The 139933-nt window shown below is 43.2% G+C and overlaps 2 protein-coding genes and 1 long non-coding RNA gene across 7 annotated transcripts; 1 reads left to right on the plus strand and 2 right to left on the minus strand.

Annotated features, from left to right (window-relative positions):
- Positions 1 to 10673: 10673 nt before the first annotated feature.
- On the minus strand, positions 10674 to 18137 carry MSTN (myostatin). Its single transcript, XM_066635528.1, has 3 exons — positions 17668 to 18137; positions 12712 to 13085; positions 10674 to 11054 (listed from the first exon to the last, which is right to left on the minus strand). Exons 1-3 carry the CDS (start codon positions 18038 to 18040, stop codon positions 10674 to 10676), a joined length of 1128 nt encoding a protein of 375 aa, XP_066491625.1. The 5' UTR covers positions 18041 to 18137.
- An 18263-nt stretch (positions 18138 to 36400) lies between these two features.
- On the plus strand, positions 36401 to 51111 carry LOC136639073 (uncharacterized). 3 transcript variants are annotated; one of them, XR_010793651.1, is made up of 5 exons: positions 36401 to 36751; positions 37827 to 37894; positions 39073 to 39173; positions 44821 to 44895; positions 50989 to 51111. It is a non-coding gene; the product is annotated as an uncharacterized lncRNA (long non-coding RNA). The 3 variants fall into 3 exon arrangements; XR_010793648.1 differs by lacking the exon at positions 39073 to 39173; XR_010793652.1 differs by lacking the exons at positions 36401 to 36751; positions 39073 to 39173 and adding an exon at positions 36758 to 37062.
- On the minus strand, positions 50437 to 115770 carry HIBCH (3-hydroxyisobutyryl-CoA hydrolase). 3 transcript variants are annotated; one of them, XM_066612900.1, is made up of 14 exons: positions 115687 to 115770; positions 113248 to 113290; positions 112852 to 112992; positions 107155 to 107239; positions 106527 to 106607; positions 105186 to 105238; positions 81109 to 81187; positions 80087 to 80232; positions 79714 to 79800; positions 75751 to 75809; positions 75234 to 75315; positions 66222 to 66341; positions 63141 to 63174; positions 50437 to 58611 (listed from the first exon to the last, which is right to left on the minus strand). In XM_066612900.1, the coding sequence occupies exons 1-14, from the start codon at positions 115728 to 115730 to the stop codon at positions 58496 to 58498; spliced, it is 1170 nt and encodes a 389-aa protein (XP_066468997.1). In that variant the 5' UTR covers positions 115731 to 115770; the 3' UTR covers positions 50437 to 58495. The 3 variants fall into 3 exon arrangements, with proteins under 3 accessions (XP_066468997.1, XP_066469059.1, XP_066469125.1); XM_066612962.1 differs by lacking the exon at positions 115687 to 115770 and adding an exon at positions 114952 to 115100; XM_066613028.1 differs by lacking the exons at positions 50437 to 58611; positions 63141 to 63174; positions 66222 to 66341 and adding an exon at positions 69467 to 69676.
- Between the last annotated feature and the right edge of the window lie 24163 nt (positions 115771 to 139933).

Below are 139933 nucleotides of genomic sequence, written 5' to 3' on the forward strand. Positions count from 1 at the left end.
TGGATCAGGATTGGGAACTTGAGTCAGTGACTCGAACTTGAGTCATGAAAATGCATGATTTTGGGTGACTCGGCGACTCGTGAGTCGCACACATGGAAGGCACTGATAAAGACATGAGTCAGGCCCCCTGACTCTGCACTCATCTCCACACATGCTGACACAAGTCTGCCTGTGTCTGGGGGTGCCTGCTTACTGTTTTCACCATGTGGAAAACTTTGTGGGGCAAGCATTCTGACGGCGAGCCGCAGGAAATTTCAGCTGGGAGGCAGGAAAGGGTTCATGTGAGTAGGGGTGGGGAGGTGGGACTGGGCTCTCTTTTCCTGTCTCTGATACAAAGGAAGGAACGGATGATCATTGGACAAAGGGCGGGCATTCTCATATTTCCACTGGCTGAGGGAGGGCAGGAGGAGGAAAAACTCTCATTGAATGAATGGTTGCAGTGGGACTACTTGTGAGAAGGGCTACCAAGGATCAGGTCATCCGGGTAAGCCTCCCAGCTGCTGCCTTTGATCCTCCTCCCTCTTACCACTTCTGTCCCAGCTCTTACTCAGTCCCTCCCACCCTGTTACAGATGGAAGGGGGCAGCAGGGGAGTGAGTAAAGAGAACTCCAAGACAGAAAGACACCACACACACGCACCAGCAACAGCCCTGTGTTTTCCACATCTGGGTTTTTAAAGAGGGCGACTCAGCCCAGGGAGAGGGAGGAGGCAGGGAAGCAATCACACTTTACAGACATGGCTCTGTTATTACTGGGGGGAGGGAAGCCCCACTGAATGACCGGCTGCAGTGGGACTACTTCTGAGTAGAGCTGAAAGGATCAGGTCATCCTGGTAAGCCTCATAGCTGCTCTTGTGACCCTCCTCCCTCTCGTGGCTTCTGTCCCTGCTCTCTCACTCCCTCCCTTCCCTCCAGCCCTCTTTACAGATGAGTGGAGATAGCAGGGGAATGTTCAAAGAGAGCTCTGGCACACGCACTCACTCCCCGGCAGCAGCTCTGTTTTTCTCACTTTTAAAAGGGTGGGTGGGTGACTCCACTAGAGTCACTAAAGGGTGACTTGGAGACTTGGAAAGTGCCCCCATTATGATTCTTTTTTGTGTCAAGTCGTGGGGGGTGGTAACTCGGTGACTCAACTGGAGTGAAGTCACACTGCGTTTTCCTAGCATTGTCTTGGATGTCCTTAAGATGCTCCATTTCTGTCTGGCCTGAATAGCAACACTGGATAGGGCAAACCCTTCTGGTTTCCTTCCATGATAACCACTTAGGAACAAAAATGTCTACTGCCCTGCTAGCTAGATTGCTCAGGGAGTATATAGGGTCAACCTACAAGTTACTAGGGAAATTCCTAACCAAGGGTATTACCATGTACTGCATCAGAGGGGTGGCTACTTCAGCAGTGGTCTGGTAGTGGTGCTTCCATGGAGAAGATTTTGAAGAATGCCACCTGGGCATCTATCCACACTTTTGTTCATCCCTAGAAGGTGGTTGCTATCAGCCAATGACCATAAAGTGCTACAGAGGGTATCATGAGGGATTGTTGGTCTCTGGGAGATCCCACCCAGGGAATGCACTTCTCTGCTACATCCCAGGTTCTGGAGCAACCCAGAAGGTCGGCAACCCAGAAGTTCAGCGATGACAGGTTGTGACTGAGCAGCTGCCAAAGGGAATGCTGTTTTAGAGTTCCCTCTGGAAGGCACAGCAGAAAGGAAAATTTCTTCTTCTGAATTCCTGTTCTCTGGGCTTTCTGGTGGGCATGCTATCCCCCACTTGTCCAACAATCCACAGGCTTCTGCCTTCACTGTGCATGTGAGGAAGTAGGCAAGGAGTCCTGAGGCATTTTGTTCCATAAGGTTCTAGCATGAACACCATCCTGTGGTGTGTGTGACATTGTGATACAGTAGTAGAAGACAAGGCCAGGGTATAGAGGCATAACAGCTGCTCTTAAGGACAGTCTGGAGGGGAAGGCTGTCCCTTCCCCAGAAGTAAGTGAGATCCTTCTACTGCTACAGGGAGGAGATGCTTCCTGAAGGTTTTGTAGTGCCCTTTGGAAGGCACATAGAACTCATGAACAGGAATTCATAGTAAAAAATGTTCCCTTTCTCTTAATATTTGAACATTATAGTTTATCTTTTAATATTACATATTTCAGAGCAAAGTACAAAATGGAATTATTTGGGTCTAAGGGTCCCTGCACAAAGAACCCTGCAAAACAAGGCTTTCCTGTCTCCCTCTTTCAACCCTTGGCACTCCTTGATAGAATCCTTGATTTTTACATTTATGGCGGAAGCAAAGTATCTTGCATGTAGCTTGAAAATGTGGAATTCTCTGTTCTTTTCCTGGGCTTTCATTGCACAATGTGAGAATAATATTTGTTGTTGATATGGACTTTTTCCTATAAGAAAATGTTTTGGAGTTATTAAAATTCATATTCAAAGAAATAAAAGTACATACAGTGAATTAGCAAGCTATTTTTGCCATACTGCTTGTGAGTAGTTACAACTGAATGGAAATCCCTACCCAAAATATAAGATAAGGTTGCAGTATTTCATGGTATATGTGTCCGTGACAATGAAATGATTGGCATTTTGTCTATGGCCTAACAACCTAGACTATGCCATCATACCACATGGCAGTAGCATCAGGACATAGCAAGCATCTTCACTAAAAGCATCAAAGTGATACTTTTCCTTCACTGTCCTCTTAAATGTAACAAAGATCAAGCAATTTCATTTTTGTTGCTTTGGTCTATGGATTTTGTTGCTTTGGTCTATGGAGCACTGAATTTAATTGACATTGGGCACTTTGAAAAGCCTTAGCCTATTCATTTGGGTAAATCCCCCAGACGTCCTCTTTTTCTAGGACATGTTCTCTTTTTTTAGCCTTGTGTCCTGGAAAAGAACTTAAATGTCCTCCTTTCCCCTGTGAGCAGGCAGCGCATAACCTTCTTGTAATTAAATATATAATACTTTATATGTAATATAGTTTAAATTTAATAAGTAATGTAGTGTTTCAGTTAGTCATGTGAAAATAATATACAACTGCATTTAGCTTTCGTCGTGTCCTACATTTTTCTTGGATGTCCTACATTTTGGGGTACTTTGTCCTCTTATGCGGTTATTACATCTGGTCACCCTGCCCCACCCAAAATGGCTTCACACACAGGGTTATCGACATGGAAATGATAAAACGCTTACATAAATTAGATTATATTTAATATTGCATACTTTTTTGTGTTTATTTACTTAAAAGAGTTAGATGCCACCTTCCCACCTTTCTGGGATGTTCAAGGCAGCTTACGTAAGAAAAAAATTGATGACATTGAACAAACTGTGTTCAGGAAAATGGAGATGGGACACACTTTTAGGCTCACTGATTTTCATACTAATTGAACATGGGCTTAGAGTTCCTATAGATATAATGGGCTATCCTATCCTAACATGCACTGGCACAGCCAGGCTGCATGATCTGCACTTTATCCAGCACAGGTCAGGAGGCAGCTGGAGGTTTCCTCAGGGTAAGGAGTTATTTTCCCCCTTACCCTGAGTAACACCCCAGCCTGTCCTATGGGGCTACTCGGATCTCCACCAGCTATATAGCTGGCAGAAGTCCAAGCAACCCAGTGTAATGCCAGATGGCCCAAGAGGATATAGTGGAGGAGGTCTCTGCTGATCCCATCCCCTCCTAGGCCCTACCCCTCCCGCCCCCTCACAGACTTTCAACTTTAGGGATCCTGGACCTTTAACAATTGTATAGCAAAGGGAATTTCAGCAGGTGCAGCTTGTCATCTCAGAAGACAAGCTGCAACTGCTGAAATTCATTGTCCTACACAATTGTTAAAGGTCCAGAATCCCTTATTGAAAGTTTGCCTACCCCTCTACTACGTATATCATTGCAGCCTCTGTCTCATGGAGAGCCTCTGTCTTATCCGGATTTAATTTCAGCTTGTTAACCCCCATCCAGATCCTCACTGTTTCCAGACAGCGCTCCAGGCCCTCAACCGCCACCCTGGAGTCTGGAGGAAAGGAGATATAGAGCTGGGTGTCATCGGCATATTGATGGCACCCCACTCCAAACCCCCGGATGACCTCTCCCAGTGGTTTCATATAGATGTTAAATAGCATGGGGGACAGAATTGAACCCTGCGGCACCCCGCACCTCAGAGGCCAGGGTGTCAAGCAGGCATCCCCCAGCACCACCATCTGGGACCGACCCTCCAAGTAGGAGCGGAACCACCGCAAAACCTTACCTCCAACTCCCAACTCGACCAATCGGCCCAGAAGGATACCATGGTCGATGGTATCGAAAGCTGCTGAGAGGTCCAGCAGGACCAACAGTGACGCACTCCCCCTGTCCAGTCCCCGGCGTAGGTCATCCAGCAAGGCGACCAAGGCAGCTTCCGTCCCAAAGCCCGGCCTGAAACCAGATTGAAAAGGATCCAGATAATCCGCTTCATCCAAGACCCTCTGGAGTTGGGACGCCACCACCTGCTCAATTACCTTGCCCAGAAACGGGATGTTAGAGACTGGCCGGTAGTTGTTCAACACAGTGGAATCCAGGCAGGGCTTCTTCAGGAGGGGGCGAACCACCGCCCATTTCAAAGCGAGTGGCAACGTCCCCTCCATCAAGGAAGAGTTGACCACCCTCCCTGTCCACTCAGCCAGCCCACCCTGGGCAGCTCTTATCAGCCAAGCCGGGCAAGGGTCAAACAGGCAGGCAGATGGCCTCACACTCCAAAGGAGTCTGTCCACATCCTCAGGCTGTACAAGCTGAAAAGAATCCCACAACACTGGACAAGCAGTTGCCAAGGGGACATCGTCAGACATTGTCAATGTGGCATCCAAGTCGTGACGAATTCGATCGATTTTATCTGCAAAATGTTGCACAAACACGTCACAGCGGCTGACCGTGTATTCCTCCTGGTCTACTGGAGGGGCCTGATGAAGGAGGCCCCGTACCACACGGAACAGCTCTGCCGGATGGCTGTCAGCAGACGCAATGGAAGCAGAGAAGAACAATCTCTTCGCTGCTACCACCGCCACGGAGTAGGCTTTGTAATGAGCTCTACTCCGTGTCCGATCGGATTCATCCCGAGTTTTCTGCCACCGTTGCTCTAGACACCTGCCCTGTCGCTTCATCATTCGCAGCTCCTCAGTGAACCAAGGAGCCACTCCGAGTCTGCGACGAGGCAGAGGTTGCTCCGGAGCAATCTCATCCACTGCCCTGGTCATTTCCCCGTTCCAGAGGTCAACCAGGGCCTCAGATGAGATGCCAGTCTTGGCAGTGGGAAAATCACCCAGAGCCCTCAGGAAACCTTCAGGATCCATTAGCCTCCAGGGGGGGACCATCAAAAAAGGTTCCCCGCCTCTGTAGAGGTAGGAAGTTGCAACGAGCCTAAACCTTACCAGGAAGTGATCTGTCCATGACAACGGAGTGATCTTGATCTCCTCTACATCCATGCCCAGCTGTGAACACCAGGTCCAACACGTGTCCTGCAGTGTGTGTCGGGGCCAAGATCTTCTGGGACAGGCCCATGGTTGTTATGGCGGCCATGAAATCCTGAGCTGCACCTGCTGCAGGGGCCTTGGCATGAACATTGAAGTCCCCCAGCACTAACAGGCGGGGGGCCTCCAATGCCACCCCCGAGATCATCCTGGCCAGCTCAGTCAGGGAGACTGTTGGGCAGCAGGGCGGGCGGTACACCAACAGAATCCCAATCCTGTCCAGTCCTCGCAACACAACATGCAGGCACTCGAACCCAGCAAACTGCTGGACAGGGCACCTGGTAAGGGAGATGGACTCACGATAGACCATTGCAACTCCCCCTCCCCGTCCCTGCACTCTTGGCTGCTGCAACTCCTGAAAGCCTGGTAGACAAAGTTCGGAGAGATTAACGCCTCCCTCCATGTCCAACCAGGTCTCTGTGATGCATACCAGGTCGGCTTTCTCATCCAGGATTAAGTCCCGGATGATACAGGTCTTGTTATTCACCGACCTGACATTCAGAAGCAGCAGCTTCAGATCCAGGGACTCACCGCCAAGACCACTAGGCATCCGAGAATTGGGGGAAGGACCAGAAGGGGAGATGATCTGCCTATGATGAACTCTCCTTCTCCTGTAACGGCTGGTCCGACCCCCACCGCCATATCTCCCCTGGCCCGTCACTCTCTTGATAGTGGCACCCTTCCCTTCCCCTAAGGTCCCTCCTAAGGAAAGACACAAAGGCGAGGCCCACCTTCTGAGACTGGCCTGTACAAAGAGAGACACCCAGCAGGACTGCTTATGAAAAAGATAAAAAAACAGGGCAGGCCCAACACTGGGTGTCTCACAGGCGGATCCTCTGCTGCAAAAAGACTGCTGCTCTTCTTTCCCCTGCCTAAACAGAAGGGGAGGATATCCGACCGCTGTTTTACAGTTCGTTGACCAGGGAGGGCACCAGATCTTCTGGGCATGAGCCCCGGGCCAAGAGCCATGGGCCAAGAGCCCTTTGGCTCTTTCCCTTCGGCTCGCGCCAAAGGCTCGTGCCCCTGGCAAGCCCAGCAAAGATGTAGAACAGGGGTGTCCAAACTTTTTGGCAGGAGGGCCACATCATCTCTCTGACACTGTGTTGGGGGCTGGGGAAAAAAGAATTAATTTACATTTCAAATTTGAATAAATTTACATAAATTATAATATAATAGAGAAGGAAATTCTATGAATGAATGAAGGTCTTGCAATAGCTCAAGGCCTATAAAAGGCCTTGCACAAAGCAAGGCCGGTCTTTCCTTTGCTGCCACTGCTGCATCACAAATGTGAAACAGCAAGTAGTGGAGGGAGCCCTCATCCCACAGCTCATGTGAGAGGTTGAACAGTCACCCTCATGCTGTAAGCACTTGCGTTGGGCAAGCATGGGCTCCAGCAAGTCTCTAGAGGGCCAGAGTCTCATTGGAGACTGGGGGCTCCCCGCGGGCCGCATTGGGAGTCCCCGAGGGCCGCAAGTGGCCCCCGGGCCGGGGTTTGGGCACCCCTGATGTAGAATATACCTGGGGAAAGAAGAGGAGGAGAGCAATCAGGCAAGCAGGTCGACAGGCTTGCAGGCTCCACCCCCAGCCGGCCAGTCCTCCAGCTGAGCCTAATGGGCCTTTCCAGATATTACCTCTGAAGAGGCAGCCCCTGGCAAGCCCAGCAAAGATGTAGAATATCCTGTATACCCTACAGTTTACCACAAAATCAGCAACCATTGTATCCAGGAACCATATAATTCTGTGTCTCCATCTCTGTTAGAATGTTATGTTTTTTACAAACTTCATGCTTCTACCTTACATACTAATATATCAGATTTGCATTGTCTAGAAACCTGAAGATTTTAAAATAGCTCTCAAATATTCCTTCTTTGTTTAGTTTCAGGAAGCCAGGTTTACTACTGTTCAACCAATAATTTACACTGTGTCAAATCTGCTGTATGCAGGGATGTGCCAGAGCAGCACTCCTGAGTCAAGTCTCAAGTGTCCACCTGAGTGTCCACTCGAGTTGCAAATGAGTCATAATGGGTGACCTTTGCAACTTGTCCAGAGCCCTTTTTGGAGTCACTCTGACTCGAGTCTAAGTCTTTTCAAAAAGTGAGTCAAGCCACGAGACGGGTGTGGATCAGCAGAAAACACAGAGATCTGGTGAGAGGGGTGTGTGTGTGTGTGTGTGTGTGTGTGTGTGTGTGTGTGTGTCCTCATTTAACACTCGCTGGGTGTTCCCATCCCTTCTGCCACCCATTGTGAAATCCTTCACTTCAACCACTGCTTTCATTTCATTGCGCTGCTTTGAATGTGGCTTCTAGATCACCCTGAAGTCTAGCCTATGAGTTGCAAAAAGTGCATGCTTTCGTGACTTGAGTACAAGTCATCTGAGTTGCGGCCCATCCCTGGCTGTATGTTCTTCAGTACTACAAACACATACTGGCTGTAATACACTACCCAGTTAGACATATTAAGTCCCATTGATTTCTATGCTGGAATCCCAAGGGTGTTGCATGTACATTCTTTCATAGGGTTTTTCAGCAACCCCCTTCCTTCCTTAGCCTCCTATATCCCTGAAACTGTTCACAGATGACCTTCTAAAGCACTGTTCCATTAGGCATAAGGTGCTAACACCAGAAGAGAAAATCAGCAGTCTCACCATGTGCACCTGGGAAGCTTTGCAAACATCTATTAACCTCTTTGGCACCTGGACAATGTGGGTCTTAAATAATTCTAATTGCTCTGAATGCAATCTAGAAAAACAGATAAATTATTTTATCTATTTCCAAGTGTATAGGTTTAAATGGAAAGAGAAGAAAACAAAGAGGCTGATATTCTGCTGTAATTTCACGCAAACAAAATGATAAGTTGAAATCCAGATACAACGAATAGAGCTTTGATATTGTACAAAAATGAAAATATTTTAACAGAAATAATAGTGATTATTTAACAATAGCTGTATTTTCAATAATCTTTCACATTTGAAAATAATGTCCCATCATAGAAAATAGGTACATTTCTAAACTTTGTTTGATTAAAAATTACTGATTATGCTGAGCAAAATATACAGTAATATGTGAAAATCCAAGTTTATTACATACTTATAAAACAAAGGTAATAAAATATTTTGCAGTATCTTTGATCTTAAGAAAAATAATGAAAATATTAGGGTTTGTGCTGACAATATTGGTAAAAATATGGAAAATTACATTTTTAACTGTAACAACAGAGTATGAACAATTCATAGGGCTGGATCCAAAGAACTGTGAGCAAAGGAAAATTGTTGCTAGCTCTGTTCTATAAATGCTTGTGCAAGAGACTGTACAAGAGTTCATGCCCAGCTGTAATATATAGGTCTTGCAGCAGTTCTCATAGTTTCAGTTGTTGCAAGCCATCATGAAAGCAGAAGAAAATCTTTGGACATAGTTTCAGTTTTTTCTTGCAATGTTCTAGCTCAAAATATAAAATAGCCCTTCTGTGAACAAAAGATACATATGGAAGGGTACCTTTTAAAATAATCATGTCCCCCATTTAGCCAGTTGTGTATCTCATTAGCATATCCTAATCATATGAGTTGCATGGATGATCTGACAGTAACTATACCTTTGGTTGCTGGGATCTACTAATCAGTGTTCACATAGAATATTTCCATACAAGTTTTCTCATTAATTTTAAGTGCAGAGTAACATGTGAGCAACAAGTGTACCACTGGTAAGTAAAGCAACCTGTGTGTGTGTGGTGGGGGGGGGTTGGCTTCATGTGTACATCAGTGCTCTCAGGCACATGAGAATTTTCTGAGTTAAGAGTGTATTTGTTGAAAATAATTTACTTACATTGGCTTGATCAAAAGGTGTAATCGCATGAAGGAAAGGCACTTCTACCTGCAAAAGACGGGTTCCCTAATTTTCAATGAATCCCCTCTTCCAGCTGCAGCTCACCATGCCATGTGCCATGGCTTCAGGAGAGCCCCCAACCTTAACACTTATTTCTCAGGGGGTTACAGAATAAAGGGATAGACATGAAATTCCTACTTCATGAAAATTACTTAGGCTCCAAGTCATCATTGATAATGTATGAGTTTCTGCAGTAGAACAAGTTAACCTGAATTTGTTGTACCATATGTTTATAGTAAATAAAAAAAACATTTATTTACAACATAGTAGTGTGTATATCTTACACAAACTTAGTAATATATCAACATTTTATTTTTACAATGTCTGTACTTGTGAATTCTTTCCATTGGTTTCTGATAGTGCAGACTGTAATGTTGTGAATGTGGGCTATTTATAATTTCATCATAAAGAACCATTTGTTGCCTTTGCAAATACTGCAAACCTTTAAAAAATCATTAAAAATCCCCATTCCTTGTGAATGATTAATAAAATGTACTTGAGGAGAAGGGATTCATTGTTATGCTGCATACTTATATCTGTGTATTAATCACTAACACCCCAGTTCTGTTAATAAAGCACAATACCACATTTTTTGATACTGTGGAGACCTAGCTGTTGCTACATCCCATCGTAAACATATATGAGCTCATGCAGCAGATCTTGGGATTGGAGTGTCAGTCTACTATGATAGCACCATTGGCAAGAAGTAATGAACATACTAATTATAAAAGGAATGGCAATGCAATGTACCTACTCTAATTTGTTGATTTATCTGTTTTTGGAATTTCATCTTATCAGTTTTTTATATTCTAAAACTCAGTTCAAGTGTTTGAGGACAATGGAGTGGTTCTCTGATCACTCTATGTGTCACAAGTATATCCTCTAATATAAATACTACAGGTAAGTATAATTGTTTCAACTACATTTATAGCCCACTCCTTTTCATTCTCTGGAATACAAGGAGGTTGCTTTTATCTATTTCTATCTTCTGAAACCTGCATATGATTATGTTGTCTGCATAAATGAAAACAGATCCCTTTCCAGAATAAAACATCCATTGTGAAATCCTGTGAGTTTGATTGTAGCTTATCTTTTTCACTGGTTAAAAACCAGTCCTTGCATAAAAATGTCTTTCAGTTCACATACTGTAGCTTGTCTGGTAGGAAATCTTTACAATAGCGTATAGTATTGCCTATTAGAGGTAGGCCTATTGTACAAAAGTCACAGTTTAAAAAATTGCTCAAGGGAAAAATTTTGTAGATTCCATTTTATGAAGTAGCAAACTTAATGAAGAACTCATGAGCACCCACAACGATCTACAACCATGGCTGGTATTTTCCCATATATTATCTGTTCTTTTCCGTTGAAGTAAAGCATATTTATCGGGGACATCTTAGTAGGTGTGCAGCAAGGGCCTGCTGAACCTCTTGGGTTTGCTTGGTGTACAAGATGAGTGTGTGGGTATTTTTGCAAAAATACGAATTCACATTCTCCAGAGCAGTAGTTTGCTTTGTATCTTTTGGGTGCAATTATCCAGTCCCATCCAAATGCTTCAAAATCCACAGTCAGTGGGTAACGACAACATCGAGATTCTGTTGAGTGTTCATCACAGTCAAGACCAAAATCTCTACGTGATCTCTTCGGTGTATCTGTAATCCTGACCTCTAAAAATGGATTCTATGAATAAAGGAAAAGGAATGTTTGAAGAAAGATCCAGTGCATTGCTGTAAAATAAGTGACATCTAACACATCAAGACGTTTTTCCCGTAATTTTAATTAGTTTAGGAAAACTTTTAAAGTAAATATTTTCATAGGAAATTCTGGACTTTTTAACCACTGATATTAAATAATCTGTGGTTCTAAAAATATTTTCATTATGTTGGAGCCACAAAACTATGCAACTAAGGGCGCAATCCTAACCCCTTATGTCAGTGCTTTCCAGCACTGATATAAGGGCAATGCAGCTCTGAAGTAAGGGAACAAACATTCCCTTACTTTGAGGAGGCCTCCGTGAGTGACACCCAACTGCAGTATGCAGCACATGCCCCACTGGCACCGCTATGCCAGTGCTGGAAAGCACTAACATAAGGGGTTAGCATTGCACCCTAACTTAACATATTCAGGAGATTGCAACCAACTTTTGAAAGTGGGGGACATTTCACACACAATGTTGTGATATGGCATACTGTTCAAGGAACCAAATGCAAAAATTACACTAGGAATGCTCAAGACCTCCATTGCATTTTGAGGAATTTTTAACTAGTCTCTTTCAATCATAAGCCTTGTTGAAAATGTCAGCATTTTGCAAAAGGCTTAAAGCTTCTTCGTGTTCAAGGAACAAAATAAAAAATAGCAAAATAGCAAAAAATAAAAAATATATATGAAACATACTGAAAGGAAGACTTTGGATTTTATCCTTTCTGAATATGCAGAAACATTTCCACATAAATATTGTTTGGCTTTAATTCAGTAGACTTTTAAAAGGATCATATGGGACAAAACTGGAAAATGGGCTGTTTTTGTTGAACAGGCAGGTAAAGCACTAATTTTAATTATGGTTTTTTCTAGTAATCTGTATTACTATTTCATCCCTCAGTTTTCCTCAGAGCACTGAAACTAGGCTAAATAATAAAATAATATTAGGGTTCTTGCATGTGTCATACTGGAAGAAAGCAAGTTGGAGTGAATTTGAGTGCTAGAAGCTGGTAACTCAATTCTTTGCATATAATTGGCTCCAGCAAAGCCACATCCCTTTTCTTTAACATGCAGGCTAAACGTGCTTCCACACAAGATGCAGTATACAATTTTTTCTGACAGTGAAATAAGTTAGGGCGTGAATGTAAGCCCTGTGCCTTCAGTTTGCTCCACCATTGCATATTTATTATAATCCAAAGTATTGTATATGCTCATTGTAAGAAACAACTGCATTTTCTTACTTTAAATATTGAGACAGTGTTAGACTGATCAGTTTTTGAATAAACAGATCTAAAGCTATAAATTTTGTCTTCCATAAGTACCTGCCCTAGAGGCTTCGGCTTTAAAGAACTGTTAATAAATTGCATATCCTGGCAAGTTAGTGTTAACTCCATTTGATAAATAGGAAAACATAATGTTCAGGTGTATTTATTATTTAATTTGTTCAGAAATAATGTTTATCTCTGGATAATTTACCAGAGCTTTCACATTCCAGTCCTCCATACAATTATTTGGAAGTAAATTTCATAAAGTTTACTGCTAAGTCAATATGCTTATGATAATAGCCTTAGAAAAATTAGGAAGCTTCTTGTAACATCCTTTTCAAGAAAATTCCTGTAGATTTTTAAGTGGCACTTACCAAGCCATCTTCCCCTGGTCCTGGATAAGTTACTGCAAGATCTCTTCCCTTGTCATCCAAAGCTTTGATTTCAATGCCCAAGTTGGATTCAGGTTGTTTGAGCCAATTTTGCAATATGGACTTCACATCGATACTCTGCCAAATACCAGTGCCTGGGTTCATGTCAAGTTTCAAAGATCGAATTGCAGTAGAGGTTGTTCCATCTTTCATGGGTCTGATGAGTCTCAGGATTTGCACAAATACTGTTGTAGGCCTCTGGACTTGTCTTAAGTATATCCACAACTGGGCTTTCACTACTTTATTGTATTGTATTTTAGAGCTAAACTTAAAGAAGCAACATTTGGGTTTCCCTTCCATTGGCATAGGAAAGTCAGCTGTGAATGAATGGAAAGAAAACATTACTTGTTGACAAACATAAGAAACCCTTAAAAATAAAGTGTAAAAACACAGTAGTATTTTCATAAAATTGGACATCATATCAGTAACTTATGACTTGTAATGGAGGTACCTCTGAGACTATCCATTGAGTATGTCTCATCTTTAAAGGTCTTTTTCCCCCCTCACTATGTCACATTCTGTCCACCCCCCCCCCCAATTTTAACCAATATACAATTCCCACCATCACAACTGTTACACTTTGCCATCCTGATATGCAACATATCTTTATGGTCAATCTGAGCGAGTGCAATTTGTAATATTTGTCCACAGACAGATTGTTGTACCAGACATGCAGAAACCTCTGTGGGAGAAAAAAGGTCATAGCCAGTCATAATGAAGACATGCAGAAAGTAAATTTATCTCCATGCACCCAAACTTATGCACTAGTCTAGATGCTATTTGTTTATGGGTTTATGTTTATGTTTATACCATGTATGATGCCTGGAATTCCTGGCATGTTCTGAAACGGGGCCAGAAATGTTTAAAATTTATTGCAGTGTGTCAACAATGAATTTTGACCTTATCTCCTTATTTTTTGTTTTTACAATATTCATGAAGTACAACTATTTGATTAAAAACCTTTCAGTTTAAACACTGTAAACATAAAATAAATGGACCAATGAAAAATAAGGGGAGGGGAGGGGGAAAATGAGAACAGGCTGAAACACAGTATTTTTCAGTACTGAAAGATACTGAATGAGCTGTCTTGGGGCATTTTAGATTTCAAGTTTTTCCTGGGAACCTGTGGAAATTAGTGGGAATAAGAACATAAGAACATAAGAACAGCCCCACTGGATCAGGCCATAGGCCCATCTAGTCCAGCTTCCTGTATCTCACAGCGGCCCACCAAATGCCCCAGGGAGCACACCAGATAACAAGAGACCTCATCCTGGTGCTCTCCCCTACATCTGGCATTCTGACTTAACCCATTCCTAAAATCAGGAGGTTGCGCATACACATCATGGCTTGTACCCCATAATGGATTTTTCCTCCAGAAACTTGTCCAATCCCCTTTTAAAGGCGTCTAGGCTAGACGCCAGCACCACATCCTTTGGCAAGGAGTTCCACAGACCGACCACACGCTGAGTAAAGAAATATTTTCTTTTGTCTGTCCTAACCCGCCCAACACTAAATTTTAGTGGATGTCCCCTGGTTCTGGTATTATGTGAGAGTGTAAAGAGCATCTCCCTATCCACTCTGTCCATCCCCTGCATAATTTTGTATGTCTCAATCATGTCCCCCCTCAAGCGTCTCTTTTCTAGGCTGAAGAGGCCCAAACGCCGTAGCCTTTCCTCATAAGGAAGGTGCCCCAGCCCCGTAATCATCTTAGTCGCTCTCTTTTGCACCTTTTCCATTTCCACTATGTCTTTTTTGAGATGCGGCGACCAGAACTGGACACAATACTCCAGGTGTGGCCTTACCATCGATTTGTACAACGGCATTATAATACTAACCGTTTTGTTCTCAATACCCTTCCTAATGATCCCAAGCATAGAATTGGCCTTCTTCACTGCCACCGCACATTGGGTCGACATTGGCGGTGCATGGGAATGCTCAGGTAGTTTGAGGAGTGCAGGGAAAAAGGTTTTAATCCCTATTATTTTTCTGTATTTCCATGTTTTAGTTCAGTATATCCATGTTTGCAGTGTATGGTATTAAAGCTGCTATGTTATTTCTGCTGAAAAGTACAGATTGAAATTAAAAAAGTACAGATTGAAATTAAAAATTAATTATAGAAAACCTTGAGAGGAAAAGAAATTCTAAAGAATATACTCTGGGAGTCTCTGAGAGTCTGTGTAGTTAAACTAGCTGAGCAGCTGTACAGATCAGTCTCTTAAACAAAAACTCTTCCCCCAGGCAAAATCACCAGGGATACTAACACACTGTGCTCAGCTTAGAAATAACTGTGACATCTAACATTCTGCTAGCATTCAGCTTATAAAGTATGTTTATAAAAACACAAAGAATGAGAATTGTATATTTAAGTTCTGCTATTATTACTAATTTAATGAATAGTCCTGAATGTTATATCACATAAACAGTGAGAGCTATGGATAAACTATTACAGAAACAAAGTAGCTTTCCTTTCCTTCCTTAATATAAAACATCTTATTTGTGCTTTTATTTTAATTTCCTGATTTTTAAATGTGCAATGGCTGGCAGTCATGGGAAAGGAATAACAGTATTGTAGGAAAAATTATTTTTGTGCACACAATGAATTTATATAATTTGCTAGATACACTATTATCGCAGAGAGTAAAAATGTAAGTATCACCGTGTGTTGATGTATTGTAACATTGATGGCCCTGAGTTCAGAGCCTTGTCTATGTGTCCTCCACTGAGCACACACAGCTCTTATGTGATGAGTGACTTTATCCGGGGAGATTTGTAATTGCATCTGTTCATGTGCATAGACATATCCCCTTATTGAAGTAAAAAAGAAGACTGAAGCATGTATTGAAGATGTATACTACTATATGCATATCACATTCTGTACCTAGAAGACAGTACTGAAGTAGAATAGAAATCTTTTAAGTCAAGTACATATGCAATTACTTTCAAGTGTTTACTTAAAAAAAAATACTCGTGGTGAATTAAATTAAAAAAATCTTCTAGAATGTGTATTTTTTTCTTTAAGCCAGGAAAGATAAATTTAAGACATTTAGAGCACAATCCTAACCAGGTCTACTCAGAAGTAAGTTCTGTTTTGTTCAATGGGGCTTACTCTCAGAAAAGCGTGGTTAGGATTGCAGACTTAAATATGCAAGTCCTTCTAAAATAACTGTTTGAATATAGATTTTTCTTTTTAAAATCATTATAATTAAAATAAACATTTCATTTTATCTGAACATTTATAAGCCTTACATATATGAATGTATATGAATGTATATGAATATTATTATACTTTTAAATATACTTTTATATATACTTTTAAATATATTATACTATTTAATATATAGTTATATTAAATAACTGATATTCTTAGTGTTACGCTGAATTAAGTTGGAGTATTATATATCACTGCTGCTGGTAGCAAATCTAAGTCATGTGTGCCCAAGTTTTCCTTTTACGTTATTTCATCATTGCCTTAAGTGTTATTCTGAAAACAGCTGCCATAGCCAAATACTTTAGCTAATGAAGAACATAAGATACTATAATATAAGCTGTGCAAAAGATACTTGATAGGAGCCAGGGCAGATGCTTAGCGCTGAGAAGATAACTAGAATCTGCTCATTCAGTAAATTCCTTCATTCCTTCTTAATACAACTAGTTGAATTAGCGGAGTTATGCATGAAAATATTTACAATTAAAATATAGAATTTTCCACACTTAATGGGTGTTACAGTAATGAGTGCAGTAGTTTCTTAATATGCTTATTTAAAATACATAAATTGTGTCCATTAGTAACTGTAAAAGTGTATGAGATTAGGAAAAAGCATATATGTATCAGAGCTGAGCACATTTATGTAGGCTCTGAAAAATCAACCACCCAATTCAGAGATTTTGGAGGTCATTTGAAAGAGCATGGAATTGTTTATGGCAGAAGAGGGCATGTGGCCCTGTTTCATTAGAAACTAAACAAAGTTCCTGGTTTTGCTGCAGAAATGAAACCATCATAGTGCAGCACAACTAAACTTGAATGTTGTCCACCTGGCTTATATTACTTCCAGTGGGTCATCTACTTGAAAGCGCATTCCAAAGTGCATTTGGGTGCAACTAAAGCTGGTTTGGGGATTTGGGGTGAAAGCAATGCAGCTTTTTTTGCCCTTACTGACATCACCACCTAGCCAAACCTGGTTGGCTGTGTCATTCAGTGATGTCTTTATGTTTGTTGTATGGTCCCTGATTGGCTGAGATTGTACAGTGAGAAAGAAAGAAGCCTGTTAAGGTAAAAAAAAAATAGTGGCGTCAAAGCAGTAGCAAAACAAAAGAATAATGACTGTGAACAAACACATAAAAATGTAAAAACAGTAGAGGGTAGAGGTTTTGGAGTGCTTTTTGCACCCCTCAAAGGCCACTTTTCACTTTGACAATTTGCTCCAACTCTAATTTAATATATCCCTATATTAAAATATAATATAAGACGCCTATTGGGCTACATGATTATACATTGTCTGTTATTTGAGATTCCTCTTTCCAGTTTTCAGAAGACCGAACACTGGTATCTTCAGAGGGCTTGCTAATGTAAATTGACACATGTCTTTTCTATTTATTGTCCTGTACCCTTGAAGAACTTCTCGAAGATGTAATTGAAATACTGAGGTTGGTTAACTTAATATCTTATTTTCATGTGTACAGCACATGAAAAAGATAAATTGGTGGAAATACTTCTCATGTAATATTTTGTACATAAACCAAAAAAGAAATCAATGAAAAAAATTATACTGCATAATTATTCATATTTTTTTAATCATCTTTCTCTCTCTCCCCTCCCAAGTGTTTCAACGGGTAGCTGCTGTTTAGCACAAAAATAACTGTCAGTAGAATAGTATCTTATAAAGTAATAGAAATACTCACACTCTGTAGGCATAGTAATAATAGTTTCAGTTGTTGCATGATAATCATCATCTTCCAAAGACCCATCACTGCTGTCATCTCTCTGAACATCATACTGATCAATTAGTTCTTGCAGCGGAGGAGCTTTAGGTAGAAGTTGTCTTATAGCATCCCGGCTAATATTAGGTGCTTGTTCCAGGCGCAGTTTACTGAGGATCTGAATTTTTATAGCTTCTATTCTTGAAGATTTTGTACTTTGCCTCCATGTACATGCATTGCACAGTCCATCTTTGTCTATGTTTTCATTTGCCTGGTTGCTTTCATTAAGATCCACTGAATCAGGTATGATTAATATGAAAAGGTAAATATAAAAATACATTTTTAGTTTATGCATGGTTTCACATTCAGTGCAGTCCTTTTCTTCCCCTTCTCTTTCTGCTTTCTTTGGTTCTTTTATTTAAAAAAAAATCTTTCAGTACTCTGTGAATCTCTGAAGGCAAATGCAATCTGAGACAACTCACCACCCTGGTGAATCTTGTATATTCCAAGAGGGCTTTTTATATTCCAACCTTCATTAGACTTGTGTCGTCAAAACCAATGATTGGCTGTTAAACCAACAATGAATCTAGCTGTCAAATGCTGAAGCCATGTCTGTCATAAGTTGCTAGACTGCATTTTGTTGCTGCCAAGGGTGAGTTGATTTTCTGACTATTCCATAGAGGATATCCCCTCACATGCTGAAAGGATATTTCCAAGGAGTATGGCCAGCAGAATCAAAATATAGTATTACCATTCTTAAATGTGAATCAGCTGTTTCTTTTATTATGAATCAATCAGTGTATCACTCTGTCATTTAAAAAAAGGACAGACAGTATTTGGGGGGAAAAACACTGTTAAAAAAAACTGACTAGCACTGTCATAAATAAAATAAAATCGTCCTAAATGTCAAATTACAGTATTAATTGGAAAAAAAATTGAACCACTGGAAGGTACATTTTGATTAAGGCTGCAATCCTAACCACACTTTCCTGAGAGTAAACCCAATTGAACAAAATAGGACTTACTTCTGAGTAGACCTGGTTAGGATTGTGCCCTAAAGGGATTATAGTTAAGAATCTTACACTCAAATCTTAATCACCTTAGTAGGGGTTTGATCCATTCCATCATGTTTCAGATAAGAGCATAATTAATGAAGCAGACAGCATCACATAGGAAACAAAATTCCTGCACCCTAATCCTAAACACATAAATGGAATGTAAGGGCCACAACTCCTCAAGTGCAGCAGCACAGTGTTTCTCAAACTGTGGTTTGAGACCCACTAGGTGGGTCATGAGCCAGTTTCAGGTGTGTCCCCATTCATTTCAACGTGTATTTTATTTTTAATATATTGCAGTCCAGTCATGAGCTGCCCGTTGTGCCAGGACTGCTGCGGCATCAAAACGGCTGCCGCAACATCCTGTGCACAACAGGGCACCTGCTGGCAGGTCCTCAAGGGAAAGGGTCCCACAATGGGGCTGTTTGAATCTGCAGCAGCTCTTGGGCTGCCACAGAATCAAGAACCTCCATGTTGGGCCCGCAATCCAACACAGAGGCTCTGGATGCGACGGAGCTCTGCCAGTCCCACCTTCCTCCTGCCCCACTCCCTCCCCCTGCATGCCTCCTCTCCGCCCTCCTCTGGTTCCCTGCCCCAGAATGTCACTTCCCCCACCTATTTCTCCACCGCCCCACAATCCATGTGACTGCCCAGCAGCGGAGCACCAGTGATCCACTGGTGCTGAGCTACTTCCAGCGCTGGGCTGGTGCTGAGGGCCGTGAATGTGCTTTACAGCATGTTTGGGACGCTCACTGCTGGCAGAGCACCGGTGGCATGAACTCAGGATTGAACTCTTAGACTAGATGCTACCATGGTGTGACAGCAATTGGGGAAACGTTACATATCTATACTTTTAACAGCCTACTATGTATATGCTTTTAACAATGATAGTGGGGCTTACTCCCAGGTAAGTATGGATAACATTACAGCCTTTGGAATGTTTGGGGAATATTTTTTTAAACAGATCAGCAATTGCTTGGGAGAGTTAGGAAGTTTCTCCTTTATTTTAAACAAATTTTTGAGCATACTTATACTTTTAATTTACTTACTTAATTGATTTGATTTTGTTGTAAGGGGGCATAAAAATTTTTCCTGCTTCCAGCCATGACATAACTTTTGGTGGGTCCCAACAGATTGTCATTCTAAAAGGTTGGTCCTGGTGCTAAAAAGTTTGAGAACCACTGCAGTAGCAGACTTGACACATATGACTAAGACTGAAAGTCAGCTTGTGTGTACTCGCTGAACAGATGACTAGCATGGATTAATTATCTTCACCTCATGTAAATGGGCGATAAGTTCTGTTAAATATGACCATGCTAGGGGATAGATATTTTGATCTAACCCAGACACAGTTATCCCAAAATGGGAGGTTATTCTCTGCCTCCTATCAATTTCACGGCCCTGATTGTATCCAGAATGGAGCTCGTCACACACGGAATCCTGCTTCCACAATTAGGGCCCAATCCTATCCAACTTTCCAGCACTGGTGCAACCGCAATGCAGCCCTGAGGTAAGGGAACAAATGTTCCCATACCTTGAGGAGGATTCTGTGTCTGCCTCCCCACCACAGGATGCAGTGCACATTCCATTGGCACAGCTGCACTGACACGGGATAATTGGATAGGATTGGGTCCTTGGTCTTTGCTCCTGAGGGCAAAATGTTTAGGATCAGGATGCCTAACATTTTTACTTTAACTTTAACATTTTACTTTAGCCATCAGGATGGCTAACATTTTTACTTTAACTTCACTCATCTTCAGTACATGTTCAATGTATTTATTCTATATTGACAGCCCAATTTTATGTTGGACTTTCACTGCTGGAACTAGCATTCCAGCACTGTAAGGTCCTTTACGGCAACACTTTGTTTTGTGGAGCCAGGCCACCATTGCAAGCGGCTAGCAGCTTGCAGTGGCATGCCAGTGAATTCTCCACGTCCCCTGGCATGAAGGGAGAGCCAAGGAGAGGGCAGAACAGGGCAGGAAGGGGGAAAAACAGAGATTGGGTGGAACGGGGCAGATTGAGGCCAGGAAGGGAGTAGTATTGGCATCAGTGCCATCGCGGATATGCTATCCACCTTCTTGGGTCCGCTTAGACTTGCACCAACTAAATTGCAGGCACAGGTCCAAGTAGACTTGTTTGGGGACTGGAGGCTTAGCCGCCTAGGTAAGGGAACAAATGTGAGACCTCTGGAATGCCTCCCCAACAGGATATAGCACATGCTCCTGTGACATGGCTGCATTGGCAGAGAGGGGACTCAATAGGATTGGGATGACATTATACCTTTGCTAAGGAGAAAAAAATAGATACTTATAAAGCCCAATCCTGTTCTTCCCCCTCCCCCCCAAGCATGCAGCTGCACCAAAGCAGGCTATGCTGCATGCTATGGTGGGAGGTCTGATCAGGAGGTGTAGGAGGGGGAAGGGAAATTGTTTTTCTTTACCCCTCTGTCAGCCCTGCAACAACCAATGGGTCTCCTTGGATCTGCTCCAGCTCTTTTATTTTATTTTATTTTTTGGATTAAGACTTTGTGGCTTTCTATCAATTCAACTTTTTGGTTGCCATAAAAGCCAAACTAATATATTTTACAAAATTGCAAGTAATGTCAAGAAATATATATAATATTTAATAGTGCTTTTTGCATTGGCATAACAAATATAAGATTTCTATCTCTGCATTTAATTAAAATGATATAAGAAAACCTTTATATGCTCTGCTTGGACTACAGTTGCCCAGACCAATGATCTGACTCAGTATAAGCCCAGTTCTATAAGCAATAGGGGAGGGGGGAAGCAGTATGTTATGTTGTTTAACAAATATTTGAAGGAAGTGCAATAGAGCTGTAATTGTTCCAGGATCCCTGGTCAAACATGTTTTATGAGATACTTTTGTATTAAATGTTTTGTGCCTGAAGCGTTAAGATTTTAACAAGTCCCTCAGCAAAGTAAACACAGCAGTTATTGGCTAATAGGAAAGTTTACCTTCTGGATTGTGAACTGATTAAAAGACAGGAAAGGAGATATGAATGATCTGAGAACTTTCACAGTGGATAGAGGTAAGGCTTGCTCAGAAGTTTTAGACATGCACAAAAGGAGATGATCAGATGTACATGACAGTATTCAAGATTGTAAATCAATATGAATGAGATATTCTGAATTGACTCAGTATACTCAGGACCAAACTACATGTTACATTAAATACATAGCTGGTCTCTGGTATTCTCAGGGTTTTTGGAAATCACAGTGGCATGGGCCCCCAACCTAGACTGTGGAATGGGGACTCACATCTCAATCACCCTTCCGCCACCCATTCCCATCCACCGTGCTGCCTGGCATGAACTTATCCATACTGGCCAGTGTGGGGAGCAGAATTAGCACTGGCAGGTCTTTGTGCTGGCACTGCCAGCTTCCAGGTAAGCACAAACATGTAAGCCAAGGGGGCTGAGAACAGGTAGCCCTATCCTGAGCTGTCTGAAGCACGGGGCTGCAGCAGCACAGAAAATGACTGCTGCTGCATCCAGTGTGCCCAGGCAGCAGCCGCCACCTCCTCAGAAGAAGGGGACTTTTGTCTCCTTCCCTTGGGTAAAGCAAGTAGCCCCGCAATGGGGCTACTTGATTCTACAACATCACGAGGGATGGCATAGAATTCAGAGCCTCTGTGTCAGGCAGATGGCCCAACATGGAGACTCAGGATCTGATGGAGTAAAGCTCCACTGGTCCCGCTGCCCTCCTGCCCCGCTCTCTCCCCTCAGCATACCTCCTCCCTGTCTTCACTCACACTCCTCCACATCTCCACGGTCTGCGCGATTGCTGAGTGGCAGAGCTCCGGTGCTACACCAGCACTAGCCCAGCGCCAGCCAGCGCTGGGCTAGCACTGGTGCTCCACCAGTGCTAAGGTCCGCAAATGTGCCTAAAAGCACAGCTTGAGACCAGCGTATTTGAGAGACCGCCTCATATATTCTGGCCCATTCTCTTCGGTCATCAGAGGGGGCCCTGTTGGTTGTGCCATCATCAAGAGAAGTTAGGGGGATGGCGACCAGAAATAGGACCTTTGTGGTGGTGGTGCCTGTATTGTGGAATTCCCTCCCCTTAGAACTGCGAACAGCTCCTTCTTTATTAACCTTCCGGGGAGGCCTGAAGCCTTTTTTATTTCAGAAAGCCTTTGATGCCTGATGGAGGGCATGATGGCCGCTTTTATCAATTGTTTTTACTGCTGGTTTTATTACTGCTGATGGTTTTATTATCTATTTTATTGTTGCATTTTATGATTTTTAAATATTGTTATCCGCCTTGGGTGCCCTCCGGGAGAAAGGCAGATTACAAATCCAATAAATAAATAAATTTGCAACTGTGCCGCCAGCACGCATTCTTTAGGATTATGCCCTGAATCTCTACAGATATACATCACAAAAAGTGGTGGCATATGTCCAAGGAGACCCATAGGCAGCTCCAAGGCTTACCTGGAGGTAAGTACAGGTGGAGCCTCTTTATCCACAAGGGTTCCATTCTCGGACTGCACGCAGATACTGAAAACTGCAAAAAATGGAATCCGTGGTTTTCAGAGCCCATCTTTGCTATGAACATGACCAGAGCCATTCTCAGCCTCAAAGAGGCAGTGTGTGGCCACCCCAAGGCTCAGAATGCCACCCAGAATGGTTTTTTTACAACTTCCAATTTTCAGCGAAAACCAGAAATCATAAAAAGAAGTGTTCTAGGTGGTCATCGCACATGGCCTCTCTGAGGTTCTGAAAACCTCCAAGGTGTGACCTGAACAAGGTTCCAGTCACATCTGAGAGGTTTGCAGGGGGGCAATATTGGGGTTTGGCATCTGCAGTAAGGCAAATCCACAGATGCTACATTTGCAGATGAAGAGGCCCCACCTGTTTTATGTTTTATACTTACTTCCCAATTGCACTCAGGTTGCCCCCCCTCCCCCGGTGGATGCAGCACATACCTTTTCATGCAGTTACATTGACAAGGGGGAAAAGAGGATAGGATTGGGCCCCCAGGGAACTAAACAGATTACAGCATACAAACAATTGTTTCCTAGCCTCAGCATATTTGTCAATGAAATTATGTAAACAGTTGTTCTTTGCCTCTGAACTCTGCCTGCAGGTTCAGGGGAAGGGGAATCCTGCAAAAGCTCCTGGCCCCTCTCCCCTGCACCATGGATGCAGTGTTCACCAGTTTGGCATCACGGCGATGGTGGGGGGGGGAGCATAAGATTGGGCTGCTAGCCTGCTAACTTCTGGGGATGGAATTGGACAAATGATAAATGGCACTTCATCCAGCCCATATCATTTGAACTGCTTACCTGCTAGAAGAATGGAGAAGGAAGTGAGGCACAATCCATTCTTCCTACACTTGCTGGCCTGCTTGCCTTTTGGATGGGGGGAATTAGACAGGGAGAGAAACACACTCCATCTATCTCCTTTGCCCAAGTGATCTCACCAACTGGTGAGAATTTGTTCCAGTATTTCATCCAGGTTTCAGTTCAACTTTGCAAGATAGACAGGGATACATTGCAAACTAAAACTGCTGGCTGGATAAGGAGAAGAACAGAAAACAGCAAGAACTAAAGTGAAGGGAAGTGTCACACTTTCTGGTTTGACTTCAGAATGTGTGACGTCCTGATGTGTTCAGGAAAATGGAATTAGAGGAATTGGGAGGAAATATGGGTGTCATTTTAGGGTGTCACAGTGCACTTATGGGGGTACTGCAGGATGTTTCCAGTGGCCCTTCCAACCTGTTCTCCCAGACTTCACCATCTTGGATCTTGAAAAATTTCACAACATTTTGCAAGGTCCAAGATGGCAGCACCAGGAAGAAGGGGTTGCATGGTCATCATGACCCAGATAAATTTGAGAAACACAGTTGAAGGCTTGCACCTGCCCCTCTGTTCTTTGCTGTTAAAGCTCCTGGTAGCAAGAGGGCAATACAACATGCATAGCCTTCAATCCTGCTAGTCTGAAGGGAAGCAAGGCTTTGTCCCAATACTGTAATATTTTTCCTATTTCCCCACCACAACCCCATTTCAGGCTCCTAAGATACCTGCGTGCAGGTATGTACATTTACAAACAGAAAGGTGATAGGAGGAGAATAAGTTTTACCTATCAGGGGCTTAGGTAGTATGATACCCTAAAATACAGAAAGAATGCTGAACTAAAAAAATAATTTGTCTGACCTAACATAGCAGATATTATGTCATAATGTATCAAGTGACGTGTGTACAAAAGGCATTTCCATACAATCACATCAGCAGTATCACAAGGGCATTTCTGCATCTGTGCCATACTCTTGCAAATGCAATATCCCATTCATAACATTTTGTGCCTGTATTTCTTTATACAGGTCCAGATTCCCTAACCATGGATTTGGAACCCTCAATGGAAGCTGGACCTGAGCTCCTGGGCACCATCAGAGATGCTCCAGAGAGGTGGCATCCAGGAGGCTTTCTGAGGCCCAGAGATTGTGCTCTGCCTCTGTGGACATCAGAATGCTGCCTGGGGCAGTTTTAAGGGCACTTCTGGTTTTTGCTGAAAACCAGAAATACCCTTTAACTAGTCCAGGCGGCATTCTGAGGCCCATAGAGGTAGCACACAGCCTCTGTGGGCCTCAGAAAGGTTCCAGATGTGACTGGAATAAGGTTCCAGTCATGTTCAGAGTCCCTGTGGGTTGGAACCTACAAATTTCATTATCTACAGGTTTTGGTATCCGCGGGGGGTTTGGGAACAGATCCCCCGCTGATACTGAGACTCCACTTGTACATCCATTCATATCCAATTATCTGTAAGGCTTTTATGGTGTACTAAGAATAGTGTGCTTTTATGGTGTTCACCAAGACTACTGAAACTCTTTTCTCTTATATGAATATTGTGTAACCAACAATATGAGTGAAAATCTGAGTAATTTATAAAAAACAAGGTATACATAGGAATTCATGCCATATAAACTTCTGTGTACCAGATTTTAGGCTAGAGAAAGAGTTATGCAATATTAAAAAAACAAGAGTTATGCAATATTGAAAAAACAAGATTTACAATGGAAACGATAGTATAAATAATAAGCATGATTGCAATAAAATGTTGGAACAAATTGTGGATTATGCTACGGTTAGTGTCTGAAAGAATATGTTCTTTGTAAAAGATCTGTGTTCAGTCAACTTCCTGATGCTAGCTAAGCTTTCTGTGTGATTGAGATCATGAGTACACTATTACTTCATAATTTGTTGAGTTTGACAGTTATTTCCTGGTTCTAGAGATATATTCATTTATGTTAGCACAGTAGTGTCTTGAAACGGTCATACTAACAAGACAGTCAAACTATGTTGCACATTTTCCAACAATACCATTATAGCAAGTTAAGGCCATGTAGAATGTGTTTTTGCTTATGGTGATGTTGATGGATACATGACAGCTTGAAATGTCATTAGAACAATGCATCAATGAATTACAGGTGGTGCCTTGGTATCTGTGGGGGATCCGTTCCCAGACCCCTTGTGGATATGGAAATCCGTGGATAATCAAATCTGTGGATCTCCTCACTTGCTGTCCTCCAAATGCTACTGGAGCTGTGCTCTGGTAGTGTTTGAAGGCCCTTCTGAGGGCCAGGAGGCCAGGAAGGCCCTTCTTGAGGGCAGGGGAGGCCATGTATTGGGAGGGGAAATGGGCACTTTTGGTTTTGTGACAAAACAGGAAATTCCTTTTTTCTTTTCTTTTTTTCACAATTACAGAGGCTTGGGGAGCCCAGCAGATGGATCCCTGGATCCCCTCCATCTCCAGTCTGGCTGGAGGTTGATTAAAAAAAATTATCCCATTCCTAGCAGCAGCACGATCCTGGGGATTGCGTTGCTGCAATCCCCCCACCCCAGCAAATACTTAGGTACTTCCATTCTCCTGAAGAGAAGTTTGGGAACCACTACTGTGGGAGTTTCAGAGAAGGGTTGGAACAACACAGGCTACTTTTTTACAGGAATAGGGGTATCTCTAGCATCAGTAAAGACATTCTTCAACCCTGCCAAATCTCCCATCCTCCTTGCACTGCCAATACATGGACACTATTCATGTTCACTGTTTTATTTGGGTAACATACAATATCAGATTTCTAATGCTAAAATATGTGAGAATATATCAGATAAGAATAGATTGTGCCAGCTTCCATCCCAATGCTATCTGAATCTGCAGATGTTTCATAATCAGTTACTACAACATCCTGTGGAAGCAAGGGGATTCTATTGTCCAATAACCACTTCAAGCAAGGACAAAATCCCTTGACACAGCTCACAAAGTTGCACATGGTTGCACTGGGTCATTGGATGGATTACAATAAGCTGATGGTGGTTCAATCTTCCTTTAAGCCCCTCCCCATATCCCCAAGCTCCATTGCATGGTACTGTTTCACTGGAATAGCAGACCATTGGTTCCATGCAGTGCTGACTCCAGCTTCCTGGAGGTTTTGGGGCAAAGGTTTGCACTTGGCCCCCTATGGTGCTCTGTGGTCACCCTCTGATAGAACATTAAGAGCTAACACTACCACTATACCTGATGAATGTGAACTGGGCATGAGCTAGGCTATCCCTGATGCCATCCCTGGCTCCTAGTGCTAGTGTAAGGCAGAATGTTTAGGTTTTGAAACTCCTTCAGAATGATGCTTGGGAATTATGTCCAAAATGTCACTGGTGGATTAGTACCTAATTACATGATTCTTTGGATTTTAGATATTTATACCTTTCCATTTACTTATAGAACTACTTCATTGCCATGTGTCATATTTGTGCATAACCATGTAAAGTACTGTATTTTTTAGAATTTAACAAAAAAAAATAGTTTCCTATCATTGTAGGGCTGTCCATTTGCATTTTGTCTAATACTGAAGTTTTCTTTATAAAAGACATTAACAAAAAGAAATAATTGGTTTGTGTATGCAATGTGTGTATACTGACCTCTCCTGGAGTGTTTGGGACAAGAGGAATTTTTCCCCCCTGAATGATGACTTTAGATGCATTCATATTCTCAATCCACTTTAAATGACATGATTGGCCAAATCCTGTTCCAGGGCCATTTTTTAACTACACAGCACCTCCCTTATTAGTTTCCTGTTGCGACTCTCCCTTTCGGCAACATAGCCACTGTGTTGGCTACTGCTATTGTTATTTATTGTTTTAATGCCAATGAAGGTCTTTGTATGTATGTGACTACACAGCAGCATAAACTTTTGCAGTGCAGCTCAAACTAATTATACTGATATATAGCAGTGTTTAGCAAGAAGTTTTTGATTGTATGTTTCCAAGCAGTGGAAAGCTAAGTGGGGGCATGGGGGGAGGCAGGGAGGAGGCATTCCGGGGAGGGAGGAGGTGGGAAGAGGGAGGGGGAGGCATGCCAGGGGAGGAAGTCTCCAGAGCTTCCATGTTGGGCTTGCCACCCTACACGGAGGCTCTTCGTTCACCACTGACCTTTTGGTTGGCGGTGAATTGCATCTTTATCTGGGGGAAGGGGACAAAAGTCCCCTTTTCCCAAGGAGCTGCCGGCGGCTGCCCGAGGTGCTCAGGATGCAGCGGCAGCCATTTTTGGCGCTGCTGCAGACACACACCCCAGGCAGCTCAGGATTAGGCTGCCCATCAACTATCTTTTATCCAGAAACTGGATAAAAGGGGACCATTCTTTTTGCATCCAATGTGGTATGTAATCAGCTGTAGGTGGTCACATGCAAATGTACCCATAAGAAGGACTCATCCAGTAGAAGGAGGCCACTTCTATTTGGAGGTACAGGTATTGATGCTGTATTGTGTTTTGTCTGAGGGAATTGTTGTTCATGCAAGGTAATAAATCCCAGCTTCTGCTAGTCTTTCACTGGTTTGTTTTTTGTCTCCATATCTGAAAAGAACCTTTGCCCTTTTGGCAAAACACCATCCCTCTCTTGTACTGCAGTTCCTCTTTCAACAGTTGTACTAGGGTTATTTGAGAATTTTGTAGTTTTCCACTGCTGCCACCAAAACAGGGAAAGCCAGACAGAAAGAGGCTACCTTGGAAAGCCACTCTCCCTAACATAAAAAGGGGTTCCTTGATTCCACGGATTTTCCACTTGTGCAAAAGCCAAAACAAATGGAAAAGAGAACTGGGAAGTGTGGCAACCAAGTGTTTGAGGAACTGAGACCAAGCAAGCAATAAAGAACAATAAAAATGAGTTTATTAAAAGACTGACTACAAAAGGCAAAAAAATAGAAGGTGGTGGGGACACAGAGTAGTCAAAAAGCAAGACGCATATGCAAACTGAAAAATGAAAAGACCAAGGTGGGAGGTTGGCAAAAAGTGGGCACAAAGCTGGGCAGCCCAATCCTAACGAAAGTCCCATTCTGCAATACAGTGGGGCTGGTGCAGCCTCCACTGCATTCATGAGGGACTGGATGCTGCTGGAGGTCTTCTTGGGGTAAAGGGACATTTTGTGGGCCCCTATAAGGCTAGTCAGATCTGCACTAGCAGTACTACTGGTGCAAATTTGAGCTACCCCATGTAAGGGGGGAAAGGCCCCCCGGGCCCCCTCACCACCTTTTTTACATCCCATAAAGCTTCCCCTGCCAACAGGCAGTGACAGAGAGGTAAGTAAATATATGTTATACCTACCTACTTTGCTACTGCCTGATCCCCAATGGTCCTGCTCAGATCTGTGCCAGCTCTTTGCCTGGTATAAATCCAAGTGGGTCCAAGATGGCCCAGGGTCTGACCCCAGGCTGGGAGCATATGATATTGACACCACCATTGTCGGCAATATCTGCCCCCAATCCACCCTTGACATGCCTCTGGCTGGGCCCAATCCTCATACCAATCCTCCCCAGAAAGCCCCCTTCACCAACCTTCCTGCTCTAGTGGGGCTCAACACTTTGTTGGTGCACGCACTGGGCTACCAGGCATTTGTGCTGGCAGCCCCAGCCTGTGTGTTGTTGTAGTGGCTACCGCACTAGCAACCCAGACCTTGCACTGATGGAACGTGAGTTCCGACAGCACAGATAAGATTGGGCTGTTAGTTATTCACACTATTCAGGAGAAAGGGAAGGAGTCCCATTACTGTGCTCCTATGAGTACAGGTTGAGTTTCCCCTATCTGGATCACTTGAGACCTGAAGTATTCCAGATTTTGGAATTTTAAGGATTTTAGAATCCTTGCATGAACAAATATTCCAAAGCTGTTGGCACAGTGCAATGGAGCAGCAAGGCTGCATTCTGTAATAGAACCATGCCTGTGTGAGGCAGCAGCCTTAGAGATGCACATGCTGAGAGGGAGGGAGGAGTTAATGCCTGCCGCCTCCTGTTTTTGCTAACCTTGTCTGCTTCTGGGTCTCTTTCCCCACGCTATGGAAGGAGGGAGAGTTAGTCTGTGCTGCTATGGTGGTGATCACTTTAGTTGGAGAGATCAACCAGAGGAAGAGCAGTTTTAAAAAAAGGGGTCTGTGTACCAAAAAGTCTGGATATCAGCTGGATGCTGTCCCAGCAGGCATTGCACTATGCCACTGGCTCCCACCATGCGCAAACAGTAAAAAAAATGTCAGCACAAAAAATAGTTACGGAATACTTCAGTTTTCAGAATTCTAGATGAGGGGTTCCCAACCTGTAGTGGAGGAATGTTTCCATAATGCACAGTGATGCTGTGTATCACGAACAAACTAGGGACAAGAGTCCAGAGCATCCCTGCGCATGAACAAAAAACGTAGGGTTGCTGAAGTCATCCTGCTGGATACATTAGGGTCACTGGGGCATCCCACCCAACTCCTTTATCCAGGTAGGCTTGGTTGCCTAATCAGGGCCAAATCCTATCCAATTTTCCAGTGCTGGTGCAGCTGTGCTGTTGGGGCATGTACTGCATCCTGCAGTGGGGGCGCAGTCACAGAGGTCACCTTAAGGTATGGGAACATTTGTTCCCTTACCTTGGGGCTGCATTGAGGCTACACCGGTGCTAGAAAATTGGATAGGATTGGGCCCTCTGTGGGCACAGTGTTCCTCAGAAACTTGTTTGAGGAAACTTTAGTCATGAAGACAGCCAGTCCACATAATACTCATCTGGGGTATGACATAATGGCGCTGAATTCAAAAAGGATAAGAGCTGCTGCAGAAGGATGTCTCAGCAGCTTTTAAGATCACAAAATATAGGGGTAAATTGGTTATTTTTGCCAGGATATTCAGTCATTTGCTTGAGGGTTAATATTGCTCTTAATATTATCTCTCCAGCTCTAACTGTTTAGCCAGACATATAACCTTGTCCTAAAATGTCCTGAAGCTTGAAATTGTGTCACAATTGCTTTATGAACAATGCTTGCCTAGGAAACCTGTCCTGCCTAGCTAAGAGGTGGCAGTTGGTCAGTGGTGGCAAGAGGTATCAGAGGTTAGAACCAAATCACCAGCAACAAAACTACAGTAGAAAGAAGTTTTTAATCTCTCTTAAGGTACAGCTTAATATTTTCTTAGTAGCAGTCATAATATACCCAAATGACTTTTTAATATGCTTTGACTCATAAATTATTAGTTGTTGAAGAAAAATGTGAATAGAATCAGGAAGAAAATATGGTTCTAGTTCTGTAGTCTCCCTGTATCCAGGGAGAGCTTTTATATAGGTAGGAGCAGCAGCAAGTTGTACAGACTGTGGGCAGGCTATGGGTTTGGGCACTTGCATAAGGACTCTGCTATGATATTTCTCCCCCTCCCTCCATGTATTTTGTGCTCCACCTTCCTGCACCCATCACTATCTTATAGGGCTGGCTAGTGCTGGCTGGCTGCCAGATGGACAGGGATTTGCCCTGGGAACAACCCAGTTGGGTGTGGAGAGGAGGAAATACCCATCAGAGACCCACATGGATACTTTCTCCTCTCCCCCATCCCTCTTGGTCAATCAGATGTTTCCCCCAGGGACCCTCTGTACAGGAAGAATCCAACTGGACAGTGGGTGGGGGCAAGGCCTGGCTGGACATTCCTCCTCCTCCTGGCCCTTCAGGTTTGATCCCAGGAACCCTCTGCATGCAAGCTGGTTGGCTGCTGCACAAGCTGTGACAGCCATAGAAAATACAGAGTTGCCTGGTGACTCTACATTTTCTTAACTTTGCATGTGTGGCATTGTCCCTGTGTATAGGGATGTCATGAGGCTTCAGGTAGGGGCTACTGCAAAAGCAAATAACATGCATAAGCACTCACAAGCAAGATCAAGGGAAACACAGCCCTGAATGTGGTCTGCTGCAAGCAGGGCTCTGTTCACCCCAATCCTGTATCCCATGAGCTTCCTTCTTTGTCTCACAGAACTAGAAATGTGACTTAGGCTAAGGATATAGCAAAGATGTTGATGGTTTCTGCAGGTGCTCCAGGCCCTCAGCCAGAATGGCCTGTAGATATCATTTTCTCATCAGACATGCTGGGCATGCTTGTAGTCCCAATCCAGTCCCCATTGGGAAAAGATACTGTCAGAGTCTGGAGCACCTATATGCACCTGTGACATCACCTCTGCTTTCCCTCAGTGGGGGAAAAATGCTCCACCAGTTTCTAGAATAGCCACCACCTCTGCCTTCACTCTGCACCAAAGTCTCTAGGAACCCCTGAGACTAGGAAAAGGAAAGGCTGTGGCGGCATCTTCAAGTACTTGCAAGTGTTCATATCAGTCTCTTTCAAATGCTTCAAGGATTTACACATGCTCTGTTAGAATGTACACAGATCCTTTCACACTTTTCAGAATGACAAGTGGGATTCTTATGGTTCCCAACTTCTGAATTCTTGGGGACTATTCTGTTCTCCAGGCAATAGTTTGTAGCCTGGAAAAATAAAATCCCCTTCTGGACTATCAGTTCTATGAATGAAAGTTACATTACTTAGCATGGCTCTATAGATACTGAGCACACAAGCTGGGATGGTTCGAGATCTTTAGTTGTGGGAGTGGGGGAGTCAAGGAACAAGTGTGTTCCTGAAAGATCCCCACGACAGGCAGACTAGCTTTTTCGTAGTACTTTGCCTGCCCTGAATGTGCCTGAGGACACCATAGAATTTTTAAAATTTGGTAGGACACCAGTGGTAATAAATACTGCTTGTATTGATAAAATTGCTCTAAGACCTGCATCTGACACATGGCTGAATATCTTATCATTCCTGGTAGTACTGAACTTGTTTGGCGTGATGTCATGGCCAGTTAGACTGAGGGTACAATCCTAACCCACTTTCCAGCACTGACATGGCAATGCAGCTCTGAGGGAAGGGAACAAACATTCCCTTACCTTGAGAAGGCCTCCATGAGTGACACCCAACTGCAGGGTGCAGCACATGTCCCATTGGCACTGCTATGCCAGTGCTGGAAAGATGGTTAGGATTTGGGCCTGAGAGGGGGTGGGGATAAGAAAAAGAACACTTTCTTCATTTATCAGTCTCCAGAAATTATCCCTCCTGACTGTACAGCAAAAAAATGTTTGGGTTCAGGATTGGCAGCCAGCCCCAGATTGAACAGAAGGGGGGCAAATTCAGGAAGGGAGGAATTTTTTTTAAGTTATTTTTTTCCCTTTCCTATTGAAACTCCTCCTTACCCCAAGACCTTAAGCCCTAAACCAGAAGCACTCCTGTTAGGTACTGAGGATACACTGCATCATTTCACTGTGAAGCCCCAATTATAGATATCAATTTTGTGCCTGGTGAAGCACAAGCATTAATACAGCAGTCATGCACGTCAACTTATAAGTAAGCCCTGTTGAGTTCATGGGGCTTAATCCCAGGTAAATGTGTATAGCAGCAGTTTTCAAACGCTCTTGGAGAGTTTGAGCCACTCTAAGTTCTTGCGGGGGTTGGGGGAGGCAGTGGGGGCAAGGGGAAGGCAGCGGCATGATCCCTAGAATCGTGCCACTCAGGGGGGCTGCGGGGGCTTGGCTGCATGTACCTGAGCCTCCTGCAGCCTCCCAGGGGTGCGGGGAGCCCTGTGCAACCTTCTGCAGGGCTTCCCGCAGCTTCAGAAGTGAAAGTGGAGCAATTGTGCTCCACTTCTGCTTTAGCAGAGGCTAAAGCGCCCCCGGGAGGCTGCAGGAGGCTTGGGTATGTGCAACTTAGGTACGTGCAGCCAAACCCCTGTAGCCCCCTGAGCGGCGCGCTCCTGTTTCAGGTTCTCTAGAACACTTCTTCAGCTTGAATGTTAAGCAAAATAAAAAGAAAGAAGGGAGGTAACAAGAAGGGAGGTTACAAAAAGAAAGAAGGAATGTTACAAGTTTGAAGAGCTCCAAAATCTGCATAAAATTGAAAACGTAAACTGGTCAATATCTGATAATACACAAATTGATGACCAGAAACTAGCAGTTGTGGGACTTTCACAGCCAGCTAGCTGCCTTCCTTCCTGCCTTGCCAGTCCTGCAAGGCATTCTAATACAGACCTGCCTTTTCTTGCCATTATTCAATTCTTTTTCAAGTACTCCTAAAGGTACCTGCCTCCCTCTCTCCACCTGCCCGCCCCCAGGGCTGCCCACCACCTGCCCTCCCCTTGCCCAGGAACACCTCCCTCCTCCTGCCTCCTTCCCACCCACCCCAGAGGCTTGTGTTGGCCCAGCTGGGCTTCCTTGCCGAGGAAGCCAGCACGTTTGTGACCTTTCTGGGCTTGCGTGTGTCTGTGTCCCTGTGTAAGGGACTTGCCTCAGGATTGTGTCCTGTTATTACACAGCATCAATAAAATGTTAAAGTCAACAGTAAAAACATTTCAGAATTTCTAGCATCACATAATGAAGTTTAGTACCTTAAGCTTTAATTGCAAAGTATTAGCAACTCTCTTATGTTTCACCTGTTTTTGCACTTTTCCTATGACTTCTTTCATCTTTTTCTGTTCTTTAGGAGCATATCCACAGAAATTTGTAGAAACACAGCACAAATTGTGTGCATCAATTCATGTCATAGGGCAGTGCTTTTATATCTCAGGTGTTTTGACTCTTTTCACAACTACTTTTTATTGAGGAGAACTGATCAGAATGCATCAGCAAGAACTATTGTTCTCACTGATGTGCTCAGATCACGTCTCTGTTTCTCCCTCCTCCTAATTTGGACCCAAAGTTTGCCCCCCTCCCCCCCCAAAAAAATTAATGTGGCTCACATACTACTTGGCATACTTCACATACATTATCTCAGTAAACTTTCCAAAGATGTATGTTTGTAGTGTCATTTTTTTAAACTAAGATATTGAAGGCCCTTTGTTTAGAGGGATTTTCAAGAACAAGGGGTTAACCTTATGGTTTTTCAAACAGCACAAGCCTATTCAGCTATTTGGAAATAATTTTTATGGGAGTTACTCCTATGTACACTTCCCAGAGACTGACATCCCAATCCTGTCGTCCCTTGCTGCGACCCAGCAGGGCTGCTGCATCCAGTGTAGGATTAGAGGCTCCTGGAGGTCTCCTCAGTGAAGGGAACATTCGTCCCCTTATTCCAGATAAAGCCCCAGCAGCCTCTATAGGGCTACTCACGGGGCTCAGGGTCAAAAAGGGGGCCCAGGAGCCAAAGGAGGGGGCCCAGAAAGTTCCTGGGATCTTACGTTTTCCTATCTACTCTTGTGGATCTGCTTACCATGAAGGAGTGTATAGGAACTCAGGGACACAGCTGCAGGATAACAGCTGCTGCAGAAGCAAGTTTTGGTACACCCAGGACACTTGCCATTCTAGTGTGAGCCTAAATATGATGATGCTAATCTGCATGATTTTCTATATTTCAGAGATTTGGAAAAAAACTTAGGAGTGTGTTTGGTTTTCTGTATTACTGTTTCTGTCTGCCAATGTGGGTAGGTTAGACCTTGAGTCCAAAGACTTTTCCAGCAGTCTGCACCCTCCCCCTCCCATTTTGCCCCTTCCTGCCCCCATTCTGCTTGCCTGTCACCACCCTCCCCTGCTCTATTTCACCCCTCCCCCTTTGCAAAGGGGCCCAAAAGAAACTTCCTACCTCCTGATAAAATTCCTTTCAGAGGCCCTGGCTATTCAGATCTGTGCCAGTGATTCTATTGGCACAAATTTGGTAGCAGTAGCCAGAGCTGCTGTCCCCATGCCCTCTTCCTGCCCCAGCGGAAAGCCTACTTGCTCCTGCGGACGCAGGCCTCCAAGTGGTAGTGAAAGGCTAGTGCAGGTGTTGGAGGTCTTCCACGCTGCCTTAGGGCACTATTGCAACAGCATGGGTGCCCATTCCGCTGGCACTAGCCGGCATAGGATTGCGCCATAAACCTCACTGAATGTAATGAGATCTCTGAGCAATCATGCAGAGGGATGCGCTGTGAGATGATTAGTGCATTCATTTCTGCCTGAGAAATTTGAGCTCCCTTTGCCATCTTCCCTTCAGATAGAAACAGGCTTGATGCTGATAGCTGGACATTAACAAGTGGTCGTACATGCAAAAGCCAGTGAATGGAAACGTTATGATTTAACCAGTGTGTGATGCTCTGTGCAAGAAAGACCAGGCGTTGCGTTGTCTACTCCGCGTGCAGGCGGGAAGGTGTTTGCTTCCTTGCACAAAGGACTTGCAGTTCTGTGCTGCTCTCCCTCGCCGTCTCTTTGGTACCTGCCATTCCCCCTCCCCGTCTCCGGCTGTTTGGCCGGGCACCTCCTGCTTTCTCCTCCTGACCGCCAGCCGAGCCTGCTCTGCTCGAGCACCAGGCGTCGCTGCCGAGCTGCGCCTTTGGCGACGGGCTGGTGCGAGAAGGAGCCGCTGAATCGCACGGCGGTGGCGGCAGTCCGCTCAGTTGCCATGCCTGGCGAGTCCGCGGGGTGCAGGAAACTCTGGGGCGTTCCGGGAGCCCGAGCGTGAGCTCCGTACTCGGGGCCAAACATGCGGCCCCCCGTCTTCAGGGAAGCGCCAGCAGCAGGGGAAGAGCGAGCCGCCCTGGCAGAAGGACGCCCTGTCCTCCAAAGCCCTCTTCTCCGTAAGCCAGCCAGCACGGGAGGGGCATGCGAGTGATGGGCAGAGCGGAGTCGGAGGAGCGCCCTGCGGCCAGGCTCCGCAGCATGCATCTCCCGGGGAGGCAATCAATCGCTCCACCGAGCAACGTGAGTGTCTGCAGCGGGAGATGGGCGGGGAGGGCGCTGCCCCCAACCAGCCTGTAAGGCATTCCCGAGCCAGCAGGGGGTGAAGAGCGGGCTGTGGCTCTGGCTCGTGTTTGTTTTCCTGGGTGGCTGTTCCCCATCTTGATAAAAGTATGCGGAGAGCTGTTTGTGTGCACAACGTGGTCCCAGCCCCACCCAGAGCCGGGGCTTACTTTCTGTTCCAGCCCTCTCCCCCCCCCCCCCGTCAATTAGTTGGAAGGGAACAAACTGCTTACTTGCGTTAGTTCCGCTGAAGCGAACAAAACTAAGGCGGGGTAAGTGATTCTCATCAGAATTGTAACCATCAGTAGCATAAAGGTGGGCTTACGAGTGGCTAGCAGGGAGGAAGATACGGCTGGACGAGTTCTGCAGCCATCGTGTGTGAAGACCCCTCCTTCCATCTCTGCTAGATACAAAACACCACACGTCAAAGGGCTGGGATGTACATGACCTGTCTGTCCCTCAGGCTTAGATCTCTAGCGCCTAGGAGTGCAGTTCCCAGCCTGCTTCTCTAGTGCCTTGCTGTAAACCAGGCATCTGAGACTCGGTTGGCTGGCATCTGGGTTCAGGAAGAGTTATTTGGATCCAATTGATCCCCTGGGACTCTTCCCCCTTCTCTTGTCATTTGGCATACAGAATTGGTAAGGAAGAAAACTGTATAGGGGGGATAGGTGCCAATAAAGCTGACACTGGTTGAGCTTGGATGGGGAGTTGGGAAGGCCCTCATCTGTGCAAGAACTCCCATTTAATATATACTGATTTAAGAGTGCTTGTAGGCTGCTTTCTCTTGGAAATGACTTCCCAAGATGGAGCCTGGATTGTAAGGTAAACATTGCTAAATGCAGGCTTGCACTTGACTTTTGGCTGAGGGGCAGGAACACTTCCTTTTGGCCTGTGATTAGCAAATCTCACTTCTTAAGCTCCCTTGTGCCACCTAGGCCTAGGAGGAGGAGGCAGTGGCACAGCTGTGAGGCTAGCCAGGCTAGTAATTCCTGTATTTTTGTAGAAAACTGCCTTATTACTTCAAAAACTATTTCAGAATCCAGTGACATGGTTTGCTTCTACATGGGGGAAGAAGGCTGCACTCCTGCCAACGCTTATTTGAGAGTAAGTTGCCCTGAAATTTGTATGATATACTTCTCAGTAAATGTGTATAGATTGGCCCTTCAGGACCTTTGAGACTCCTGGCTCATACCTGTGCAACTAGGCAGACTAAACAGAAGGTTGTGAGTGTTGCACATTCAAGGGTAAGTAAGAACAAAGGTGAGGGAAAAGACTTTCCACTGCTTAACTGAAGTAATGAGATCTGTAGACATGAAATGCCTTACATGGTTGTGTTTGCAATCCTTGTCAGATGCATGTTAAGCCTCAGACTTTGGTTATTTATGAGGCTTCTTACACACATACAATTTTCACAACCCTTGGAAAGTGCCTCTGACAAACTACGAGATTAACATTTGTGTAGCTCTTAAATCATTTTCCTCTGATACACATGCAATACAGTTATATTTGTGGTACAGTTATTTGCGGACACATTTGGGACTGATACAGTTATTCGTGGACACATCTGGGACTCAGTCCTATCCAGCTTTTCGGCACTGATGCAGCAGTGCCAACCAGGGTGTGCGCTGCATCCTGTGCACCTTCTGTGGGCAGCCACAGAGGCCTCCTAAAGGAAAGGGAATGCTTTTTCCCTTACCTCAGGGCTGCACTGGTGCTGGAAGGTTGAATAGGATTGGGCCCTTGGTAGTTGAATACTGAACTGTGGTGGATCTTTAAAAGTGGGAGAGTGGCTATAAGTCAGTTATACCAAGGTGACAGCTTACCTTGGTTGCATTGTCAGATCTAAACCATGTTTCTTTTGTCATAGAACAGCTATTTAAACATCATAGCTTTTATTTTTAAATGGTACTGTAACTCTGTTCTAAAGGAAAGAAAATCATTTCTGGATAAGGAGAAGGTTGGAGAGGGCTTGCTTGTGTATTGATCATATTGCATGACAGCTGTATGCTAGCCACATGCTATTCACTGTTGTCTCAAAAATCAATGGATTGGAAGCTTGCTCTGTTTAGTCAGTTAATAGTAATCAGTATGCTAGAAATCTTATGTATGCTCTTCTAGCCCAGTAATAGTAGGTTATCAAACTCGAAGAGATGTTCTAGGGAAGCAGCAGCTTCTGCTAGAAATGCTTTTTTTTTTTAGCAATTTCTTGAAATTGCTATGCAGAACCAAGAGCATTAAAAAGTGAGCCAGAGGTTTCATCACAGGTATCATTGCCTTTGTAGGTAGATATTTCCTGAATCAACCCCCTGAGGCTGGATAAAGCAGAATCTTGCATTGAAATTGTCAGTTTCTTCACTTCGCAGGAGTATCTCAGATTCAAGATGTAAGTGTTGTATAACTGGTTGGGTGTAGTGACCATAGAGCAGTGAAATTAAACATACATTAGTAGAAGGTTGACAAGAAAGTCCAATACATGATTTTTTTCTTCAAGGAAATTACTAAAAAATGAGATGTATATCCTGCCTTTCTAACAAGAAACCAAGGCAGGTAACAACAATTTTTAAATCCTTGCATAAAATAAAAACAGTTTTTTTTAAAACAACAATGAATAAACAGCATGGAAAGGAGAAGTACAGTACAGTTTAAAATGCAGCTAACAGCACCAGGCCTGTCTAACCATTGCAGCAACAGCAATTGCCAACTCAAAAACTAACTGCAGTTTCTTAAAAAAATTAACACCGGCTGAAATCTCAATAATGTGAAAGATGTCCTAAGTGCATAACGGAGAGAATTCCAGGAAAGCAGTGCCATCACTGAAAATGCCCTGCCTTTGGCTGCAGTTCCCGACAACCCCTTCAGATGTGGCACCCAAAGCAGTGGATGATCTTAATTTGATGATGTGGAAAGAAACAGATTAGTTGAAAGAAAGCATCATGAAGGTAAATATCTCTCCAAGGTTATTTCAGAACTACAATAATAAATGCTTGTATGTTATTCAAAATCCCAATAATAGAAGTATAGTTAAAATATGTCACGTATTAGGAAAGTATCAACAGGTTTCAGAAGATGTTAGCATAGTTAACAGTTAGAACCCAGAAAGGTCAGCAGACTTCCTTTAAGTAGGCTTCCTGTTAATGTTCTGAGTCATCCATGTAGTGTGCAGGCTTCCTACCTGCTTGTCTGCTTATAAGCAGTCTGCTTATAATCTCCTGTACAAGCAAGATACTGATTGCTTCGCAATAGGGTCCCCCTCTTATCCAGTGTTTCTGGTATCCAGGAGTAGGACCACATCCCCCACAGATACTGGGGGTTGCCTTATTTCATTTTCCTGGAAACTCTTGCATATATGTTTCTGAAAATTTTCTATGGTCAGGTCTGCATTTCTGTAATTTTGGTGCAAATTGAGTACAAAACAATTGTCAAGTCAAACCTCTAATGCTGGTTTTTATGGATAATTTCGGAACCTTTGCATCTATCTTTTTGAAATTTAGCAGGGATCTCACCTATGGGCATCTATACATTGCTTGTGAGTGTCATGCTAATTGGCAACAAAAATGTGGTAGGACCAGCAAGAATATTTTACAATTGCCCTTGGAATGAAAATCCCAGCACCTATTTGGATGAACTTCAACTGGCCTGGTTCCCTTATAGAGGGTTTTCATCCCTGTAAATTTCATCCAGGTCTGAAAATAATAAAAAAAATTCAGTTACTGAGAATGCCTATTGGAATCAATGAAAAATGTTTAAACAAGAATAAAAATAGGAACATAGCAACCGTCTGAATGGGACATGAGACAAAGCATATTGTTAAAATGAGCCAAATTTTGTTTATTCATATATATGTCTAATCTATCAAAAATATGCCACTGAACCCTAAAACCAGCCTTTGTAACACCCATTTTTAAATGGGTGGGGTAGCATGTCTAGGAAATTTCAGACCAAAACTGGTTCAAGGTCTCTTTTGTATTATATTGGTAAAAAGTATTTTAAAGATAATTGTCTATATGTAGAAGGAAAATCTCATGAAGAAAAATTAGCATCACTTCTGCTAAACAAGTTCTACCTCATCAACCTTTGGAATTCTTTTGAAAGTATCCATAAGCTTTTAGATTGGGTGATCTTGTAGAATGTATATACTAGAACCCCAAAATGTTTTGGACAAATTTCCTCACCAAAGGCTCTTCTGAAAACTTAACCATTATGGAATAATAAGAGGATGGATTTGTAACTGGTTTAACAACAGGCAGCACTCACAGTAGAAGGAAACAAGAAGTGGGTTCCCCCAAAGATGTAATGAGACTTGTGTAGTTTAGAAATGAGCAGTGAAGAAGTGGCAAATGGAGCCAGATTATTCAAGATGGCAAAAACCCAAGTGTATGGTATAGGCTTCCTAAAGGATCTGTCCAAATTGGATGAATGGGCAACCAAATGGCAGTGGGTCTGGTTGTATTTACTATAGAACAGCTGTAATCCAAACTCGAAGTGGTATAGGCGTGCCCCCTTATCTACAGGGGTTCTGTTCTGGAACACCCTGTGGATACCTGAAACTGCAGATACAGGTGAATGCCCACCCCTGTAGTCCAGAGGCTGCCCCTCCCCAGAGGCAAGGGGAGCTCTGCTTGCCTTGCCTCCGGAGGGGAGTCTGAGCTCACCAGAGGCTGAGGATGTTCGTCCCCTGTATAGCTGAAAACACGTGACTTCTGGTTTCATGGAGAAACAAGAAGTAACTTTTTAATAACTGATAAGGCACTGGGAGGTCTGGGGAAGCCAGGGCCCCCCAGTGCCTTATAAGGTTGTATTTATCAAACTGTGGGTCCCACAGGGTGGGTCGCGAGCCAATTTCAGGTGGGTCTCCATTCATTTCAATATTTTATTTTTAATACATTAGACTTGATGCTACCATGGTATGTTATTAACATTTCCCCAAATAAACAGACCTGTACTTTTAATAAGCTATTATGTATATTCTTTTAACAATGATAGTAAATGGGACTTACTCCTGGGTAAGTGTGGGTAGGATTGCAGCCTAGGATTGTTAAAAATTTTCCTGCTTGATGATGTCACTTCCGGTCATGACATCACTTCTGGTGGGTCCTGAGAGATTCTAATTCTAAAAAGTGGGTCCTGGTGCTAAATGTGTGAGAACCACTGTTATAAGGCCTCTTCCTTATAAACACAACTTTCAGTTTCTCTGTGAAACTGGAAGTCATGTGTTTTGAGGCTCAGAGCTCAGTCTGAGCTCAGCAGAGGTTGGGGATGGAGTTCCCCTCTCCTCCGGAGGGGACGTGCTGGGGGCTCCGGACCCAATCCACGGATAAGTGAATCCGTGGATGCAGGATCCGTGGATGTGGCCTCCCTGTACACTGGTATTTTGTGTCTATTTTCATATGCAGTAGTCCAGATGTATTCTTCCTCTTTGATTTCTCTGCTCCCTGAAACACAGTCTTGGGAAAGGGACTGAAATCTGAAGAATACCAGTGTGCGCTGACAAAGGTTTTAAATCAACTCCCAGATCCCCCAGGATCAGTGTTTTTCCAGGGAAACACATCCCCCACCCCAAAAGAGACAGACTCTAATAGATAGTTGGAGAGTGTGCTTTTGGTGTTGGTATTGACCAGCTTGATACGATGCTGTGAATCAGCTATGTTCAACTCGTCTGCCAAGGCCCACTATCGTGCTGTAAATGGTCTTGCAGGTGTGCTGTGGTAGTTTGGGGTGTGTCATATATGGGGGGTCAGCAGTTTGACTCTGTCACGCCACTACTCCGGTGGCTGCACTGGCTGCCCATTTGTTTCCAGGCTGAATTCAAGGTGCTGGTTATGACCTTTAAAGCCCTAAACGGCTTGGGACCAGCATATTTGAGAGACCGGCTTCTTCCATATAATCCAGTCCGTTCTCTAAGGTCATCAGAAGGGGCCCTGCTGGTTGTGCCGTCACTGAAAGTGGTGAAGGGAATGGCGGCCAGTAACAGGGCCTTTTCGGTGGTGGCACCTGCACTATGGAATTCCCTCCCTTTTGAATTGAGAGCAGCTTCCTCATTACTAGCGTTCCGGTGGGGCCTGAAGACTTCTTTATTCAGGAAAGCCTTCGAGGCACCATAAGGGCTGTTTTTATAAATTTATAACTTATGCTGCTATGTAACTTAACTTGTTTTTAATTGTTTTTAAATGTTTTGTATTTTTAATGTGTATTTGTATTTTTTTAACCTAATTGTTAGCCGCCTTGGGTGCCCTACGGGGAGAAAGGCGGAATACAAATCCAGTAAATAAATATATTAGTAGGGCTGTTGGGGGATGTGAGCCCCTTGCCGGCAGTGTGGTGTGCCTTGTCAAAAAACCAGTGGTGTGCCTTCACAATTTTAGCACCTTTACAGTGTGCCATAAGATGAGAAAGGTTGAAAATCGCTGCTGTAATTACACAACCTATTGATTCAGTGCTGGAAGCAAAAAGAAATGAAATGCTAGCACGCTGAGAATTGAGCATTTCATATATTTACCATATAAATTCTGGGTCTGAAACATGTACAGTTCTGTACTAGAGAAGGGAATATGTATTTTTAATGAAAGTGGAAGTACAACACCACTCCATTATGTGGTGTAAATGTTGTAACAGAATTATAGGCTTTGTAGTTAATGTACTAATTTGCTCTAGTTTTTCTGCCTGAAAATTGATCCTTTGCATGTAACAGGTGGCTTGGTGTATTTGTACTACAGGTGGAGCCTATTTATCCGCGTTAGTTCTGGGCGCGATTAACTGGATTAGTTACTGGGGTTTCCTGTTTAGTACTTGGGGTCAGAATTGTTGTTTGTGATTTGCAGATGCCCTTTATGTCAGGAACTGTAAAGCAGCTAGTTATAACCATGTATTTTAAGATGTGGGTTTTATTGATTTTTTTGTATGTGTTTAGTTTGCTAGAAATATAGAATGTCAGTACTGAAAGCAAATAACGAAGCCAATTTTTTAAAAATGCCTTTTGGTCATTTTTGACTGTTACATGGAGCTATGAAACAATTATATTCTTCAGAAAGTTTTATAACATCCATAGATTTAATCGGTCTTTATGAAATTCTGTGTTCTTTACCATTATAGCAAAAGTTCAATGCTGGCCTGTAACACTATGCGTTGTATGGAAAATTGAATGCAATGGGATGGTTTTGCAGTATTTGAACATAACACAGGCCCATACACATTTTGCTTCCTTAAATGTTACACCAATTCCTGGGTATATTTGGGGTGCTGATTCCAAAAATGGCATCTGTTTTGCCCTATCACGTCTAGTTTTGGCATAGCCTCTTTAGTGAATGGTTCAAGCAGCTTCCTCATGAGGAAGCCTATACCATGGCTTCCTCACGAGGAAGCTGCTTGAACCATTCACCAATGAGGCTATACTAAATCTCCAAAACTAGACATGATAGAGCAAAACGGATGCCATTTTTTTCAGTTGGCACCCCAAATTCACAACAAACCACCATAAAGTTTGGGAAAAACTTTTCTGACTCTCAATTTTGTAGGCCTGTGTCATCAAAGGTCTGTTGGCCTGGAGTGCACAAATTTGCGAATGACCATTCAGCTGTATTCATGTAGCTCTAAAAGGACATCCAGAAACTGCAAAGATTCCTGTACTTTTAAGGGTTACATGTTTCATCAAACCAAGGCCCCCCTATCAAAATGCTGCAATGAGAAGAAAATCTATATCATTAAAGGTTCTCTTTTGTGAAAATTGCTTAAAATACAGGAGTTCTTTTGGGGTAAAGTTCTGACAATACTAATAGTGTAATTCTGTTAAAAAAAGCACAAAGAACTATACTATACTATGCTATTGTTAAAAAAAAAACAACCACAAAGAACAATCTCATATTCTGGCCCCTTTTCTACCCACCATTGTGTGAATACTTTTGTACTGAGAATTACTATGAAATAAGAAATGATTAATTCTAGGTTCAGAGGCCAGAAAAATACTGATAGGGCAGCTTTGATTATTTGAAGCTGCTGGACTTTAAGAACACATTTTCTATTACTTATATTTACAGGAACCTACAGTTGGAGCTGTGCCTCATGCTCTGTGGATCATTAGAGAAAAGAAACTCAAAACAGGATACTAATTGGTAAGTGGCCTCCAAGAACACCAAAGGAAAAGTTGCTGCCAGATTTCTGCTTTTCAAAGGAGGTATTTGGCATATCTGGCTGTTGCATTAGGAAAGAGTATTTTGGCAGAGACAAGGCCTTGCTTTGTAGTTGGAAATCTTAATGAGAGAAATGTTGCATGCCTAGCTGGTCAATTAGGCTTGAATGGGCTTAATTTAGTAAAGTGATTAAGCAGGAGCTAAAACTATATAACACAGAACACTCAAATTCTCAACTTCCATGGTTTTCAGGCATATGTAGAAATAACTTTGTAAATGTTACAGTTGTAACATTTCTAATGTTGCCTTTGTTGCTTAACTAGGGCACGATTCAACCATTTTAAGTCAAGTTGTGGAGAACTAGCTTATCTGCAGAATATCAATCAGAAGTTAATTTGTTATGCTTGGACTTCCTAGTTGCAGAATTTGGGAATTTTAATTCAAAATATTAGACCCTGATAAAAGTTGATTAGGGTTGCTGGAGTTGTTCCTGTTCTTTTACAGTAGAGATCCAGTTGAGTGGCTTTTTTTGTGTGTGTATTAGGATTCTCTGAGGTTTCCTATGTCAAGAAACTAAATAATGGAATTAAAAGAGACTGGTTTCAGCAGGAATAAGGAAAATATTTCATCATTTATGCATTCCAGATAGGATTACAATAAACATTTTTGGAGCATTAGCAACTGTAGACTGACTCTGACAGGCCAAAAATTTTATTTGACCTGTCTAGCGTTAGACATCAAACAGGTGTTTCTTGTGTGTCTAGTTTAATACCAATAAAATGAAGTATGTATTATTTTCCTAGTCCACATCTATCCTATTGGTAAAATCTTTGCTAAGGCAGACAACAAAAGCCAGCTCTGCAAATCATAAAAATGGCTCATGTTAATAGCTGCCTTGCAGATCCTAAAGTTGCTATAGATTGGTCTGTGAAAAGGATAGGATGCACTGACTCAGCTAGTCATAGAGTTTATCCAAATATGTCAGGAATTGCAAGCATGCCAGAAAATATTTCATGTCGGCTGACAAGATGATTGACAACTCTTGGTGCAGTTCTGCTATTTAGGGTTCCTTTGTTAATCTTTTTGAGGATCCTAGTAATGGGACTAGTTCAGATAGTAGGTTTCTTTCCTCCCTACCCATGTAAGCCTTTATGTGTGTTAAACTACCTGTGGGAGAGCTGGGTAAAGAATTCTTCAACATTACAGTCTTCATATTTGGAGTCAGCATGAATAAAGACTTTTTTCTGCAGCTGGCTCATGGAATGAGTTAAGTTTTGGTTTAGATATTACTATAATTCTGATCTGTAGCTGGCAGATCACAGATAAGTATACAACACCTGCAGCTTTCTTCCAGGAAAGCTCTTCAGAGCCTTGAATGAAAGACTTCTGAATTCAGAGTTTGTTATCAATTAACTAAAGTAGGTAAGGTGCTCATCCATTATTATTGGATCATCACCTTTCTTTCACCTCTACTCTGCAGCTCTCATTCTCGAGCTATCTGCTTATATCCAATTAAATGCAATATTCTCCTTGTGAGCTCTACTGGTTGGAGGACCATATGTTTAAAAGTTAGGGGTGTGTGTGTGTGTGTGTGTGTCAGACAATACAGCCAATCCTTAAAATTCATTTAGGGTTGCATTAGCAACACTTACATTCCTAGTAATTACATTGTGATCTGAGAGCAAATCTACATGTTATGCACACACACATATATAACAAAAGCCCTGCTAGGTAAATATATGAATATAGCTTGTACTGGGACTTAAGGTTCAGCTTTAGCTACTCTCAGTATGAAAAATTTTCCCTATAACATTTACCAGAATAATGTTTAGGAGTCTTTATTGAGAACCAGTCAGTGATTGACTAGCACTGTCAGATAGTTGCACTGCTTAGCAGTGTTGGGCACAGTCTGAGCCAAACTAAAAGTGCATGTAGTCATGCAATATCACCTGATTGTGTTTTTGGGGGGTGGGTAGAGTTTTTTGTTCTGTTTTTTACAAACAAGAAGGTGGGGGTTGCAAAAATATGGCAAAACTGCTGGAGATTAAGGAGGCTTTGGGACTTTGTCTCCACTGTGGTTTTGATCCTGCTTGTGACCTCCCTGTGTGTTATTTTTAGATGGGCTTCGATGGAAAGGTTTTTCCTCCCGATGGAAGATTCCCCCCCCCCCCGTTTAAAAATAGTGCCAAGGACAAGGCCCATAATCTGTATCAGAAATGCAGCAGGGCAAAGTACTAAAACCTCCCTATTCTGCCACCGTCAGAGTTTTTTCATGTTTTGCAATTCTTGTTTTTTGGTTTAAAAAAATAAAACCAAACAACCTACTGCCACCTGCATCAGGCCACATTGCATGGTTACATGTAACTCTAGCTTTGCCCTTTAGTTACTGAGATCCCTAAGTGAGTTCCCATTCATGTGCTTGATGATATGCGCAGTGCTAGTACTAACTCCAACTAGCATCTTCTCACTTGCTGCTCTAATTCTGAGGAGGGAATGATCAGGTAAGTTTTTCTCCACTACTGAAGGCTGAACTAAATGAAAAGGTTCCTTTTTGCTTTAGAAAGCTAAAAAGGTGCAGGACCCAGGGACCATGTACATACTCACAAAATCATATGCTCAACATTAAAGAGAGTGTCTGCAAGATTAACAGTTGAAATGTGTTGACAACATTGCTCAAAATGCTGGGTTCTTAGGGTCAAACTAGATAAGCATGCAAACTCATGTGTAACACATGTCTCAGACCAAAGTGCCTTTTTATTTACCAACAGCTGCTGCACAGGGTTTCCTTGCTGGGAACAAGTTACACAGGGAGGTTCACTCCTCTCCTGTGCACTGTTTTGAAGCTGAAAATCACTGCCCTAGAGTAGCAATTTGTTCCTGAACTGGCAGTTTAAGGAAATGGCTGCTTTGGGGCAAATTGCCTGTCAGGGGGACCCTTCTCAGCATGAGGAGAAGAGTGAACCTCCCTGCCCTTCGTGATTAGAGTTGCATTCCAACTACAGCTGTTTGTAATAAATAAGACACTTCTTGGTGGAAGCACACCTGTATGGTGATGTTTATGTGCATGTCTACTTTGACACTGTACATTCCATTGCATATCATCCTCTGAAAGTCTTTAAAGTGTTGAATGGAGTCTCCATTTTGGTTTCTGCTCTGATATTTAGCCTCCAACTACCCAGCTTGATTTTCCAAGCTTCTCATGAGCCAGATTGATGCTAACTGGCTCCGTTAAAGTCAGAATGCCTTTGTGGCCTTGAGTTGCAGTATAACTTGGCAAAATGTTATCTCTGGATATACTGTCAGTCTTCCAAGTTTATGGGGGAACTGCTAAATCAGGGCAGTCCAGCTTGGGGGGGGGTGCACATGACCCTTGTGTGACCCCTTGCTGAGCCAACCCAGCAGTAATTGGTGATGAGATGATGGTTAAACTGTCAATTACTTCTGCATTCTGAGCCTGCCAAACTCATTCGACAGGCTCAGGACGCAAGCATGAAAGTGGCAGTGGGTGCAGCGAGACCTGTGATACTGTTCGAGCTCCTTCAAAGGAAGAAGGGAGACCAAAACACCACCAGCATGCCCTGCTCAGCTCAAACAGAAGAGCACAAAGGTGCTCCACAACACCTTCATACTCATCAGCTGGAGTGGGGTGGGGCAGGGCAGGGCGCTGTAGGCCACCATGAGAGCTGCCAGAACAGGCCTTTTGGGTCATGTGTTGACCATGCTGTGCTAAATGAAAAAGCTCAGAGACACACAGCAAAACCTTGCATACATAGCCCTGCTTGCTTTGAACTGTCCCTTGCTTTCTGATTTTGGAATAGCAGCATGACCCTGCCATTTCAAGGGTCATCTTGAGGAGAGTCCCAGAAGCATGTTCCTCTACTTGCTGCTTTGAATAGCTGCATTTAGGACATGTTGTATTAGGTGTTCATAACACAGTCACTTTGTAAAGGGCTTCTCTGCAAATTCAACTTTTTCCTGCAAAATGATTTGATAGTCTCATATTGGGGGTGGTGATAATCTTTGACTATGACCTAGAGCAGTGGTTGCCAAACTCATGACCTCTGTGTAACGACAATGCAGTCCCCATTTGGACCACAGTTTACTGTTCTGCCTCCACATGGCCTGTCTTCTGAGTAGATCTGGGCACCTGGATGCTCTGGGCATTTGCGTCTATTCCTGGAGTCCCAGAATAGGGTGTCCAGGCAGACACGGCTGCCCAGATCTACTCAGAAGATGAGCTGCGTGGAAGTGAAACAGTAAGATCTGCTCATGGAGCTGAAGGCTTTCCCCAAACCCTAGATCTTGCCCCTGGATTGGAGGAGCCTGACCTAGAGATCACATGTCCTTTACAAAGTGAGTGCTGAGAATTACTGTTAAATGTTTCTGGCACTGACATTGACAGTTGGCTGGTTGTCCAGCACTATGTATTATTATTAATAATTGTTACATACCTTATTGTTTGTGTTGCACATTTTGAATGGATTGATGAAGACACAACTTGCTTGTGGCCTTGATCAAACCAGTCTGAAGAAAATTCTTCTACAAACCATGAAAACTTGGGACTGGAATGTACTTGGAGCACCTTAGATTACACACTTAAATGAGACTGCTGATGCCAGAGATCTGTATGTGTTCTGCTAACGGAACACTTTTTTATCCTTTGTAAAAGGCCAGAGGGAAGGGCAGTACTGACACCCTCTTCTCATTTATCCTGTCCTGTTTCCTCTGATTATTCCTTTTCTAACCTCTCATGGAGATGGTGGTCTTAAGTCCAAAATTCTTCCCCTCTAAATTCTTGAAATTAGTATGTTTTAATTAACTATAAGCCTTATGCAGTAGAGTATTGTGCCTTAATAAGCCTTTAACAAAGCTTTATTTGATCTGCTTGACACACTGTAATCCAGTGTGCTGTAGCCTTAGGTTGCTTGAGTGCAATTGTACAAGCAGAACTACCTTCCCCATACTTACCTCTTTGGGAATGGCTTGGGAAGGAGGGGAAAATTCTTGAAAACCATGTGGAATCCACTTCTTTCAGAGCCCCACTCATCAAAGTTGCCTCTGTGAGGTGGTGGTGGGACTTTCCCCTAATTCTGCAACTCTCCTCTTGCTATTTCCCATACTGCTCTGTTGGGTCTCTTGGCTCGCGGACTAGGGAAGCTGCCCTAAGGAAGAAGGGGAAGGGAAGGTATCTTGTACAAATACTACATAGGATACAACCAGAAACTGTTTCTAAAATGCTGCAAGAAGCTACTATTGCTCTGCCTATTCACTTATTGTATGAGCAGAAGTTTACTTTCTCTTCCTATCAGTGCTGCAATCCCCATTATTCTTTGCCAATCTCATGACCATTACCCCCTCCACTCTGAGAGGCTCCCATGGCCTATTTGGAAGGTTTGGTGACCAACAAGGCACTATTGCTGCAAAGAATGATTACAGTATGTTGTACAAATCTGAATCTTCTGTATATCTAAGGGCAGGTGTTACACAACCATCGAGTTTGGCTAAATGTTTCTGACATTAAAGTCAAAGCCAAAAACCTTTATTGGCATAAACAATAAAACCAGGTGTTAAACAGTAAGGTGTCCATGTTTCTGACATTACTATATCCACTAGGATTTGGTTTCAGAGGAATAGAGTAGGTAACTGGGGCCAGTACTGAATCACTTTTGTTATCCTATAGTAATGTGATACATTACAAACAGCTTCAAGATAGCTGAGGAGTTTACACATGGAGTTCAAATTTCAGTTCATCATAAATAGCCTAAAACTGTCACTTAGAGTAATTCTACTTTGGCAAGTACAGTTGTCACTTAGGTCTGTTGAACAACCATGCCAATTAAGTAGCACTTGTAAGCAACAACTACCTTTTTAACATAATTCTGTGTGTGACATTAATTATGAATTAACTGTTTCCTGTTTTATAAGACCTGTACAGAAGACACAAGATGCATTACTGAACTTGAACTAGCAAATTCATTGAAATTATACAACAGCTTTTGTACATGCAGAACAGTTTGCTGTTAAATTTTTAAGATAGGTAACTAAACCCTGCAATGCAAAATGTTCTTTTCACAGATATTGGGAGAGACAGCTACTCTCGCCTCTGCCTGCAAGAAAGTGGCATCACTCTATACCCTTCTAGAGGACTACTTCAAGGCTGAGGGTACAAGCTACATTGAACTCTCTTCCTGCAGTTGTACCATGGGATGTATTAAATCCAAAAACCCCTTCCCACATACCATTCTAGATGATGGAAGCAGGGAAGTTGATAGATATGGTAGTGGATGTAACATAGATAAGCCTGCACTTACTCAGGAAAAGTCTACTGTGTCAAGTACTGCGGTGCTGGACTTTGCTCACCGTCTCTCTCTAGAGATCCTGGATCAAGCTGTGAAGCAATGGGCAGTAGCTGAAAGTAAATACAGCGACATTCCCTTCATAGAAAGTGATGAGCCATGAATTACAAGGCTTGGCTCCTCTGTCAGACACCTCATGTTTTGGTGCTAGCATAAATAAAGTGAAGTTCATACAACAGCAGTTGTGGTTTTAAAGACACCAGTTGTACAGAAAACAGCTAGCCTTGACTGAGATATTGTTAACACTGTACCTTGCCCTTTCTATTAAATCTTTAATAGAACCACAGTAGCATCAAATGGTTCTAGGGCAAACATTTCATTCAGTGCGCTGATAAAGCCTGTTCAGTACCGATGGCGGCACAAGAACAAAGCATAGGCATTAATGTTCTTTCAAGGCCTGCTGCAGAAAAGATCAAGTTGAACAAACAAGATTTAAGAAATATGATTATGGCTATATTAGCTGTGGTGAGTAAATGTTCAGACTGCTTTCTGGGCATGAAAAGTAATAGGGGAAAGTGGCAAACTTAACACAGAGTGCAGTCTAGGCATGGTTAAGTACTTTCAACAAAGAAAATTAAGCCTGAGTTGAACTTTCCCAGTGAAATAATTGGACTTAAATCAGGCCTGGTTCATGCTCATATAACTACCAGAATGTCTTTGGACATATCTGATAATGCTGATGTACAATTATTTCCAACTTCATTCAGATGAGAAAATATTGACTTCAGATCAAAGGCACTCTGATGTAGCAAAGATGAAAGAACATTAGAAAAACCTTGAACGTCGGACAGTTCAAAAAACCAATTTAGCGAAACTGCTTAACTGATGTCTGCAAATTATTATGTGTTAATAAAAATCATTCCAGTTTGTTATCTTTGTTACTAACAAAGTAAACATGACATCATAATTGTTAACCATAACTTATATTTTTGCTCAAAAGTTTTTGTCTAGACCACAAACTGCAACAGACTGAAGTCAAGAATCAAGAGAAACTGTAAAGACAGATGGCAATAGCCATGTTTTAGAGCACTGTGTAAGAGAATAATGAGATAATAACAAAAAGGCAGTCGACAAGAATGCCAAGCTAAACCAGAATGCTGGCAGCCAGAACAATTGGTGAGAAGGAAATTAAAAATGGTCACTGATGGTTCCTACCTGTTTGCAGAACAACTGTACACTTCATATGCAATGCCACTTCTAAATACTGCAATGAGTTTTCAGTTCTGATGTGGAAAAACAAACAGAAAGGATTCTGTGGCAGGGCTGTCATTTTATTCTGGTGGATCACGTAGCAGAAGCACCAGCCAGCAAGGGAGGCCACCTCTCCCACTGTCCAATTTCAATTGGATTTGTGTATTCTATCAGAGGGTAGATCCAGCTAGGTTTGACAAGTGCAACCTGATCTTAAATACTACCAAACTGCCATGACCACCTAGAACAATCTCAAGACCACTGGAACATCACCAGAGAATAACACAGCAGCAGAACAACTTGAAATACCAAATGATTTTAGTATTTTTAAACACATGATTTATCTACCGTTTGTCACTGAATGCCTGTGGATTACATCTCTATCAGGCTCTTACCAAACTACAGCGTAATCAGTGTTAAACAAATGTACAGTTGGCCCACATCTTAGACAAGGGTTATGTTCTGAGGTCAGCACTTATAACCAAAATCATGTATAGTCAGAATTCCCTTAAAGCCAACAAATGTGTACTGTCTGTTTAAGAATTAAAAGCACAGTACAAGAGGCACGCAAGAACTAAGGGAAATGCATCTTCATTCTGTTTCAGGCTCGCTCTAGGGCATAAACAAAGTAAGTGGAAAGGCTGGTGGAATCATCTATACTATTTATACTGTTGCTTTTCTCTGTCTTGGCGGGGGACTAAGACCACAATCCTAACCAACTTTCTAGTGCTGGCATAGCTGTGCTAGTGGGGCATGTGCTACATCCTGCAGTTGGGGGGCAGCCCTGCTCAAGGTAAGGCAATGTTTGCATTACCCTTACCTTGGTGCTGGAAAATTGGTTAGGATTGTGCCCTAAGTGCTTATACTTGAGCAAGTCAGTTGTGCGTAAGATGCAGGCTGACTGTATTCCAAAAGCTCTAATGTTGGTTTGGTACTATGTGGTGCAGGGGTTAAGTGAGACTTGCAAGTTTTTGAACTCTGTTAGGAAAATTACAGTAAGTGAACATGGTAAGTGCCATGCTCTAAAGCACTCTTTGCAGCACAACTTCGATATTTTAGCAGGTAAAAATGCTGTGTCCTATAGTATATTACAGTATATTTTTAAAGTACCTGTGATGTTTTTTTTCTACCCAAATGAAAAGTTGTGATTAATCACTTGCAATTGTGTTTGAATAAAAAAATTTTATACTTGTGTATTATCTGGAAACCAAATATGCTTAAGAGCACTAAAGTTCTCAAAAAATGTACAAGAGCTTGACGTAGAATCAGACATAAGCGTTGACACATTTATGTGGAAATATGCAGGACAGTGTTACCTTGGTGTTTTTCCCCCCCAACTTAGATGTATTCAGTCTGAGATTTAATAAAAGACAGGGATCTCCAAACCTGGATAATAGCAATTATGTGACAATACCTTGCTTCCCATGTATTTAACAGTGCATCAGTGTTGTATAGTAAAGTGGTATTGAACGTGCTTAAGTGGACTTAAACAGTTGGTACGGGGGGGTAGAATAGTGGGTCTTAATAGGGGAAATTAGGTTCACACTTCCCCCCCCCCACACACACACCCCAGATCATAGGTGGCATAAAATAAAAAATATACCTTTCTCTTTTCCATGTTGGAAAATGGCTCAGAAGGGCAGCAAGACAGAGGGTTGTGCCACAGGAGAAAAGTGTCCTCCTTGTCTGCCTCTTTCACATAATGCAAAGGAGAAGACAGGTGTGTATGCTTATCAACCAAGGTTGTGTGCACACACTATACTGTAATAAGTCCAGGCAGACTTTGCAGGACTCATGAGCTGAATAGGGACTTGTGGGAGGGATTTTCCAGGCATGGTGTATCAAACCAGGCTGAGAAGTGATATGCTTTAAAATGACAGCTTACAGTGGCAAAAGAAATTGAGAAGCAATTGTAACATTTTGCACTTTAGAAAAACTAAACATCTCATTTTGAAATAAGTTATGGGAGAAACTTTCCAATCTTGCCAATAGAAAAGTACACAAGAGGTGCAGAATAAGGAGCACTTATATGTATTGTCACAACAAAGCAAAACAACTTCAGAATTTTAGAATCACTTCCTTGAGTCAGATTGCAGGTAGTTAATGTTGCCTTTTTGTATTTCTAGCCTGTTTCTCACCAATCATTACCAAACAATTGTTTCTGAAGGTATTTTTACTTTCAAATTTATTGATTCTTTAGAGAAGTCTAAATTCTGAAACTGACATCATTACATATTGCCATGGAAACGAGATGAGTGTGATCAGACCTGCCTAACTATAAAAAGCATATAGTGGCTGTTCAGTAGACAGAAGGGAGGGCCATGACCACTTGTGCCATGTACATTTTCATTAATCACTGCTGTAGCAAAAAATCAATGGAATCTGTTTGCAGGGCATTCTTGCATCTGTGAGAGTTTAAGAAACAGTACAGCAATATTTAAACATTTAGAAAATGTCATCACAATGGGGCTGGCTGTATGTAGTGGAAGGGGTCTGGGTCTTGTGTGTGCACCTACAACATTTATGACTGCATTGCACCTTGCCTAGCAGGGCCAGGACCCCTATTATCAGGGCTAGTGGAACAGTTTTTAAACTTCACCCTTAAACACAATCTTCTCCTTTCCCATGTGAGTGAAGAAATACACACGCTCAGAGTAGGAACTAAACTTGTCCACTGTTGATCCCAGAATGGGTGAGATCCTACATGGTACTGTTTTTACATGATTGTGAGGAGTGATTTAGGAGTGTTTTACATGAAGTGATTGTGAGGAGCTCCAGAAGGATCTCTCCAAACTGGCAGAATGGGCAGCAAAATGGCAGATGTGTTTCAATGTAAGGAAGTGTAAAGTCATGCACATTGGGGCAAAAAATCAAAACTTCACACATAGGTTAATAGGTTCTGAGCTGTCTGTGACAGATCAGGAGAGAGATCTTCGGGTGGTGGTGGACAGGTCGATGAATGTGTCGACCCAATGTGCGGTGGCAGTAAAGAAGGCCAATTCTATGCTTGAGATCATTAGAAAAGGTATTGAGAACAAAACAGCTAATAATATAATGCCATTGTACAAATCTATGGTAAGGCCACACCTGGAGTATTGTGTCCAGTTCTGGTCGCCACATCTCAAAAAGGATATAGTGGAAATGGAAAAGGTGCAAAAGAGGGCAACTAAGGTGATTGCTGGGCTGGGGCACCTTCCTTATGAGGTAAGGCTACAGCGTTGGGGCCTCTTCAGCCTAGAAAAGAGGCACCTGAGGGGGGACATGATTGAGAAATACAAAATTATGCACGGGAAGGATAAAGTGGATAGAGAGATGCTCTTTACACTCTCACATAACACCAGAACCAGTGGACATCCACTAAAATTGAGTGCTGGGAGAGTTAGGACAGACAAAAGAAAATATTTCTTTACTCAGCGTGTGGTTGGTCTGTGGAACTCCTTGCCACAGGATGTGGTGATGGCGTCTAGCCTAGACGCCTTTAAAAGGGGATTGGACAAGTTTCTGGAGGAAAAATCCATTATGGGGTACAAGCCATGATGTGTATGCGCAACCTCCTGATTTTAGAAATGGGTTAGGAATGCAAGGAAGGGCACCAGGATGAGGTCTCTTGTTATCAGGTGTGTTCCCTGGGGCATTTGGTGGGGCCACTGTGAGATACAGGAAGCTGGATTAGATGGGCCTATGGCCTGATCCAGTGGGGCTGTTCTTATTTCACAACTCGAGGGGAGCTGGTAAACTTACAGCAGCTGCTAGCTGCATTCTGGCTTCTATTTATTAGTATTTTTAGAATGTGTCAGAACCCAGAAACTAGATTAAATCTACAGCGACAAATTAGCCATAAAAGTGAGGGATGAGGTGGGGTGGCAGAATCTTCTGCTGTTAACTATTGCTCTACTGCTGTTTTCACATTTTTCCACCCTGTGACCCACCTTCAGCATGGTGCTTGGCAACCCAGAAGTGTTGCCTCTGGCAACAGGCTCATTAGAATATGATCCAGGGGTGGGCTTTTTGCATAAAAAAACTCAGAAGTTTAGCAACTCAGAAGAGTCGGTGGTTCCCGGCAGTGCTCCGGGCTTCAGGGTGCCGGGCTTCAGTGTTCTGCGACCAACTAAAAATCGGGTTGCGACCCCCTTGTGGGTCACAACCCACAGTTTGAGAAAAGCTGCTCATTGAAAAAAGCTGTTGACCTGGGTTGATGCACATTAACTATAACAGGGTCCCTCAGTGTTTGAACACTGCTTACCAGGTGACTTTAGGACACTAGCTCTAGACAGACTCTCTCCTATGGAGAAGGGATGCCTGATGTGCAATGCTAGCCCCATTCCAACTACATTCAGCACTATACGATTCCATTCATGGGGTGCCACTATCCCCATGTTTAGTATTTGCTTCTACAAATGCCACCATGGGGTAGGAAGACCACATATGCATCATTACTGACAGCACACATTCCCTTGCCTTAATAGGGCTACTGAGGTCCCCATTGATGTGCTTTATGGAATCATAATACTGAAACAGTTTAAAGCCATGCGATTAAATTATATTGCATATTTTACTTTCCTTCTGTTGAATCAAACACAATACAAACAGCAAAGTAAATGAGGCTTTGAAAAAGCTGATAATGAACTTAACTGCAGTCATAGAAACATGAATAAGGCATCAGGTTGAAGCAGCACTACTACAGCAACCAAAGAGAATGCACACATTTACAAGGGAGTTGCACGTGAGAGGGAAATTGATGCAGCCCTAACTGGATCTCAGCCTAAGAAGATCACCAAAACAAATTGTCATACATTTACAAAATACTTGTCCACAAGTTACCTGAATAATCAGGATGAAAAAGTCAAAGGCTTTCTAAAAAATCAGATATACCAGTCCCTTTTGGGTCACTACCCAATCCAGTTAACAGCCCAATCCTGCACTGGCCTCCACCGGTAAAAAAGCATGCATACTGTTGCAAACAAGCCGTTAAGTCATGTTGCACCAGACAGAGGTCTGTCCCACTGGCAGAATGGCGTGCACCAGCTTCCAGGTGCCAGTTGGAGGCCAGCGTTCACCAGAGCAGGTAGGCATGCCAGAGGGCAGTGGGAGGGCAGTATGGGGAAGGGGTGCAACAGAGTGGGGGAAGGGCAGGGAGGAAGGCAGATCAGGTCCCAGAGGGGATGGCAAAGGGGGCTTCCACCATATGCAATCCCCCTCCCCAGTGTGAAAGCCCAACATGGGTGACCTGGATTTCCACCAGCTTTAGAGATGGTGCACATCTGAGTAACCCCATTAGAGGCTGTTAGGGCCTTACCCTGGGTAAAGGTCCTCTTACCTCAAGGAGACCTCCAGCAGCCACAATGCCTGCTCTGGATGCGGTGGAGGCTGCACCAGACCCAGTGCACTGCAGCACAGGAATTTGGTTAGGACTGAATGGTAAGTCTTTTTACAGACAGCATTTACTTTAGCTGCTTCAAAACACCTAAAACTCATTTCATACCAAGGGCCAAATGACATTCATGATGTCGTCAGGCAGGAACCGATGTCATTAAACAACTCATAACAACTCATAACAAAAAAACAACACTTTTTCTCACTTAGGAATTCATTAACTACAAATGACAGAAGAGAAAACATGCAGATCTTTATCATATTTCAAGATATGGGAGAGCCCAATTTTTGTGGGGGCTGCCCTTTAAGCAGTAACACCTCAACATTGCTCAGCAGCTGAGAGCCTGAGGCCCGGATAAAAAACTTCCGCGGGCCACATCCGCCCCCCGGACCTTATGTTTGACACCCCTGACCTAGACCTTACATTAAAAAAATCCCTATTTTATATGAAGGAGTAAATAGCCAACTCCCAGTCTAGAGCCCCAACAATTCTCTATATAAGTCTGTACTTGTCTCCAAAAACGTAAATCCTTTTTATTGCATAATTGTGATAAGCATTTCATTCACTCAATGGAGGTTATTCTTTTGTATGCTGAATTCGTAAGTATTAATTTACTGAACTGGAATTAAGACAGAATTAGACTGTTATTAGCCTGGATTTATTATAACTTGAGATCCCTGCTTCCAAGAGACTTAAAGCACGAGTCCAAAAATTCATCTGTTACTTCTTCTAGAGTAGCTGGCTTCCACTTTGGGGACTGATCTTTATCAATAAGCACTGCCAGAGAAAACAAAAACAAAACAAGTTAATATTTTCAGTCTACAAACCTTGTCTAAAATTTGCATCAGGAGCAAGTGTCTACACCAGTAGTTTACACACAGTCTATGCATACTGTGAAAAAGACAAAGCAAATCATTGAACAGCTTCAACAGTCATTCTCACATTCTGAAATGGAATGACCGAAAATGCTGCATTCAAGTGGTTATCTGAAGAGCCTACACTACACATAATAGAAGTGTTCTTCCTAGTCTGCTGAACTTCTGCAATCCAGAGTGGCAGACCAGGTGAGTATTGTGGTCCCTTTTGGACTGCAACTTCCACAAATTCTTTGTGTTAAATAATTGCTTTTTTAAAACTGACTATGCTTTGTGGGCACTCATTTCCTTTAGTTCCATTCTATGAAATAGCCCATACCTGCTTCAAAGGTCGCATAATGCTTGCCGATTTATCTTACCAGGAGAAAGTCAAACAAGAGATGTTAAGTACTGCATTTGGCACAGCAGAAGTGGGGAGTGGCTTCCCATTAATTAATGTCTTAAGATTTCCTGAAGACTTCTAAGCATTATGCTATAAAAGGCAATAACTTTGACAAGGCAAGGGCATAAGAAACGGAATCTGCTATCTAACAGTGTTTGTCCTCTGCCATATCACTTCACATGATCCACCTATTCTAAGTACCACCAGAAGTAACCAATGATGACATCATTGCCAGTTACTTCTGGGTTGGGAGGTCAGATGCAATGCAACAAACACTAATAAGAGGCTCAGGGTGAGGGGGAGGACGTTTTGGAGTGCGGAAAAGCAAGCTTTGGAGCCTCCTATGCTGTTTGTTGTGTCGTGTTCCTGGTCTTGCTGCTGGACAGCAGGTGTCCAGAGGTTCCACAAGTACCACCAGGCACCAACTCAAATACCACTGGTGGTACCCATACCACTGGTTGACAAACGGACCTGATACAATGTAGACGTGCCAATCCTTTCATGTGGCCATTTATGGTCATTCTAGGGTGTTGGATTATTACAGTTATTGAGAAAATTGGGATGCAAGAGTTAGGGGCTCATTCCACACTTTCAGCCTTGTTCCAGTGCAAGAGCTATCTTGTCTCTCAGGTGATGTTACGAATACAGCAACTTAAGAGCTAATCAATGAGTGGCCCAATTATTAACATGCAGATGGCTTTACCCCCATGGTAAGAGGAAAAATAGAAAAAAAATATGGGAGAAGGACTACAGAGGAAAAGAAAGGAATTTAAAAGCCTTCAGGATGGGCAAAATCAGGGTAGAAGTTTTGTATTGTTCTGATGTTGACATGATCTCTGGATGTTTATTTTGCAGTCCACACTTCACAGGGGTATGTGAACCAGTATGATGAATAATCTGGTTCTGTCTGTCTTGACTCCTAGATGGTTAAATAACTTTGCACATTACCAGTGAGAACCACAGTTACAGATATTTCTTTCTGCTCTGAATAAGGAATTTCTTCCTTGCAGAATTCTTTCAACACCACTTGGCTGCTTATGTATGCATTTGTAGCATGTTTTCTGAATGGTAGCCTAGGAACCAGTCCCTTCCATTTGAGGTAACTCAATAAGTTACATATGGATAGCTTGAAAAGCATTACAGTTGTGTAAGAAACACATTGATTATTCATCCTTCAGTAACATAATCATGCTTGTAAAAACATTCCTAATTTCATTCAAGGTATTTAGCCAATTGAGAAAAGAGTTGGCCAATCTATGCGACGGAGAAAAAAATCTGGAATAAAACTCAATTGAGTCTCAATTTAGGGCATTTTCACATACACACACTACTCTTCTCCACTTCTGTTTGGCAATAACATCAGCACTGTATCATTCAGTGTGTGTTTGCATCTTTCCATCATCAATGTCTTCCCCAAAGCTAAAAGATCAGAATGTACAGGAAGCATCTGGCTGGTCACTGTGGGAAACATGACGTAGTCGAGTTGGAGTTCAGGCCTGACCCAGCAGAATTCTTATTTCACAGCCGCTATGACAGAGACCACACCTTTTATTTATTTAAAACTGACTGGGTAGAGTCAAAACAGACAAAAGAAAATATTTCTTTACCCAGCAGATAATCTTTGGAATCCCTTGCAGGATGTTGTGATGGCACCTGGCCTAGATGCTTTTAAAGATGAGACAGATTTATGGCGCAACGGTCCATCACATGTTACAAGTCAAGATAACTATGCAACATCTGGGTTTTAGAGGTAGCCTATCTCTGAATGCCTGATACAAGGGAGTGACAACAGCATACAGGTATCTTGTCCTGTGTGCTCTGTGAGGCACATGGTGGGCCACTGTGAGATACAGGAAGTTGGACTTGATGGGCCATTGGCCTGATCCAGCAAGTCTCTTCTTATGTTCTGTGTGTAATGTAGCAATGATGGCAGATGGTGGATAGATAATGCAGTTCACATACATGAAGAATGAATGAATGATTTCCAGGTTAACAAAATGGTCCATCAGTGGAGATGGAAACCCACAATCCAAGCTAGGCTCTTGACCGAGTCCAAAACAAGACCCAATCCACACATTCTGGAAAATGGTGGTACAGCTTTCCTAGGGCTTCAGCACTTCAGAATGCAGGTGAGAGAACTGCATGTTTCAATGCTCCTCTGTGTAAATAATAAAACAAAAACTTTTCCTGTCTGGAAATGTCAGAGAGAAAAGTGCAAGCTTGCTCTCGTCCAATGCTGCCAGGTTTCATGCAGTCCCCTACCTCCAATTTGAAATGGTGTAGCCCTGAGAGGAATGTACTAAATGATTTTTTTGAGGAAGCACATCAGTTCTTGGTTCCAGACATGTGATGCAGTACCGTATATCCAAGTCCGCTAATGCTGCAGAAGAGGATAAACGGCATTATGAATATCACATAATGCCATTTTTATGCCGAAGGGAAACACACATTCAATGCAAGTATACTGGAAAGCTCCTGTGAAAAGCTTTTTTTTCACCAAAGTGCCCTCTTGGAGGGCCCATGTACGAGATTTATTCCAGGAGAATAACCACTCTTCCCCTCAATTTCAGATGCATTTACAACATCAAGGAATCAGTTAAAAACAAGTGTAACTTCTTACACACCTGTGTAAGAAATTCTACCCAGATACTGTATATACCAACGGTTCTCAAACTGTGGGTCCAGAACCCACCTGTGGGTTGTGATCAAATTTTTGGTGGTTTGCAAAACTGACATGGCGGATTAGGCTATGTGCATCAAGGGTTAAACAAGTGGCTTCTTGGGGGGAGAGCACCGCTGTCTAATCACTGTTACAGCCACATCCCTTGGCATTGATAAGTCAGGCAGCAGCCTCCAGTGCCTCTAAAAAGTCTGGTAACCACTGCTGTATACATTTTATAACAGGTAGCCAGAGATCCAGCTCAGACATGTTGGAATGACCCAAGCGCTTACTCAACATGCCTGGGGACTTTCTGTTCCAGGTAAACAACAACAACAAGCCCCAATTAGGAATAACCCTCATGGTCTTGAAGAGCATGTGTTCACAGTTCAGTGAAATAGCTGCAACCTCATTTTGGAAATAGGGACCCAAAAGGAGCAGATGTTCAGAAACAGATTAAGCCAAGTTCATGGCAAGCATGGTATTAAATCCCAACACTCACTGACCACTACAGTGACACTACCTGCTTGCTTGCACTTCCCATTTTATTTACTTTTATTTATTTGAAACATTCTCATGAGCCTGGTATTTGCCAAGTGGTACCACAACAAGAGAATGTTATAGTGCCCATTTCTCTCATATGAAGAGAGATTCTGAATTACGGTTGTTAGATAACAAAACAAAAAATCCTTGTGCCATTGATCGAGCTGTTATCCCTGTTACAAGCTGAAGAAACACAAGAAATTCAAGCCGTGAGCAAAGATCTCACCCTACAGCCCTGTGGGACTTGCCCTCTGCTGGCATTACACCAAACTCTCAGCTTTGAGGTACATTTCCAGGAGTTCACAAATTCATGGAGCCAATAATGAGGGATAAGCCTCCGCTTGATCCCTCTCTGTAACTATGTCTTCAAGAGTGCAGCCTTATGCAGTGTTGTTTCTAGTTGACCTGGAATAGACCTGCATCCACCAGTGACATCAGATCACTATTCAAACTGATGGACTGGCACAAAAACATTTCCTGTGCTACAGTGGTAGCTAATAATGGATAGAAAACATGACACAAACCAGAGAATCAGAGCAGGATGGTTGCAGACCGTCTCAAAATACACAGACTGCAACAAGGCAAATGAACCACTGTATCACAAAGCAAGGCAACTAGTAGTTCCTGGCACTTGGGCTGGGGCAGAGGTCAGAAAGTAGGTTCCTCTTCCTAATGGCTCCTAAGTTTCACAAACATTTTTTGCACTCCTGCTGTAAAGGTTCATGGCACTGCAGACCAATGTACAATGGTCAGTTAAGGTTCTACTGATGACAATACAAAAAAGGTGTAACACTGACTAGCTCAAACCAAACAGTATCTGGAAATGGCTTATTGACCTAAACTTTACCTGCACGGACACCTTCATAGAAGTCGTGGCCTCTCTGGAAGATAAAAGACACAGAATCACTAGCATTCACTTACAGAGTCAACCATCTGTCCTCTCCCCTCTGTATTTTTTCCAAGGGGTATTTTTGCAACTCCAATTTAAATTAGGGTCGAACTCTATACATTACATTAACCATGAGTCTAAGGGCCCAATCCGATCCAATTTTTCAGCAAAGGTGCAGCCAAAAGGCAGCCCCAAGGTAAAGGAACAAAAGTTCCCATATCTTAAGGAGGCTTCTATGACTGCCTTCCCACCACAGGACGCAGTACATGCCCAATGTACAGTACAGTACATTGGAATGGTTGCACCGGCACTGGAAAACTGAGTAGGATTGAGCCCTAAATCAATTTTCACATAGTTTTATGTTCCTTTGCAATGTCAATTGCACGTAATAAGACATGTTGGATCTTCTACGTACTTGTCTCAGAAATCCAGCTCCAAGTTTCTATTATTCTGCCAGAACAGCTACCAGAACATCTGAGGGCAGTCTCTACAATCTATAGCTTCCAGCAAGGTGCGAAGACCCACCTATTTGGTCAGGCCTTTGGGGAGGGAGCCAGTCCTTAGGGACCCCTTGTACACTTTTATTCTGCTGATGTTTTAGGCTTTTATGCTGCTGATATTTTAATCCGCTCTTTTATTTGTGTCTTTTAAATTGTTTTAATGGTTTTTTATGGTTTCAACTACTGACTAACGTTTGATCTTTGTATTTTGTCTGTCGTACACCACTTTGGGTTTTTGGAAAAGCGGTATATAAATCTAATAAATAAATAAATATTCTTGGGTGCAATACATTTTCTCAATGATGTTTGGAATATTTCCATTGTGTTCACATGGGACACGGTGTCAAATGAAGCCATGTGTTTGCTCAAATAATTGGAGTGGGTGCCTCGAATGACTGCAGACCAGCAATTCTCAAACGTTTTGGTCTGCAGATCCCTTTACACTTCTAAAAATTATTCTGGAGTTCCAAAGAGCTTTTCTTTATGTGGGTTCTACTCATTGTTGTCAACAGCATTATAATTTCAAACTTAATAAATATTAAAAATAAAACCATTACTTGTTAAGCATTACTTTGTTTTATTTTTTAAAATGCTTTCCGCCGTGAACTCTTTAAAGTTTTTCCAGGCTTGAAGACAACCTTAGGGGAGGGCAACATTTGAATTATCTGTCTTAGGCACTAAAATGTCTTAGGTCATAAGCACAGCCTATCCCCATGCACACTGGTGGCACTGAACAAACAGCAGAGCTTACATGTAGACTAAATTAGTGCACAGCTTTATCAGATGGTGTTGAACAATAAATCACTGATAAGAGTTCAACTTTGTGCTTGTTTACTCTGAAGTCAGTCCTTCTCAACTCAGTGGGACTTGCTCCCAAAGAAGCATGATTCTGACTGCAGCATCAACTGTTCCAGACAAAAAAAGATATATAATGGGTTTGTGCACAAGGTTCAAGGGATCCTCCAGACCAATCAAGACCTTGAAGAAGAGTGGGTTCCAGCACGTGTAGGGCAGTCTCCGCAGGTGCTTGTGAGAGAAGTAGGTGTTTTATTGGTTCCTGCTCTGGGAGGCAAGAGCCACTCATCTCCTTGCTGGAAAGAATGGTCACTGATGTTACTGGTGGCAGCTCCTGCCTGCCCGCTTTTGCAAGGCTTCTTCCTCCACTGTGTGGACGCAGGGCAGAGGAGAAAGCTCTGTGAGCTGCTGCTTGCAGAACCGCTTCTTTCCATCTCACCCCTCAGTGGAACTAGATCAAATCAGAGAGCTGCTGGCAGGGCTTATGGCACTGTGCTTGCACAGCTCCAGGGCTTCACAGAGCACAGTTTGAGAAATGCTGCTGAAGTCTATCAAGCGGTTGTTTGTCTCGGGTTCCACTCAATCCATACACCAGACTGCTGAAGCCCTGTGGCAAAGCCCTTAACAGGCACTCTCCAATTTACTGGGTTCTGCTGCAAGGCTTAGTTGTTGGCCCAGCCAGGTAGGACTTCTGATGGGCACAGATCCTCAGCCACCACCCAACCCAGCCCACCTGATTGTGCTCGACAGCGATGTAAAAAACACCTCTGTGAGAGTGTCTTTAAGTTTCATAAAGCTGATAAGAGTATGGTCTGTTAAAACTTTGTCTTTACACGTTTTTGTGGCTTTATTCTCCTCTCCTGTTTTAAAAGTGAGATTCATGCAAGGGATCTTATTTTTTTTTTTTTAAATTCCATTTGCATTCTAATCCAACTCTAGCTGTATATATAAAAATGGTACGCATGGCAATTAATTGTACCAAAATGTGGCTGGGCTTGGCTGACTAATTACGCAGCATGGATAGAGAATGCTGGCTGCTTCTCACCAGGCACTCAATTTACACCTACTGTCCCAATCCGGCTTCTATGCATGCATCTCCTTTAAGGCACTTGAACTGCATGACATTCTCTCCCATTTTATAGATTATTCTCCAAATCTTCAGGGGACATTTTTGTGGTTCAGCTTGCCTGCGCCATGAAAACTCTCTGAATCTAGGACTCAGCTGATGGGCCTGTTCTTCCATGGAAGAGAATGCTGAGCCTGCCATTAATTTATGTGGGCTCTAAACAATTATTTCTAAGCTCAGAGTTGGTCCAAGACCTTCTGGTGCCTGAGGCGGCATGCCACATGCTGCCCCTCTTTACCCAATGATGTGGCAGCCGCTGCTTCTCCCACACTCCAGTGTTCCAGTTCAGCGCTCCCCTCCACATTTCCTCTTCCTCCCTGTCCCCTTTTTCCTTTTCCAAGAGGAGGGGAGGCAAGTAGGAGGACAGAAATGGGTGCTCCCCAACAAGCTGTTGCCTAAGGTGTCTGTTCCAGTTGGCCTCATGGATGGACTGGCCCTGACTGAGCCTGGTAATCAGCAGCACTATGTAGTTTATCAGATTCTAGACACCATCACAAAAGCCCCTGAACATATTTTGAAACCAGTAAGCTGATGGTTGAACCAGAAAGCCTTAATTATTGCCATAACTACTACATTGCAAGTGGCCCAAAAGGTATCCACAAACAAGTAACTTCTTACCATGCATGCTTGGCTTAGGCGGTACTCCATGGTAAGTACATCTTGCAGGTTCAGAGAGGCACCTTCTCTAAGCTGCCTGAGGGTCATCTTTAAAGATGTTGGAGACAGTTTAGCAAGCGTCTGTGGAAGAAGTCAAATGGAAAATTCACATGAGAACTATTTCCAAAGACAAGGAACTTTAGTGTTGCAGGTTCCAAGAAACAAACAAGACTGCACTTATGCAATGTAATCACTCTAGATCGGGATCTTTAACAGTGAAGGAGCATATATCCCAGTAAGATAATGAAAGATCAGAATGCACTACTCCCTTTCAAATTCAGCAAATGGAATAAAGCCAAACACATTCTGTTTCATTAAAATGATGATCATTCTTTGATTTCCCCCCTCCATCTTCCAGCGAAAGAAAAAGATGAGGCAGCATTTCTAAGAAGTACTGTCTTTCTGAATGCTCCCCAAAGGCTTCTAAGAGTTATCTTAGCCTCTCATGAAGCTCCTGGGTCCATTTTGTTTTTACCATTACACTGCTGAAACTCTTCCTCCTCTCCTTGGGTCAAAGCTCAAATCTAATTCTCAGAGTTACACTGGAGAAGCTTAGGCCCCAACACTCCTATAGGACAGGAATGTCAAACATAGGGGTGCTAAATGCAGCCCCTGGAAGCAATTTATCCACCCCCCTCTATTATAATTGGGCTCTTTCCGCTTGATAATTGAACTCTCTCATATCTTGAAAATATGAACAAGATTTACACATTTTCTCTTCTGTCATTTGCAGCTAATAGGTTTCTATGTGAAAACAAAGCGCTTAATTCTGATCACCATCTGCTTGACGACATCACTTCCTGCTTAATGACATCACTTTTGGCCCTCAGCAGGCACCGTGAATGCTAACTTTGGCCATCTGTATGAGATGAGTTTGACATCCCCACTATAGGACGTCCATTTCAGAGGAAGTACCACAAGAAAGAGACAGACAGCAAGCAGTAGTGTAGCTGGGGGGGGCAAAACAGTAAGTACTGCAGGCACTGCAATGCGTGACGTAAGCAGCCCCTCCCCATCACCTTCAGTGCCATTCCAGGCAGTGACAGCAATGTGTAGACGCTCATAGAACCAAACAATGTCTCCTGGGTGTTTCTGTCACTGCCTGGAATGGTTCAGACAGTGAGTGGGAAGGGGCACTTACACAGCATAATGTGGTACCTGCAGCCTGTACTTGCCATTCCCCCCCCCCCAGTTACTCCACTGACAGCAAGCCTGAATTTCTCTGGTTTACAGAAAATGAGAGCAGAATCAGGCATTTGCCAGTAGCTGAATTTAAACCGCTTAGAGTTTATATACTCTGCCTGACACCGAACTATACAGCTATAGTGTATCCTGCAATTACATTACGGATAAGACTTGAGAGTTTCTTATCTTATACAGGACTGCGCAATGTTGCAGAGGCTTCTCTGCTATCAAGAAAGCTGAACTGTTGGATTACTGAGACAATTTATAGGACACACTTATGAAAAAGCTTTCCAGAAATATTAAGACCTGGCTCAAAAGAATTACACAACTAGCTCTTCCATTCTTTAAGTCAAGAGTTCACTGGGCAAACCTAAAGTAGCTCTTTGGAGCTCAGCCTATGTATCTGTTATTACTAATTACGTACCAGTTGTGTAGGGAAAATCCTAAAGTATAGGAGCTCACCATGACTCCCTCCCCCACATGGTCACACACCATTAAGAATATGAGGAAAAAACTTCAGATTTCTTCATTATAATGTTTTGTTTTCTTCTACTGTTCACACTTTGAAGGTTATCAGACTCCATTTAAACCTGAACCTGAAATGGGTTATAAACGTTTTGAGAGAAATGTATAAAAATTTTAAAAAATGGGATTTTAAAAATCTCAACTATAAAAAGAATATTAGAGTGCTACTGTAGGACACACTAATAATAATAATAATAATAATAAACTAGGTATTTATATACCACCTTTCTGGTCATCGGATTACTCCTCTGACTTTATTCAAGGTGGTTTACATAGGCAGGCGTTTCTAAGTCCCTCAAGGGAATATTTACAATCATAGAGGTTCTGTCTTTCAAGAACCAAGGATTCTTACACTACCAAGTAAATTTGCATAGGATTGTAGCCTTAACATAATAGAAGCTACGTACTGTCTCTCTCAGATAGCCCTGGAGAAAGATGGTCACCAAGACCCGTGGTGTCAAACATAACGCCCATGGGTCATATCCAGCCCACTGAAGTTCTGTGATGTGAACTTCTGTGATGTGAAGTGATGATTGGACTCTCTTAACACCACCATCAGCTGCTCTCAGCTGCTGAGCTTCCAAATGACGCATCTGCAGTAGTGGCATTTCTGAAAGAGCGGCACTGGGAGAGCCCTATTATCAAGCGGGCCACTTTCAACAGCTCCTCTCAGTTGCTGAGTTGCAAAGTGACACCTTGGCAGAAGTGGTGTTGCAGAAAGGCTGATCTGTGTGATAACTGGGCTCTCCCAGCATGAAGCAGAAGTCATCTCTTGCCAGTCTGTGCAACATGCCTCTCCCAGAGGACTAGAACCAGAGTTGACCCTGAGGGAAGACTATGCTCTCAGCTTGTGCCTCAGGTGGCTTCAACTCTCTTCAACTCTTCTGGTTAAATGAAGGAAGAAAATGGAACAGAGGAAAGCAATGAAAGAGAAAGGATAAGTATGATAAATGAAGTCAGGAGAAGGTAATTTGGGTAAGGCAAATTAAGGCAGGCAAAGACAAGCATGGTCTACACCTGCCTCCGATCTGAAGCAGGATCAACCTATGGGCAAGTGGTAGACTCCTCCCATATAAAGGCAATTTCAAATTCTGGCCCCAAGGGAGTAGACCCACTAGTTCCAGAACGTCTCTGCCCATATCCAGAGAATTTGTATGCTTGTTCTTCTAGAAGTGATTTTTAACCTTTTTCATTTCGCAGCACACTGCCAAAGCACTAAAATTAACAAGGCACACTGAACCACTGGTGGAGGGGGCTCACAACCCCCAATGGCACTATTAATAAATGACCTTCCCCCCAAATTCCCACGACACACCTACGGATCATTCTCAGCACACCAACGTGCCATGGCAGACTGGTTGAAAATTGCTGTCCTAGAATCTTTAAAAGAGTCCAAGATACCTGAAAGATTAAAGCTGGATTTGCAACAGGCAGCATTAGAAGAGATACTTTGGTTGGCAAAACAGGAACAGGCAGATGGTGAGATTTACCTATTGCTTTTATTTTCAATGGGGATACAAAACTCTTAATCCACAGGGAGAAATGGCTCTGGCACATTTCCAACCATCAGCTTCAACCATTTTTCTGGCTTCTGATCATTCATCTCTCTTGCTCTCACTCTCTCTTTCCAGATGCCAGCTGACAAAAGCAGTGACCCATTTCGCCTGTGTCCTTACATCTGCTAACTCCCAGCAGCTGGGCAGATCCTGCAAGCACAAACAGGACACAGAGTCTTATGCCTCTGATTCTGTACACATGAATCGTACCAGCTGGCTTAATGGTCAAGACAGGGAAAGAGCATTGCTCTTGGGGGGAAAAAATCCTACTTGTTAACACTTGCCCTTAACCTCTCCTTAACATGTTCTGTTATATTCCTCTGCAACCAGAATCCACTAACAAAAGCTAATTTGCTGCTATAGTATTTGGTTTTTCAGACAAGGAATTTTCAAGTGTTCTACGCATTCTTCACCAATTTTACCTTAACAATACAAACCTCCCTTTTGTTTATTACCAGGTGCTACTATTGGGGCATACATTCCACCTTAACCATTACGTACTATATCAAGGGGTAATTTTAGGGAGCTGAAAGTCTATCCTAAGCACTGGGCAAAATTAGCTTCTTACGAGGACAACAAGCATCAGAAGTCTGGACCAGGATTTAACATGCCATGCTGATTTCTACGGCAAGAGGTCGCCTAATGCTTTAACAATTTGAAAGACACCTTGTCACTGGTAATCGGTACAAGGAATCCCCAAAAGCTGAAGGTATAGGAGCCTAACAGTAGCTACACAAGAGACAAATGCTGAAAAGGGAATGACAGCAGAGAATGGATGGTGGGTGCAGCGTAGGAAAGTGAGTCACCGAGCCTCTCTATAAATAAATCTATTGTGCCAAGAGGAGGTGGCAAATCAGGACTAGGAAACTGAACAGAGTTAGAAGGAGGAACTGGTCAATTAGGAGGATGACAGATGAGATGCCGCTGACAAGGAAGGGTGCCTCTCAAAGGGATTCACTTGCCTCCCAGGACACTGCTTAGAGAAACACCCTGATCTCTGCAGGGTGGGTTTGAATTATGGGGAAAGCAGCATGTCACATTCAGCACCACTCTCCCCCCTGCAAATGGAAATTCAGTGAGCTTCAGACCAATCCTATACACGTTTATTCAGTAGGAAGCCCCTTTCTGTTCAATGGGGCTTACTCTCAAGTAAGTATGTATAGCATTGCAGCCTAAGTGTCGTTCAGATACTAAAACACAGGCAAACACGTAGCGCTTTGGAGAAACAGCATTTCCAGGCCCCCTGCTCATTGAGGAAAGCAGCATCAGGATTAGCAAGAGATAAACAGCTGTGCTCTCAAGAGAGGGTTGTAACTGAAGGAGCCCTAGATTACCAAATGCTCCTGGAAATGCCTGCTTTGCTGATCAACCATTTTGCCCGCCGCAGTGTTAACAAACTGAAAGATGAAAGCTAGGAAACTCCTATGTACGAAGCTAAGATTGAATAACAGTGGCAAGAGCTTCAAGCTAGCCCTCTATCTCTCACTCCTGGGTAAGCAAATCTTTGGAAACATTCTTGTGAAAAATATGTAAGGCTCCAAACTGACAAACCCCTGCAAACTTCCCCAAGCACTGGCATCAAGCAGGCCACCACCCACAAACATTTCTTCATTCTTAAGGTAAAAAAACTCAGATCTGCACTGTACACTCCAAAGTCACAATTTTTTTTTTTAGCAGACAACCAAACTGAATCCAGAACCGACAATGAAGCAAAGGGAAGTTGTGGACTACTGAAGGAGCCTTAAACAAAATCACCTTACTAAAGGTTTCCTATCCTGCCTGTTACGTATGCAAGTTATGCAGGATCAAAATCCTGCATAACTGATTGGTCCAGACTTATGGCTGGCCAATCGGGAGATGGATCAAAATCCTACCATCCGATTGGCTCTCTAGTTAATGTTTCAATTGCACCAATCATGGGGAGTCTGGGCGGAGCTAAAGGCTATAAAAGCCAGGGGTATTTGCCTTGTGTCAGATTCATTCAGATTCATTGCCAGGTTCTGTTCTGAAGATGTATTGAGCTGTTATCTCTATGCCTTCCTTTATTCGCATGGACCCACTATATAACACTGCCTATTTTCTTTGTAGAGGATCACATATAGTCACTGCACAGCAACTATAACTGTGGAAATTTGAGCACCTGTAGCACTTGACTGTGGCTGGGTGCTCAATATGACCTCACAGTGAATTTTAAAAAGTCACTGTGGAACAAACAGCTTTAGGTCTGTGCCTAACCTAAAGGGCCGTCCTGCACATATCACAATTAACCAACTAGGAAAAAGAGATCCCAGATCTATTTAGTCACCACACAAGAAACCTTTTTTTGATAGCACATGTAGTTCACTAACCAGTTTTGCTCACTCCTGTTATGAACACATTGATGGCCAAGCATTGCAAGTTATCATTAGCAGTGCTTGTAACTTCTAAAATATACAAGGGAGCATTTCTATGGTCAAAGCGATCATACACACTGGGAGCCTGGAGACAGCACCACGCACCCAAGGCAAAGTCCACTGACGCTACATCACAACAGAATTCATTTCGGTCTGAGTATTACACAGTCAGTGGTTTCAACTACAGTTTACCAATTCAGCTGTGTTTATAGTTAGCCTGGATGTTGAAACCACTCTATGAAGACCTTTAAAGCTTTTCTGTTTCAAACATTTACATGGTTTTGCATGCACCCATCTCTAAAGTTAAGAAAAAGCCACAGCCATCAACTGCACAAAGATCTTAATAATAATTCCAAGGAATTATTATTTAAATGAGAGCCAGTCACCCCAACTCAACTCTAATGAAGCTGCATTTACAGCATATTGAAAAGTACGTATGTGCCATTAGTTGGGCCAGAACGTGGACAGGGTTATATATTTCTGTGTGCTTGCATATGCACCAAATTTGCACCCACAGCTCCTGAATCCAGCAAGTGATATTAGCTGATCCTTTTAACTGACAGGGCGAGTGCCTACCATTTAGCACCAATACTTCACTTTTATTTGAAACATATAAAACTCAACGGATTTAGGGCCCAATCCTATCCAATTTTCTAGTGCCGGTGCTGCTGTGCCAATGGGGTATGCACTGTTTCCTGTGGTGGAGAGGCAATCACAGAGGCCTCCTCAAGGTCTGGGGACATTTGTTCCCTTACCTCGAGGCTGCATTGCGGCTGCACCAGTGCTGGAAATTGGATAGGATTGGGCCCTTAGTTGAGAAACCAAAAATGAGAAAATCTAATACCATCAGCGTACGAAATGAAGAGAAGAGGGACCGCCTTATTGCTTATTGCTCAAAAATCTTATTTTTGAGATGCACTTAAGTTTTGGGTAGAACTGCAAAATCACTTTGATCAAAGACCATGTATTTCTGAGCACACAATCATGGGGGGCAGGGGGCAGCAAGCAAGCAAACCTTTTGCACACAGGAAATCAGTTAAATGAATAATAAATAGGCTTTAGTCCTACAAATTGCATGGCTTTGTCTAGACAAGGATTTAAAGGTGTGATAGTTCACTTAATTAGCATCTGCTAAAGCCAGTCAAAAAGCAAACTCTCCTCTCCCCCCACCAGCCAGATTAATTGCCTGGTCCTTTCTATAAGAAGGAAATAGATGAGTTCTATAAAATCAATATATACTCAACATTTTCTACAGTAATTTAACTGAAGATTACATGAAAGATAATACTTATGAACTGCTTGGAGCCAAAAATTCAGTGGTCAATAAGACATTGAAGACATTGGGGGCACAATCCTAACCAGGTCTACTCAGAAGTAAGTCCTATTTTGTTCAATGGGGCTTACTCTCAGGAAAGTGTGGTTGCAGCCTAAGACACTGTTTGCTGTCCAATAATTTCACCCCTCCAAAGAAACTATCCTGTTGTGACCCCTCTATAAATAAGCAAATGCTAGGAAGGACACCTGTTCTTCTGATGGAAAGAATCAAAAATAACTCCCCCCCCCCAAGACTGCTTTTTTCACACATTTTTAAAAAGTCTTAATCCAGCCTGTCATCAACTGTGTGCTTCAAGGCAAACAGTAATTTCACATTTTTGAGGCCTGAACACATTCACAGCTAATAGCTATTTACATAAAAACATGAGAACATAAGAAGAGCCCCACTGGATCAGGCCAAGGGAACCATCTAGTCCAGCTTCCTGTATCTCACAGTGGCCCACCAAATGCCCCAGGGAGCACACAAGACAACAGACACAACCTGCGTCCTGGTGCCCTCCCCTGCATCTGGCAATCAGAGGCAGCCTACCTCTACCTTGCACATACCTGCCATGACTTGTAACCCATAATGAACTTTTCCTCCAGAAATTAGCCCAATCCCCTCTTAAAGGCATCCAGACAAGATGCCATCACTACATCCTGTGGCAAGGAGTTCCACAAACTAATTACACGCTGGGTAAAGAAATATTTTCTTCTGTCTGTCAACTCTCCCAACACTCAACTTTTGGGGATGTCCCCTGGTTCTGGTGTTAAGTGAGAGGGAAAAGAGCGTCTCTCTATGATATCATATCTATAAATATTGGGTCTATTTCCACCAGATTCAAGCAGAATTTGCTTATAGGGATTAAAACAGCAAACCAGTATAGCACTTACATTTTAAACATATTTGTCAATAAAATATCATTCATTCAAATTACTGTTATAGTGGTTTAAGAAATTGCCCTGCTCTTTTCAATAACGGTTGCACAAACTTCAAGTATCTCTGAATAAATATTTATCACATTCCTATCCAGACTTCAGCAGAAGAGTTCTTGCGTATATCACAGTAGACACAAAAACGTCAACGTCTCTTAAACATTGATATCCCATTAAATGTTATCACTCTTCAGTTTGGAGATACAGACCTCTCAATTGGTGAAAGCTGCTATACAACATAAAACTCGACCATCACAGCCTTAGCAAAAATAAGTCTCTCCCAATGAATATTAAGAACAGGAATATTACAAATACTGTGACTAGTTACACAAATTTGAAGTTAGTGTGTATCGGTCACTGTATTTTATAAAATGTTGCTCAAGATTCAACTTTTACCAAAATCAAAAACCCCTTTTTCACCAGTGGTCACAATGTGTGCGATCTACAACACAATCCAAATCCCACTAAAAGGCAACGGAACATGGTCACTCAATGTCCCGTTAACATTTCCACTATCCTAATCATGACCTCACATTCTCCCTGTTCCCTGGTATTAGGGATCAAACCTTTCTCCTGTCCCTTTTTCAGAGCTAGCAATATTAGGCCTTCATAGATGTTCATGCCAACAAAGATTAGCTTCAAACCAGAATTTGCAATTAAGGTGCACTTTAATATTGGTGCAAAAAAAGAGAGACTGACTACAAGACAACTGTTCAAGAAATGCAAGTCCAGTGTTTAGAAGCCCAGTGATTTGGATCTCAGCCAAAGATCCATAATAAGCTAAGCTGCCTGTCTTTCAGAGAAGTGATGGTAATCCAGAGTTTGAAAATCACTTGAAAGTTCTTTTTAAATTGGATCTGCTGAGAGTATTTTTCATCCCCATTTGCTAACTATTGCCATGTAGATCACAGTTATTCTCATTTTTCAAAGGGGGAAAAGAAGACTGAGCAGAAAATGATTTACCCAAGCCCACATGCCACTACTCCTCACTTGCAAATGCTTCTACTGGCACTTGGGGTTACATCCTTAAAACGGTTAAAAACAACAACAACTAAACACTTCACCTTTAGATGTGTGAGTGCAAAAGGAGAGCCATCCTGGTTCAATTTTTGAATAATTTCTTCTATGCTGTTTGCTGAAAATAGGCTGAAACAGAAAATGCGTCATATCAATTAGTAAGTGAGGTATTTTGAATAACAAAAGCTAGAGGATTTTTAGACACTACCATATCTTAAAACAGTACTACATTTCTAAGTTTGGAAATTTTAAAATAATCACACCATGCAAAATGTGAAATTTTGCTCTCAGGCTAATCTTCCTCACAGGGTTGTTGTGCGCTGGCAAGAGGACAGGCAGTATATAAATGTGAAAAAGGCTAAAATGTGATAGCAGCACTCTCATGGCATTTAAAACCATGCTGGTTTGGCACAATTATGGGTAAAATAGAGAGTGCAAGGAATACAAATGAGAAAGCACATAAGTGACACTGCTGAACACTCTTTCCTGTGCAATCCTTGCTCCACACCTCCGCCACAGACAACCTCAAAATCATTTCTTCTACAAAGCATAGTCTATAAGTACCTGTTAATCTTCTCCATATGTTCATTAAGTACAAATTCCTTGTCTTCATCAAGTTTGCACTATTACAAAAACACAGAACAAAAAGAGACAACACCTTTAATTTCCATATTCAAACAGTAAAATACAAAGAAAAATATCTATTTGCAATTTGAAAAGAAAAAGAATTATTCTGCTCGACGTCTTATCTTTTTTTTATCACAAGTTCTCCTAATTGGATTTTTTTTTAAATTACCTTTTATCTCAGTTCTACAAGAGGCCACCAGAGGCTCCCATCCAGGTCTGAACCTGCTTAGTTTCAAAAGTACTGGGTCATCAAGTAACTTTTAAGGCTGATGTGCTAGGGGGGCAGAGAAGTTCCTGTGTACAGGCTTCATTCCACCCACACTATAGTTAGGATATATCCCACTGGTTATTTTTCTAGGCTTGCTATCCTAGGTACTATTGTGCTGAAAATTGATTTTCTTTTATTTTTCTGCACATTTTCACCTGGTCTAGACCTTCCCATCACCTGGATAGGCTTCTATATTGCACCAACATTCTCCAGGGGCAGCTGAGTCATTTGGATGCCATTGCTTCCTTGTTGACATTCTTCTACAAATCAGTAAAAAAAAGGACTTGGCTTTGAGCCAGCTCACTGGCCTGTAAAGCCCATCTGATTTTCACGAGCAGGCAAGTCAAGAGCTCAGGTGACTCTTTTTGCCAATGACTTCACTTTCCAAACTTGCTCATTCTCTCCTAATCTGATCTTGGTTAGCTAGGGAACCAGGATCAAGTTAGGAGAGATTTTTTTTTCCAAAAAATTCCATATCATGGCTACTGTTAACCTAATTAAAGGCACTTTGAGGGTGTTCGTTATCAAGTCAACAGCCCCCAAACAGCAACTCACTGCATTTCAGTCTCTCTAGTTATAAATTTCCCCAACTGAGTTTAATTCTGGGCTGGGCAGACGTGGACCACAGATTGTGCGTATTTGCACTTTTATTGGTAAATATAGGTGCGTGTGCATGAGAACAGTGTTGGCAACACTCCCCAGTACCCGATCCCATAGGTAAAGCCTGATTAACACCCACAGATTATAAAAATAGGGAGCCACACACATCCCCATTCTGCACCTTTGCTGGACCTGTCACTCAGTGTGCTGAATGCAGCAATGGGAATCATCTGCTTGCCCAACTAGGAGTGAATTGAAGGACCAAGCAAGGACTCAGACCAGCATGAATACCTAAAGGCACAGAAAGTACCCAGTTACTTATATGCTACTGTTGCCTTTCACCTTTCTCAGCTTGCCTTTCACCTTCATGCCAGTCCTTTGCCCAACCCAGTCACCATCTTTCTGCTGTTTCTCAAGTTACATTTTTACACTGGTGCCTTTATTAACTCTTTTACCATTATTATTTTAGCCTGCTAGATCTCAGTTCACTTGGGTGAGGTCTGATCTCCTTGTCTACTCAGACCAACAGCCTTCATCACTAGGGATGTGCGGTCAGGGGAGACAGAGCTGCACCAGTCATACCCCAGTCAAAACAGCATCAGTCTATGCTGTGATTGTGCATACACTCCACCCATTTTTGAGGGGTTGTGCAAACGCAGGGGAGGCTGAACACTCGCTGCTGCCATAGTAACAGTTACCTGTTACTATACAGGAAGAGACTATGGTAGCAGCAAGAGCTCAGCTTCCCCTGTGATTGTGCATATGCCAAGGCTTCTGGGTAGCCCCCAGAATGCCTTGTGGTGTCACAGCAAGTGCCTCCCCAGCCATTCACTTCACTGCACATCACTGTCACTGCTTGGTTTTTAAGATTTGGAGGGTCTCCATTCTACTGGAAGGGAGGTTTCCCCAAGGTCACCCCCTTCTGTCTCAGTTTCCCAGGCCTTGAGTTATGGCAGCAATCTACCAAAACCCAGTTTTAAACAAGACAAGCTAGAAGACTGAGGGTATCCTGCATCTATCTAGGTTAACTACCACAACTCTGTGTAAAACCCAGCCTACAAATGAACAGTACGTCCAGATGAAAAGAGTGTCAGCTCCTTTCCCTTTAAGTGCTCTGAAGGAGGGGGAATTTTGCCAAGTCCAGTCAGCCAGGCAGGGGTGAGCAAAGCTGCCAATAAAAGAAGAGCGACACCTCTTCTTGTGAAGAGCAGAAACTACAGAAATTCCTTCATGCAACCTAGAAGGTTCCAAAGCCTGAACCTCCTTCCCATTTATCTGTCCATTCTACAAATAAACCTTCCTCTCTATTTGCAGTCACATACAGCAGTGCTGCAACTATATTTACAAGCGTTCAATTAAAGGGAGTGTCAATTAGATGACTACTATTGACAACTCATTGCCAGGGAAGAGGCCTGCATGATGTGAATCATTTGAATTGTAGTTTATGACGAATACCTTGAAACTGCTTGCAATCGAGGGGCCAAGGTTAAGCTATAAACCTGTGTTTCTGTGACAATAGCATCAGCTGTGGATCAGAAACTAATGCCTGTCATTTGTATTCAAGTGGTTCCCCCTGCACAGATTCCACTCCATTAACTCTCAGCTGGCTTATCACTATGCTCCCTGCTTCGCTGAAAATTTATTGCCATGGTAGAAATGTCCTTCGTATTCCCATTGATTAGACAACCTTGGTACAGAAAGCTGTGGTCATGTCGAAGAATAAGACAATACACATCTTTTTGTGGGGACCAATTCTGCCAGCATGAGAAGCTCCTAGCTGCACAGGGCTGAGAAATAGCCTAAGTATTCTGTCAAACTCAAAAGCATCTAGTCAAATAGATGAAAGAACACTGCATTTATTTTTTTTAACAGAACACAGAAAATGTCACCATTCCATAAAGAGCAAACACCACCACAGAAACAAAACAGCAAATAATTTTTGGCACTCGCATGTTTCCCCATTGAAAATGTTCTGGGACTAGGCTTTAAAACATTGCCTAAGCACAAACGTATTTCACTCTTCACACTCAAAGACATTACAATGGCAATTTGGCTCCTAAGGCCCCACTGGGACCACCGCCTAAGTGCTACAAAAAAAGCTTGCCATACTGCAAAATGCCTTGTTTTCCCTCAGACTCTTGGCTAATTACACAAACAGCCTCTAATAGTCTCTTTAGGACCTCATAATATTTGCTATGTTCAAATGCTTTACTGTTGTTGGTCTAGACTTTTCTGATCAATACTAACTCAGGATTATATCTGCCTGAACTTATTCTTAACAGGAACACAGAAAGCCGCCTTCCTGCTCACTACTATCGAAACCAGTGGTTCTCAAGCTTTTAGCACCAGGACCCACTTTTTAGAATGAGAATCTGTCAGGACCCACCGGAAGTGATGTCATGACTGGAAGTGATATCATCAAGCAGGAAAATTTTAATCAATCCTAGGCTGCAATCCTACCTTTACTTACCCAGGAATAAGTTCCATTTACAAACATTGTTAAAAGCATATGCATAGTAGCCGGGTTAAAAATACAGATGTGTAACATTTCCCCAAATGCAGTCACATACGATAGTAACATCAAGTTTAATATATTAAAAATAAACTATTGAATGAATGGGGATCCACCTGAAATTGGTTTGCAACCCGCCTAGTGGGTCCCAACCCATAGTTTGAGAAACACAGATCTACACCGACAGGCAGCATCTCTTTAACATTCAGTCAGGGGTCTTTTTCCAACCCTATCTGAAGGCGCCAGGACTGAACCAGAGACTTTCTACATACAAAACATGTGGTCTACCACTGAGCTACAGACCTAGGTCCCCTCAATAAATCAGTATATCTATTGGAAGGATGTGTTGCATATAGATTTTTTATTACACTGGGATGTATGATATTTCCTAAGTGTTTTCTTTGCAGCTCACGGTTGTTTACAAGAGGTTTACATATAAAACACACCATATTAAAAAAAACCCTAGAGACTATCTTTCCTCCATGCAGAACAGGCCTAATCCAGTTAGCTATCCACATACCTTCTTATGGTAAGAATCCAGAAGATCTGCAACATTTTCCTTTGAAGGAGACTTTAGTTCTGTCAGATCTTTTTCTAGGGCAGCTACCTGCAAATACAGACATTCAAGAGCTGTAAACACAATCACTATATGCATTATTAGGCGTGCTGCCTTAAAAGCTCCTCTCTTTGTTGCTTTGAGGCCTAGGAATTTATCCAAAGTGCCAGGGTAACTCTGGGAAGATCAGGAGTGGGAGGTAGAACCATATCATCAATATGGCCTTGAAAGAGCAAATGTATGCCTAAAAGACCGCTATCCACAGTATGCTAAAAATATGTCCAATGATTTGTTGGCAATATAAACATCGCCAATTACCTGTGCAGGGAATATTTACCTTCTCAGCTTCTATAAAGTGAGTGGCAATTCCAGCTCTGTGAACATCTCTTCCTTTCAATCTAAATCCTGTCAGGGCAAGGAAATATCCAATCTTCCCTGAAAGTTTTGGCAAGAAGTATCCTCCACCAACATCAGGAAAGAGACCTGTATTTAAGAAAAATAAAAGCAAGGCAGGTGAATATTTCCCCTAAACAAAAAGTACTGCCCTCTTCTTTTCTGTACAGTCTCTGTGTCTTTTAGGTAGCCCTTTCTGCTGAAAATTACCACAGACTGCTTTTCTACCAAAGATACCTCATACTATTAAAACTCACTCATTTTGCCTATGGAATCTGACACTACCCTTCAAGATTATTTGCCAGCAGTTTAGATTCAGCTAAAAAGGAGAACTGGACTGCTTCATAACTTGGAGAGCTCAGGCACACGCAGACCGACAATTGCACACTTGTAATAAAGTTGACATAAAAATGCAATGCAGCAAATGAAGAACTGGAAGGTTATTTTTGCAAATTTTACATTCAAGTTAATGACCTCTTACAAGTTCTGACACAACTTTCATCACACCAAAAGCAAAATTATTTTTCCCCAGTACCGACAATGAGGGTGTGGTGGCGCAAATATATTTTTAATGCCTCAGGATTTGAAAGAATATCAATTTTGCTGATAGAATATCAATTTTGAAAGTTTCTTGATGACTAATCTACAAATCAGCATATGATCTGTAAATGAGGATTCCCAAATCACCTGGGCTCATTGTATGCACTATAGCACCTTTTAAAAGAGAGTATTTCTCAGTGTTTGAGGCACGATATGCAACATCGTCATGGATTATGGGGTGATGCTGAACAATGATTCACAGAATGCACTTTAGATCAAACTATTGTATACTTTTGAGAAAATGTGCTCTCCCTGAGCCAGATGTATTTTCTTGCTCGTATCCCTTCCTCATGTTGCCTACCCTTCTTCCAAATACACAAACATTCTTTATACAGGGCAACAGAAAATGCAACACTAAATCTTTACCTATAGCTGTCTCTGGCATCGCAAAAAGCGTCTTCTCTGTAGCAACTCTGAAATGCCCATGAACAGACAAACCAACCCCCTACCAAAAAAAAGAAAAAAAAAAGGGAAGACAAAAGCTATTAATAAAATTTAACAGGTGCAGACATACAAATACAAATGAACTGCTACCAAAACCAATCAATCATATCTCCCTGGACCTAGGCACATCATTTCTTTGAAACGCAGCAGTGGCCTAGTTTGTTAGCTCATCTCAAGGATGGTGGAGGAGAAGGGAATCAGTACAGATTTATTAAAAAACAAAATGGTACCTCTCAAAACATTTGCAACATCCATTTGATCTAAGAGACGACAGATCAAGACCTAGAAATCTAGGTCACTACTAAGCGAAAGTGGTTGGGAAACAATACAATGTGAAGGTTCAAAGTGGAAGGTGGGGAAGCTTCACCCTTCTTCCTGTTTTTTCTGCTGTCCCTGCCACATTTCTCTCAGCCACAAAGAGTCAAACTGGCAAGCCTGTAATTTCCTAGGTCTTCCCCCCCCCCTTTTTTTAAAGATTGGGACTACACTGGCCAGCTTCCAGTCTAGAAGCAACTTTCCTGTCTTCCAGGATTTCTCAAAGATAACTAATAGAGGCTCTATGAGGACATCTGCAAGTTTTCTTTAGTATTCTAGGATGCAGTTCATTCAGTTCAAATTACTTTATTTAGTATAAGGTGGTTCTCAACTAGTTCCCTGTCAATCTTAATCTGCACTGCTATGCCGTTCATGGTTTCTAGAGCTATTGAGCTCTAGACTGAACCAGAACTCTGAGGCAAAGCACTGAACTCACCGCACCCCCTTAACATTACAACACAGCAGCCAGTAATGTTGACTACTAACTGCTAATGGTGCAAGCCAATGATGCCTCCCTCTTTGGGCTTTCTATGCACTGGCTCAGCTAGCCCAACTGCCCCTCTTTTCCCTTGATCTGGTTGCCTACATGCCAAAGAAAAAAAGAAATACCAGCGAGCCAAGGTCAATTCCCTCTCCACTTTTGAAATCAAATATTTTATATCCATTTTTACCTACAAAGCTACAAATTCTGTTGTCTTAAGGGAGATGCAGAACTATTCTGTGGCACTAGAGTACACCATCTCCACTAGGCTGCCAGAGTTATGTATTTATTAACCTTCAAAATACAATAAAAGGTTAATTAATTCATTTCTGCTGTTCCCTAGCAGTCCATCTCTGTGGGGAAACCAGATTACTTCAGGATATAGGTTCCCTTATTTCAAGGCTGTCAAGCAAATGACTCTTTTAGCAGGCAGTCAACAGGAGTCTCTCAATCAGCATTGTTTTGCAATCCTGAAAAAGAATTTCTTGTTAAATAAAGATAATCATTTTATTTTTTAACTATAGGAATAAGAAATGAACCACAATGCAACATGAAACTAAATGTGATGAACACTAAACATGTAGGCTAAAGGAGAGCTCCACTGTCAGATTAAAAATACTTACATAACATTGGAGTCTGAATCTTAAGAGACATGAAATTGTACCTCTATCATGCCAACAGGTGCTGCTTCAAATTCTATTACAGGTGGACTCTATTTATCCATGGATAAATATCTCAACACAGATGCCCTGGGCCCATGTTGGGCCAGACTGGGACACACCTGAGCCCTCTGAAGGGACAGGAGCTGCACTCCAGTCCCCTCCAGAGGGCTTTCTGAAGCCTGCAGAAGCTGCACGCATCTGCATTAAAGTGATGTTTTAATGCCCACACATTCCCAGGCCTCAAAATGCCTTAAAAGGCACTAAAACGTAATTTCCAGTTTTCCCAAGGGAAACCAGAAGCCGCATTCGTTTGGCTCCAAGAGCCATTCGGAAGCCCACAGAGGTAACAGGAGGACACAAGCAGCATCTGTGGGTTTCAGAAAGCCCCCAGGGGGAACTGGAGCACAGCTCTGGTCTCCTTTGGAGGGCTTAAGGGGCCAAAAACGGCAGATTTGCTAATCTGTGATTTTTTGTATCCACAGGGGGTCTGAGAACAGATACTGTGGATCCTCCACTGATACTGAGGCCTCACCTGCATTTTTTTTAAGTAAGGCACATATGCCAGAAAATCAAGGCAAAATAAGACTCATTTGTTTACTAATTTATTGGGTTAATAGATTATTCATTCTACAACAGAAATGCATGCAATGGGTTTAGAGCAAGATTTCAGGTTTGATGAATGACCTGCATTTCATTTAGCTCTCAGTTACTGATGCAAGCATCTGCTAACTCAGACTAAACACAATACTCAGACAAAATAGCATTTCCATTGCTTTTTGCTGGATTTCTGCTTCAGGAAAATGCCAAAGAATGAGTCTCTTACTGACATCCAACTCAAATATGCACTGTAACAGAGAGACAGCAACAACTATGAAAAATCTCAAGTGATTCCATTCACACTGAACTGGATTACCAGAGCAGAAGTCATTTGCAAGAACTTTTGTAAATGTCAGGGGTAACACACGGGACATAATGATTCAGGCTGAAATGGTGAGGTGCCAAGACATGACAGATTTATGGGCTAGACCAGCACAGCATAACAGAACAGTCCAGAAACGATAGGTATTGCTTCATGCTTGGATCCCAAAAGACACAACTCTGTTTACCATTTGACAAATGAGAGGGATGGGCTATCGTTTGGCAGGAGAAACTCACATATTTTGCATGCAGAAGGTCCAGAGTTCAGTCCCTGACATCATCCAATTACCACAGGGACTCAGGTCTGGGAGTACTTGACGATGCACAATATTACTGAAGCGATGTTACTATGGACCTTATCAGTCCCTTGAGTGGGAAACTATGGTTGAACTAGGGGCCACAGACATGCTTCGAGGGCCATGGAAGCCCAGTAATGCTGTGCGGAATTAAAGCACCGGCAACTGTTTGTACATATCCATGTCATTATGCAACAGAACTCTTTGTTAATTATATTACTAATATACCCCCAAGCTTCACCTCTAAATTAGAAGCTGAGGAGAAGAGCTGAGGCTTGTGGTCTGTGCACCACAAGTGGTCTGCAAGAGAAGTGGTCCGCAAAGTCTCAGGGGGAAAAAATAACCTTTGATCACTTCTAGTATCTCACTGAGCAAGAAATCTCCCATGGAACACCAGAGAGAGTGGAAAATGTATTGCATGCAGCCACAGCCACTGAAGTGTTAGCTGTGGCTATGGGTGGTTCATTCTCCGTCCTCTGACTGTTCGTGGCCGACTGCTCGGGAGATAGACAACTAGAGAAGGTGACCAGACCGCCCACAGTCGCATGTGGTCCACGATGATTCCAATTTTTGCCTCAGTGGTCCCCAGGCTCCTAAAGGTTGGGAATCACTGCTTTGGAAATTATGTGATACAAGTGGGAACTTAAACCGACAGAGGGAACAGCAGCTTCATTCTCCGATCTCAGGCTTGCTCTCAGGCATGTATTTAGTAAGTGGAATGGCAGGTGGAATCGCCTGAACTATTTAAACTGTTATTTTGTGTGAGAGTGTGTTTATTGTTTACTGTGCTTATATTTTGGTTTACTGACTGCATGAAGTTGAATTCACACCGGCCCACTGCGCCTACGACAAAGGCAACTGTGCTGGGATAGTCAGATAGTACCTACAAAACCATTTGTCGCTAGGATAACATTCAGAGGCTTAACAGTGAGGCCAATATGCCAGATGGGAAATTGTATACTGCCCTATCAGCAAGGATTCAATCCTTTTCAGTCTTGATTCAAGGCTGCTCTCAATATTCTGAGTCATTAGTGCTAAATAGTATTCAGGTCAATCTCATACCAGCTCTACCATGGAGCAGGAGATTAGTAACCTTGTTGCACTGAGTGTATTTTAGGGCAAGAACTGCATTCCATCCTGAAAACAAAGGCTCAGGAAAACAGAGCCAGAGGTTTGTGCATCTGTATGCAAGGCACATCTGTTTGAAAAAGGAAAGAGGAGTAAGGCATCAAAAACCATACTGAGCTTTGGACGGCAACAATTTTTGCCTGATAAGAAATCCGTATGATAAATATTGCAAATCACTTGATAGATCTGAGACATCAGATCTAAAGGAGGAAAAAAAGGAAATTCAAAGTACACTAAGTACACATTCATGTAGCAAACTTACTAATTACAAACTTACTAATTAAAAAATAACATAGGGCCCAATCCTATGCATGCCATTATAGTCAATGGGACTTACCCACAGGTAAGGTAAGGTTTGGATAGGATTGCAGCTGTACATTTGCAAACTCATGCAATTGTTGTTCTGAAAACCCTGAGAATTAATCATAAAGTAGCTGAACAGGTTTACCAATGCCCATTTAAAAGGCATTTAAGTACCACAGATTGTATCTATAACCCAAAGAGAGGAAGAAAACATAAAAGATGTCAATGGTTCTATTCACAAACAACTCTAAGTTGTGATTTGGCACTATTGAACCCTGTGCTTGCATGCTCTGCTTAACTTGTTTGCAACAATAGTTCACCTTTCCATTCAAACAATCAACCTATGGTCTGTACTTGCCTGCAGTATGAAGTTGGTTCACAATTCTGCCTTCGACAGCAATCAGAAAGCACAGTTTACCACTTGGGATGTATCAGCAAATAATGGATTGTTGCAAACCAAGAAGTATAGATGTGTCCCGTATCCATTGGAGTTCTGTTTTAGAACCTCTTGTGGTTAAGCGAAATTGTGGATATGGGCGAACATCTCCCCCCATCCTCTGCAGCCAAGGGGAGCAGAGTTCCCCTTGCCTCCGGATAGTCCTCTGAGCCTGGCAGAGGCCATGCACATCCTTCTGCAGCCTCTGCTGGGCTCAGACTGAGCCTTAAGGTAAAAAAAAAAATGCAACTTCTGGTTTCCCTTTGAAACCAGAAGTGACATTTTTAATGCCTAAGGAGACATCGGGAGGCCTGGGGAAGCCTTATAAGGCATTAAAAATGTCACTTCCAGTTTCTCCATTAAACCAGAAATGACATTTTTTTAGCTCTAGGGCTCAGTCTGAGCCTGGCAGAAGCTGCAGATAGACATCCGTGGCCTCTGCTGGGCTCAGAGGACCCTCTGGTGGTGAGGTGAGCAGAATCAAAACATGACACCCAAACATGAATGGTGCTTTGTAGGATAAACAAAATTGTTTGCCTCCTGGTTTGATTCTCTAGATCAGGGGTGTCCAAACATTTTGGCGGGAGGGCCACATCATCACTCTGACACTGAGTCGGGGGCCAGGAAAAAAATGAATTAATTTACATTTAAAATTTGAATAAATTTATTAGAGATGGATATATTAGAGATATAAAGGAATTTATTAGAGATGGAACTTATATGAATGAATGAAGGTCTTACAGTAGCTCAAGCCCTATAAAAGGCCTTGCACAAAGCAAGGCTGTCCTTTCCTTCGCTGCCGCTGCTGCATCACAGACATGAAACAACAAGTAGTGAAGGGAGCTCTCATCCCACAGCTCAGGTGAGAGGTTGAACAGTCGTCATCATGCTGTGAAAAGTTGCATCAGGCCAGCATGGGCTCCAGCAAGTCTCTGGAAGGCCAGAGGCTCATTGGAAACTAGGAGCTCCCCGAGGGCCGGAATGGGAGCCCCCGAGGGCCACAAGTGGCCCCTGGGCCGGGGTTTGGGCACCCCTACTCTAGATCACAGGGAAGGCAGAAGCCACAGTTTCCTAGTTCAGATGTCATAGGAAACTGTAGTTTAAAAACCAGGAAGCTTTTGATTTAGTATGGCATGAAAAGGGAGGAGGGAACATCTGGGCACACAACTAATTTCTGGTTCAACACACAGTGGTTTGTTGGACTAGAATAATTATGTCTGAACTGAGTCTTCATGTCAAGGCAAGAGTAGAACCTCACCATTTCTCACTGATCAACTTTGCTAACAAGCAATTATCTCAAGAAATGACTCCCTTCTCAAGAAGCAAGACAAGCTCCCTGCTGACAGCTTGTATACATGGACCAATATTCTATAGAGAATTATGGTTTCAGGTTTGCAATTGTACAGTGCTTTGAGTGTTGAACTAATAGAACACATCATTCAAATGTTTTAAATCAAAGGTTCCCAAACTTCTTGGTGCCATGACCCACCTCATCCTCCATGGTGGGTTGCAACGCAGGAATGACTTACTAGGAGGATGGAGAGACTCTTCCAGGTCGAATTGGGCCAACAACCCACTCTACTGGCCTCTGCAGGTCTCAGAATGCAGGTCTGCAGAAGCCTAAGAAAGCCACTTTTCGAAAGCAAACCAGAAGTGGCTTTCTGAAGCGTCTATGGGCCATTCTGAGGCCCGCAGAGTCCAGAAGAGGCACCCTCACCCACCCAGTGAGTAATTCGGTTTCTGGAATGGCTCTGATTTGAAGCCAAACTGGAGCAAGGGCAGGAGGGAGGGCCCAGGTCGTGACCCATCACACTTGGGCTCGCGACTCACCAGTGGATTGCAACCCACAGTTTGGGAAACCTTATTTTAATTAATAAATAAACTAAATTTTAATCTGGGTTAACAGCTACATTGGCAGTTCCTTTTCAAGGACTGTTAACTTTTCCTTCAAAATATTACTACATGCCATTAGGCCGGAGTATGTTGCACTTCTTAAAGCACATTTTGGTAGAATAAAAGCAAAGCAGTGGAGTCGCATCTTATGCAGGGGTTAGGTTTTAAAGTCAGCACACAAGGTGAAAATCATGTATAGTCAAAATGACCTTTGAAAATCCCTTAAGAGATTTGTGTTTAGGGGCCATAGTCTACCAAAAACACCTACTGCATCCTTAAAAACTAGAGTCACACTATGTCAGTGTGTAGGAGCTGAGACCAACTGAAGGAACAGCAGATTCACAGCTCCCATCTTACTCCAGGGCATACGTTCACTAAGCGGAATGGCAGGTGGAATCATTCCTGCTATTTAAACTGTTCGCTGTGCGCATGTAGTTGAATTTGTGCACGTTAAGTGCACGTATCATGCAATGCCACTGTATTTCTATCCTGTAACATTAACATTTTCACAGCAACATTCAAGTAAGCACCCACCTCACTTATGCGTCGGTTTTCAAATTTTTTTGTTCCATTTCGTTCACTTAAAAACCAATCTTGATATCAACCAAAAACATGTAGCTGAAAATGGCAGCCACGTATCTTGCTCTCTCCTCTCCCTCCTTAATATTTAGAACTTACCAATGCAATGTCATTATGTCAGACTTCCTACTCCTCTGCACGCTCCCCTCCCCACTCCATCCCAACAACAAGGAGCAAGAGCACAGAAAACCAAAATGTCAAGTCATAAGCTGTATGGACGCTAGGGAGGAAGGGATGGTTGTACCAGCATTTTCAGCAGCAGCTAAGTGTTTATCAAAACCTTTAAATATTAGGTAAGACTACCCTTTCTTTCTATCCAGAAGGCTCTAACTGTGCCTATGAAGCCCAATCATAGCAAAGCAGCCAAGCTCTTAAGTTGCCTGTCTCTATGGCGCGACTGCACATCACACACTGATGCTTTCAAGCTGATTTCTCAACAGGAGTGCCAAGCAATTGTACCGCTCCCCCCTCCCCCTTCTGCACTCCTGGAAAGAGCCAGGCGCCTTGCTCTGTGAGAGTGTGGTTTAGTAGCTTTTGCGATAAATATAAACAGTTTTATATCATCCCTGCTGAACAGCACAACCACATTGTGAGGTTGGTTGATAAGGCCATGGAGGACAGCAGTCTGCTAATAATTAACTTTTGTGATTTCTGTTTGATAAGATTCCATTTCTTGCCAGTCTGTGTCATCAACCTCCTGTTCAAAACAACTCAACACTCAAGCAACTATTCGTAAGCTAACTTATCTTTAAACCGCCTTATTTCAATGGATCCCACACACTATGTGTTTCTGCATTTACATAGCACATTCCAGTATTCTGGCATTTAACAGTTTGAAGTGACTAAAAGTTATATTTAGCATGGAACCCAGTGTTCAGATTGATAGACAAAAAATAATGAGCAAAAGTCCTGTAAGAACATGCAATGCGACAGCCAAAATATGTATTTAAAACACGCATCCACCCCATTAAAGAGGTAATCAGAGTTGGCAGCATTAAAACATCAGATCAACATCCAATAAGGAAGGAGTCTTTAAAAATAAAAGATCATGAACAAAACCAAGGAAATTGACGGGAGATCAGAATCAACACAACACTAGGCAAAATAGTTAAGTTTTCACTGCCTGCTTACATAAAAGCAATGATTGAGGCCACTGGGCCTCTGTCCCTCAGAGAGTTTGACATTCTAGGATCTGCCACTGAGGAGGACCTGTCCCAGACCGACTCTGCCAGGGAAGGGACTCAGGGCAAGGTCTCCAATGACAAATGCAGTGCACAGGCAGGCTTGTACGCATCTTTAGTTGTCCAGTCTTCTTAATTAAGCCCAGAAGCATATTGGTAGCCAGTCAAGTTGCACTAGCACTAGCACAAGAGCACTAGCACAAGAGCACTAGCATAATGTGGTCAGACCAATGGATCTCAAGACTACTTCGGCTACTGGTTTGTATGGATTACTGAGGTCAGATCTACTTTCTTCAGGAAAGAGTATAGCTGGTGCACTCCTAACCACTATCCCAATCTGGGTTTCCAAAATCAGGGTGGGATCCAGGAGCATTTCCAAATTGCAAGGCTGGTCCTTCAGGGAAAAAGCAATTTCATCCAAGACAGATTGCAAACCAACCTAAAACTGATTTTCCTGCTGGCTAACAGCCCTTCTGTCCTTCCTGGAATAATTTCAAATTATTCAGCCATATCTAGTCCTTCTCCATAGACAAGCCACGGGGAGCCCTACAGAGTGCTCTGCGAGGCTCCCCACAACCTGGCAGCAAGTAAGTAAAGTTGAATAACAGCCCCCCCTTCCCTTGCAGCCGTGCGATCCTGGGAATCACATCGCTGCTTTCCATCCCGGCCCAGCAAAGACTTATCTAGGGAGTTTTACTCCCAAGAAGTTTGAGTATCACTGCTCTACTATACACTTAAATGATAATTCCCAGCAGCTTCAAGATGTGAACTGTAACCTTGAAGAGCTCCATCCACCAATGGACCAAGCAGGAGTTCTCCACTGTCACCTTCTGAAACCACCTCAACAAAACCACTCATGATCTCTGCCAGGTAGGCTTGAAGAATATTGTGGTCAGTGGAATCTAAAGCCATTGAGAATCAATAAGGTTGCACTTTACCTGTCATCTTCCCAATGTAAATTGCCTTGTTAAGGATGACTGAGGTTGTCTCAGTTCCCAAATTGGGCCTCAATGCAGACTGAAAAGGATCTAGATAGCCTATATCATCCAGAAACACCAGAAGCTGAGTCATCACCAGTGGCATCACTAGGGTTTGTATCATCTGATACAGGAGGCCAGCACATCGCCCCCACGATGGACCTCCCCCCATGCGGGGCAACATGCTCAGCAGTGGACATGGTGATGAACCATCGCCCCATCCTGTTAGTTTTTGGCTATAACTTTTGATAGGATAGAAATATTTCAACGCAGATGATTTCATTGCGTTCTGCATGAAATTACGAAATTATGAAATTGAATGATACAATGGTATTATTCGAAAATACCAAGATTTAAAATTTTTTGGCAATAGTGATGTCACCCCCCTTGCACCTACCCCAGCAACATCACTGATCATTACTACCTGCTCAATTAACATTCTCAAAAAAATCAGTAAATTTGAAACCAGCCAGAAATTATAAAGGATGGTGCAATCTGAGCATGGCTTATTTAACAGTGTTTTTACATTAAAGTATTGGCATCTCATCCCTCCTCAGCATTCATCATCGCTGCTACACAACTGGCAAACCCCCTCCCTGCCAACTGCTTTAAGCAGCCAGAATGGGCAAGGGTCAAACAGGCACATGGTCAACCTCAGACTTCTAAACAACTCATCCACACCCTTAGGTTGAATCAAACGCAGCCACCAAAACTGTGCAAGCATGTGCTGAAACACCACCCTGGACCTCAAGTTCTAACAGAAGTCAGTGACTTTTATCAACCTTACAAACCTTATCAATCTTACAAATAACCATGATGAGGCACTGACATTTCCTTTTCCTAGGAACCAGAATGCCATAATTGCCTCACCACATGGAAAAGCTTCACCGGATGACACAATGCACTGACACAATGGCATGGTAAGATTTCTTCTTCACCTTCACTGCCACTGAGAAGGCTGTTGGTCTATAGGCAAACTGCAAGTCTTCCACTACCATTCCTGATGTCTCCCCATCATTGTCCATAGATTCCAGAGGAACCAAGCTCTAGACCAAGGGTGCCAAACCTAAGTCCCATGGCCGGATATGGCCCACAGAAGCTATCACACCACTGACTGCATGATGAAATTGGGCTCTCCAAGCATCAGCAGCTGCTGAACTGCAAAGTGATGCATCAGCAGATGTTGCATTGCTTCTAGCGCCTCCCTTTCAGCAAGACTGCTTCTGCCAAGGCATCACTTTGCAGAGTACCTCCCAGCTGCTGAGCTGCAAATGGTGCCTCAGCAGAAGCAGCGCTGCTGAAAGGGTAGTCTGCATGAAACCTGGGCTCTCCCATATCTTGAAAATGTTATCAAGAGTTGCATATTTTCTCTTCTGTCATTTGCAGCTAACAAATTCCTAGATGAGAGCTTTTTTCCAAACATCACTGACTTAATGGCACCACTTCCTGCCTTCAGCAGGCACCACAATTGTTATTTGGACTGCTCTATGAAACAGGTTTGACACCCCTGCTTTAGACAATGGGAGAGGATGCTTGGGAACTATCACACAGCCAACTGTAAATACTTACAGAGCAATTATTCAGAAGTTCTGCTGTATTCCTTACACCTAGAAAAGTGTGTACAGGACTGCAGCTTTAGGCAGGGAGTAGAGCTGCCATTTCCCAAGCAGTTCACAGATCACTATACTTTTAAGTTCTCTGAGGCTGAAAGGAAGTGATCCAGTATTTACCCGTCTTCAGACAGACAGTAGTGGTCAGAAGGCTATTGCACGATACCTTTCATAGAAACCAGGTAAGAGCCTCAATTCCATATTCCTTCCCCTTCAAACAAGACCAATCCTAACTGCCCAAACCTAGTCCAAAACAGGTTTTACAAATCAGCTCTGAGGTGGCAGGAGTTCTGTACTTACAAAATAACCAGATCTATTTCTCTCCCTGCATTCACCCCAGGATACTACAAAAGAGATATGTTGGAGCTAGAAAAGTCTTCTTCATTTAATTTCAAAATTTTCTACTGTCACCCTTAGAATGATTTTGAAATCCAGCTTTTTACTGCTATTCAGAGTACAGTACATCGCCCAGCTTTCAAAACCGAAATGATTAATGTGACACTGTTTAGGCGTCCACATTTTTCCATTCCTTGATTAATAGAGAATCACATACGTACATACCCCTGCTAGTATGCAAGTCATTTTGATAACTTGGGCTGTCAACTGATTGTAAAGGCAGACATTTTTAAAGCATACTCTGAACACTGAAAATATCTTCATCGAAGTGGTTTTAGAAGAGTAGATGACGGACAAAATACTGACAATTTTTTTTAAGGAACGCACAGACAGACATTATAAACATGTTTTCAGACAGGGTAAAATGACAGAAAATGGGACCTCAGAGCTTCAAGGAATGTATTTAATTTGAAATATATTATCAAAAATTTGTGAAGTCTACATTGTTTATGGAAACAATGGAATGTGGAAACAACAGTGAGACAGGTTAGGGCTTGGAAAAAACTTAAGCCAACCTATTCTAAACTTTTTACTATTCCTTGTGGACTTTGCACAATCTCAGAATAATATCATTTTGACTAGTGCAGTGTTTCTCAACCAATGGTATGGGTACCACCAGTGGTACATGAGGTGATGTTTGGTGATACTTGTGGGACCTTTGGACATCTGCTGCTCGGCAGTGAAACCAGGAATATGATCCAACAAACAGCAGTATGAGGCTCGGCTCAGTGGACAGAGCTCCAAAGCATGCTTTTCCACACTCAAAAAAGCCCTCCCATCCACCCTGAACCTCTTACTGGTGTTTGTCGTGTCACATCTGATCACCCAACCCAGAAGTAACTGGCAATGATGTCATCGCCAGTTACTTCTGATGGTACTTCAAATAGGTGGACCATGTGAAGTGGTACGGTGGACGACAAACATTGAGAAACACTGGACTGGTGGATTTGTGTTGAAACAAATTGGTACAGAATCTCAGAACAAATGTAAAAAAAAACAACCCATTGCCCCAAAGGAAGTCCAGGGCTTTTTCTTCAAAAATGCAGACACAAGGATTATGGTTTTATATGTAGTTAGCTTGTTATTGGGACTGGTGATTATATTTTTGTATTATGTCATCTGCATTAAAAAAAAAATTCAATTGAGTGAACTAGTTGCATATACTGGGAAAGAAAATGATGGTCACTCTGGTCTTGCGAATAGTCTACCCAGAAAGCAGTGGTACAACTGTCACCAAGTGGCCTGCATAAACTTCTCTAAGGACACATCTTACAATAACAATATCACCAATGCACAATTTAATGCTAAAAGTTGTGCGCAGAGATGCTTCTCTTCGTATCCTATAGTTCTTACATTGAACAACTGAACCACTCGGAAAGTATTTTTGTATAAGGACCAGGACACCAGGAATAGAAATTTATAAAATAAATAAGGGTGCTTATGATCCGAGACACACAATTTCTGAAGCCACCTTGGATATGTGGGGATCTAAGTCATTTTTGCACAGAGATGAACACAGGGTGCTTTAGCCATATGCTGTTATTCAAACTGCTGGTTCATCCTCAGCAATATAAAATTTGTATGTAACCAACTACCAGGTCCACCCAATTCCACATACCCAACGTGATCAGAATGTTATGTGGTCATTCAACCAGAGAGAAAACCAAGAGACCTGCTTGGTTTCAGACCTTAAAAAAACCTGCTTGTCCAGAGACGCTTGTCCCCGTTTTTAATTCAGATGGATAGCATGGAATTACTGGTTGTTCTACAGGAGATACAGGCATTGTAGCAGATACACTATAAACTTCTGCAAAAGAATGTCATTTATAGTATTCTGTTCATTATCCAAGAGAAATGGAGTTCCAGAATCAATATCAGAAACTCAAGAACCAACATTCAAACAAGGCCTCTTTACATGTGGAATGAACAGGGATTCAATAGTACCCCTGAATATATTTGCTGTTTTAACAGCTGTAGATTTCTGGTGAAGTTTTAAAAGTTATCAGCCACTCCAGCCCAGTGCTGTTAACATGGTCTGACAGTAGATTTTCAACTCAATCCAACCTTATTTTTCAGCTGAGCTTTCTAAAATTCTTTATCTGCAGACATGATTAGGGCCCAGGCATCCTACATGCCAGCCAAGTTTGCATAAAATACTTACCTAAGAGAAAATATAGTTGTTTAAGACCATAATAATTCACGTATGGCAGACTGGCAACTTGCCTCAATGATCAACTTCCTCAATTAAGGCATTTTTCCATTTAAAAATGTTGTGGGTTGGCTAATAAATTCTTTCCAGTAATAAACTTTTCAGGATTGATGTTATATTTTATATATGGCAATAAATATCAGAATAATCACCACCAAGGTAACCATTTCTAATACAGATTTTACAACTTCTGACGTCTCCCAGTAACAAGCTTACCAAGAATCAAAGAACCACAGGCTTTTTTGCTTTGTTCTGATTTGGGATAGGTTTTGCTTCTTTGAAATCTTCCAGTTATCTCCAGTTAGGCAGAAATGTATTATATTCAACTAAGCAATAAAAAGGACCTGCTGATTTGATTTGCCTTCCACACCCAGGAGCTAATATGGCAACACCCTTTGAGACAGGAACGCATTAATTGTGGGGAAACAGCTCCCTCAGATATGGACTTGTACAAACAATTCTGAATGTTCTGGTGAACTTTTAACACTTGACTCTTCTCTACTCATACTGAGTCAATGTGCAAGGTCCACAGTGGCTGGAACCCTGCAGGTCCAATGTCCTCCTCCAGAAGAAAAGTGTGCCCTAACACCAACATGGGGTCCACACCCCCAGATGGCTGAAGAGACATTATGGAAGCTATAGCAGGAACCACTGGGTAATCTGAGCTTCCTTGTGAAGAGTAAGGTTTCCTGTTCCTGCTCACTGCTGCAATTAGTGGGGAAGCAGGAAACAACTAGGAGGGAGGAAGAGACCAGTCAGTAATGAGCCGATAAGGAGAGAGGAAGGACAGTCTAGTAGAGAGCTCCTGCGCGTACAAAAGGTTTGGAAACTCTAAGAAACTGTCTTCTGGAGATGCTGACAATCAGGGTGATCCAACATTCTCCCCCTCTCAAAGAATTTCAGATACAAAAGCGAGACTCCTCATGTCACCCCATTTTAGGAGGAAGAAAAACAACAATACCCCCCAAAAATGTGAAATCTCACTACGATGCTAATTTCACCAAAGACTCGATTCTGCTCACATACACGCAGGGTCAGTTCAGATGGAATCGCTCAGTCTAGTGCTCAATGGTGGGTCACGACCCACAGTTTGGGAATCACTGCCCTAGACTGAAAGTTGCTCTAGCTGATGCTCTCATGAAGCAGTTCATGCCCTGTGTCTTTGCTCACACATCTCCCTCTCACATTGAAATGCATGTGAAACATGAAGTTTCACAGCTTAGCTTCCTCTTTGCCCCCAAACGCGAAGGAATCAAAGGCATCTCAACCCAAGTCTTACCCTTTCAAAGCAAAAACAATTCAAAAGTGATAATTTATCCTTCAATCCTTGAGTACCTGTATAGCATTCAGTACTTCTGTCCTGTGCCGCCTTGTGTGCGCCAGATTATTAAAAAATAGAAAGAGATAGCAGTACTGCTATTGCCCCTCTGTCCCCCACCCACCCTAGTAAAGCTACCTACTCTGCCATTATATGTGGGCAAGATATTTTGCTGCTATTTTCCAGATGAGACCTATAGAACTGCCATGCAAAAGCAAACACTGGACAGGGCAGGCTTTGTATAGTCGCATGAAAAGACTGTACAACCCAATGACCTGCTCCCAACTGATCTGCAGTAAAACGTTCGCTGCATTTATGATAAGCCATAAACTTGCTAAAGTCACACACATTTGTTGCACAAATAGCAGCTAATCTGTTAACTCAAGTTCGGCTTAAACTTTTCAATTTTTGAAAGTGCTGATTGGCTTCTTCTGTTTAGCCTATATAATGCATATCTAAACCGATTACTCATTTGTCTGACAAACAGAATTCTGCTCTGGTGAACATGGTGAAATATCTTTTCCCAATAAAAGGAATGTCGCACCTTGCCTTCCTGCCAACTTCTGAGGTATTGCTGAAACATTTTGCAAGTAACATGAGCAGGGCCCATGAAAGAGGGGTAAAAGGGGTAAAGTGCACCCAGGTCCAGAAGCCAGAAATTTCCTGGGATCTTATATTTTCCTATCTCACCTGGATTTGCAGCCTGTGTGGGATGCTGGGTGCACAGCTGCTACTGAAAGCCTTATGTGCTAGGCTATAGGAATGCATACATGACACTCCTAAACACAGTAGCAAATCTGAGAGGGGACTGGTCTGCTATAGTAGCTCTTTGGCTTGTGGATCCATTTGCCATGAAGGAGTGTACAGGAGCTCAGGGACACAGCTGCAGGGCTACAGTTGCTGCAGAAATATGTTTTGGTGCAAACAGGATGCTTTCCATTCTAGTATGAGCCTAAATATTACAATGCTAATTTTCTGCAATGATTTTCTATATTTAAGAGGTTTTAGGAACACTTAGGAATGTGTTTAGTTTTCCATATTACTGTATCTAGCTGCTGCTGTATCCTCCCCCTGCTCTGTTTTGCCCCCTCCCCACTCCGGTTCTGCCCAACCTTGTCACCACCCTCCCCCACTCTGTTTCATCCCCTCCCTCTTTGGGAAGGGGTCCCAATGAAACTTTATAACCTCTGATAAAATTCCTCTCAGAGGCCCTGGGCATGAACTTAATGTGGATATAAAATTAGATCTCTGCCATTCACAGATGTATTTTGAGAGCTCTACAGCACTTCTAAACTAAAATGCACATAGAAATTATGCAAATAATCCCCCAAAAGAATATAACTTTAGTGCTGCAGCCTGCTCTTCTATACTGTAAATAAAACATTCCCTGAATCAGCTTTCCATGTTGAGATACTGCTCATCTTCCATACCAGGGGTGCCCAAACCCCGGCCCGTGGGCCACCTGTGGCCCGCTGCAGGTCCCATCCGGCCCCCAGCGGGTCCCCCCACCTCCAATGGGCACTTGGCCCTCACCCCAGCCTGCGCTGGCCCGCCACGCGAGCTCCGCACCTTGCTTTCCCTCGCTGCCACTGAGCTAAGTGGCAGCGAAGGAAAGATGAGCCCAGCCAGCGTGCAGGGCCTTTTATAATGGGAAGGTAACGTGAGACTTGCAGGTCTCGCATTACTTCCCACTATAAAAGACCCTGCGCTTGCATGCTAGTCTCCTTTCTTGCCCAGGGGCTGGGCTGGGCTGGGCTCTGCTCTGCTCCATTTGGCTCAGCTCCCCTCCCCTCTCCTCCCCTGCTGCAACCTGAGCCAGGGGGGAGAGAGAGAGAGAGAGAGAGATCATGAGGGAGGGGAACCCAGCCCAGCTCGAAGCACATCTCCCTCCGGAGCGAGTGAGGGAGGGCTGGTTGGCTGGCCGGCCAGGCAGGCAGGCAGGCAGGCAGCAGCACATGGGCAGGCAGGTAGGCAGCCCAGGCAAAAGAAGGAGGGGAAGGCGAGGGGGCAGGTAAGCAGGCGGGTATGTGAAAGTGTGGAAGTTACCCCCTCCGTGTGTGTGTGTGTGTGTGTGTGTGTGTGTGTGTGTGTGTGTGTGTGTGTGTGAGAGAGAGAGAGAGAGAGAGAGAGAGAGAGAGAGAGAGAATGGGATCATAAACTGGCATGAAGATCCCCCCCTTACTAGGGTGGATGGGATCATAAGCTGGCATGAAGACCCCCCCCCCCTTACTAGGGTGGATGGGATCATAAGCTGGATGGAATTCATTCATTCATTTTCGGTCTCTAATATATTCATTTATGTAAATTTATTTAAATTTGAAATGTAAATTAATTCTTTTTTTCCCCGGCCCCCGACACAGTGTCAGAGAGATGCTATTGCCCTCCTGCCAAAAACTTTGAGCACCCCTGTTCCATACCATTAAACTCAGGACCAAATCAGCAGCTGTAGACTAAGAGCCACTTTCCAATAGTATTAAGCCTTTACTGTTTTCTCAGAGCTAAAGGGGGGAGCCCAGATGGCTAATGCCACCAATTTGCCAATACCACAAACTACTGTAAGATTGGATTAGGAGCAGGACAGTTTTGCAAAGGAAGTGCTTGACAAATCACTTCTATTCAGTTTCAGTGCAGAGAAAGACAAACTTCTGTCCCAGAAAAACCTATGCTGGGGAGTTCAACCCTCACAAATGCCCTGCTGCAGGTGCCAATGCCATCATATTCAGTGTGTACTTTAGACATAAACAGGCTACCATAATCTGCACTGTACGTTTCCCAGATAAGCGTATTGTGCAACCTATTTTTTATCCTTTCCTTGTGAACCGAGCAAACTGTTTTGAAGCCATTACACAAAGTATTCAGATGAGCAGCTACATGCACTGAAAGGACACTACTGAAGAATATTTTTTAAAAGCTCTACAGCCCCATCTATTGGGCATGTTAGACCTTCACTGAAGAGCACACCAATGCCATAAATAATAATTACTACAGGAAAATAGCAAAGTGAAAATTAAATAGCAGCAGAAAAATCTGCCTAGATAAATAAAGAGGCCACCAGGAGCTGAAGAGACGATTGAGTGCACTCCACACAAGCTTCTTTGAGGAAGAGCATTCCACAGGCAGGGCACCCTTATCGCAATCAGCCTTTTTCACATATAGGGTTACATATACTTGGTAAGGTACAACCTTTCCTTTTTTCACAACCACTACTAAGGAAGCAATCTTCCAAGATGACACGTATTGCAGTTCTGATGGCGGGATCCAATTTTGAATCAACCTGGGGTAAGGACTCCAAGTATTTTGTCAGCATATAACAAGAGCCCATAGAAACTTGCAATTGTTCAGATAGGTGGTACAAGACCACGTAGGGATTTCAATCACCAACACTACTTCTTGTGCTTAGAAAATGGAAGCCAATGCAGCAGCAAGTACCTTATCCCATTAATGTTGATACAGTCTCTCTTGGCACGTAATATCGTGCTTGTCTATACTTAGGCAAAAATGAATTAATCTTTCCTTCCCCCCCAAATGTAAACATCATTAAAGGTCCCATCAGGCCATCTTGCTAAGGGCACCGCTCTTCTCACACTTAGCCGGAAGCAGGAGTGGATATCAATGGATCTTCCCAAATGTAGGCATGCTGGGATTTTGCCGATACTGAGAGCAGCTACCCAGTGCTTTGAAAAATATCCGAGTCTCACGGGGTACAGCACAATAACTAGCCATCTCCTTCCAGTACCTGCAGCAAAATTGCAACAGTCCAAACTGTATGTTCTCTGTCATCTCTAAATCCTTGCCACTGCCAATGAAGTCATTAAAGCATGCTCTGTGCGTAGGCTGACATAGCATTTCACTAAGCCTACAGTGAGCCAGATGCAATAGCTAATGACTCTGAAATGGTGCAATTTGCCTCAGCAGCTGTTTACTGAAATGCACACATGACAACTGAATTGTTACCATTATAGTTCTTCACTGCCGATAGGTAATGCCAGCAGGAACAGATAGGTAATGCCAGCAGGAACATTTAGCTAAGTGCTCGCCAAAGGATGCTAGACTGCTGTTTACCTGTGTGTCATTATCACAACTCCTTGCTATATCTATCTCATAGCTGCAAATGGAGGAAAGCGCTAACTGAATTCATTTCACTCAACAAGTGCACATAGGAGAACTGCACTAACTAGATGTTATTCCGTTCCTTCCTGATTGTTAACATTTATCTAGCAAGTGCGCAAAGATCTGTAAAGCCACTCTCCAGAATCATGGACAGCCATTCTTTTCCGATTATCACAATCCATTTTAGTTCATATTTTGAAGAGAGAACTGAGGGAACAGAATCTTAGAAGAAATGGGGAGGGGGCTGAGAAAAGGGAGATCTTTGCTTTGAGCTGGACAATTTTCAGTAAGAATGCACACAAGCAGAACCACAGTAGCTGGGCTCCTTGGAAGGTAGATAATTTTTACTTTGCTCAGTGTGTAGTTGGTCTGTGGAACTCCTTGCCACAGAACGTGGTGATTGCATCGGGCCTATAAGCCTTTAAAAGGGGATTGGACAAATTTCTGGAGGAAAAATCCATCACGGGTTACAAGCCATGATGTGTATGTGTAACCTCCAGATTTTAGAAATGGGTTATGTCAGAATGCCAGATGCAAGGGACAGCACCAGGATGCAGGTCTCTTGCTATCTTGGGTGCTCCCTGGGGCATTTGGTGGGCCACTGTGAGATACAGGAAGCTGGACTAGATGGGCTATGACCTAATCCAGTGGGGTTGTTCATACTTTTTCACATATTAAAAGTAAAATCTTCTGGGTGCGAGACTGGTGCCTCCCACATTAATACAGAAAAACATGAATATATTTCAGCTATCAGAGATCTGAACAAATGATGCATTAGTAGGTGTCAGACAGAGCTGCAATTATAAGGGTTGAAAGCAATGCCAACAAAAATGCTTTTTCCTCCAATCAGCAGAGAGAGAATGTATACACATTATACACACTCCTTCACCCACACAATTGTGCTGCCTTCCACATGAACAACATACTTTGGGATAACATCACATCACCGCATTTATTTGGTCATTGATCTTATCCATGACTGAATATGCAGTGGGCCAGCAGTCAAGGTTACTCATCATCTGAGGCAGTTAATCCTAAACATATCCACCTGAAAGCTGGTCCCCATTGAAGACAACAAAACTTACTTCCAAAACATCATTTACAGCATTACGGTTATCTTCCCTTAAGCATTCAGAAAAATGTCTACACAAAATGGCTGCCCATACCGTTTATTAGAATTACCAGTTTCTGAACACTCTCTTAGATTTTACAACAGAACAACAGTTAATCCCATTATATTATTCTCAAGATAGCCAAGTGCCACTGCTTGCTTTTAAGACGATACATTATTTCCACCAGAGCTAGCCACAAAAGCAAAAACCACAATCCTATTCCATTTTTTATTAGAAAAATCAATCCTCTGAAGGGTTCCTTGAATGATTCTCCTTAAGACAGCTTTTACTGCCGAGAAGTAAAAATACTACCTTACACAGCTATGTTGCATTCCATGCCCAATAAGGTCCATCTGTTTCTACACTTAGGTAATCTACTAATTGTTTGTGTAGAAACTAATGAAGACACTACTAGAACATGAAATACAAATCTGCACTATATTAGGAATTTATGCATTCTTCGGTGATTAGTGGGGTTGCCTTGACCAATAAAACATTTTCAAATCTGAATGACAATTTTTTCCGAAGTGCACTTACAGTTGCAACAAAGACTCCCAAATGACACTCACCTTCCTGCACAACTTCTTTGTTGCTTTCAAAACTGTAGCATAAACCAGTCAGTTAGAGTTAACCCTGACCCACCATCACATGCAAGTAGAAAGAATTTCAGAGGGGAGGGGCAAAAAAAAAAAATCAATCTATTGGCAGCTCTTCATACTGTATGGCTGTGGTTTTCAAACTCGCAGGGAATTTGAATCTCGCAGTAAGTCTTTGCAGGGGTGGGGGGGAGGCAGCGGCATGATCCCCAGGATCGCGCCGCTCAGGGGGGCTGCAGGGGCTTGGTGCACTTGCCCAAGTCCCCTGCAGCCCCCTGGGGGTGCAGAGAGCCCTGCATGACCTTCGGCAGGGCTCCCTGGGTCAGGGAAGGTGACAGCGGAGCGATCGTGCCCTGCTCCACTAAACCGGAAGCAGTGCGTGATCTCCCCACTCTCACTTTCCCTGACCCGAGGAGCCCTGCAGGTGCTCGCACCCAGCTCCCTGCAGCCAGGGACGGCTACTGCAGGGACTGGAGGGTGCACCCCATTCCCTGCAGCCCGGTCAAAAGGGGAAATGGGTTGATCGCGCACCGCTTTCGGTTTAGCAGAGCGCGATCGCTCCGTTGTCACCTTCCCTGACCTGGGGAGCCCTGCCGAAGGTTGCGCAGGGCTCCCTGAACCCCCAGGGGGCTGCAGGGGGCTTGGGCAAGTGCACCAAGCCCCTGCAGCCCCCCTGAGCGGCGTGATCCTGCGGATCACACCACTGCCTCTTCCCTGCCTCCTGGCTGCCCCCATCCCTTAAGGGGAAAGGGACCATGACCCTCAGGCTCGGGCGTCACGACGCCCCAGTTTGAATACCAGTGCTGTATGGGGTACTGGTCTAGAGGACATCACCACTGTAGAGAGCAAGTCATGGGGGCCCACCACTTAAAAAGAGGGCTTGAAAGCCCCCATACACAAATGAAGCGGTCACTCACACCAGTTGGGATCCTTGCCAACATCACTAATGACTCTGTGGCACACAAGCTGCAAAAAAATCTAGATAACAACCTTCCTTGCAAAAGATCATATTAGGCCACCATAAGACAATTTATTAACAGTTCAGTTCATTCCATGTTCATGACCTCAGATAAAAAGAACAGCCTGGAAACTAGCCATGTTCCTAAGCACTTCTGTTGCCTGAAGTGGTCTGTTTTTCCATCCCTTCCTACCTCACAATATTTCATCCTAGCAGATGTTTGCCTCCTTCCGCCTCAGTTTCATTCTGGCATATGTCATCTGAAGACAGATGGTTTAAACAAGTAAACATCTGCAGGACTGGTCCAATAATCAAGGAAATGAAGGTTCAATAATCAAGTACTCAATGAAGCATTTTAGACATACAAGACCCTCAAGCATTACCAGTTGAAAATGCCACATGTTTGATAGGCAAATTTGGTCAGCATTTAGCACTGGCTGCACATACGTTAAAAGGTAAATTTTGAGTCAAAGAACAAACACAGAGAGAAAAATGTCACCATTAAGGAGTTTTAAAATATATACTATAACTTGCACAACATGATTTTGTCATATTCAGCAATTGTAAAAGCCATATTTCTTGGGTATATAAGCACTCCTGAATCCTAGATTCCAAAAACACATTACAGGTGGGACCTTGGTATCCACTGATTTGACTTACCATTGATACTGAGGCGCACCTTTAAATGCCTTGTAACAAAGGGGGGGGGGAAGCACCAAAATTCAATTTTCTACCTTCACACTGTTAATTTATAATTTCATTCCATTAGATTCCATTCTTCATGCCATCTAGTGGCTGAACATGGTATAGCATTCTGGGGCGACAATGGAGGCACAAGAAACCTGGAAGTGGGTCTTTAAAGCTATTTTTCCACTGATTTTTTTTCTCCGAAATTGTCTTGTGGATAATGAGACACGGTCTGTAGATTACTCAACAGGAACTGTAAGAGCTGGCTTCTGAAAGATTTGCATGCAAGATATGCTAACTTGTTTGTTTATTTATATACCGCCTTTCTACGTGTCTCAAGACAATTTATAAATAAAATCATAAGTCTATCACAACCATGTTAAAACAGTAGTATAATTACAATGCCTGGGTTAATAGAAAGGTCTTTGCCTGGTGCCAAAAGTATAGCAGCGTAGCACAGAGTGAGCCTCTCTGAGGAGGAAGTTTCACAAACGGGGCCCCACAACTTTAAAAGTCCTCTCTCAGGTCATCACCTATGTCACCTCAGATAGCAAGAGCACCTGGAAGAGAGTATCAGAAGATGACCTTAACATTCAGGGAGGCTGATGTGGGAGCAGCTTGTCTATGGACCAAGTTCATCTGAAGCCCAGATGCCTCCTTTGGATATGAAGAGTCTAACAGGAATGGTGCCCCACTTCTGAAAATTTCTCACCCCAGAGGCTCACCCGGCACCCAGGTCTATGTATTTTTGGCTCCAGAAAAACGCCTTTCTAGTTCTCCCATGCTTTTAGTATCTAGTCAGTTTTAACTTCTAGTAATACTGTTCAGGCTGAGTTTCCTATCTAGGCTTGTTTGGAAATGGTGTTGAGAACCACAGAAATGCCAGGTTTGGACTTCATGACAAATCCTTGCTTGTTCTAAACCAGGGGTCTCCAAACTTTTTGGCCAGAGGGCCGCATCAAATATCTGACGTGGTGTGGAGGGCTGGAAAAAAATTTAAATATAACATTTAAATAAATGAGTTAGAGATGGAACTTAGATGGGCTCATTCATTCAACCTCTCTGGCCTTCGGAACACCCTCCAGACACAATCAGAGCACAGTCCTGGTCATGTTCAGCTGAGTGGGCCAGAGGTTTTCAGGGGACAAGAGGTTGGCCATGGGCCGAAAAGAGGCTTGCTGCGGGCCGCATCTGGCCCCCGGGCCGGGGTTTAGAGACCCCTGTTCTAAACCACTAAACAAAGTACATAACTTCCTCCCCCCTCGGGTGTAAAGGAGAGATGGTAATGCACAAGCCTAAGTCTAGTGATAGTAGCCTCCCTACTAACTAACATTCACAGTCACAACTTTCTTCAAATTCATGTCTCCGCCACTATTTCCCCAGAACCCTGCTACCTAGCATGTGTTGTCTTGGCTTACTCCATTTCAATACCTTTAGCCACTTGACTCTTAACCAATAATCCTGCATGTTCAGCATTCCTAACTCCTCTTTTCATTTCCTACCAACAGTACAAGTACTTCCAGTTGATAGGCCTCCTGAAATTTTTCTGCAACCATCACTGCATTTGTTTCTTGGAAATCCCTGCACTCTTGACCTTTCTCCTTAAAAACTCACATGGCCTACCTTTCCCTTTAGCTCAGAGGTGTTCAACACTGAGCATTCTAAGACTCTTAAATGCTCCCAAAAGGTAGAATGCCTAACATTACATAAGGGCTAAATATAGCTCTTATTTGCACAGCTTATACAATCACTCTTGGAAACAGAGACATGCTTCATTGACAGTTTTCAAATTGACTGAGCCATTTCATTTGTCTCAGAAGACATTTCTACTTACCCCTCCCATTGTAATTCCATGAATAAGTGCCACATACGGTTTCCGGCAGGTACCTGTCACAAATGGTGTAGTGCATTTAGAAGCTTAAAATAGCACAGTGCCCACTTTTATAAGCGAGAGCCCACGTGAATCCTGATAACAGAACTTGAATGTCCAAAGAGGCAACCAAGTGAGAATTCTATTCTGGACTCTGCGTTTCTATTCTCAACAGCCCAATTATCACATCCTTTCAGCGACTGCTGTTGAGGTGCCACTTTGCAAAGCACCTCTCAGCTGCTGAGCTGTGAAGTTAAGCCTCAGCAGAACTTGTGCTGCTGCAGTGGGAGAACCCAATTATGCTGGCTGTCCTATCTTGAAAATGTGATCAAGACCTACAGGTTTTCTCTTCTGTCATTTGCATCTAATGAGTTCCTAAGTGGAAAACAGTTCTTATTTCTAGTCCTTACCTGCTTCATGATATCACATCCGGCACTCAACAGGTGCCATAAGTGATATTCAACCCATTATATGAAATAACTTTGACACACCCTGCTTTAAGACATCCTAAATGTACATACAATATGTGAAGCAGTGGTGGACTTGCCCCTCTCTGCTTCTGGGGCAAGTCTGCGAAGCTACCCCCTGCAAGATGCTGCCCCCCCCAAGTGCGAAGTCGCTTCCCCTCCTACATTTCGAGTGTGACGGAGCCTCGCACAACCATAGGACCAACCAGGGAAGCCTTCTGAGGCTTCCCCGCAGTCTTAAACTGCATTTCTGGAAAACCAAAAGTGCAGCTCTGACTGTGTCAAGAGCCTCAGTGAGATTTCCCATGCAGTCCTAGAGGCACGCGGACCCAACGACCTGAGCATTTGACCTGTTTGCCCAGCACTAGGTCCGCTGCTGATGTGAAGAAGCCCTAATAATGAAGCTCCTTATTTTACGAGTTTCTGCCTTGTTACATCTCTGTCAGTTCTAATGTGTTGCACAATCCTAAGTGAATTTACCTAGAAGTAAACTACATAGTATTCAAAGGGACTTACTCCCAGTAAGTGTGTTTAAGACTGCATCCAAAATAACCTTTTCACTGACAGACATCAGAGTGATATCTCATACTATAGAAATTGTTCAGTTACTGGGAAACTAGATTTGGAATACTTCACGAATATCTGAACTTCTAAAGAGAATTCATATGAACAGCACAGAATTTCAGCTTTATCTCCTTACAAGCAGTTTCAAGCTTACCTAGGTTAAATATGTGTTGCTGTCACCCTCACACCTGTTGCTATGAAACAGGACACTTTTCATGCACACAATTAAAGTAGGACTAGTAAGTTCTATGCTTTAACTTATTGGTATACACACCAACGGCATTGTTCAAGATGTATTCTTCTCGGAAGAAATCTTGTGTCAGACTGTCGCCGGCTTTTCCTGCTTCTGTGATAGCTAGTAAACAAGACAAGCAATGTCAGACGTTGGCATAAGGGCATAGCAGCCTAAAATAGTTAGAAAATCCACGTCTTCAAACACCTTCATGGTAAGCAACACACAGTACATACTGCAGCAAAGCCTCCATTCTGCAACAATCATGCTGTATTTTCTGCTGCTATTTGTGGAACTACAAGCAGTAGCATAGCTGGGGGGGGCAAAACGTTAAGTGCTGCAGGTGCTGCAATGTGCCATGTAAGCAGCCGTTCCCACTTGCCATTGGAGCCTTTCCAGACAGCAATGGCAATATGCAGGAGATGCTGTCTGGTTCAGCTGGAATGGCTCTAACAGCAAGTGGGAGGGGCTGCTCACATGGCACCTGCAGTACTTACCGTTTTGCCCTCCCTCTAGCTCTGCTACTGACTACCAGAAGTTATCAAAAAGTAACAGAACGTAGAAGTCAACATGCAAGGTGTACATGCAGATTTGGATGCAGCAAGATAGCCCTTCCACCCAACACTAAGTCTTCTAGCTATTCCATTTGGGAAACTTCTCAAATCCTCACCTCTGATATCACCACCAGCACAGAAAGCCTTTTCTCCAGCTCCCTTTATTATTATCAGAGACGTTTCAGGGTCCTGTTCCCATTTCTTTAAAATAAAAAAAGAGGGGGGGGGAAAGTTAAATCAGAAAATGGGTCATTTCCTTTTCTTTCTAATGCTTCTTTCCTCAGATAGCAAGAGGAACATATGCGCTACTACTTTATCCCTGGAAGGTGTTGATGTAATTTAAAACCTTATCAGCTTTTCATATAATAATTACATTTGCTGCTATTCACTTTCTCTCTTGGTGCAGAAAAAATGTGTTGGCATGGCTAACAGCAGAAGTAAAGACACAACCAAATCACATGTGTAATAATTTTGCCCTCCTCCAATTGGTTTTTATTTCTTTTTGTGATTGTATTTATTGTTTCTATATTTTAAGATATATATTGTAAGCCACCTTGGACATCTGCTTCAGCAGGATAGATGGATGGGACTATTGTGAATTGTAGACAAGCCTATGTGGATACTGTCTTACTTTTTGCAGCCACTCAGTCTTACTCACTGCAGTCACTCTCCAAAAGAGTGCGCAGAATGAATGAAGAACAAGATCCAACAATTCTACACGTTTGGAATACACAATTCTCTGCTCGTAAGTGGCTAAAGGTGGAACTCAACACGGCAACACCAGACCTGTGTTTTCAAACATCCATAAAATGAGGAAGAAGGGATTCCATTTGGAAAAGCAGAAGGTGACTGAACTCTTCAAATGCCTGCTGCTTATACCTTCTACACAGTAGCAGGTTTTCTTCCAGCTGGGAACTGTGAAGTGGCTGGTGGAGGGTGCAATATACACACCCACCACGCAAGTTGTTTATCCACTGGAAATCATCCCTCCCCTGCTTTACAGCTGTAAGGCAGCAATCTCTCACAACACCAGAAGGGGACATCCACTAAAATTGAATGTTGGGAGAGTTAGGACAAAAGAGAATATTTCTTTACTCAGCGTGTGGTTGGTCTGTGGAACTCCTTGCCACAGGATGTGGTGACGGCATCTGGCCTAGGTGCCTTTAAAAGGGGATTGGACAAGTTTCTGGAGGAAAAATCCATTACGGGTTACAAGCCATGATGTGTATGTGCAACCTCCTGATTTTAGAAATGGGCTATGTCAGATGCAAGGGAGGGCACTAGGATGCAGATCTCTTGTTATCCGGTGTGTTCCTTGGGGCATTTGGTGGGTCGCTGTAAGATACAGGAAGCTGGACTAGATGGGCCTATGGCCTGATCCAGTGGGGCTGTTCTTATGTTCTTAATCCACATTTGAAAACACAAGGCTGTAGTCACTGCCATCTAGGTCCATCAAAACTCCCTGAGCTCAAGACCACATGCTCCATGAATAGCCCTGCTGGATCAGGCCAAAGTTCCATCTAGCCCAGCTTCCTGTAAGAATGGCCCACCAGATGCCTCAGGGAGCAGACAAGACAAGAAGATTCCTGTATCCTATACTTCCTTGCATCTGGCATTCAGATATAACCAACTTCTAGAACTAGGAAGTTGCATATACCCATCATGCCTTTTAACCCATGATGGACTTTTTCTCTATAAATCTGTCTAATCTCCTTTTAAAGGCATCTCGGCCAAGTGCCATCACCATAAGGATGATGCTTTGCAAGGAGTTGCGCAGATTAATTAATTTTTTTATTAAATATTTTATTTATTTATTACAGATACAGGTGAGGAAAATGGGTTAGACTTGTACTACACAGGTTACACAAAGGATATGGCCCTAGTTTACAACATGCATTATTAAAAAAAATCAACCGACTAAAAAAACACAATAATCTTCAATACAAAAGCTATCATATTTGCCATTATAAAAATTTAAATTTATCTAAACACTCGATATTGTTTAACTAAAATTATCTATCCAATCATAAAAAGATTTCCAATATTTTCTTACTCTACCTAAATCTCTCTCTCTCATTCTTTCTGTTAAAACTTCCATTCCTGCTATTTCATAAATTTTGTCTACTAAACTTTCTCTAGTTGGCACGTCTGTATATTTCCAATTTTGTGCAAACAGTATTCTTGCTGCTGTAACAATATGTACAACAAAGTATTTTCTATATTGGTCTTTAATTTCTGATGTCACATTTAGGAAGAATATTTCTGGTTTGAATGGTAATACCCAATTCAATATCTCTTGCAAGAATTTATGTATCATTTTCCAGTATTTCTTTGCTTTTTCACATGTCCACCACATATGATAAAAGGTTCCTTCAACCTCTTTACATTTCCAACACTTATTTGATGACCCAGAATACATTTTTGCTAATTTCTCTGGAGTTAAATACCATCTATAAAACATTTTATATAAATTCACTTTAAAAGACACTGTTTTAGTTATCTTAATATTTATATTCCAAATGTGTTTCCAGTCATCCATCAATATATTATATCCAAAAATTTTTGCCCAGCACACCATTGCAACTTTAACTATTTTGTCCTACATTCTTATCTCCAGGAGAAAATTGTACATTTTTTTTTATATATTTCCCCTCATCAATCAAAAATACTTTATCAAAACTTATATCTTCTTCATAAAAACCTATTTTTTAGTCTTCTCATAATCTTGTTCTTATTTGCAATCGTTATATGATTTATTTTGGTCTTTTTAAATCCAGTTCGGATTAGTTGCTATTTCAAGCAGTTTTATCCATCTGGATAATTTAGAGTATATCTTGTATCTTATCTGTTCCCATATCCAAATTAAAGATCTTCTTAAAATGTGTTGTCTAAAATATCCATGCTCTTTGACTTTATCATAAAACAGGAATGCGTGCCAGCCTATTTATAAAGCATGCGCTTCTAAACTTAAAATTTTGGAATTTGGTATGAGTCCCCAATCTTTTATCCGGTTTAGCGGAGATAAAAGCGGAGAGGCTTTTCGGGGGGGGGGAAGAAGAACTGGGTGGAGGGAAGGCTGGAGGGAGTATCAGGCTCGGGAGGGGGCAGAAACAACGGTAGAGGATGCCACCAAATCTTGAATCACCTCATGAGCCACAGAGACTGATACAGGTCTCCTCGGTTCTATGCCTGCTCAAAGCGGGAACAGGTCCAACTAGACTCATTTGGGCCACCTGGACGCCACATGAGATAAGGGAGACGATGTTCCCTTAGTCCAAGATGACCTCCAGGAGCTTCCCTGTCCCCACAGGATACAGCGGCGGCCATTGTGGCACCACTGTCTTCCTGGGCATCAGGGAATCACAGGATTGGGCCCTAAATTTTGATAAGGGAGGCTGTGAAGTATAGTCAGATCTCATCACCACTTGTCCTCTCACTCTAGTTAAACTAGCCATCTTCAAAGAGACACTGCAGCCAGCATGATGGCTACACCACATGCTTGAGAAAAGCTGCACACTGAAGGCTACTGGTAGGAAGATCTTTTCCCCTAGCCTAGCATCTATCCATACAAGCAATGATATTTATCACCACCACTACTCCCCACCTTGCAAAGGAATCCTTCCAAGAAGGAGATTCCAGGCTCATTTTGCCTTCTCCCTGAAAGGAATATTCACTACCTTCCCATTAGTAGTTGACATTTGCCCTATTCCTAGCTTTCCTATTACTTGGGAGACAAGCAACTGGCTCAGAGACACTTGTTTCCCACAAGCTGCAGCTGCTGTGGTAATCAGCTATCTTCCACCCTGAATACAGGAAAGATGGGAAAAAATGGACTCAATACCTCCTGTTGATCAAGGAGCACAGACAAATTTCACTGGCTATACAACTTTCCACCATTTTCCTTTTCTTTACCTTTAGCACTTCCCAGAACACCCCTAATTAGATCATGAGGAAGGGCCTAAACAGTTAAGAAAGCTGGTGTCCACTTTGTCTAGAGACCAGGCCCTGGTTCACATATGTATGGTAATCATTTGATGAATACAGTATCAGGTAAGGGTTTCCATGCGTGAATGTGCCTTCATAGAAAAATATAGGTGGGCCCCCTATCCTTGGTTTCAATTATCCGTGGATGTGGGGGGAGGCACGCCCACTAAGGTGATTGCAAGGTTTACCTTTGTGAAAATGTACTTGCTTTGCTAGGTTGCTATAGGCCTATAGGCCAGTGGTTTCCAAACTATGGGTCATGACCCACCATTGAGTGTGTAAACTGGGCCATTCCCCCTTAAGGGGAGTGGCCTAGTAATAGGGTCCCTGACAGCACCATAGTGTTCACAGCACCGCAGGGTCCCAGCAGTACTTGAGTGTTGAGTGGGGGGGGGCTGCTGAAGTGTCCACAAGGGTCCTGGAGGTTTGCAGCCCCCTCACAGCCCCCTCCACACAGTTGCACAGAGCTCCGATTGCCAAACAGAGCTCACTTCCAGTTTGCACGAGTGAGCTCTGTTTGGCAATCGGAGCTCTGCACAGTTGGGCTAAGAGGGAGCTGCAAGCCTCCAGGACCCTTGTGGATGCTTCAGCAGCCCCCCAGGTACATTCAAATACTGCTGGGACCCCACAGTACTGCAATCGTGGCAGCTTACCCCCTGTATTGGAATCGCGGATGATCTGGCGAGGAGGTAGGATGTGGTGTCAGCAGTGGCCCCTTTAAGGGTAAGGGCTGGGCATTCAGCAGAGAGTGTGCTGCACAGCTGCAGCCACTTGAAGGCAATAGGGCCCCCAGGCCTAAAAGCTCCTGATGAAGGGAGAGTTTGGTGTGTGCAGTAGAAGGAGGAAAGCTTTAGGAAGAAGACTGATGGACTTCTGAGGACAACTGGAACTGCTGATGGTCTTTGGAGCAGATTAATGGACTTTGGAGACACTGGAGTTTGGTGTATGGCTGCCATGTCCAAGACCTGCTGAGGACCAAGGGGCTGCTGTAGTGGCAGGAGGCTGCTGGCAGGAGAGAGGACCTTTGCAAATTGAACAGGTGAGCTAACCCGGTGGTGGGGTCCAGCAGGACTGCAAGGCAGAACTGGAGTCAATGTTGGGTGAAAAAGGGGAGCTAATTAACTAAAAGTGGGTATAGGTTCTCCAGGCAGAGCTTGGATTGGGAATCTAGCAAAACACCCCCATGCTCCTGCTCAGCCCTTGCAAGGACTTATAAGGTTCTACTCCCTGGAAGGAGTTTGGGAACCTCTGCTATAGGCTCTTCAAAATATATGATCCAAGTTATCAGGAAGCAGAATCAGCTTCCACTTCCTGTTAATTTCGATTGCATCTTTTTTGAAGTGTTCAAGCTTCCAGGAAGCAGCCTGAACATCGCTATAAGCGTATAGGCTTTATAGCAACCCAGTAAAGTAAGTACATTTTCATAAAGGTAAGGATTGCAAGTACAAGGAGTAAGGCTTGCAAAAGTAAGCTTTGCAAGCAAGCCTTGCAATGGGCATAGGGGAGTGTACACAGACAGGGGTTCTCAGTATCTGCAGTTTTCATATCTGGGGGGTTCTTGGAAGGGATTGGGTCCATTCGGGGAGAAAGGTACTACCAGTACAACTTTCATATCACTTCAGACACAATGCTTTTAATAGTCTTGTTCACAGCCATTGTAATTCAGTTGCTAATAATCAAGAACAGAGAAACTAAGCTATGTACCCCTTGCTACAAGAGCCACTATTATTCATAACTAATTCTGCGTACCTAATTTTCTTTCTCCACCACCAATGCATGCATTATGCTCTCGTATACTTACGGCACTGCTTTAAAATAAAGCCACTAACCTTTAGCTGTGGATATATCTGTCGAATCATGGAAATAGTTATCGTATTCAAAGCCTTTGGTCTGTTCAAGGTTATAACAGCAGCACATCCTCTTTTTTCCAACAGAACTTCAGCAGAAGAATCTGTGGGCTTGGATGTACTCTGTGCACAATGACAAAAAAAATTGAACGTTTTTAACTAACTGAAGTTTCTCATTATGCTATAGACAGCATGAAATTCTTCAGAAGTCATGGATTTGTTTCAAAAGTAGTTTGCCTTTTGGCATGGGGGCAGGGGCTGCTGTTTAAGAAAAATAAAGCACCCTTGGAGTTAGCAGATCTAGCTGCTTGGTTTTTTTTGCATTTTGGCCATTATGTTTCAAATGCCACCTAATATGAAGGAGAACTCCATACTTACTAAGTGTTGCATTATGACCTGCAATCTGTTGAATGATTTCAGCCTAAAACAAGAAAGTCAAGATCAGATGTATCTTTGCCATAAGCAAGGTTACATATTTCCAGCAAGTCATATGCTTGTCACACTCCTTTCCAGATACCCACACATTTCATTCCATGCTCTCAATAGCTTAAAATCCATTATCTTTACTCAGTAATTAGTTTGGACGTATAAACATGTTTTTCTATTTCAGTTATAAGTACTACTCACAGTATACAAGGAACTATTTTTCCAAAACTTTACCCAAGATATAAATGACCACTGGAGCATGATTTCCACACCTCCTCCTACCTCTGCCACTTTTCACCTACCCACCCCAGTCATTTTTGAGAATCTGGGCCTTTCTAGAATGACAATGAATGCAGCATGAGGCAAAATCCCATCTACAGCTGGAAACACTTTAAGGCATGAACACAGGTAACTCTGGACTCCTGGTCATTAACCAAAAATCAAAGGGACATTATATTTCTGCAGGAAGCAAACAATTTAGTGCTATTGGAGTCATTTAAAAATTAAGAGGGAATTTAGTCCAAAAAATTAGCCTTCCCTTGCTAAACACAGCATTCTGAAGACACCATTACAATATTCTAAGACAACCTTCCCAGTTAATTGATTGGCCATTCCACAATCATTAAAAGGTGCAAATTTGTCAAACACAGTAAATTTATATGGAGACTCAAGCAAACATAATTGTGGAGAGCTTCACCGGAAACATCTAGGGGCACATCTTCTGGGCGAGATTCCCACAAAGCACACATCTTTCCTCACACATTAATGTACCAGTCTTGCAGGCAAAGGCGTATCCAGAGGCGGTACCACCGGGGCGGTGACATCTCAGCATCATGTGACATCACCTCCAGGTTCGGAGGAGGGTGGCAGCGGCTTTGCACTTTGGCTGCCACCCCCTGTTCCTTCTGCAGCAGCTTCCTGGCCAACTTTAAGTGTCTGCTGAGCTGCTCCAGGCTCCCAAGCAGAGCACTGTACTTGGAGGCTTGCAGCACCTAGGCAGAAGCTGCTGCTCAGTGGCACCCCACTTCAAGTTGCACCCACGGCATGTGCCCTACTTGCCATACCTTAGATATGCCTCTGTTTTCAGCCTATTAAAGACCAACATATTTATTACAGTATAAGCTTTCATGACCTACAATCTACTCTATCTTTTTCATGATTCTTTTCAACATCTGCTGCATGAAAAACTTGCATCTGATGAAGTAAACTGTTATCACCAAAAACTTATGGTACAATAAATGTTGATTTTGGAAAAAGTGACACAAGGCTCTTCCATGTTTCTGCTGTCACGCGCCAACACTGTGGCTGTACACCAAAGTAAATTTATGCTTCATGCGTGTTACTGTTTTAACACCCTAAAGAAGAGTACGGGCCTTATGTTCTGCTCCAAAGTGACTTTCACATGAGAGGAAACCAGTTCCTGTCTCAAGATACAAGGTGTCCTCCAACCCTCCGGCTTGAAAAGGTTGCCTGACGACCTGCTCAATTTTCCTCTCGAGCGTCTCTCCTCTAAAAATTCAGACAAAGTGCTACTCTCTGTTCTGACTAAGGTCACCTTTCAATGACATTCTGGAAACCCAGTTGCACCACATTTCACAAACCAAACATAAGCAACACCTACAGGCAGAATAAGGCTGCAATTCTATGCACACTTACCTGGGAGCAAGTCACATTGAATTCAAGGGGGCTTACTTCTGAGTAGACAGGTATAGGATTGTGCCCTAAGTACAGTATTTGCTTCTGCATGCCCTACCAGCACTAATGCCAGATAAAAGCTGGGAGTGACTTTCGGCAGTGTTCCCCACTGCTTAATTCAGAATATCTAAAACCACAATGGGGGTAGCCTTTTGGACCCCTGTCCCCATCCAGGTTCCTGTCCACTCAGAAAGAATAGCCAAGATCTTCTTATCACCTAGCCATCTTTTTGCACACACAATCCGGGCAATTCTATATAGAGCTAAAAGGCACATGCTTCCCATTTCATGTGGTTTTTGAGCAAAAAAAGCATTCTAATCAGCATTAACTGCAAGGTGCGGCAGCATTTGCTCTGGATTAAGAGCCCAATCCTTTGCATGTCTACTCAGAAGTCAGTCCCATTAGAGTCAGTGGGGCTTACTCCCAGGAAAGTGTGGATAGGGTTGCAGCCTCAGAGCCCAAGCCTATGCATGTCTACTCAGAAGTAAGTCCCATTACAGTCCCTGAGGCTTACTCCCAGGTAAGTGTGGATAGGACAGCAGCCCAAAGAATCCCGAGCTCCAAGCGCAGAAGGGGGAAGGGCGCGCAAGGGAGGCAGCCAGCCGCAGGCAGAGGGGGCTGCGCTAGTGACGTCACTGACTCCCACCCCACTCGCCATGACGTCAATGACTCAGAACCCCGCCTTGGCCGCGCTACCTGGGAAACCGCTGCCGCAGCATCGGAACCACTGGCGGCCCCATCAACGCCGCCGTCACGCTCTGCCTGCCTGGCTCGCTCGAAACCACTTGCAAGCACAAGTCCCTCTCCAGCTGCTACAGCGCGGAGTGATGACACCACCCCTTGGAGGAGCTACTCACACCAATAGTGGCCCACAACTGGAGCACAGACTTTGCAACTAGACTCACAAGACTCACACACACCAGTGCAGAGGTGTGTGCTCCTTTCCTCTCCCCTGGGTGGAAGTGCAGGCCAGTTGCTGCCAGATCCACCTACACTGAGACCCTGGATTTCTCCATGGTTTCTAGGATTGGTTCTCTGCCCCGAGGAAGACACAGAAAGTCTTCCCAAGTGGAATTTCCCATGCAGTTATTTGCCTCCTGTCTAGTCTGGTCCAAAGCAGGAGTGCATAGGATTGCATCCCCGCAGCGATATAGGCTGCAGTCCTTTCCACACTTACCTGGGAATGAGCCCCATGGGACTTGCTTCTGAGCAGGCATGCATGGGCTCGGGCTGCAATCCTTTCCACACTTACCTGGGAGTCAGCCCCATTGACTACAATGGGACTTCCTTCCGAGTAGACATGCATAGGATTGGGCTCCAAGATACCACTGAGGATATTGCTTTGCCTCCACCTGGAGGCTGTGGCGGTAACTGTGCACCTTCTAAGTCTCATTCAGGCTGCGTGTGCTGCACTTTCTCCCTAGGCTGCGGCTGGACCTTCTCCTTGGCAGCCACCTGTTGTTCACCACCGGCACCAAGAGTGGAGTAGCAGAGTTGGCTGCAGTCCCCCCCCCCTTTTCTAGTAGGCGATGCCTTTAAGCCTGTCATAGCACACTGAAATTTTAACAGCAGCCTTCCTAATCTGCAGATGCAGAGATAGGGAAAGGTTACACCTGTTGAATTTCTGCCTGTACTGCATCTGTTAAAGCTGAGTTATGGAGGATGAAGGCAAGAGAAGCTGAGAGCCCTGCAGGCTAGATCAGGGGTGGCCAACCTTTCAGCAGCTCTTAGGGCCCAATCCTAGCCAACTTTCCAGCTCCCATACCTTGAGAAGGCCTCTGTGACTGCCTTCCCACCACAGGATGCAGTGCACCCCCCATTGGCATGGCTGCGCAGGCACTGGAAAATTAGATAGGATTGGGCCTTTAGACCTTTAACAATTGTGTAGAGCAGTGTTTCTCAACCAGTGGTACTTGAGGTGGTGTCTGGTGGTACTTGATGGGCCCCTATATACCTGCCCCTGCAGCGAGACCAGGAACACAATGCAATGAACAAATGATGTCATTGCCAGTTACTTCTGGTGGTACTTCGGATAGGTGGATCATGTGAAGTGGTACAGCAGAGGACAAATGTTGAGAACAGTGCTGTAGAAGAGGTAATTTCTGCAGATACAGCTTGTCATTGTGAGTCAACAAGCTTTACCTGCTGAGATTCCCCCTTTTACACAACTGTTAAAAGTCCAGGTACCCTAAAGTTGGAAGATTGACCACCCCTGGGCTAGATAGCAGCTGTGGAGACCTTTGAAGATTAAAAGAGCTTCATGTGGCCTTTTCAGTGTTACTAATGGAGGATACCTGTGGTAGAATATGTAGTTAAAGGGATTGTCAACATACCTTATGAACAGGGAGGACAGGGAATCAAGAGAGAAGAACTGCTTAAGGATCCAATCCTATCCACAGTTTCCTAAGAGTCAGCCCCATTGAAGAAAATGGACTTACCTCTGAGTACATGAGCATAGGATTGTCCTCTAAGTGTGCTATATTCAAGAAGGCTCACAAGGAACATTCCATCCATACCCTTGTTTAACCATGGTCCTTGCTTTTTTAAATTTCTGAATGAACTCAACTCAAATTTGAAACAGAGGCCCAGGGCTGAGTCCAAGACTCAAATGTTGCACCCCCTTTCTAACCTGGTGATATGCCAGCCTCTGTTTTCTTATGCTACCTGAACTGGAAAAGGAAGTGGGGAATTAGGTCCTCTAGTGTAGCCCATCACTTTCTTCTGCCCTGGCTGGTTTTTCCATTTCCAACCCAGAGCATACGGGGAAAGAGGCCCATTGGGCTAGGTGGTCCATGTTAATCTTTTTCCTGAGGTGATTGCTGCCACCAACCTCATAGGCAGGCTGGCTCTGCTGAGCTTAAATTCTACCAAAAAAAATAAAGTACATGGTTAGAAAAAAATCAATTCCTGTATGGAGAAAGTCTTCCTGACACAATACAGCAGCAACAGCTGCTCAGGCCAGAGTCTTGAGTTTGTCTAAAGATTTTATTGATAAAAAGTTGTCACACTGGCTCAGATTATAATTAGAAAGAATATGTAACTAAACTGTGTCAGCTGGGTCTGTTCTGTGCACTTGCATCTATTCTCTTCCCTTCCTCAATTTTTTAAACATACTGTACTTCTTAGTGGCCACAAAGGTTCTCTAGGTAGCTTATAGCAATAAAACAAAATCAAAACAGTCCAATGAAGAATGATAAATGACACTAAACATAATCTCAAATGGGCTAAGTCTGAAATCTTATAACACATATGTGGGTGTAAGTTCCACTGAACTCAGTGGGGCTTACTTCTGAGTAGACATGCCAAGGCTTATACTGTAAAATTAAATAATACAAAGAGTAAGATCACTGCCTTAAGGTCTTTCATTTTTCTTTTGAGCTAGCTTAAAAGTTAACCTAAATCAGACTGCAATCCTATATACACACTTTCTTGGGAGTAAGCCTCACTGAACACAATGCAACTTACTTTTGAGTAGACATGACTTGGATTGCATTCTCAGACTCTGCTTTTCTGTTTCAGGGAATGTGGTTTTAATATGCTATAAATTTTTATATTTATCTTTATATGCCAACTTGGATAATTTTGCAGGTGCAAAATATTATTCTCTAAACTAAATAAAATCACCATCTCATTTAGAATTAGTTTTAAGTTAGCCCTCATCAACAATGCAGTGGCCTCCGGATACCACCACTATCACTATGCAGAAGAGGATCAAAAGTCTATCATGGAGCCATCAGTGTATTGATAGCACCATAGTACATATATTTCGTTCAGATATTTTCAGCCTTTTTCATCACATGGCACACTGGGAAGGCATTAAAATTGTCCAGGCACACCATCAGTTTTTTGACAATTGAGAAGGCGCACTGCACTGCAGGCCTGGGCTCACATCTCCCAATGGCCCTACTAATGTATGACCCTCCCAAACTCCTGTGGCACACCTGCAGATCATTCACGGCACCCCAATGTGCCACAGCACTCTGGTTGAAAATCACTGATCTGATTGTTTTCCCACAGCAGCTTCATGTACGTAGCAATTAACAGAAGAGATTAGATCAAACATTGCAACGCTTTGCTGGGTAATTTCCATGGGATGGGCCAGCAGTGTCCTAATACTAAAACAACTTTCTGGCATGCTCTGTCAGAGAGGACCATCACCACCAGAAAGCAGCGTCCACTCCAACTTTGACACAGGTGGTTCTGTTTTCTGATTTTGTAGATATGTGACTTCAATTGTACTTCAGCTCTGATTCACATATCCAGGAGACTAGGCAGGTTCCCCCAAATAGCTATTAGGATGGACAATCAAAAACAGGGTGTAGCTACTACTTCTCTTTGATGAAAGGCATAAGCAGCTATTATACTGTAGAGATACTCAAAGAAAGCCCCAGAGGGCAGCCTTGCTCTTCTTCTCTCAGATGCAGCTCCTATGTTGGGTTCACTGCAGTTTAAGCAGTTGAGCAAGGACTGAAGACTCAGTAGCATTGGCCCTGTGTCCCACACAAGCCAAGTTACAGGCAAGAGTTTTTAAAACATCCCCGTTCTTTTTTTTGTTATTTATTTATTTATTTATTTATTCTGGAGCTGTGCATGACCAGCTTCCTAGAAATTGGGGTGTGGTTGCTGGGGCCCAGCAGTTTGACTCTGTGGGGCTGCTCCTCCAGTGACTGCACTGGTTGCCAATTCAAGATGTTGGTGTTAACGTTTAGAGTCCTTTCTAGCCTGGGACTAAGGTAGGTTAGGGACCATCTGCTTCTATATATTCCTGCTCATCCCTTAAGATCATTTGAGAGGGGCCCTGCTTCTTCATATGTTGCTTTCAACAAAAGTGAGAGGTGGAAAGAAGCAGGGCCTTTTCTGCAGTGGCACCACAGCTGTAGAACTAAGTCCCTCCCTAATAAGAACAGCCCCCCTTGTTACAGGCATTCTGGTGGGGGCTGAAGACATTTTTATTCTACTTAGTATTTAGCTGGTGGGGGGATGTTGGAAGTGTGAGCTGCTTTTAGCTTTATTATGGTTTTAATGCTGCTATTTTGTTTTGGGAGCTTGTTTTTAAAGTTTATATTGCCATTTTTAATTATCTGCTTCATGCTGCTGTGGTCTGTGCACTGGTGATTTTGAATTTTATTGTCTGAATTTTTTGTATTTTATATTGTATTTTATGGTTTATTGATTTGCAATTTATTCTGAGTTCTTGTTAGCTGCCTTCAGCTCTAGAAAGATGGGAAATAAATAGTGCAGTAGTGAAGTACAGAGATGCTATCAAGCTATACATTCTATATACTATGCAAGCTCAAGGTCAAGCTATACATTCTATGTACTATGCAGCTGAAAACTGATCATTTAACAGGTGCAGTTAAATCTGGAAGTTTCTTTTGAGCAAGAAGAAGCTGCTGAGGGAGTGTGCAATCCACACTAGAAAGATGGCATGTGGGAAGAGACATTTCTCTTTCTGCTCATAACTGACCACCTCCTGCAGAGCTTCTATATAACTCCAATGTGACTATTTGCAACAAATCTGTCACACATGACATCTCCCCCCCCCCCACAATGGTCCCAGTTTGAGTGAGAAACCCCATTGTTGCTATTTATTGTATGAGGAACTCGTATCAGAGGAACTTTCAGATTTAAATGCATTGGTTTATGATACACATTCCAAAGTGATTATTTGCAGCAACTCTGACACACACAACCTCCAAAGAACCACTAACTATGTACCTGTGTGGTTCTACTAATGTAATCTAAAACTGCATGCCCTTTGCAGCCACATTACACTGCTGATTCATTTTCACCTTGTGATCCATGGCAACACTGCATCTAACTAGCCATATAAGGGCCCTAATTCTATCCAACTTTCCTGCACTGGTGCAGCCACAATGCAGCCCCAAAGTAAGGGAACAAATGTTCCCTTACCTTGAGGAGGCCTCTGTGACTGCCTCCCCACCACAGGATGCAGTGAACACCCTATTGGCACAGCTGCACCGGCACTGGAAAATTGGATAGGATTGGGCCCTAAGATTGTAGCATCTAACTAATCGATTATTGTATTAGCTTGCTGATCAAGATATAGGGAACTTTGAATACCTTACTGAAATCAAGATAAATTACATCCACCATAGCATTTCCACCATCCACTAAGTTACTAACCCAGTCAAAAAGAGAGATGAGATTTATCTAGTAGGATTTATTTTTGACCAACCCATATTGGCTTTGTAGTTTCACTCTAACAGGGCAATTCTAATCATATTTACTCAGAAGTAAGCTCCATAAAGGTTAGTGGAGTGTACTCTGTTGTAAGTGTTGGGGTGTTCTTTCTAGCCTATGGAGGGTTTTTAACCCCTTCAAAAATGAATGAAAGAAACAGAGACAAATATCTCTTGTGAGTTCTCTGCTGGGTTTGCATGTTACATTTGTGGTACCCATGTCATGATTAACGCAATTTGCGACTAAAATTTTGTATTTCTTGTTTGGCCCTTCTGTGGAGAGAAACCACTGACTTTCGGAAACTATGAATCATAATTAGTGGATAAGTATCTGAGAGCCAAAGCAGAGAAGATCAATGTTTCCTTTGAGATGTTTGAATCTGATCTGAATGCTTCAGTATACTCTTAGTACTTGGGAAAACCTCATTTGCCTTCTTTGCTATAAATCACATAGGAACAGTTTTGAGTTTTTCTTTGCTAAGTGGTCAGGGTAGCCTTTCCAGGGTCATTTCAATTTGAAGAACATGATGGTTACCGAGCTCTGCTGTGACTCACAAATGAGACCAGATTTCACTCTGGAGCCTAATGGGGAAGCTACAACTACTCTGTCTTTTTAAAAAAATGCAGGGTGGGAAGGGACATTTGGAAAGCAGTTTTATTTCTGACTGATATGAACTCCCAACAGCCTCTGCACCCCTTGTGCACTTTCCTCAACTATTGCTTTCCTGTGTTCAGCATTATTTCAGAATCATGTAATCTAGGCAGTTAAAAGGCTGTGTAGTTTAGCAAGAGCTTTTGAACTACCTAGGGTCAAATAACAAAACTAATTTTTAAACCCATTTTGCCCCACCCACAGTTGTACACATTTAGTCCCTGTTGCAACATTGGGCAGAAAAGGCTTATTAAACTTGATTGACAAAAACCAAACAAATTCATGAATATCAAAAGCAACTTAAAATAGCATTCTAAATAGGAGTCTGGCACAATATAGAAGGTTCAGTGCCTTAGGTAAGGTCAGTGGACTTTAGAGTTACAAATATTCCATAGATTTAATTGGGTACTATTGGGAACTATGGCAAGTTTGCCTACTAACACATAAACGCGTGTTATGGCTCGGTTTCATTTTCCATAGGGTTCCATGCATTTTTTGTTTCCGGTTTTTTGGCCATAACTTTTGATGGAAAGGAGATATTTCAATCTGGGTTTTTGCATTGCATTCCACTGGAAATTCCACATCCAATGGTATATGGCATGATGGGGTTACTCTTAACCTTCGTGATATTAGCGATGTTGGGGCATTTGTTGGGCATTAAATGACCTGGAGACAGGGTTGAGCAGTGAGGTGGCAAACTTTGCAGACAACACCAAACTTTCCCGAATGGTGAAGACCAGAAGTGATTGTGAGGAGCTCCAGAAGGATCTCTCCAGACTGGCAGAATGGGCAGCAAAATGGCAGATGCGCTTCAATGTCAGTACGTGTAAAGTCATGCACATTGGGGCAAAAAAATCAAAACTTCACTATAGGCTGATGGGTTCTGAGCTGTCTGTGACAGATCAGGAGAGAGATCTTGGGGTGGTGGCACCAGAATGAGGTTATCTGGTGTCCTCCCTGGGGCATTTGGTGGGCCGCTGTGAGATACAGGAAGTTGGGCTAGATGGGCCTATGGCCTGATCCAGTGGGGCTGTTCTTATGTTCTTGTGGTGTGTCACCCCCCCAAGGGTGGTACCCAGGGTGGACCGCCCCTCGCTAGCTACACCACTGCTTGTTTGGTTCTCTTCAACTGCTGCCAACATGAGAAATATTTTGTAACCACAGGGACTAGAAACTTGTGGTTTGTAAAGATTTGCCTGCCAGCAAGATCTAGTTTGTCTTTTTTTCACAATCTGCCACTGATTGCGCAGTAAGGAAGAAGTACATCTTAATGGTTACATTTTGTCCTACCCTAAGAAGCTTGGGCTGGTGTAAAGCAACCACTCATATTAACCTCCCAACAAACTGCAGTAGATCAGGATTAGAAAGTGTGTCTGTCCACCTTGTGACCTTCAAGACCTGAGTTGGGATTAGAACCTGTATCTCCAAATGCTATTCCAAAGTAGCTCTCAACCCCATTGCATCCCATGATTTGTTGTTCTGTGTTATGAATTGGTGTTCCACTCCTCACTTAAGAACCTGTGGTTCATTGAAGAAGTTAAGGCCTTTCAGTGGAAGGTGATTTATTCAAGGTGCGACAAAGGTAGGTTTTAAATAGGTAGGTGTTGCAGAGGAATAAGAGCTATCCAATTTTCTAGCACCAGTGCAGCCACAATGCAGCCCTGAGATAAGGAAACAAATATTCCCATACCTTGAGAAAGCCTCTGTGATTGCCTCCCCACCACAGGATGCAATACATGCCCCATTGGCATGGCTGCACCGGCACTAGCAAATTGAATAGGATTGGGTCCTAATTCAATGTATCAGTATCAGTAAGACCTTTATTGGCATAAATAATTCAATGTAGTCTGAAACACAGAGGCTCCCTTGTCTAGGTATGTATAAAAGAGTCACGATGGTCTTAGAATTTGTTAGCATTTCCAACTTAGGACCTATTTTGAAGACTTAGAGCCCAATCCTGAAAAAACTCCACAGTCAGGGAATTAGAGGACAGGTCCTCTCGTGGATTGAGAACTGGTTGGAGGCCAGGAAGCAGAGAGTGGGTGTCAATGGGCAATTTTCACAATGGAGAGAGGTGAAAAGCGGTGTGCCCCAAGGATCTGTCCTGGGACCGGTGCTTTTCAACCTCTTCATAAATGACCTGGAGACAGGGTTGAGCAGTGAAGTGGCTAAGTTTGCAGACGACACCAAACTTTTCCGAGTGGTAAAGACCAGAAGTGATTGTGAGGAGCTCCAGAAGGATCTCTCCAGACTGGCAGAATGGGCAGCAAAATGGCAGATGCGCTTCAATGTCAGTAAGTGTAAAGTCATGCACATTGGGGCAAAAAATCAAAACTTTAGATATAGGCTGATGGGTTCTGAACTGTCTGTGACAGATCAGGAGAGAGATCTTGGGGTGGTGGTGGACAGGTTGATGAAAGTGTCGACCCAATGTGCGGCGGCAGTGAAGAAGGCCAATTCTATGCTTGGGATCATTAGGAAGGGTATTGAGAACAAAACGGTTAGTATTATAATGCCGTTGTACAAATCTATGGTAAGGCCACACCTGGAGTATTGTGTCCAGTTCTGGTCGCCGCATCTTAAAAAAGGCATAGTGGAAATGGAAAAGGTGCAAAAGAGAGCGACTAAGATGATTACGGGGCTGGGGCACCTTCCTTATGAGGAAAGGCTACGGCGTTTGGGCCTCTTCAGCCTAGAAAAGAGACGCTTGAGGGGGGTCATGATTGAGACATACAAAATTATGCAGGGGATGGACAGAGTGGATAGGGAGATGCTCTTTACACTCTCACATAATACCAGAACCAGGGGACATCCACTAAAATTGAGTGTTGGGAGGGTTAGGACAGACAAAAGAAAATATTTCTTTACTCAGCGTGTGGTCAGTCTGTGGAACTCCTTGCCACAGGATGTGGTGCTGGCGTCTAGCCTAGACGCCTTTAAAAGGGGATTGGACGAGTTTCTGGAGGAAAAATCCATTATGGGGTACAAGCCATGATGTGTATGCGCAACCTCCTGATTTTAGGAATGGGTTAAGTCAGAATGCCAGATGTAGGGGAGGGCACCAGGATGAGGTCTCTTGTTATGTGGTGTGCTCCCTGGGGCATTTGGTGGGCCGCTGTGAGATACAGGAAGCTGGACTAGATGGGCCTATGGCCTGATCCAGTGGGGCTGTTCTTATGTTCTTATCCTAAACAGTGCGCGCTGGCTTGCCGCTGGCGTGCACTGTTGCAATAGTGCCATAAGGCACATTTGTGGGGCTTAGCACCAGGGCTAGTGCTGGGGGATAGTCAGTGCTCCACTTCTCAGCAGTCACCCAAATCGCCAGGCAGCAGAGAGGTAGGTGGGGTCTTGGGGGAAGCAGGGAGGAGGCATGCTGGGGAGAGGTAGTGGGGCAGGAGGGAGGTGGGACTGGGTGGACCTCCAACACAGAGGCTCTTGTTTCTATGGCAGCCCAAAGGGTGCTGCAGAATTGAGTAGCCCCAATGCAGGGCTACTTGCCTTACCTGGGAGAAGGGGACAAAAGTTCCCTTCTCCAGAGGAGCCACCAGTAGCTACCTTGTTGTGCACAGTCCTAACCAAATTTCCAGCACTGAAGTAAGGGCACTGCAGCTTCGAAGTAAGGGTAAAAACATTCCCCTACCTTGAGGAGGCTTCCATGACTGCCACCCTACTGCAGGATGCAGCACATACCCCATAGGCGCAGCTATGTCAGTGCTGGAAAGTTGGTTAGGATTTGGGCTATAGTTATATACAGTGCTTCCTGGAGATGACTTCTGCAGTGACTGTGCTTATGAAAATGTTTTGCAACCTGTTATTAAAGCAAATAGGTTTATGCCATAATTTCCTCCTCCTTTTACTGGCTGAAAGGTTCTCAGCTGAGAACTAAGCCCTGAGAACTAAGGGCTTGAACTGAAAAGCCACATAGCAAACAAGTCACTTAGTAGGCTATTGTCAAGCAATAGCCTTTCAACCTTCTACAGTTTTAATTAGCAAAGCCTTTAACCTGCAGGTAGACTGCATGTTGCCAGTAAATATTGTTTTTGTGGTCTAAAAATACTTTTGGAGGGCCTTAATTTGTAGCAGGAATTATGTCATTGTGTGCATTATGTAAACACTGAATCAATAAATCCATGGCCTCTTAGGAGGTCACCTTCATTTTGCAAAAAGAATAAGCTTGCTGAATGTTTAATTGAGTGCAACAGAATTGATATGAAAACCAGACCAGCAAGAAATAACATGTCGTTCCTAATCATTTATCGTTCCCTTTGCTGTATTCTACATACAACAAGAGGGAATGGATCATATACACAGCTCTTCTGTCATCTCTCTTTAAAACAGCCCTCCCTTCTCGATGGTCCCAGTCCCTCACTTCCAGGCACCCAATGTAATACCACTGATGAAGCTAAGCAGATGTGGACATGATTGGTTCTTTGAACAAACCACTTGAAGTCCCAAGGATAGAATAAAATTGTGTTTGTTTGGAAAGCCCACTCTTTTCTCTGCCAGGTTGCTAACGTCTTTCCCTATAAGGCGTTTGTGCCTTTGACAGTGGCAAGATGCTTAAAAATTCAACTGATGCAGCCTTTTAGTCACAGAACTGAAATTATGGGAAAGCAGCATGTGTAGAATTCTTTAGCAGCATATGACTGTTGAAGACACCATCAGTCCAATCCTGGCCAACTTTCCAGCACCAATACAGTTGCAATGCTGCCCTGAGGTAAGATAAAATTACCTCATCTTGAGGAGGCCTCTATGATTTCCCCCCCCCCCCTCAGGATGCACTAAATCACACATTGGCATGGCTGCATCAGCGCTGGGAAGTTAGTTTAGATTGGAGTATAGGAGATATCCATCCCAAGGGAGTTTCCCCATCTGGCTCATTCTCATTCCATGCAAATGTCTCTAAACCAGTGATTTTCAACTAGTGTGCCACAGCCAGAAATGGTCCACAGAACTTTGAGGGAGGGTCATTTATCAGTAGGGCCATTGGGGGATGTGAGTCCCTCACTGACAGCGTGGTGTGCCTTATTCATTGCTTAAAAAAACTGATGGTGTGCCTTGACAATTTTAGCACCATCAGTGTGGCGTGAGATGAAAAAAGTTGAAAATCACTGGTCTAAACCATCTTCAGAACTGGACAGTCAATGATGGTAGACAGCATGGGGATGGGTCTATAACCTTTATTCCCTGTGAAGGGTCCATACCAGTACATAGACCTCTTCTTTTCTAGTCTCTGGATGCTCAGTGATAACATGAGCATCTCTCTGAGCTCAGTGATAACATTTCATATCATTGCCAAATGTCCAGGTTGCTGAACTCTATGATGTATGGCAGCACAGCTTAGGGGGAATACTGGCTATAGTGGAAGAGTATCTGCTATGCATGTAGGAGGTCCAAGGTTTAGGGCCCAATCCTATCTAACTTTCCTGCACTGGTGCAGCTGCAATGCAGCCAGGAGGTAAGGGAACAAATGTTCCCTTACCTTGTGGAGGCCTCTGTGACTGCCCCCCCCCACCAAGGTTGCAGTGCATGCCCCATTGGCACCACTGCACTGGCCCTGGAACATTGGAGAGGATTGGGCCCTTAATCCCTGGCATCTCCAGGTAATACTGGAAAATACCCCTGTCTGAACACCTCAAGAGCCAATGCCAGTCAATAGAAGCAACACTAAGCTAAACAGGCCAGTGGCCAGGTTCGGTTTATGGAAGTTTCATACATTAACTGCTACTGCTGCCTTCTTGAGGTGGGGGCTGTTCAACTTGCTTGTTTTATAATTGTCTTTTTGCAGGTGGGAATACTGCTCTTAGAACACTCAGATCAATGTAGGTATGCAAAGCACTTGTCATATTCAGGGTATAAATATTTAAGGACAGATATGTCACTCAAGCCTTAGACACATTTTTTAAAATATTACAGTGAAATTGATTGTGGCGCTTGGTGTCAAATTTAAGGGGAAATGACACTTTTGGTGAAAAACAGTTGGATCTGTCCTCTCCCGCTGGATCTCCCACTGGATTTGGGCTCTCCAGCTTGACACCCCTGCCCTAGAGCGCTTATCAGGAAAAGAACTGGAAATGCTAGTGGGATTTTCCAGCATCAAATGTTACAAATGTAACATATTTACACATAGACAGAGCTGTTCCTTTGGAAATCTTCACAGCCTTCTAATCCTAGTTGCACCTCCTTCTATACTTCACATTCTTTTTTTCCCCTTTCTAGCACGTCTCCTATAGCACAATCGTATGCATGCCAATTCAGAAGTAAGTCCCATTGAGTTCAATTGGACTTATGGCCCAATCCTATCCAACTTCAACATCAATGTCACATGGATGCTGACTTAAGGCCCAAACCTATTCAACTTTCCAACACTGGTGCAGCCGAGCCAACAGGACATGTGCTACCTCCTGAGGTGAGGAGGCAGTCATGGAGGTCTTCTCAAGGTAAGGGAACATTTGTTCCCTCACCTTGGGGCTTCATTGTAGCTGCATCCGTATCGGAAAGTTGGGCCCACAGTGTCCATCATATACAAGGCTGCAATGGTGCCACATTCTATGTGTAGATAGGAAGGCATGAACTTCCAGTGTACATAAACGAACAGAAACACCAACCAGGATCCCAACAGAGTTGAGCTGGTGCAGCAACCAAGTCATGCATTCCTAGTAGGGATGTGTGGGGTGGGGGCATCAGGTGATGCAGAACTGTTCTACCAGCATCTTCCACAAATCACAGTCACTGTTGTGAGCGTCCATGCACTCCCACCACTGTTTTGACTCAGGAAGAGGCGGGAGCACATGCATGCTCACAGAGGCGGCTGTGATTTGTGGATGGTGCCACTAGGGTAATTCTGCTTCACCTGCTGCCCCCACACCACATGTCCCTGATTCCTAGCAACCATCGCAAGTCTGATCAATAATGACAGCATGAAATGTAGCCAAGCAAACAACAAAGGTGTAATCTACATCCTGAGTAGCATGACAGCCAACACCCATGGGCACTGCTGCTGCAACATAGCCTGGCAACACCCATGCTGCTCTTGGAAACACACAGCTGAGCACATATGTATGCAGGTGTTATATCACACAGGAACAAAGTGGCCCATCAAACCCCATTCATAAGGCACCCTGTGCATCACCTGCTTGCTGTAAGGAAGCAGCAAGAGGGTGGACATCCATGGCAGCAACACTTTGGCAGACAGCAATGCTTGGGCACAGATTGTCACACAGCCATGCCACCTGCACCAAGCATTCCCAGTCCCATGCCATGGTGATTCATAGTAGGGAAGGGGAGGGGACAGAGGCAATGGAAAACCTTGCAGGACCCTATTTGCTGGCTCCTTGGTCATAGACCTATGGTTGCAGCCATGGGCACCAGCCCCACTGAAAGGGCATCATCACAGATAGCTAAGGAGAAGGAATTGGGGCAGCAGCAAGATTGCAAAGCTGACGAAACATGAGAAGGAGGTGGTTTCTTCATACCTGCAACCACAGCTGGTATTGGTGTTGCCTCTCCTACCACTGCCATCTTGGCTGGACCTCATGTGATACCCTTTTCTGGTCTGGTACCTGGGGCAGACCGCAGCCCACTGAGTGACTCTCTGGCCATGATGCCCAAGAGCCAGTTATTCTCTGCCACTTTTGCTCTTGAATCAGGGTGATGACATCCCCTACTCCTGCCATAATGTGTTCTCATGGGCCAGGGCCACCAGCATATCAGTGGAAGCACTGGATGACCCTGTCCAGAGCCCACACCAGCTGGGCCCGGCCCACACATCCAGCACTGGCAGCCTGCTGCCAGAGTTGCCCACACTCAAGGTATACCTGCTCAATGTGGCCCCCTGGCCAGCCACATCAACAGGAAGCAGCTGAGCAGGATGCAGCCTGCAAGCATGTAGCAGTATGTGGGGGCCTTCTCCTGCTCACCAGCTGGCTGGGTTTCTCATTGGGCCATTGCCCTCTGATAAGTGTGTCCAGGATTACAGCGTCAGTTGGTTTTGAGCCATAAAACATCAACCAGTGTGGGTGCTTTGGTAGGAAGGTGGTAAGTAAATAAATAAGTAAAAATCAGCCTTCTTGTGCTTTGGAAAGCAGCTTCCTATGTGGGCATCAGCAGCTGAAGCATTTCAAACACGATGACAATGAACATGATTCCCTGGCTAAGCCTGTGTGTGAAGCAGTTGGAGGCACAGTTGCAACGACCAGTTGAAAAATTGGCAACTCCATGTAGAGGGTGCACCAGTGTAGTTTTTTTTGTGTGTGCCTGCATCACTTTTGCTGGGGGTCATTTAAGAAAACTGAACAAACTCTGATGAATCTCCCTTTTTTGCTGCTTTGGAGGTCTGTTCCTCATCACACTTCCTCACTCTCCTTGCATGGAGCCCTAAGTTGTGATCACCAGATGCAAAGGAGAGCCTGGCTTCTGAACCTCTCACAGAACTTCAGAACAGCAAATGTGGACAGTTGCAAGTTGTCATATGAGAACAAAATCCTCCGAATTCCCTCATCTACATGAATATCAAAGGTGTAGAGACTTGCTTTCTTTTCTTACCCTAGAACCTGCAGGGAAAGGGCAGGCTAAAAATTCCTTCCCTGATAAATCTTATATGAAATACAAATGTGGTCATGCAAGTAAGTTCTCACAAATTATAATCGGTGTTTGTCAATTTGCTTGTGACTAATGTTAATTGAATGTAACATTTATAACTGTGCAGTACATCTTGATGAGGCTTGCAAATTGTTTTACTGGCCCTGCTCCAGTATCCCATCACTTTATCTCCTTCCTAGGACATGCTGTGCATTTACACATGTCAAGTGGTGTAAGTTAAAGGTATGGGAACAATCAGTTTAAAAAACGGGAGCTGGATGGAGCAGGTGACCTACATGCTTCTAAGACATACATCTGTGACCTACATGCTTCTAATTAGAAGCAAACACATCTCAGGGCCCAATCCTGTTCAACTTTCCAGAGCCAATGCAGGTGCAGTGCAGCCCCCAGGTAAGGGAACAAACATTTCCTTACCTTGAAGAGTCTTCCTTGATTTCCCCCCCTCACAGGATGCAGTGCACATCAGTGCTGTAAAGTTGGATAGAATTGGGCCCTCAATTCCTATCTAAATATGAATTTCTCATATCAACAGGCTGTGAAACTGATTTAATTAAAGCAGAGTTTATCTTTGTCTCCCCAGTACAAGTGGTAGCTAAAAGCCAATACTGTAATGGACTGAGGATATAATCCTATCCACACTTACCTGGGAATAAGCTCCATTGACTATAATGGGACTTACTCCTGAATAGACATGCATAGGATTGAGCTCTAAGCTTCCGGTACAATCTGCCTGCCATGTTGTGATCAGCCCCTTCTATACCCCTTTCACAGGCAGACTGAGACAAAAGCACAGAGGCTAGTGACATATGCAGTCCCGTGGAGTGAATCACAAGGATAAAGTGAAATGCAGATGTAGGCGTTTTCTAACTCCTGAGCCTATGCTTTTTAATTTAATAATGATAATTTTATTTATTTGCTTTATTTTAAGAAATTTATACCCTGCCTTTCCCATGCCGAAGCAAATGCCCTAAGTGGTTTTACAAAGCTTTATAATAAAGTACAGAGTTTTACAAGCTTAAAAAAAAATCAAACAAGGCATTAAAACAGTGTTATTAAAACTGTGCGGTGTGGCTCTTTAGGGAGGCGCCAGGAACTGAAAGGGGAGGCGCAGGATGTCCTCTCGAAGCGATACAGTCACACCTCTGGGCAGAATATGAGTCTCTTCTGCCCGTCCTCTGTGTTTTTTTTAAAGCAGAAGAAATGGGAATTGAAAGCAGAAGAAATGCCCCGCCCTCCACTCCACGCTGCCTTCTGTGTTCACTGCATGTTGTTTCCAAAGCTCTTCGACTCCAACCCCCATCTGGCAAGAACCAAGCATGCCCAGCTTGCAGTCCTTAACCCTCGCTGATTCTTGTCTGGTTGGTTCCTAGTTCCCAGCCTGGGATCGCTTCTCATCAAAGTGAAATCTCTCTTTTCAACCCCCTCCCTCCTCCACTCCCCCCTTTCGATCTCCAAACCTTCCTGCTTTCCTCCCCCTCCCCAAATAAAACGCTTTCCATTTTACCAGTCACCAGGGGTCTTGCTTCCATGCAGTTGGCAAAGGGGGAGGGGAGAGACAACGCACACTTTACTTGGCCAGGAGCAGAAAAAGGGTACTGTTTTGAAAGTGACTTTGACTGTGTATGTTTGACTGAAGTCAAATGTTTGGCTGAAGAGGAGAGGCTGAATTTTTAAAGTGATGAATCTTGCTATTAGAAGGGAATACTTATCAGCCATTGATGAAGTGATTGCCAGCCCAATCCTATCCACACTTTCCTGGGAGTAAGCCCCATTGACTCTAATGGGACTTACCTCTGAGTAGACATGCATAGGCTTGAGCTGTGCATCTCCTAGTATAGGAGACAAATCAGCTTCCTAAGCAAACCCTTACCAGCTCTGATATATTTTCATGGTCTAGTTTTGTTTTCCCCACCAGCTGCTGGAAAAATTTAATTTAATTAAATTAATAAAGGATTCAATCCTATCCAAGGAGAATGGGAGAAATGACTAGTTGGATTGGGGTCCACAGGGGTGTGTGTGTGTAATGTTGGTCAGAATGGTTGTTCACAAAGTTCATTTGATAAAACAGTTCTATTGGTATGCTTACAAAGTTAAAAAAAAAAGAGTCTTCCTGGACCAGACAAAATCTACTTACTCCAGCATCCTGTCTCCAACAGTAATCAGCAGCTGATCATTTATAAAGCATGTATATTGCTGTGTATTAATAATATATTTTTAAGATCTGCATTTAATGATATGATTAATATAATTAATATAATTATAGTTAATATATATTTAATATTTATTATATTATAATAAATATAATATTATAGTTAATATAGTTAATATTTCTGGCCCTGTTTAATGATGTCACTTCCAGCCCTCAGGAACATGATGGGGAGTCATGGCCAACAACCATGGGGGTCAAGGGAGCCACTGGCCGGAAAAGTTTGAGTACCACTGCATTAAAACATTAATTTTAACACTACATGGTGGAAAAACAAACGTCAAAACAGAGCAAAGTTTAAGGGAAAAAGAACTCATAATGATGATTATGATACAGAGCAGATTTTGTAACACTATGCAGTGCAATGTTATCTGCTGCAGAGAGAGTAGGTTTGTCAGCTTTTTTGGTGGCAAAGCTCTGTCTTGTGCCTGTAACAGCTGCACAATGGGCAGACATAGCAAATATCACCAAGAACATCACTGCATTTATAGCAACAAAAAAATGGACAAAGCCTACAAAAAAGGCATGGTAAAGGAATCGGTATACTACAGAAGCAATACTGTATTGCTATAAATGGTGTAATAATTACATAACAGTAATGCCATCCCATCTCCTGTACTGATCAAATGCCATCAATTTCAGATATGGAACAATAAGGGCTGCAGTACCAGGCCTTTGCAAGTTGAACTGTTTGTAGTCCTTTATTATAGATGTGCTAACTTTAAAAAAAACACACAACTTTCATTGGGTGAAAATTAAGATCATGGAATTTGATAGCAATACACATTGGAATGGCATTATTGATAGTTTTCAAGATAAATTGTTACAGCAGAGTGTAGGGATTCACTCACAATCCCACTGTCAATTTCAGGTCTAGTCCGTAAACCAATGCTAGAAAGGACTTATTAAGTACACAGAGAGTGATATTCAGAATATTCAGTCATGAACACTAACTAGTTACATATACAGATGAATAGAGTTGAATCCTAAGTTATTAGTCTGTAAATGAACAACAAATATGGTTCAAGCGAAGAAGAGGGGCAATTTTAGCCCACATATTTTCTCTTTTCATCTGTTTGAAGAACAGAAGACTCTGCCTTTGCACTGTTTTGCACCAGAAGTGTGCTGAGAAATTCTGGGTGATTGATCACTTTCCATATTAAGTTTCAGCTTTTTTACTGTGCTGGTTTTCAATCACTGGTTCATACATGAATTGATGACCAAAAACTAGCTATTGGTGGGGCTTTCACAGCCAACTAGCTACCTCCCTTCCTGCCTTGCTGGTCCTTGCAAGGCATTCCTGTCTTGCAGGGCATTCTGGAGCATGACCTGCATTATGCCATTCTTTTTCAAGAACCCCTAAAGGTCCTGTTGAGTGTCCCTGGGAGTACATGAATACCAGGTTGGGAACCACTGGTATGTAGTTTACAGTGCACTTACTCTGATAGTGTTTACAAAAAGGTGGTGAAGACCAGAATTTAAAAAAGAATAAAAATGTATCTTATGATCTTTTACTATGTTTTAAATAAATTAGAAACTACAGTTCTTAGGTAACAATTAGTGGTAGGTTATTTTTCAGGATCTGGCGTCTGGTAAAATCAGACAAAACTATAGTCAGACACTCCCCTAAGTGTAACCCCCAACTTATCCAAAGGTCATAGAAAATTCCATGATTGCTGGCTCAAAACTTGCCCTCGACTTATCTGTGGGGTCGATTTATAGTCAAGTATCTGGTGACTTAAGGTTTTAAAACCTTTTATTCTGACAGAATAAACAGATATTCTGAAGCTTTGGGGACTGTGCATATCAGGAAAAAAAGAAGGCACAAGGTCTAGTGCTGAAACAACATTCTCTGCCTCCACATTTATAGCAAACCATGGAAGGCTAGGAAGAATCTGTACCAGAGGGGAGTGACATGTACATTATATGGCATATTCTGAACTTTAAACCATAGTTTGGAGATAAAGAATGTACTGTCTGTACTAAAATATTTTGGGGAAAGCAGAAATAAGAAAGACCATCTTTGGATATACCTTGCAGGAATTTTAAAGTACAACCTCAGTGTGTCTTCCTTTAGTATTCTCCAGTATTCTTTGGGTATCACTCAGAATTTGTTCTACTTATGTTGTATTGGAAAGATTACTATATCATGTAGCATTAATTGCAGTAAAGGAATATAAAACTCCAAGGACACAGTAAAATTCATTGGTGTTTTTTTTAAATCCATTGGTATTAAAGTGTATTCACAGTGTATCGCCAACTGGTCAATATCAAGTTATCTAATGTAGCTTGGGTCATAGAATTGTAGAATCTCAAGCTGCAATCCTATGCATGTACCTGGGAGTAAGCCCCCTTGGACGCAGTGGCACTTACTTCTGAGTAGACTTGCCTAGGATTGTGTTGTCAGAGTTGGAAAGGATCTTGGAGATCATCTAATCCAGTCCCTTACTTGTTGCAGGCAACTGCCAAGGAATGCGCTGAGGGCACTTGATACATCACCTTGTTCAAAGAACTTCTGATGAATGCATGGATGGGGGAACCTGTGTTAAGCTCTACCATGGAAGAAAGGTGGGATATAGGTGAAGTAAATGTTTTTGACCTTTTAATTCAGCATTCCTCTTTTTTGTGTTAATAGCTTTCAGTGGTTTAAACCAGCTGTCTCGAAATACCTTTACTAAATAAGAATCTTTCTCACAGTTCAGGTTGTCATCCCATGTCTCTTTCCTACAGTGCATTCTGCATTTGGTCACTACCCTGCAGGCATTCAGTGAATACATGTGCTGAAATTATGCCAAGCAAATAATTCATTCTCGTATTTTTTTCCCATGGTCAAATGTGTCTTTTAAAGGAATAGGAGCCACCTGTTGGTGGTATGTCAGCAGCAATAAATCCCAACAGATGTGCTAGCATTATTAAAGAAATTAGGGCAGACAGAGCCTTGAGACCAAAGAGGCTTCTTTCTATTTTGGCATTCTGTCTGTATATAACTGGTCTCGTCTCAATAACAGGTTAGGCAGGTTTTGGAATTGCTGGAAATTGAATCCTCTTTGATGGTATCTAGGCTTATCAAGTGTTGAAACCTTGAAAAAAAGAGGCCACAGAAAGGATGACAAGCTGAAAAAAAAACAGGATGGCCAACATTTTCTCTGCAGTGCTTCTGTGCCTCTCACAGTTGCAGGACATGAATGAATTAAATTGGTGAATATCATCACTGCATCTCCTTGTGGAGAAAAACTGTAGTGGTTGAATTCTTGTCTCTAATGCAACTTTTAAAGGCACCGGAGCCCTGCTAAGGAAAAATAGGTGATGACTATATTATAGCTGGTGACTAAAAAGTTAGATTTCTGAGATTTTGGGCGCAATCCTAACCTCTTGTGTCAGTGCTTTCCAGCACTGACATAAGGGCAATGCAGCTCTGAAGTAAGGGAACAAACATTCCCTTACTTTGAGGAGGACTCCGTGAGTGACACCCAACTGCAGGGTGCAGCACATACCCCATTGGCACCGCTATGCCAGTGCTGGAAAGTACTGACATAAGAGGTTAGGATTGCGCCCTTTGTGTCACAATCAAAAACACACAAGCTTTTTGTCCTTGTTTGACTGACAGAAGAACTGCGTGATGCAAGACTTCTCTTTATGAAAAATCAAGAAGTGAAATGATGAGAAAAAAATATACTTATTCCTTCTTAATTACATCTGGTTTCATAAATCATAAGATTTTGGGGACTCAGAAATCATTTTTTCATGGCTAATCTGTTTAACCAATTAGCGCAACATGTCAAAAAGCCTGTCTGATTGCAGTTGCCTGAATGTGGTAATGTTTTGGCTATCAGATATCATCCAGTATCATCCAGGTGTGGTTTCTTTATTACAACTTTGGTTTCTGTGAAAGCGTGCGGTTTCCCAAGCTTTCACAAAGAAACAAGAGTTGCCCTCTCCTGTAACAGATTAAACATTTATCCAGTCCAGCAGCATACACTGTGCGACAATGGCCATCCATATGCCTCTGGAAGTTCACAAGCAGGTCAGAAAGGTGTCTGTGGACCCAGGGCCTAGGAGAGGGTGGTAAAGGAGGTAATTTGTACCCGAGCCCAAGGTCAAAAGGGGGGACCCAGGAGCCAAAGGAGGGGGCCCAGAAATTTGCTGGGATCTTAAAATCTATGCAGACATGTTGCCCACACAGGATGCTGGCGACACTACCACAACTAGGGATGCTGGGGACACTACTGATGCCACATGGGTTGGTAGACCTTTGGAAAGACTTTTCCAGCTGTCTCTACCCTCCCACTGTTTTGCCCCTCCATGCTTTCTTCTGTTTGCCCATCACCATCCTCCCCCGCTCCGTTTCACCCCTCCCCCTTTGCAAAGGGGTCCAAAAGAAACTTTGTACCCCCTGATAAAATTCCTCTCAGATGCCCTGCGTGGACCTGTGCACTATATACAGAAGGAGTACAGAATAAGTTTACCTTTTTATGGTGCAAGAACTCTGGGTCCCTGCATTCTGTGATGCTGCTGAATTTGTAAACACACTGAATATGTTGTTACTACAAATTATTTCACAAATCCTAGTCACAATAAAGTTGACCTTGCAGACCTTTAGAAACAGAGAGCATTTTGTAATTAATCCCATCCCCTACCTTTGCATAGTTTGAACTGACATGCTGTATTTTGCTTCTTCTGTTATTCTGCTCCATAAATTCCATTCCTGTAAACTGAGGGTCCAATCCTGTCCAACTTTCCAGCTCCGGTGCAACCTCAATGCACCCCTGAGCGAAGGGAACAAATATACCTTGAGCAGGCCTCTGTGAGTGCTTGCCCATCACAGGATGCAGTGCGTGCCCACTGGCACAGCTGCACCAGCACTGGAAGATTGGATAGGATTGGGCCCTGAGGCAGGGTTTGTTTCTACACCTTATTGGTGGCTGCCTCTTATAAGACCTTATCTGTATAAAACAAACGTTTGTCTCTTCCCTGATTTATCCTCATTGACATCCATAGCCATCTGAAAAGAAGAAAATGACACAATCAAATGTCTGAAATCTAAGTAAACATGAGAATAATCCTGATCAGAACTATGTACTCATGGGGAGTACATAGCATAGATGCTCCAAGAATGGTCACAATTCCTAAGAGATGTTCCAGACCAGCATGTTCTAAGTTTGGTGTCTGAGGTACCCACAGCCAAATAGGATCTCTGGCAGTGATGTGCAGTAAGGTCAATGACTTCAGAGGCACTTGCTGAGATGCCACAAGGCATTCTGGGGCACTACCTCGCTGCAGGTAGAGTGGAGGCTGAGCGCGTCACTGCCACACCTCTGGTCTCTCTCTGTATAGTAACAGGCACCATGACCGTTACTATACAGGGAGAGACGAGAGCTGTAGCAGCAATGAGCTAAGCAATAAGCAGGTGCTTGAGGCTATTACTGTTGGAGTATGTGAGGCTCTGCCTCCCTGATCACATAACCGTGACCCAGCACTATCACAGTGATACAAAAATAATATTGGCATCCACCTTATTAGGCAAAGACTGTAGTATGAGCGCGTGCTTTGCCTGCAAAAGGTCCCAAGTTCAATAGGGAGGGTTGGGAGAAACCCCTCAAGAACAGCTGGCAGTCAGTGGAAAACATACTGAACTGGATGGGCCAATGGTCTGTGCAGGAGAAGGCAGCTACATATCCTTATACAGGTGTGCACCATTTACCGACAGGGATATATTCTCCAATCCCCCTTGTTAGGCGATGAGGTCATTAAGCGAACATTCAACCCAATCTAGTGCCTTTGTTGTGTAAACAGACACTCCCTGCCAGACACTTGCTGGCTGCACAGGCTAGATTGCCTCTTTGTTGTGTAAACAGACACTCTGCTTCAGACTATGGGAAACCTGATTGTCTCATTCAGAGCCTCTTTGTTGTGCTTTGTCCTATATGTGGCCTGTCATTAAGCAGAAGGTTGTTAAGCGCATGTGCCTGTATCACAAAAGTGACTGCCTGAGGAGCTACCCCACCCTGCCGAATGGTCAAGCCAGAGCTGCTCCAAGCATACGTAGGCAGTAGTTTCACACTTGATCAGACTGTTCATATTTCTACACGGGGGGCGGGAGTACAAGCATCATGTCTTGAAGTTGCTAAGCAACCACCGCTTGCTGCCAAAATGTATGGCAGCGGCCATTTTTTAAAAACTTGCACTATTCTATTATGATGAATAGTAGGGTTTGATGATGAACAGCGCAGGGAATATGGGTAATTAAAATGGTAGACACAAAGAGGCAGCTGCATAGTGGAGCTGTGGCCGTGAGCTGTTTCTTAAAAACACCATCTTTATTTAAAAACAAAACAAAAAAATCTAGGTTCTGAAAACAGAACAAAGTCACACCGGTTTTTGTTCTGAGGTGCATTTGTTTCAGAAAAAATGGCAATGGATAAGGAGGGGCCCATTTCTATCTGCTTTTGTTCATTCCAAAATGAAATGTGCATGCTTTGTTTGTGTGACAGCGATACAACTGTTCAGTAATGCAAACATTTTACAGACCAATTGTATGTAAGTTTACTCATGGCTAAGTTCCACTGAGCTCATTGGGAGTTGTTCTCAGATTAGCATGTGCAGGATTGTAGCCTGATTGTGACATGTGTTAGAGAATGTTGGGAGAACCTGTTTTGTGTGACATAGTCATAGAAACTAGAGAGTCATACTCAGTGTGCCAGCTATCTGAAAAGTGCTGTGAAGTAATATCGTTATTACAGAAACAGGGTCCAGTTACCACTGCTGGTCCCATTTCAGAATATTGGCTGCTCCAGTAATAGAGGACTTGATGTGAGCCACTACATGAAAGGGATACAGGTAACCAATCATTTGCGATTGCTCACATTCATCCATGGCTTACTGGTGTATGAATTTTCTGGGGTTGATAGTCACAGGTCAGAATGCACATTTTGAAGCTGTCAGATGAGGGGCTGTAGCCCTACACAGCTTGGTAGCTGAGCATCTAGAGAACCACCTCCTGCCACACGAGACTACCACTAGATAAGATGATCATCAGGAGCTCTGCTTTGGATGCTACCACCATCAGAGGTCAGGCGGGCGGTAACTAGGACAAGGGCCTTTTTTGTGATGGCACCCCAGTTTTGGAAAGGACTCTCCAGGCTTCTTCCCTGGCAGATGGTCTGAGCAGTTTTGCATGGTGGATCAAGCCCATTTATTTTCTCAAGTCTTCATTTGGCATTTTACAAGTGAAGGGCTATATCTCAATAACTTTCACTCCTCTCTTAAACTCTGGTGGTCAGC

This window comes from Tiliqua scincoides, chromosome 1 (assembly GCF_035046505.1).
Source record: "Tiliqua scincoides isolate rTilSci1 chromosome 1, rTilSci1.hap2, whole genome shotgun sequence".
NCBI classification, from domain to species: domain Eukaryota; kingdom Metazoa; phylum Chordata; class Lepidosauria; order Squamata; family Scincidae; genus Tiliqua; species Tiliqua scincoides.

Excerpts from the sequence above, each read along its gene's own strand:
- MSTN (XM_066635528.1), bottom strand. The coding sequence starts at position 18,040 with ATGCATAAACTAAAAATGTATTTTTATATTTACCTTTTCATATTAATC. Across the intron at positions 13,086-17,667 it reads TATTACTATGCCTACAGAGT|CTGACTTTCCTATGCCAATG; the intron begins GTGAGTATTTCT and ends ATTCATTCACAG. Across the intron at positions 11,055-12,711 it reads GACCAGGGGAAGATGGCTTG|AATCCATTTTTAGAGGTCAG; the intron begins GTAAGTGCCACT and ends CTTTATTCATAG.
- HIBCH (XM_066612900.1), bottom strand. The coding sequence starts at position 115,730 with ATGGGGCCGCCAGTGGTTCCGATGCTGCGGCAGCGGTTTCCCAG. Across the intron at positions 66,342-75,233 it reads TTGCACTCACACATCTAAAG|ACGCTTGCTAAACTGTCTCC; the intron begins GTGAAGTGTTTA and ends CTTCTTCCACAG. Across the intron at positions 58,612-63,140 it reads CTATGAAGGTGTCCGTGCAG|TGCTTATTGATAAAGATCAG; the intron begins GTAAAGTTTAGG and ends TTTCTCTGGCAG.